General features: G+C 30.9%; 1 protein-coding gene across 1 annotated transcript; it reads left to right on the forward strand.

Moving 5' to 3' along the window:
• The first annotated feature begins 22,387 nt into the window (after positions 1-22,387).
• On the forward strand, positions 22,388-116,573 carry LOC121129428 (vang-like protein 2). The gene is made up of 7 exons (XM_040725150.2): positions 22,388-22,758; positions 77,290-77,884; positions 77,948-78,128; positions 114,181-114,975; positions 115,411-115,588; positions 115,654-115,865; positions 115,932-116,573. The coding sequence occupies exons 2-7, from the start codon at positions 77,574-77,576 to the stop codon at positions 116,148-116,150; spliced, it is 1,896 nt and encodes a 631-aa protein (XP_040581084.1). The 5' UTR covers positions 22,388-22,758; positions 77,290-77,573; the 3' UTR covers positions 116,151-116,573.
• The last annotated feature ends 5,323 nt before the right edge of the window (positions 116,574-121,896 follow it).

Here is a 121,896-nt window from a genome sequence, read left to right on the forward strand (position 1 = left end):
AGATAAAAAAGGTACTATATGTATGTATCTGGAAGAGAAAAACTAGGCAGATAGATTAGCATAAACACTACTCAACAATGTTTAATATTAGGGGAGACCTGGTGAGTTGTAACAAGTTTTTGTCTTTTGATCAATTACTTCGAGTAGGTTAAACAATCACTCACCAAATTAAAAATATAACTTATCTACATGTGTCAACTACTGTTGTGTTAGTCCTTATTTATTTGGTCCAGTCTTAGTATCGATTCTATCAGTTCTTGTGACCGGACAGAATCATTACTTGGATTGATTCAACAAAAAGGAAGTAAACTAGAGCAACATCATCACAGACTGAAATTTATATATTGTAGGACTAATAAGCAGGAATGAACTGCACCAGACTGAGACTTGGACAGACTACAGTCTTCAGTCCTAAAAAAGGACCAACATAGCACAAGTGTCACCTGTTAATCAAATCTATTTAGAAATGATAGAATCAGTTATTTTTCCAGAAGTTGTACTTCAATATGCCTTTTCATTATCTTGAGTTGTCATTAGACTAGGAGTTTGTACGAGATCGCTCAAAAATAGTTCATTTTGCCATATTTTTTGAGTGAAAATTGCTCAATTTTTTAAAATGGTATAAAATAAATAGACATCAAAGCTATTAATGATTACTTGCTGATATTTTTCTTGGGAAAATCTACTTGCAACAACCCTCTTTTATTAAGTTTCTTTTTGGAGGTAAATATACATATATATTCGAGATCCAATCAAATGATCAGATATGTGGGGCAAAATTGACTTTTGAATCTTGGAACAAATGACACATACTTTTGCACCCAATTTCAACATCCTAATGGGTCCATTTATGCAAAAGATTGAAAGTACAATCAGTGGTGATGATGATGAGATGCCTCTATTTAACTAAGACTCCTAAAGATCACGACAACTTCAAATTTGCTCCGACTACTAATGTGGACTGTCATTAATAAAACTGATTAAGAAAATAATAAATAAAGTTGAGTGACTTTATCATGGAACGAACTAGATAAGTTTTAGGAATGAACTAGACAGGACTTCATCTTCAGTCCTATATAAGGACTGACACACCACTAGTTCTATCCATCCCCCTCCTAGTTTAAACTTCAGGTATCGTGTCTTGTAGCTGATCTCCTCTAAAACATTCTTCTAACTATACTGATTTTCGGTTTCTTTTCTTTTATAAACACGATATTTATCACTAATTAGATAGCCTTATTTTCTGCATAGATACATATAGACAGACTTTACTTTATTAATCTAGATGATAGCAAAATTATCAATAGCTCAAATGAAATTAGCTAACGGAAGAAACATAAAAATTGGCTACAGGGCTGCTTAGATAAATCTGAACAAAATCAATAGATCATAACACTGGTATCCTTGCAATGAGTTCACATCAGAGTGTATCAATTAAGAGGTTGCAGTCTTGTGTATAATATTCTTCTGATTTTTTATCAAAATAACCACTTAGAGTCATGGAGCAAACCAAACGATCCACTGTGATTGAATTTGCTCGTGCAGGCCATGGACCAGTAACTATCATTAAGCTCACGGAATACGCCAGGAGCACTGTCTACGACATCTACAGCAGGTTCAAAAATGAGCAAAAGGAGTAAAGATCCCCTCATAGTCCCAGAAGTGATCGTAAAGTCACTCCTAGGTTTCTGGCAGGCCAGAAAAGGACCGTGACCACTGATCCATTCTTGAATCCGACAATACTGGCCAGGAGGAAGGGTGTGGCTCGCAGCACCATCTAAAATGTATTGGGGGAGCTTCGTATGACCGCCTACAAGCTGTCTGTGCGTTATCTGTTGACTTAGAAACAGAAAGAGGTCAGGTTGCCCCACTACATGACTCATCTCTCTAGGCTCAAGACGTCCAATGCCAGTCACACCATCATTTTCTCAGACGAGAAAATGTTTACTATTGAACGCAAAGGAACTCTCAATATTACAGATGGATCTACAAAGACAATGTCCCCTATGTGTACAAGTCAAAGATCTCAAGCTCCATCGTCGTCTTGGGTGTCATCACCAGTAAAGGAAGGTCATGCCACCATTCTTCTTCAAGAAGGGGGAAAAGGTCAATTCTACCGTGTATGTGGAGTGTTTGAGGTTCACTGTGCTTCCGTGGGTGTAGGTAAACGTCCCTGAGCCCTAAATGTGGGAACATGACTCTGCTTCACGTCTAAGATCCGCCAATAGTTCTTCAGGACCAACTTTTACTATTTCTGGCCCCCAAAGATCTGGCCCTCCAACTCTCCAGATTGCAATCTGTTGGATTACTTTTTCTAACGAAAGTTGGAGAGGAAGGTCTGCTCAAAGTACCACAACAACGTGGAAAGCCTGAAGGCAACTATAAAGGAGGAATGGACGAGGATCTCGGCTTCAGATGTGGAGAATGTCTGCAAGAGCTTCAGGGCCAGGATCAAGAAAGTAATTGCCGCTGAGGGCAGCCACATTGAATAAAATAATACATAAATGTGGAAAAAATAATTGTTATTTTATTGCTTACATCTCAAATCTAGTCTACAATTTTACAAATAAACTTTTGAATTTTGTACGGATGTATCTCGGCAACTCTGTAGAGAAATGGTTTTCAAAATATTAGTCCTCAAAATAATTTTTATCTCAAATATCAAAGAAAAGTACATAGGTCTTTACTTTTTTTCTCTTTAGGTCGCATAAAAATTAATATAGTTAGGATTATCCCATTTAGATGGTTCTAAAAGGTTTTCTGGCTAATCTTCAGTTCCTGGGCAACGGAATAAGTGCTCACATACAGTTCCAACTCTATAATTTCCCCTATTTTATCCACATTTCCGACGTCCTTTTTACCAGAAAGAAATTGTTGGAACCATCCCTATAAAATACTACATAATTTTTGTTTTTGACACCTGCTTTGCCTTTTCACCTTAGTCGTAGTGATACTATAAAATGTATCTAATTTTCTCATTTTTTTACTGCCATTTTGGAACGTTATAACACTCAACAGGTTCACTATACAAAAAAACTGTAAAATATCTTTTTTTAAAGTGAATGCTTACCCTTTAAACATACTTTTAGCTTTTTTTATTACAATTTATTAATGGTAAGATATGGCCCACTAAAGACATCTTGCAGAAAACGTGCAGAACTCTTTATTTAACCTAATAGTATAGAATTTTGATGTAAATTATGTAGCTTTAGCTATTTTGATACTTGATAAAAATGGGTCGTTGCAACCATCTCGTGTTTCAACTTCTCCCGGTCTCCCCTACATAGATGTGAATATGTGCTCCGATATATTTATGTGCGCATTCCATTATATTTAGATAATGTTATGTAGATATAAACATTTGCTCCATTTATCATAAAACAAAGAGGGATTAAAATACAAAAACGGACATAGCATTGTGTGTAAATTATATAGCTTATGTACATAAAGTATTCACATCTTATAAATAATAGAGATAGCTTATAAATAATCTACGTACATGTACGTAAGTAATGCCCACCAACTATGCTTCAACATAAAACAAACTTGGCCAAAACATGTAATTCCCCGTATATATAATTTTTACTTCATGGTTAGATATAACCACTACAGACACAAGACTTGCAGTAGAATGACAGATACTTAAATGTGAATCTTATGGAATCAAAGAAAGACTAAACTGCGGCCAACAGATTAGTAGCTCATGACGATGAAGGATGAGTCTAGAGCAGCTTGGAACGAATCCTAATTTGAATTAAATGTGTGGCAGATGTTCTTCACCAAGATTCCAATACTGCAAAGTCGAGAGGGATGGGGCGGGGGATTGAGAAGGATCACAGGAGTCAGGCCAGAAGTCACCCATATTGTTGCCTGATAAGTTTGTGTTCTTTAAGGCTTTAAGGAGCTGTAATGAACTTATTGATGTTGTTGGCAGTCAGGATTTTCGTTGTTGCTCCAACATTTTTCACAAGACTTGTTTACTTTTGCTTCAGCTCTTGGTTCGTTGCCTTGTGATAATTAATTTTAAATTCAAACTTTGGGTGCCCACTTTGTAATGTTGGGTTTTGATCTGAAAATCCTAGACCGATCTGAGGTAACTAATTGGGGACTTTAAAAAAGTTTTTTCTAGACAATCTCAAATAAAAAAATAGTCTTGATTGGTCCTAAAAAAAAAAGTCAGACTGGATCTCTTTCATTTAAAATTTGGTCTAGATAAATTGAATATATGAATGGTTGATGACATCAGTCGGATTTCAAGATTGTGAACATTGGCATAATAGTGTTAAATGACATTAAATGTATTGCATAAAACATATTTGCATACATTATAAATCAGTGGTAGGGTAAAAAATCTGTCTATATATTAACACCAAAAATCGGTTCCTGACTTGAAAACGATTTAATAACAGCTATTTCAGTTTTTGAGAGCTTGGGGAATTTTTATTTTTTGTTGAAACTAAAGATACTACATTTAGTGATCTCCTTAGGACTTTGTTATTACTTTATGTCATTTATGGACTTAAAAAAATGGCCCGTGAAGAAAATCTATCCAAATTTGACTAATTTCAAATTTATTATCATGGGTTTGTATAAATTAGGGGTTCTCTCTCAGGATCTCGTTTAACAGGGATTTATCAAAATTTTATACCCACGGAAGATTCCCCTGAAATCCTAAATTTAATACGGTTATGGTAATTTTTGCATACATTTTCGCCTCTGGTCATTTCACCACATGGAGATTTTGCTGCATGGCATATTCGCGTTTTTTATATTATAGGTTCGTATTTTATCTTTAGTCTTTATTGTTGAAACATTTATTTTTTCGTAAGTAAATTTTTATACATTTATTGAAGTTTAAAATAAGATCAGAATTTTACAAATTTTTTCCCAAAAAATAAATTTTTTGTCAATAACTATGGATTTTTGAAAAAAAAATCAAAAAAATTGTATTTGAAATTTGTTTTCAAAAACCAAGAACCCCCCTCGCCCTGGCTAAAAATAAATATTGTCCCTTGGACGCCCCCGTATTTGGCTGGGCAAAAACAATATATTATATATGAATGCAAATAAAAAATGGGCGCAGAGATTATGTGTAGCCATACTAGCTTGTTGCTCGTAAAATCCGATAATTGTAGTTTGTTTTTTGATCTAATATTTTTTTGTTCTCCTACCAACTGTAGATGAAGTATTAAGTCCCTTTTTATTATCTTCCAGACTAAGAAAAAGCTAGAATAGAAAAGTAACGAACTAATTCTTGTGCGTTCTGGTATTAATTGATCTGTGCACCGAGGGTTTGAGACCAATGGTGATGTGTATTGTTGTGCAAACGATATAAAGCAAAGTGTATGTTTCTGATATTTATTAGTAAGAAAACAAGACCAATATTGTTGTTTGATGGTGGCCCTCATGGGTGTGGTCATCTCATTAATACTCTTCGATATACAAAAGTTTTAGAAGCAATGGTCAATAATTTTAATTTAATGTATACTATTTTATTTGGCTAGGAAACGGTCTTTTATAAAGTCATACAAATTTCTGTCTTAACTTTCTTTTACCACCTCAAACAAAAATCCTACAAACGGCCTTGTAAGTGTATTTGAATTGCCATTTGCATCACTTTTTGTTATATATTTTTAGTCAAAAAATATATAAAACTACAAATACTAATTAAAATATCGGGAGAGGTACAAAAATACCAATATCGAGGCCAAACTATTTATTAAGTATCTACATCCAAATATGCCATTAAGATAATATTCCGTATTCAATTATATGACATTTCTAGGATGGTTGAGATATCTAAGAGTGCTAGCGAATGTTTATAACAGTGGATCACAGCCGGAGTTCCTAATGGTGCTCTTATGCTCTTCTAAATCTTACGGACGCAAAAGCTGACCATAGAGCAATCTTTGCTAAATGACGTGATTATAGATATCTGCCAGTGCCATCATCATCAATCAATTTTCATAAAAACAATTTATTATACCTAATTTAAGAATAATAATAAACTATTCTAACACATGAAAGATATTTAAAATTTAGTAAACTAATTCATTTATTAAGTTAAGGTATTTTACTATAATATTACCAAAAGAAATCCATCATTTTTTGAGGATTTTTTTTTATAAATATTATAAAAAAGGTTCAATTAGTATGTATCTCCTCAAAATATTGGTTACATGTTGGAGGAACTAGACGATTTCTATTAATATATCTAAAATTTTAACAATTGGTATTCTATTACTTGTTGCATCTTTAACATTAAAATTACGAGAACTAAATCGACGAAACCAAAACAGCGCATGATTGACTTTTACTGGATCAGGAGCATACACAGTACTCTCATTTTCATCCGCCTGGCTTAGGTGTTACCCTTGTTGGAAGAAAAAATTGAAATACAACGTATTTTCTCTATGTTGGTCTCCATCTATGATACGCCCTCAAACAAAACCTGAATTATAAAATTAAAAAACTGTCTGAGAATTTGTTTTGATAAGACGTTTAATCTTTCTAACAACATATATTGTACACTAATAACACTTAAACCGAGTGGTTCATTGAAATTGAACACTTACTAATTCCAGAATTAATGAAGGTTGAGTAATTGAAATTAATTCATATTTCTATAAATTAAAGCTTCAATAATTATTTACAAAACAATACAAACCTGAGCTCTCTAGCTTACGTACAAAAATTGTTTGAGGGCAGCCTTACAAAAAATGATACTTCAAGGTGATCGACGAGTTTCCCTTCCTACACTCCAAACCGTCGGGTTTAACCAAGACCACCGTTTACGCTTTGAGCAAGTCCAAAACGTTGGACAGGAAAAAGGGGTCTGTCAAGAAGGCCAAACTGGACTCTGAGGAGTTAAAGAAGACAGCCCAGGCCAATCCCCTCAAGTCCATGAGGGCCCTTGCAAGAGATATCGGGGTTTCACAACCGATTGTCAAGAAAACTATGAAAAAGTGGACCACTTTGGACACCAGCAATGAAAGAAACCCATATCCTTCGTTGTAAAACTTTTTTGAGTTCGTTTGAACTTTTTTTTGATACCATTGGCCCCCTTATAGCTCTAATGCCAACCCCTGGACTATACCTTTTGGGTGCACGTCGAGGGGAAGGCGGTAGTATCCGTCATACAAACACAGAGGCACTCAAACCCACTGTAAGGCAGCACATGACACCATGACAGTGGACTACTTCCTCAGCGGATACCAGGCATTCCTTTGGCGCCTGGAATCCATTATTATCATAATTAATGATTATGAGAGCTCAGAAACACATCTATCTAAAGTATTAATTTTGTTGAAATTTTATTTTTAATTAAAAATTATATCATATAGAAGTTTGAAGTTTAAAGTGTTCAGATTTTAATAAACTACTCGGTACAATGCAAGATACACATTACTTTAGCCATTTATGAAAATAAGAATAAATTTTAGTTAGCTACAACTACTATTAGGTAGAACTCTCCCTATTAGTGAGCCTTTTTTAAGGAACTGATAAGAGGACAGAGAATGTATTGGCCCTGTAGTGGAGCAAGACGGATTTCAAGTTCCATATTTCCATTTCTTGTTGCAAATTTGCAATCGAGTTATCTAAGTATTATTTTGTTCCTGATTCGGAGTTCTTTTTGTTAGATTTTTTTTATGTCGTTATGACCGACTCATAAAGGCTTCTTCCTAGAAAAGATAAAAAAGATGATAACATCTCAATCAAACTTTGATAATAATCAGCGGAGTTATTATTATATATGTGCATCTATATAATGATCTATCAATTTGTACCTTTTACAAAAAAAAAAAAAAATAAAGAAAAAAACATAAAACCCTACACATATTAAGAGATTATTTTGGGAGGATAGTATATTATCATTCTGTTGAAATCTCTCTCAGTATGTACACACTAGGGTGAAGGGAGTTCTCAACAAATTTATATATATTGACGAATAAGTATTAACCTTTTTTATAGTACTTTGTATTATTTTTCAACCAGTGGCAATTATCAAAGCCTATGACGGTCGAATTATAGTTTATAATTATGAAATAATAATACGTTAGTAAAAATAGTACTTTTAAGATAAGAATATTAAAATTTTAAAATAATATGAGAATGTGAAAAAACCAAACAAAAGAATCCTAAAATGTAAATAATATATATATTATAAAATAACTAATTAAAAATCGCTTGAGGTCAGCCTCACCTCCCTTAAGAAATTATAAAGGGATATAATTCCTAAGACTAGCCGATCCATAATAAAACTGTGCTTGAAATATATATATTTGGTTCTGGGAGGTAGATGGTGTTGTGATCAGAGTTTCGTTTCGTGGAAGATATAGCTTTTGTGTAGAATCCAAAGTGTAGGAAATAGGTTTTATTCGGAGGAGCGCAGTAGCATCCTTAATTGCACGCCTATGATGGTGAGGAGGACAAGTTATTTGATTTTGCATTGATAGTTGTCGTTATCTTCCAATTTAGGTAAAAACAATACAAACCAAACTTGGATCTTTTCCAAAGTCTTAAGCAGATAGTTTCACGAAGGATTATTACTGTAATATCCGTGTAACTTCATCGAAATATGGGCAAACCAATGTCTAATGACCACCTGTTTTAAGCATTTCCCACAACAAAATGGTCTTTTCTATATTTTAAATATACAATTATTATAATTTTAAACAACTTGATTTAGAGATCACTTATACTAAGTGGTTTCTCTTTGGATTTCCATTGACTGACCGCTAAATACAGGTTTGCCTGTCTATATATATTTACCTTGAGCACAATGGCATACTTTTTTGTAAAGTGTCAAAGCAGACACAACATCACATTTTTGAGTTTTTGAATTTTTCTTCTTTTGGAAAAATATATTTTTTAGATTAAGGTCTAATTGGGAAAAATACTATTATCCAAATATAAACTTGTTGGGACAAAGTTGGGGTATTTACCTCACCCTAATCATTATTTTTTGTTGTATCTCTTATGGATTATTGCTAAATGAACCACATGGTTTTATTATATTTTAAATGTTTGAATAAACGGTGGGCAAGTTATGAGTTTATGTTGGAATAACTCGTGAGAATGTTTTATCTGTTCATGGATCACAAATAAACATAATTGTATTAAAAATGTTCAAGACAAAGCTGAAGACAGAAAAAAAGTTGTACATATATATATATATATTATATATAAATGATGAGTCAATATATAACTAATCTTGAACAATAATCAAGAAAAGACGAAATACTTTATTTTTTCTCAATTTATATATGCTTATATTGTGTACAAGTTGCATTGTTTGGACAGGTAACATTTTTTATAAGAAAATGGTACAAGATGCAATTTATTCGCCTTGAAATGAATTATTTAATCACAACTTCGGCCATAATATTAACAAACTATTATTCGATACTTTATAATGTGTCATATAATTATTATATTTGAGTATTTTTGATTAAAATAGTAAAAAAATACACCCTTAATATATTATTCCATTATCCCCATTCTAACTACTTTAAATTTAAAATCCTTCATCCCATTTTTTGGTTGCAACTGCTAAAATTTGCTTATACAAGTTCCAACGTGTACACAAAATATCTACACAACATTAACTACTTTTCCCACAATGTAGCCTCTGCTGGGCTCTGTAACGGGCTCAAGTGGGGTCCTGAACCGCCTGTCGTGTAAACTAAAACACGATCTAAATTCTTGCATTATATGACTATGGAGTCGATCAGTGTCGTGTCTGGTCGTGTGATAACCTCTTTTGATCTTTGAGCAAAGGTAACTTCAGAAAAATTAATCCATCAGATTCAGGTCGAAAGAGCTAAGATCCTAAATAATCATGGAAATTTAGTCGTAGCTGAGTCAACCCTGAGTCGTTTCGGAGATGTGGCAGAGGGTAAAGTCATGATGCTAGACCCATAAACGATCTTTACCGACTTCCTTGACCCGGGGAAGCTCCATATACTCCTTCACATCCTAGTAGATCCTAATGCTTACTCAAAGATCTCTTTCTGTTAATTTTGAGCACCTCCTCCTAATGATAACTCCCATGGGGACCCTTGGTTTCCACCCGAGGCTTTCTCAACTCTGCAATCCTTATCCTGTCGACCCATTTAATCTTTGATACCTTTGCATTGCTAACAACCAGATCGTTATTCACCAAATTATCACAACAGCGCACATGCATTCTGCCTCTCATGAAGGCTTATGCCATAATCTTCTGTATTTGAATGGATGGTGGTGTTTTGGCTACTAAATTAAACATTGACCTGTATTTTGTACCACAAAAAAAGTACTGTGCAATTACGTCATCTTATAAATTGCAGTAAAAAGAAACCTATGTTGTTAATTTTTATCCATTAATATTTATCTCCTTGGTAATCAAAACAATGCTTAATTGGGGATTGGACTCGACGATTTTATTTACTTTTATATATGTTTGACATTTGGCCTTCCAGAGTATGGTGCGTCTTTGACAATGAAATTACCAGAATGGAATCGATGAAACTAAAATTGCACATGATTGGTTTTTACTGTGTTAGAACCATGAACACTATTTACAATTTAAGCTGTCGGGCTTGCACTTTCGCCTTTATCGAAGAATAACTGTTAAATATGGCGTATTTTCTTTTGCTGCTGTTCATTGTTTCAGACTCTGAAACAAAATTGAGTAAAATAATCCGATACCTATGTAAATAGTGCTTTTTGTAGAAAATCTTATCTTTCTAACACCATATAGTTTAAATAGATTGCATTTATACAGCACGTGATACACTTTACAAAAGACATCTATTGGAAAAATAATGGATTTAATTTTACTACATATATTATATGCCTGGAAAAAATCTGGAAACCTGCATCGCTGGATTTCGTTGTTACACCCTGTATAATGTATATTTACCTTTTTTCAAATAAAGAAAGACATAGACTATCTTCGAGTATTATACATAAGCTCTCCATTTTATCCATTAAAAAATTTCTCATAATATTATAAACAGACGTACTTATATGTATCGTCATCTATGAATATGCTTTGATTAATCATCTAGATGTGTTTATGTAACTCACTGTCATGAATGAATATAATAAATATATACTTCACATTCAAAATTCAATTGCATTTTCATTCTTCTCCATGGGAAAATGTTGAATATCGCCTCATCAACTTCCCTGAGAATAAAATATTTTTGTTCATGGTCATCAGAAATTTAGAATATATGAAGGTACGTGTCATTTCAAAGAACATCGTGAGTTTAATTAAGAAATTGTTTACATGATACATCAAGTTAATTAAATGTTATATACATATGTACAAGGTTGAGCAGCAAAACGTGGGCTCCAAAAGTTGCTTTAGAAATACTTGAAATTTTATTTTGTATTCAAAATAAATAAATGATAATAACTAAACTTGTAAACAAGGCCTTTACAAATTGGTCACTCAATATGGCCACCCTGACCATTTATCACATCGCATAGACGTCGCCAGAAGCCGTACAGGATTTTATGACAAACTCCTCAGACTAATTGTCCCGTGCAACCACTATGGCGGCCTTCAGTGAGTCCACATTTGGTTGAGGACTTTTGTTAGTTTTGATTGAGTTGTGTTCTTTTCTCAATTACAGATGAACTCCGGATCTATCTTTTAATTGAGCCCTCCTCTTCCTTCTTTCCTGGAGAGGAATTCTGCATCATTATTCATCTTGGTCAGTTTAAACATCTAGCTCCTAGAGATTTCACAATCCCCGTAATCCTCACCACCTGAGCTTCAGAATCTAAGAGATCTGAGATAGCTGCTTTTTGGATTTAACCTCACTCATGACGAGGAGATAACGAAATATTTATTATATTTTGTTTATGCACAAGAGGATGGCAGAACCAGAATGTTAAAACTACGTTTTTAGATAAATATTATCTCATAAAGTAATAGATCATAATAGAGGGTCTGACAGACAAATCCAAACAAAGTTTCACTTAATCAAGATCAATAATTAGACTAACATGGTGATGCTCTGGAACCTAAATTTAATATTGAAAGATTAAAAATACGATTTTATTCGATTTGACTGAGTCAGCTGTCACCATCCTCTCTACTCTGCACCTGCCAGGAATGCCAGGGTCCTCTTAGCATCGCTTCAGGGTTTCTAAGCTATCCTGGTGACGTTGGCCGACTCGTTAAGGCAACTTTATCAAAAACGAAAAATACATAAAAGAGTGATGGAGTATACACCTTACTTTTAATCATTTATAGGTTAATAAAAGCGTACTAGGTGGGCCATTGAAATCGAAACATTCACTAATTCAATAATTAATTAAGTTTGAGTGATTGGAATTCATTCATATTTCAATATATTAAAGCATAAACAATTAATCACAAAGCACAACAAACTTGAGCTCTCTAGCTGATTTATAAGTCGAAAAAATGAGACTTGAATGTTATTGACGAATTTCCATTTGGGCACTCTAGGCAGTTGGGTGTCTCCAGAACCACCCTTTTACGCTGTCAGCAAGTCCAAAACGTTGGAGAGGAAGAAGGGATCTGTCAAAAGGCCAAAGTAGATCCGGAAGAGCTAAAGAAAAGAGTCCAGCCAAATCCCCTCAAGTACATGCGGGTCCATGAAAGATATATCGGAGTTTCACACCAAATTGTACAGAGAGCTATCAAAAAAGTGGATGGAAATATCCTTGTGAGGGTAGAGAGCCCACTTTTGACACCAACAATGAAAGAAACCCATATCCTCCTTTGCAAAACCCTTTTAAATGAGTATTTTGAGTTTTTTTTGCACTTTTTTTCTGATTCTGACTCCCTCAACGAAACTTTTTGGGTGCATATCAAGGGGAAGGCCTGCAGTATCCGTCATCCAAAAACTGAGGCCAATGGAAGTCAATGTCGGCGTGAACTGGAACGCCATACCAGAGGACAAGTTCCTCAGTGTGTGCCAGGACTTCCTTCTCCACCTAGAAGCCATCATTGCAGCTAATGGCGGCCACATTAATGATTAAGAGAGCACAGACCCACACCTAATTAGAGGATCACTTTTGATGTAATTTTATTGTTATTTAATAAATTATATCTTATTGAAGTTTAAAATTCAAAGTGTTCAGATTTTAATGGACCACTCAGTAAATATAATTTATAGTTATAGATGTATTAAAATTTTAAATTGTCAATATATAAAATCATCCAGAACAAAAAAATTTCTATTCTTCTAAATTATGCATATAATAATCATAAGGGTGAAGATTGTTTTTAAACGGGATCGAGTCATGGGAACATAACACAAAAGATGTGTTTCTTTATCAATTTCCATTCATTATTCATCCTATTCATTCGAGTTTAGTTGAGTTTTCAAATTATATTTCGGATTGAAGTTATAATAATTTTCAGAAATTTTGGATTTTAGTATTTATTTTTTTCGAGTTCGAGTAAACCTCGAATCCAACACTATTAAAAAGTACCTATGCCATGAGTTTTATTCCTCCATATTGAAATAAATACCTTCAAAACTAATCCTACATTTTCCATTCACCTATTCTGGATTTCTTTAACAATACAGAACTATTATATATCACAGTTCCACATAAATAAAATATTATAATATATTGTTTGACAGAGCAGCACTAAATCCATTAAAAGATTAAATGTCTTCATTATACGATTAAAGTTATTTGATGTCATAGGATAATTGTAGGTATATTGTATGGTAATACTATGGAAAAATATTCACCTAGCAACCTTTATTACATCTTGATTTCAATCTAGATTGAGATAAAAATAAATAGGGGAAATCTCTGAAATTATATCATAGTTCAGCATTTACGTCATATTTTCAAATTGATGGCATATTCTAGTGTTTATATTTTAAATATTTCCGGCACAACGAGAAATAATTTGAATATGGCAAAACCATCATTAACCTTATTGCAACCTGGTCCTCTCCAATTGTTATTTTATTGTATCACACAACCTCTCTTCTGTTAAGAAAAGCGGGGTAAAGGGCCAAAAACAGTTGTTTGTTTCTTCCCAATTTTTCTGAACTGACACATGGACTGAAAAGTACAAGGCTTGAGATATAGATGGCACTATTTCACTATTTTTTTCTAAATTCACCTCCTTTTCAGTTATTAACAACTTTCAAAAGGCAGCTGTCAAAATTTGATAACAATTTGTTATTTAGTTTGTGAGTTATTGTGATGGTGCTACTTTCATTATTTTCAAAACAATGGATCAAAAACAAATTCGTGTTTTGATTTTATACTGCTTCTAGATTGGAAAAAATACTGTTCAATTATACTAATCAACGGTTTAAAAGTTTGTTATGGGGACTACGCTCCATAAAGCGAATAGTAAAATAATAATAATTTTTAAAAAAACAATTCAGAATTTTTCAGCCCATGTGCTATATAATTACTTTTAAATAATTGTTAACAGCAAAAAATTCAACCAATAAACGTCCAGAACACTGATTAGGAGAAAAGAAATAGAAATATTGACAACAGTAAAAAAAAATACAGTTTATATTTTGAAAATGTGACGTGTAATTCTACCTCGAACATTTTCACCGCCGGTTATTTTGCCGCCTTCATTTTTGCCACTCTTAATTTTTCTTCGACAATTACTTTATTGTTGTAACTCAATCATATTAATCATATAGCTCACATCTTTACATCAATAATACAAAAACATTCAGTTAACCCATCATATTTGCCTTCATATAAATTTTTGGAGTATTTTAAATACTACTTTGAGTTGAAGAGTCGCTTAAAATACCGCGTGACTATGATATAAAATTTCGACAATTATTCTAGTTTTATAATTCTAAACATTTTTGTTTTTGTACATCAGTACAACTATATTTCGACATAATTACAACATCTATGCAATACACACGTGTTAACAAACTTAGAGACAGTGGGGTTCTCGTACTTCTTATTTAATATAAAATATGCTCTATTTTGGTTACAATAAAATTTATTTTTCGGACCCAAGACCAGCATAATTAAAACAAAAATATTTTGGTCTTAATATCAATTTTAACTTTTTTTTAAATTCCAGGTTTAAGTGGTCTCATATGTTACTCATTTTATTAAACTCAAATAAACAAATGGTTGGACGTCTATATTGTTCACACAGAAGAAGTAAATCCTTTTTTCGATAGACGTAGTTTCAGAATTTTACAAAGTTCATATGAGTTGACCAACATAAACCTCTATTCAAGAATTATTTTTTCATCAGAACTGGTTTGATCAGAGGAGCTTGTGCTCTTTCAGATACTATTACACCTAATTTACTTATTCATTTTAGATGATTAGTTGTTAATTATTTCATCATTATTTTCCGTTTTTTTCTTCTCATAGTTATAATATAAAAATGTAAAAAGGCGAAGAATATGTTATGGGTACAAATCTTAACCAGGACAAATTACTACTAGAAAAATATAGAAGACAACACTAACACCAACAAAACTACCTAAAATCATTTTTTTTTTGTTAGGGAGGCATCACCGTACTCAAAGAAGATAGATACAAATACTTCCACAACGAGTAATTTTGCTTTTATTAAAGTCTATTTTATCAATTCGAATATATTTCCGCAAATTATTTCTTCCTTTATTACTTCAGGTGGGTGGAATGGACCCAACCATATCTTCCTTATAGTCTTTGAAACCCAAGAAATTATATACGTCTTTCACTAGTTTGTTCCCTGCCAACATTTTTGAGCACATGGTATATATATAAATATACGGTTATCCATTTTTCCACTCTCCAAAGGACATGGTTTGTAGATGTGGAAACAAAAGGTTTTTCCACATTTATATGGCATTGGATATTCTATTTGATAAGATATAATTAGTATTAAACAAATCAACATTTAGTAAAACGCTATTTATTTTAGAAAAGTACAGATAATTACTTGATATTTTGCACATTCTTACCTACAATGATATTATTCTTTTTTTGATAACAGAGATATTCACATCTTAACTCTTTACTCTCCATATTATGATACGTTTTGAGAAAAACATTTTTAACAACAGGAACGTTACTTTTATTGCCTGTTTATAAAGTTTTTTCTTAATAAATTTATTAGTTTTTGAAAAGTTTTATGTTCCAATTCCGTACACCAGGAGTTTTACAGGATCGAGGATTATCTCACCTAAATTCAATTCCATTAGACGAAAATGTGAATAGCTTTCCAAAAAATAAGTTTTGATCCTTTACAGATTTTGTATGTTTGCCCACTGACAAAATAAAAGAACGTTCTATAATTTTAATAGTATGTTTATTTTCGTGTGGATACACTTTACCGAAAACATATTGCCGAAAGCCACTTTTCCGATTGACATATTGATGAACAGACACTTTGCTGTATGACACCTTTGCTTACCGGGCACTTTTCGGAATGGACACTATGCCTAATGGATATTTTGTCCAAAAGACCTTTCATGTTACACCAATTTTAAAAGATAAAATATTGAATTATGAACTTTGAATTGCAATGATTAAGTATCAATTATTCCATAGATGTTTCATTTCGTAATAAAAAGGCTTCAAAAGTTGTCTAAAACTACTCATGAAACAAAAAAAAAAGATCCAATAATTAATTAAACAAATAAATTAGAAAGGGAAAAAATGTTTGCAAAAGATAAGAAGTCAATCAGTAGAGATTCAATAGACAAGGCAAATGAATAAATCGTTGAAATTGAACTTGTTGGAGCTACTAAGTATCTGGTTAATTCTTAATTGGCAGTCCTTTATCCTGAGGTTATCTCTGATCTTAAAATTACCAAGATTTGTTTGTCATTAGTTCAGTCTAATATATAATTACATAGTATTGCAATATGAAGCATCATCATTTTTATTTTTTTGGTCAAAGTAGTAATTCGGCAAGTTGTATTGACAAATTTTCCTAGAATCGTTTATTATAACAGTGAAAGACATAACATGAACAAAAAAAATGGATGAAGTTGTCCTTTCCATTTAGCAAAGAAGCACCCACAAGACCCAATGCCTCCACCTCCATACTTGATGGCTGGGACAGTGCTCTTGAGGGCATAAACAGCATTTTTCCATCTCCAAAGACGAAGAGTCAATTTGATGCAAAATAAATCAATATTCAGCCTTGAAAAGGAACTTCAAAAGTTATGGAGTAAGAATGAACGCTCCTCATTTGACCACATCACCTTCTCCAAAGATTCCTCTGAATCATTCAAGTGTTTATTAGCAAACTTCAGACGGACTTTTATGTATTTCTAACCGTCACATAATGTAATTTCCTGGATTTTTTTTAATATTCTGTCTCTCACTGTTAAAATAAACCTACAGACTGTTATTTTCTTTATCAGTTGATCAAAACCATTATTTCCTTCACTGTATCTACTTGAACATTGTTAAGTTTGTAATGAAATTTAATGGCAGTTACAACCAGATATTCAGGCTTTCATAAATGCAAATAAAATGTTCCCTTAATTCATAGAGATGTCCATTGGGTGTTATTTACATCATTAGGATTAAATGTATATAAGTTGACATGCCCAATTCGGATCGTTGGACAGTAAATAGTTGAAAAAAACCAATTCGTTTTCAGCCAATCGACATATAATATAGTGAAAAGAGACATGAGTAGTAGAAAAATCAACAGCTGAATAAGAAATTCAATGTAAATTTCCATGTTAGCAGGATAATCTTTTCTTCAAACACAATCAGAGAGATAACTATACCAATCAATAGCTGACAAGAACACTCATAGACAATTTGGATATTCACTGAATTAAAATTAAGATGTACATTTTTATTTTAGTGAAATATTTTCGTGTTAAAAAACTAATCGAGAGGATACTGGATGGTTCATTGAAATCTGAACACTTACTAATTCAATAATTAATGAAGGTTGAATGATTGAAATTAATTCACATTTGGATATATTAAGGCATAAGTAATTAGTTACAAAAACAAAACAAATTTGAGCTCTTAACCTTATGTACAAGTCGACAAAATGAGACTTGAACGTGATTAACAAATTTCAATTCAATAGATGCTACAAGTTTAAAGAGTGTTTTAATATGTTGAGTAAACGCACCCTATGACCGAGTATTATAGATAGGTATATATTTTTGTTTTACAACAAATAAATTATGAGAGTCATAAAACAAACAGATAAGAAGGGAATACACACCAAACAAAAATATATAGTCCAGTAACCTTTTTGGGTATCCTGATAAATGTAAGAGACAAACATGTTAAAAAGTTATAAATTTCACCTTAATTTGTATAAAAAGATATACTTTTTTTGACCCGTAGGTGAATACAACATTACATCAAAAGGGGAGTGGGGGGCAATAAGAAATAGAGGAAGCAAAAATTACAATTAAGGGTATGATGATGATTAAAAATCTCACAACCGCTGTATGCACAGACAGAGATCACGCATCATACCGGGTGATGCATTGAAATTGTCCTTTTTTCATTTTTGAAGAAGACGAAGAAGTCAATAATATAATTAGGATATTTAATCAAAATGTAAGACAATTTTTATTCATAAAGTGTATATGTTATGTACAAGTTGCAACCCAAAAATGATATGACTCATTTTAAAAGAAGGATTTACCAAGTGGTCCATTAAAATCTGAATTTTGAACTTCAACAATATATAATTTATTAATTTACAATATCATTTTAGCAAAATTAATATTGTAAATAGATGGGTGTATGATCTTTCTCAATCATTAATGTACTCTACCTAAGTGACAATGATGGTTTCCAGGGGTGGAAGGCCTGTCACCTGTTGCAGATGCAGTCCTCTGTATTGGCGTGACAGTGGCGTTGAAGGCCTTGGTGCTTGCATGACGGACACTGCAGGCCTTCTCCTCCACATAGAACCAAAAGGCGTCGACGAGAGGGGTGGGCATTAGGGCTGTAGAGCGCTAAAAGTGTTTTTAAAAAAAAAGAGTTCAAAATAACTCAAAGACTTACTTAAAAGAGTGTCTTGCAGCGTAGAAGATGGATTTCTTCCATTGTTAGTATCCAAAGTGACCTCTATACCCTTGCAAAGTTCTTTTTCCACCGTTTGCTATCTCTCTGGACAGTGTGAAACCCCGAGATCTCTTTCATGGGGGCTCATGGACTTGTGGGGATTGGCCTAGGCTGTTTTTTTTTCATTCCTCCAGATCCAGTTTGGCCTTTTTGATGGATACTTTATTCCTCTCCAACGTATTGTACTTGCTGACGGCCTTGACGGTGGACCTGGAAACGCCTAATTGCTTGCTGTGGGCCTATTGAAATTTGTCGATAACTCCCAAGTGTCATTTTCTCAACTTGTACGTAAAAATAAAGATATAAAGTTAGTTTTTTTTTTGTAACTAACTGTTTATGCTTTAATATATCAAAATATGAATTAATTTCAGTCGTTCAACAACATTGATTGTTGAATTAGTTAGTTTTCGGATTTGAATAGACCACCTGGTACATTCAAGGATTAGGAAAATGGAATAGTTGAATATTCCATAGATAATCTATATATTAATGATCTAATTTTTGACAACTTTATTAAAATTATTCTGTGGCACATTATAAAGTTCAAATACCCAGAGTTATATTACTCATATATTAATAATAACCATGTTATTTTAATAGATCAAAATGAGATGATAGTATCCATTTTATTATTGGTCATTAGAATAACCAATGTTGTTATTAAATAATGCAATTTAAGAAAAATAATTTTGAAACTATGCAATTTTTTTTTACAAGTTGCAACTTGTACACAACATATATATTATCAAAGAATAATTGGCCAATGTTTGAGCGATGATACAATGACAATCCTTCATTTTGATTACGTCCAAAATATGATAATTGAGGGGATTGCAATCCACATATGAGAGCAACTAAAAAATTTATATTTGTCGTATTATAATTGTTTATATGGACACTCTTCTGCTACAAAATATATCCTCCATTTGATTTGGATAATTTTCTTTGATCCAGGGTAAACCAACTTCCTAGAAGAACCCTTATTTGGAAAAAAATATATCTTTTTTTGCCCCATTCACTGATTCTGTGGTTATCTCATCCAAACCATCCCTCCCGAGAGATCCTACATTTTTTTTACACCATGGTATTTGATATATATAGGGAGGGAGTTTTTGGAGAAGGCAGGCCCAATACTTATGGTACTACTGAATGCATGATCTTATTTAGAGGAACACATAATTTAAATTTTGTATTACATCAGAAATTTATTCGTCGATTGTCTTCAAACTCCATGCCATTACGCCGCTAAGACACATACCTTCCTGAGCAACAACTTTCTGGACTTTTGGTACCTCGACATACGGCCTTCCAGACGGGACTACTATATCTAGAGGAGAGAATGTGAGCTTCTCCTCACAGCAGTCTCCAGTCTCTACAGGCTTCCGTCAAGAAGGAGTGGACCAATATGGTCTGACCACATAGTCAAGGTCTGCAAGGGATTTAGGTCTCATATAGAGGCAATTATTAGAGCTGAGGGTTGAATATAAGTTGTGTGGAGTACTATTTTTAAATGATTTTGTGTAATAAATGTACTCACAAAACCTCTCTTTTAAATTTTACTGTTGAAAAATTGAAAAAAAAATAAAAATATATATTGCCATTTTAGAAATATTAAGCACAATATATTCAGAACATATTTAACTTGTTTTTGTTATTGGACTCATAGAAGATAAATTTACTCATACGAGAAAAAAGAAAAACACCGTCTATATTTCCAAATATCTATAGTTACAAAGAGGAGAATCACAACATTTAATTTAGCATTATTATGGCGAAAATGCTAAATTATTATATTTAAACACATATTTATATTGTATATTTGTATTTTTAAAACAATTTACACGAAAAAAAAGGTGATTATCAAGAATCAGCTTTCTATAATGTTTTGATTTTAAAGGATTGAATGAGATGTACTTCTGCTCTAGAAATGAGAATCTTCTACATTTCTAATAAATATAAACTAGAGTTTATATTTAATATAAATAATTTAAATTAAAGAAAAAAGATCTCACTCAACAGCCGTTTTTATTATATATTCATACTTTTTGCTAAGCTGGAGCGATAGTTTTTCTTTTAGAAGGAGATGTTAACAGCACGATGATCTATTAAAGTATGAAGATAAAAGTGTACGCGCACCAAGCGTTTTCCTTTCAAATCCCGAAACTGTGTTTTTTCTCTTCAAAAAACAAAACAAAGTAAAACATCTTTCACATCCTTGAGTTGAGCCCCAATCCATTGGTTGGTTTCGAGACTACAAACCCACAATTTGCTATTGCAAAAGGGGCAAAGGGCCTGGGAGTAAATCAATGATTGCCTATAGCATTCTTACTTCTTCATATTGATGTTCATTAATGGAAACTACAGGGTGTGTATGTAAATTATTACGGTCAGCAAACAAAAAATATATATTTAAAAAAAAATCTTGTCAAATCATAAGTACTCTTTTTTATTGGATGAGTCCTCCATTAAAAGCAATGAGCGCCTAAATACGGCCTCTAAATCTGGTGGTAGAGTCTTTGACAGTTTTGTTCTCAGTGTAGTTGGCCCGTACCTTGTAGACGGTGTACTTCTGGTTCTGCATTTCTGTGTGCGCTTGCATTTGAGTTACCCTCGGTGGCGCTTCTCCATAAGTAATCAAGGGGATTCAAGACGGGAGATGACTGAGTAGGGGCGGCGTCTGCAGGATTATATTTTAAGGGGAGGGAGTTTGGTTTTCCCTTTATACTTAATTTTTTTTGTTTTATCATTATAAATTTAGCTTCATCCTAGGATTTGATAGGATGACTTTTTTTTTTTTTTGTGGTAAATAAATGCTTAAACTTCTAAAATATGTTGAATTTTGGTTCGTCCATAATTGTTTTTCTTTGTCTACACGAAAAATTTGTAGGAGGAGCTTCAGCCCTTTAGCCTACCTCCTACGGAGTCCACATGCCCTTAGGACTTTGGGTACTTTACAGACGTGACCCATCCTTCTGTTCAACACAGATGTCATCATTAATATATCAATCAATTGATCAAAAAATTCACGGAACATCCTTCGTATAAAAATGTACTCATATGGGATTAAATTGTCCAGAAAGTTTTGCTCATGATTAAAGTTTCGTGCATTAAATGTCAAAATCATTTTCAATTAATTTGAACGACTATAAAGATAGAAAAAATCCAAGGGTGGAAAATTTAAAAGGCTCACCCTGTATAACTACTTAGTTCGTACGCACATTGATGAATTGTAATAAAAGAATGGAAGAGTAGTGTTTCCAGTGAAGAGGGTTTCTTTTTTATTATGATCCAACCACCCTAATTTTTCTTCATTTCTTTTTCTTTTCTTCTTCTTACAACATCTTTCTTTACCTGTGGAGTGCGCTTTTAACAACCTGTAGAGGTGGTGGCGGTTGTTGTTATTTTTTAATAATTTTCCATGCTGCTTCAGTGTGCTCCTTTAATGTGTATATGTGTAGAATGGGTTTTTCTTTCATAGTAGGCTTCCCCAGTTGATTAGTTCCTGTGTTACCTGAAACTCCTGTGATTCTGTTGTTTATTAAGAAGTGAAATTGTTGTGATTTATAGGAAGACACTTGTGTTTTTTTCCCCCTCAACCAAAACCTAGAGAAAATATATAATAATATAAATCTCTTTATTGTCTTACAGAAGACGGATAAATATTCTTCTCTTCTGTTACGTGCATACAAACATATATAGATGCAACCTCCTTCCAAAGAACAATAGGTAAGAATGATGCTTAAAGAAATATAAAAATAATATAGGTCGATGAAGCACGGTTATTATTATTATGTACGAAAGCCCTTTGCAAAAAAAAAAAAAGAATAATATTAAAATTAACGGTTTTCTATGTACTGATGTATAAATATCAGAACAATCCGTCAAGTTAAACTATAAACCAGGGGCCATAAAACCATTTTTTCCACGTTGTTGGTAACATATCAACAAATAAATTATTTTAAGTTGAGATTTGAAAGATTAGGAAAGGAGTCAATAGTGATGCGAGTCTCCAGACTGATCTTGTTCTCATGATCAAATTTAAAAGATTTAGTTTCAATCTCAATTAGTATTGTGGCAGTTCATATTTAGAACTGAAGACTGGAGTCTCTTTCAATTCATACTCGATCCAGTCCACTTTGTTCCTGCATATCTGCTTTAAAACTTATAAACTTCGGTTTTACTGTATTTCTCTTTCTTTTAATGCCATTCTGAGGGACTGATATGTCCAAGACCATATAAATAAGGACTAAACAAAAATAATCTTGATCTTTTAAAGTTTTGATTTCTTTCTCATCATCACGACTAAAGCAATTCGAAAAAGCAAATGTATATAAATTCCTTAAAAAGTTTGGGTTTTTACCCTTGTCAGTTCTTAGTTTTGACTTTTTTTGACATAATACTTAATTTTTGTAGTTTCCAATTTAGTAGACTTAATTTTGTATTTACGGTATTGATCTTGTTGTAATGATCAAACCAAGGCAATTTGATAAAACATATGTATTTTGGTCAAGATAAATCAAAGTATAGGTTTGGACCCTTTATAGTTCTAGGTATTGCCTTTTTGACATCAGTTTTAATTGATGTAGTAACCAATTTGTTATCCTTAAAGTCTTGATCTCGTTGTAATGATCAAAATAAAATTATCTTGGTCAATATCTTTCAAAATCTGCGTTTTAACCTTTTACAGTTCACGATCTTGCCTTTAATTATTGTCTTTTTGACAATCCGTCTTGATATCTATAGACATCAATCAAGGAAAGTCTCATTTATACCTATCAAAGTGTTTTTTCAACACATTCATGTCTTGAAGATGATTTTTTACTTGTATATATAAAAAACAACAAGATTAACATATTTTTCGGCGTTCTCTATCCCTCAAAAATAGTCTTGGCATGTTTTGAACAGCTCAAAAGTCTTGTCTCTCATAAGATAGTACTGATGACTACACTCTAACATAAATAACTGGGAAAAAGGTAGCAAGTTTTTGACATTTACTTTTCGCAATATTTACATACATATTTAAGTGAATAATTAATTCGGTTAATATTTTTTTTTTTTTTCAATTTCGTTAATGTAATTACATATGCTTATAATAATAGAAGAGAAAATTCTCATTCACCATCTGTTGTCCAGTGTTGTCCATGTACCTATAATCTACTCACACATAAATAATCCTCGTTCTTGATAGATACTCTCCAGGGGGTAAGAATGAAATTGCACACGCTTTGATACCCCTTTTCAAAAAGAGTTACAAGGTTTCCATAGTAAAGAATGAGGCTCTGTGCAGAGGTTCCACTAGTTAGCCCCATTTTATTTTATTTTTTAATCTAAAGTAGAAAAATATTACGTACGTATTACCTTTTTTGTATTTAAGAAAATTATGAGTTTTTACCTAAAATAGTGTAAAAAAATAAATAGATTCTCTGGGAAATTTATGTTTTTCAAATTAATTTATTTTGTATTGAATTAAAAATATATATATATAATGAAATACTACCCCTACGTGATAAACGTAAATTGTTTGATATTATTTTTATTAAATAGAATAAACTCTCACCAGTACAAAGTAAATAATATATATTAGAGCCCAAGATAGAGAAGGGATCGATTAAACATTTTTTATTTTCTCAAAAAGCAATCATGAATCTTTGATTAAAAGCCGCACAAAACAGACTAATAGCTAATATCCCAAATAATGCCTCTGCAAAAGAAATGATCTTTTTATAAAGTTGACCATTTATGTAGGGAACTTTGTAAGGCCTAGGAGATGTATTAATGGCATATGTAAGTATGTGTTCTTTTTTCCCTTATATATCGTGATGGATGATGAAATTTGATATATAATTTTTTTTAATATAAAATGTTGTATTAATGCTTTATCCTTCCTAAATAAAATGGCGATGAACTCAGAGGATGATTTTTCCCTTATACCAAGTATTGTAACGATCCTTATTTAGGACTAAAAACTACTATCATGTCCAGTTTAGTCCTGAAGATCAGTCCTAAAATTCATAAAGTTCAGCCTTGATGACGTCACTTAATTTTTTTCCATCATTTTTACTCAGCTCTAGTACTCAGTGCTTAACAAAAACGTAGTGTAATTTCCTTTCATCTTTTTTAATTAATTTTCATAAGTTGTGTCCTGTATGATTTAAAACAGATGATTCTGCGTATTATGAACTCAAAAAAGATATTACCGAGGATTTGATAATAATTTATAGCAATCAATGATCTTAGTATATAATTTGTATCATTTCATACTCTGTCATGGATAAAATGATCGATTCAATGTTTATTATAATCAATAGCTAAATTAACAGATGATCTCAAGAAAAATACAGAATAATAGCAACCATATGATTTTTTAAATGTTTCCTTTTCCTCCATACAGTCGAGGTTGAGAGTGGATAAAAAAGCTAGTCGTAACTGACAGTCTGAAAGGTCAAGAGTCTTAAGAACTGGTCTTAAGGAATTATATAACAGGTCCTAAGACTAGACCAAATAAATAGGGACTGACAAGAAACTAGTCCTAAGACGAACTAAAAATAATATAAATATTTTAATACTTGTTTTACTAAAATTATAAAATTTAAACAAAAACGTCCCTAAGAGTAATTCACATGCACCTACAGATCTAGGACTAACACAGCATTTCCTCTCTAACATAAAAATATACAATGCATTTTATATCAGCTGATGTCATCTGTCGATATTTCTGCTACTTTCCTCCTTATCAGTGTTCTGAAAGTTGATTTGTTGAATTATGATAAGCTCCTTCTTTTAATTTATAAACCATTCCCAACAATAAGTATTTATTAAAAAATGCCAAAGTTGGAAAGAATTGGCTATCTTCCAACTAATTTTGGGCCTTTTTTCTCTTTCTTCTCGGAAAAAGGTTGTCTTATTCAATAAAGGTAACAACGTACCAAATACTGTAACTCAAAAAGTAAAAATATCTCTGTTATTGCCTCTACGTTAAGGCATTTAGGTCATATTTTATACATATCTAAATAACGCTATTCCGTATTTAATAGAAACGGAATCTTCCACCCTATGTTTGAAAATTCACTTTTTGTTTCTCTTTCTTGCTTTACAAAAAACCTCTTTTGAAGCATTTCTTTGTCCTCGTTTATTTATGACTTTTTCCTTATCGATCCTTCGGATCGATCAAAGAAACTTAGCGACTTTCTGATAAATTCTTTATGACTATATTCATTTCACGTATGCTTTAAAAAAATTCTGACATATTGTTTTTATTTTTTGAATAAAATTAATCCACGTTATTTGAGCCATATTACATGGTTTAAAATATAATTAACAATCGTTGGGTCTGCCTCAAAGATATACCACATTTGATATTTTGGCGTTAATGAGAAATGAAGTAATTTAAATATATGAAAAATTAATATTTTTGCTGGTATTATTCATATTTTTGTATTGCTTGGTTAATATTAATACTATTTCAAATAAAAAACAGTCAGTTTTTTGAAAATTATTTGGTTCAATAACTCTTATTTTGGACCAAAATGTTTTTTTTTGTCTGTTACACCAATAATATAAAGAGTGGGGACTTTATATCCCGAACAAGTTTATACCTCAATGTCTTGGCAACCTACAATCTATGTGTATCAAAAGTGCGCTCATCATATTCAGTTGAAAAAAAAGTACAAGTTAAAATATAAATTTTACCGATGTCCTCCGAATACGAACACCATTTGTCCATTATTGTGTGCTTCTGCACACACCCAAATACGCAAAAAAAAAAAAGTCATACGTAATTATGCTAAATGATGTTAACAGATCCATTATCTTGCTAAAATTATAATTTGTTACTGTTTGTCCAAACCTCGTAATTGGAACCTGATTTATTTTAAGACCTTTATATTTTGATCAGACTATATGTGCTTCTAACTACTTGGATCTGAACCTCTTGAACTGCTATGTGTCGTGTGCCTTGAAGAGAGAGTCCCATAAATGTGTGAATAACCCTGTTGAGTCCTTCTGGGCTTCCATTCTCAAGCAGTAGCTAAAGTGGACATGGATCTCTTCATCAAGGCTTGTGCCAGGTTAGAGTCTTTAACTGAAGCTTGCGAGGGTTTTTTTAAAGTGATTAACTTCACTATGGCCCCCTACATGTATGAAAATCATATTTGTGAATTCACAATTAATTTTTGGAAATAAATTGTAATATACAATATCCTTCAATTTTCCAGATTTAAAATGTCCATCCTGCAGAGATATACATTCAAATAATTAGATAACGAATATAATGGTCTACGAGTGTACGTTTTTGTTTGAGAGTTATGAGTGGAGAAGTAACAATGCACACATTTTTAAGCGTACATAGATAGATTTGTAAAATTTTCTTATAAAAGTTATTATGTCCCAAGCGAATTGTACGATAATATCATTGCACGCTAGACAATGGGTGCATATTTACATCTCTAATTATGAGTTCTTGCATTCTATTCATTCTTTCGAAAATGTCAACCAATCACACGTTAGACAAGGAGAACCATGCTGAAAATCTTCTTTATACTAGACTTAATAAGGATTGTCTTCGACTTTTATAAAATATATTTTTTAAAAGCAAGCTCTATGTTAGTTTTTGTTTAGAATCTCTTTGTTCGTAATGTGAGGTATTACTGTTTATAGTTATAAATAAATTAATCATTTCCACAATATGCAACTCATTATCAATTCTGAAGAATCTTTGTTTTTTAAGTATTATGAAGCATTGAAATTGAATAACGTTTTTGATGAAATTTTTTTTTGTATACATATAAATATTCGAATAACTTTAAAACGATCCGCCTGTTTTTACAAATATTTTCCTTCTTCTATTCCTGCATTTACTTTCTTAATATGTGAAAAAAAACAAAAAACAATGTAATCTTGATTTGTTATAAATGTATTTTGACAACTTTTCCCAATAATTCAATAATGAACCAAAGGAAAATCATTTGACGGCTCAATAGAAAGATATTTCATGGTTTATAAGTAGAGACTCTTGAAATATGACTAAGTGCTTTCAAGTTCTATAGAGCCTTTCCATGTTACGTCAGCATATTTGATGTGTGTAATTTTTGGGGCATAAAGAACCAAAATTTATAAACAAAACATAACTCTTTTTTCAAATATTGGAATTAAAAAATGTAGCAACATACTTATAAAAGGATTAAAACCTTACTGTCTATCAAAAATATATTCATCTATTGCTAGAATTATTATCTATCCGACCATAAAATATTTTAAAAATATGTTATTAAATCATTATAGAATCTAATTTATAGTTTGTCAAAAATAAATTAACTATTATAATTGAAAGGAATATATATTTTTTGACAATTATCCTACTTTTTTCGTCCGTAATCGATCAAAATAAATAAAAAAATCTGCATATCTAGCCTTTTCATAGGGATTCTTCTGTACATATTAATTTGATTATATTCAAATATGATTCTTTATTATTGACATCTTGCCATCAAGTAGTATTCAAAACCACTTGATGAAGTTTAATCAAACTTGATTGGAAATTTGTCCATTTTATAAAACTTCATAAAATGTACTTAGTACATGTGACCCCTTAAACCAGACCATTTTATATTTTGTAACAATAAAGGATTTTCACTGACGTCATAAATTCCATCCTATTTGAAATAAAACGCCATCTGTGTGGCTCAAAGTTGATATTCTTTCTACTTAAAATGAAGAAATTTCCAATAAATCTTGATAAAACTTCATAAAATGTATATGTGAATACAAAAAGACTTAACATCTGCGTTGAATACTACTTGATGCAAATGATATACAGTTATATTTGAATTAAATGAAAATTATATGTACTTTAGCCTTTAAATTATAGCTACATTTGATTATATTTTTGTTTTTTGATCGATTAGGGACGAGAAAAGTAGGAATATAAGAAAAAAATATCTTATTTTTTCCCCTTGTAATAATAAGTTTTTATCTACAATATGGAAATAAGATTGTATAATGATGTAATTACATATTTGTATACATTTGAGGCTCAGATATTGTGATCTAAATCATGTAATTTTTAAGCTGACCCGTTTTTTTGGAATTGATTATCTGAAGAATGAATTTTCTTTTCCTATACAGTGGTGATTATTATTTAATTTCTGAGTAATTAATTTCCTTTCCTTTAAAGAGATTCAATTATATTCAAAACCTGATAGAACATTTGTATGTGCTCATAAAAGACGGAAAGTAACCTTGCAGAGTTATAATTATAAGTCTTTGTTGATCTCAGAGTAGAATTGGGAATCTTTACTGACAAATCCTTTAAACTTCTTGGATTACCATTTTGATTCTCGGTTTCTTTTAAAAAAATGCTCATTATATAAACTATTTACATCCATAGTCCATTTTTGATAGACTGTTAGGTTTATATAATTTTATTGTGTGTTCCATTTTGACATAAAATAGTTCAATTGTTTTCCTTATAATTTTATTGTGTGTTCCATTTTGACATAAAATTATTCAATTGTTTTCCTTATTATTGATTGAAAAAAAAAAGTTTTCATCGTTATAAAACTTGGTTGTTTAAGTTTCTAAAATGGCCGACATCTACAATGCTGACGTCAATTGAAAACTCTGTTTACATATTATATTTTTTTTGTAGAAAGAGTAGTATATGGCTTGAAAAGTGGATAATTATGTAGTCTTCTTTATTAATTAGTCATTAAGATAATATCATTGTATATTTGTACGTTTCTTCCCGTATTTTAAAGTACTTATGAAGCAGCTGCTACACTCACTGTCGGTTAGTTTTAAGACGCTAACAAATTTGTAGGTATTCTTTTAAAGGAACTATTTTGAGTTAATTGGTGAGAAACAGGAGAGGAGGGTAAAGTAAAAATGTTTTTATCAAGATAGACGCTATAGGTACACTTAAAAAGGAAACCGGTCATTAGCGTTTTATTTATTCCCAAGTATGTTCTTCGCCAAGAGAATTATGCTCTTGCATTAGAAAATATTTATTTGAACTTAAAATGTGTAGATATATGTACTTATAGACATCCCTTTTGAATATGAATACTCCGCTTATACAGTGTGCGTAATCGAAATATGAACAAATGTTAGTTCAACAATATTTGATCATATATCTCAAGAAGAATAATAGTTGGAATCTTACATTTTTTTCTGATAAATTAACATAAAATTAAGTTATAATTTATTCAATATGATTCCCGTCAACTGTCACGAAGCCTCCAAATAGTCTTTAAGACAGAACACGGATTCTTGATGTAGATCCCATCCCTTTTGTCCCAGGCTCCAATGATAGAAGCCTTCAGGTACTCCACATACCTGTGGGAGGTTTGACAGCTTCTTTCTCACCAGATTTTGATTATGCACATTGCAAATGCAAAGTCTAGTGGATTGTAATTATAGATACAATTATTTTCGTTAAGAGTAGAGTTTTCTATTTTAAACATTTGTTTTATCTCCTAGGCCACAAACTAATTTCCATAAAAACAAAAACGTGACGTTATAAATAAAAAAAAACCTTGAAAATGGATATTTATGGCCATTGAAAAAATAAATATTTTGCTTGAATTAATAGCCTTAATCTTTTAAGATTATGGTTGGATACCAATCTATAATTTGTTCAAATCTTTTACTTATATACTTATTTTGTGTCTAACTTCCTTATAAGTTGATCAAATTGTCCCTTTATCAATCTTTATAGATAAAATTTAGAAAAAGTCAAAATTTTGATGAACTTTTCGTTGGAAAATGCAAACTATATGCAAGTAAATAGTATAAGCAATGTCAATGCACTAGCATATTTGTACATTGTTTACAGTTATTTGTTAGCGTTATTAAGGGATTAGTTGAGTATTTTTTTTTTTTTTGTTCGATATTCAAATGGTATCATATAGTTAGTAGTTTTTTTATCAGTGTTTAAATACTAGAAAGTAGATATCAATACACTTTTTTTTCCTACTTTAGCCAACTATGTACTATTGTTGAGCATTGAATTTTTTCTTGGTAGAGTTATTTTTACCTCATAAATCTGTATAAGAACAAAAAATATTTACCCATTTCATCAAACTAAATTGATTATACGCTTAGAGAATATGGAAATTTCATGAAGCGTAGAAATAAAAAAAGGTTAAATTTCCGCCTATTTTAAAATACAAACGTGTTAGCTATTGAAGAGCACTATAGGTTTTAAAGTTATCTCTGTCAGCAGTATATCGTCTCTCAAAGTTAACAACAAATACTTTTCTATTTATTTTACACCCCTGATGACAATCCTGTTCTTTTGACATATACGCATGCCGGGATTCATCCATTTTTAACATCTCTAATTAGTAGTCATAATTCTCAATGTGAGATTAATTGAAGGAATGGAAATATTCAACACTTTTAAAATACATCACTACTATAGTCGTGGTCAATGTGAGGACCGTCTGCAATGTACAGCATCCCAAGAACGCTGGCAATGAGAAGTCCAAAGCTGTTTTTGCTGACTGTTAAAAATTGTATATATATATATATTTTTTTTTATTGAAATTCCCCAGGAAATGTACAATTTTCACATTTTTTACTCAAACTCATTCAATAAATATAATTATAGGGAGCCATAGAAGGAATCTACCCTCTTCGAGTTGAATAGAAAATCATCTAAATGGAGGGCCAAATCTGTTGACAAATGAAACGTTTGTTAAAAAAAATTAGCAGGAAATGACTTTTAAGTTTTTACAGCTTTAGAGATATTTTTTGTATTGCGTGATTTTCTTTTTTTTTTTTTTTCATATTTGAATCTACTAAATATATGTAATAACTACTTACATTAAAAAAAAAATACCATTGCAGACGTTGAAAAAATATATATACAATTTAACAGTTGTTGCCATTTTCGAACATCATTATCATTTTAATGACATGTTAATATGATTTTTCTTTCTATTTCTGTTTAAATGAACACATTTGGTGGTTTTTTTCAAAATATAATTCAATAGGATGATGATCACTTGTAATCCAGGTTTACACTATAAATAGATCGGTTATTTATCAATAGGTCAAGAACGGAAAATGGAAAAAATATATTATAAATCTATTGTCTCTTAGAAAAACATTTTTTTTTTGTTGTGTGTGGCTATTCTTAGTTTTTGTTTTGGGGTATTAAAAAAAGGATATGAATGAGTAAATTAACTGTATATGAAATATTAAACATGGGCTAAAGAGTCCTGGCCTAAACAAAGAAACCACTTTTTTTTCGTTCAAAATTGTTTTTCTTAATTATTTTTTAATTCACTTTATCATCACAATTATGGACCCCAGGGATGTAACAGAGGGGATAATAAACTACATTTATAACCAATTACCAAATAACTAATATACAACTCAACTTTGCAACTTTATGCTGATTTATATGCATTTTTATTTCTTTTTAATGCGTTGTACAACCTTCTTTTGATGTCTCTATACTTTAATATCTTCTACTAACTCTTCAGTAGTAGGTCAAATTAAAAAAAAAACAAAAAAACTATAGAAATAAAAGATAAAATATTCAAAAAAGTAGTCAAATATAAAATTAGACGGAGACTTTATTTAAGTTCTAGACACGTACACACATTCAACAAATTGTTTCTTCACATTTGACCTTTATATGTCTCTCTCTCTCTCCTGATATCTTGATATAAATATTTACATTAATGATAAGGAGTGATTATTTACTTTTGTCTTGTGTCAACATTAACACAATCTTACACAAAAATCAAGAAATATAGAAAATCCTACTAAATGTTAGGATTCCTACTGATATAACACCCTATATCCTAGATATTCACAACATTTAAGTTTACACAGAAGATTATTTTTCAAACATTATCAAAATAATAGTTTATGAAGACGACGCGAACAAAATTAAGTTTATTCCCAGTGAATTATAACTAAAATATACATTTGTTTATTCCATATGCCTTACCTCAGCCTCAATGACGGTCTCCTGAGAACTACACAAGCCTTACAGGTGTAGTCTTATGACAAGCCAGACATGATGGTGGACTTCTAAGATATCACAGATCCGTGAGGATTGTTGCAGAGAGCTTCGTCGACCTTTTCCTAGATAGAATATTGCAAAGGATTCATATTGGAAGAGATGCGATACCTCAATTTCTCGGAGACATTAAAAATAAGCTTGGCTCTAGACAAATTCTTCTCCTTTGCGGTCTTCGTAATGAGATGTTTCTTTATCCTTACTCTTGATTTTGCTCTTAATACATTGTTAGTGATCCTTCAGAGCATAAGATCGCTCACATTTATCTTCTTGGCTGAATATATTGGACAGCATTGGATGTAGGTGGTTAGTAACTTCGTCATTTCAGCTGTTCTAGTTACCATAAAATATTGATAAGGACTGGTGCTATGACTGACAAACTTTTTTAGAACTGAACTGAGGTCTTTTTTTTTACAGGTCCAATACTACTGATAAATATAAACAAGTAGATTTTGGGTCTTTATATCAGTTTCTGTTCATGAAAAAAGTTTGCGATATAATAATATAAATAACGCACAACCTATGAATCCATCAATTTCATAATATAATGTACTAGCTAGGGAGTACACAGGATTGTTCAGAGCTATTAGGCGTCGACAATCAGACAAACATATACACACCTCTTGCTGTAAAAATATAAATATGTAATCTCCTTATATTTTCTTGGTTAATATGACACGCTGAGCTTTAGGTAAACACGCTCATTGCTCCATGGGATCATACATTTATGACGTCCAGTTGAGAGCAAAGGGAGGGAGGGGGGGATTGATATATGGAAAAATTTTATTTTTGGCAAAAAAAATTAAACTCCCCCCAAAAAAAAAAAAAAATAAATACATCATCCTGTGGACACCCTTGATCAGTGGTCTTCAAGATAACTAATATATTTTGGAAAAACACAGACTACGGAGGGACCCCCATTGTTATTTCTTACATCAAGTAATAAGGCAGTTCTAAAATATTGAGAGACAATTTGTGTCAGTAATTGCTGTACTTCTTGCAAATTTTGTTCTGAGCGTTGCAATATATCAAATTTCCCCGAGCTGTTTATAATCTTTTTTAAGCAGATACAAAACTAGTACTCGTATTTATCTTAATGGTATGTCAAGATAGCTAATTAACTCTCCTCCCAGATATTTGGGATTTTTAACATACTGGTAGGTCATTTTTTTTACAACTGTATAGTATGCACCTTGAAATAAATCTACTTTAAAAAAAAAGAAAAAATAATAAACTTAATTTATGGTTGTAGTCATCATTTTTTTTTTCTCCTTCGTTCCTTGTCTAAAAACATAATATTAAACCTACATAATTCATTTCATTCAACTTTCTTCTCATGACGAATTACCAGAGGAAAGTAATCATATGTAATGGTAATATAGAGTAATAATAAGGCATATAAATTATTATTATACCTAACGTAATTTTTCACTTCTCTTTATGTATTTCAAAACCACACCAAGAATCTCCAGATTTTCTCACACGTTGATGCCATAATAACTAACATAAGTAGCAGTGTCAAAAAGAAAGGAATGAAATGAAAAATACAAATACATTCATAACACATAATGATGCTTAATGAATCACTAAGTGAATAAGTTCCTTGTACATTGAAAGAAGTTCAAAGTATTCAAAAGGAAAAACTCTTTAAGAAAACCGCATATTGAAATATTGTTACGTTCTTCACTTCCATTTTTGGAGAGCGTATAATTATTATTATTATTCGGTATGAAATATATAATGCATCTTCATAAGGTATCTACTAGTGTTGGGTTCGGTCTGAAAATCCTAGCCTGGTCTGAAACTATTATTATTTTTAGTGGACCGAACTAATTTGGTCATTTAAAGAAGTTTCGTTTGGATTGGTATTCTATTTTTGTATGTTTCTTTTATTGGTCAGATGGAATTGCACTGATTAAATAAACTGGTTGAAAGACTCAGAGGAGCAGGTTCGCCTTAAAAACGTCGATATGCATGGCTGTTGTTAGACTGTAAACCTCTGGGAACCAGATCAGTCCTTTTTGATGGCGTGTTTGAGGGCATCCGCATTAAATAAGGACTTTTTTCTAGAGCCCAACTTCTTCTTCATGGTCTTGCTATGTTCTAGCCTCTTCTTAACATTGTAGATAGTTTTACGATGATTCAAGAGCCTGAATTTGGCCCTGATAGGGTCTTTCACAAAAAAAAATTGCCACTATTTTAATGACAATTTGCGGCTTCTTCAAAAATTAATCAGAATAACTTGTCGATAAAAATGAACAATAATTTGTTCGAGAGAATACTATTACACTCTAGCTTTCTTTTGTGTTGACAGGTCACAAAAATTCTGAATTGTATAAACTGATTCGTATCTACGTATTTGACAATTCACAAATTTATATTTTAATTGCAGTATAATTTATAAATTAAATGTAAAATACAATTTTGAATAAGTGCAATCATTCGTAATTAATGGGCATTGATAAGATTTAGTTTATTAGGCAAATTCTATTACTATAGAGTATTATAAAGGGTCAAAGAGACTAGATATTTGCTATACCCCCTTTTATTATTGTATCTATTGGATTCATGGAAAAATCACTACCTAAGCTTAATTGCATTAGGTAAATGAATACAGCACAAATAAATCATGCCTCTATCAGTAATTAAATCTCTTTTTTTTTCCTTGTAAAAAAATTAAATGATTAATGCTTAATAAATCAATCCGTCTTGAATAATTGCATCTACTTTTATAAATAGTTAATTTATAATAACAAAATAGGAAAAAAAATTTACTCATAACTTACTCACAAAAATATATAGCCAGATAAAGGAAACGGGTAAATTACGTAAGTTCGCCTGGACGTCCAATTTTCTCCTTTTATCTCGAAATGGGAGACAATAATAACGTATATTTGAAATTCAATCATCGCAACCTTTAATACTATTAAGATAACTCAGAATATATTATTGGAGTTGGAGGAGGGGCCTCACACGATCACAATTGCTCTAATAAGTTTTCACATAGTATTAGACCGTCATTAGGATTTGTACTGTAGTTGTATATGTATATATGTTTATATTAATTATCTGATTCAGGAGTTAAATGATTTGTTGAGATAGAAGTTCCTCTCCATGATACCTAGAACCTTCTCCAATAATTAGACTGTGATGGTTCTAGGTAAATACAAGAAACAGCTGTAGTGCTTTACTTATTGAGATATGATCTCCTCTGACCTCATTCCTCAGACAACGGATCGACTTCATAATCATAATCATAATACAGGCAGTTGCTCTTAGAAAGTGTCTTAATTTAGGTCTATCATATGACTCCCTTCAGCCTTCTATTCACGCTCTTACATATATTTACATTTCTTGTTATTAAGCGGGTTGCGATAATTGAATTTTACCCATCTGCTGTTGCTGTCACCAATTTCAAATAAAAAGAGAAAATTTGATTTGTAAACAAACTTATACAATGTACCCAAAGAAATTGCCTCAATGAAAGGAATGCAATTACGTATATTTGAAATATACATTTTCCTTACAGTTTTCAAATTATATCACAAAAGAACCAATCCACATGATATGCATTATTGGAAAATCGTAACTTTCCTAAATTTCCTCTCTAATAGTATTTAATGCAAACGGCGCCGTGGTAGTTTTTGTAAATAAAATGAATAATTTTGCCTTCTTTTGACAAAATATTATATTTTTAGTACTTTTTTAATCAATGATAGCTTATATTAAATATTTTAAAATGGCTCTTTAAATATTCAATAAAATGTAATATAATTGGAAAATGTAATCGTAAAACAACTTAAATAAATAGAAAGTACATTAACTATTGGGTGTATAGCTTAAAATAGAAGAAATTATTAAATAATTAACTTTAGTAATTTTTAATATTGAAGTAAACGGTTTAAAGCAAAGTAAATTCAATGTTTTAAAGATGACCAACTCTTTAGTATAATGATTACCATAAAATGTAATTTAAATTTTTTGTTTTAGAAAAAAAAATGAATCATATACCCAATATAGAATATTGAGTAAAATAAAATAATGAAACTAGACGAGGTAAATTTTTAAAGTACCCTCTATGTCAGTAACATAATTAGGTTTTTTTTTTACTTCATATTATACATATATTGGTATTGTAATTATACAAACCACAAAAGAAGTCGCGGGAGTAATACAATAACAGTTTTTTCACATGGTTTTTTTGTTTATGCTCTCTGTTTATTTGTGTTTGTCTTTTGACAAATTTATGAATTAAAAACACGATAGTATTTTTTTGTTTGTTCCACTGTTGAAACTTCATGAGCATCCTACATACATATTCACATAATCCAACGCCTTCGTTGCAAAAAAACAAAACAAAAAAAATAAAAAAAACTTCAACAGAAATGGCTGGAAATGATTAAAACAATAAAAAAATCCATCTTCGGCATTTGAATGTTACTACAATCATATACAAGGTGAGCAAAGGAAATTTTCTTTTATAACAATTTATAAACTTTATACCCTTTATAACAATTCTACGTGAGTAAAAATGATCACATTTGATAGCTTAAACTTTAGTCGTATACAAATTAATTATTTTCAGGCGAATTTAACCAAATAATAATTATATATTATATGATAAATATATATATAATTATATTGAATTAATATGTGTCATTTATTATTTAACAGAGATAAAATTAAAGTAAAAAGTTCATTTACTTTTTATTGAAATGGAATATGTATACCAATTTGTTATTAAATGATAATAACATTCCCTTCAAATGGCACATAAACGTACCAATTTGTAGATTAGTGTAAAAAAGTTTGATGCCATTATCTATTATTATAATATTTTACCTAAAAGTAGAGTAATTAGACTAGCCAGTGGAATAAGATGCACATGAACTTTACCAACCATTTCTTGCAATGTAAACAATGATCCAAGATGCTATATAGGTCGGGTTTTTAAAAATGATTGAGTGAGCCATAACATACTGGAATAGTACGCTACTACTCCAATTGTAAAACTTTTGTTCAACACTTATTTCTGCTTATATTCACATTTGTTAAAAATTGAACAAATGTGTAGTAACCCCCAGTCTGTGGACTCGCAGAACTTTCAGGTCAAGTCAGAAATAAATTTCAAGACTGAGTCTCGAATCTAAAAGTAATTTCAAGACTGAGTCTCGAATCTAAAAGGAATTTCAAGTCCTTATCCTGAATCTGGCAAGTCATGCACTTGGATAATATATCGGTCCCTAATTGAAAAATAAACGTTTTAAATACATCATTTGAAGAAGCTTCATTTGGAAAACTAGGTGAGCTACATGAATTAAACTTTGTACAGATGTTGACAAATGTGCTAATAATTTCTAATCTTCAATGTAATCTCAATCAACTTTGATTATAAGCCTTGATACGCCGCTAGAAGCTCTGATAGTTTGCAATACTATTATTGGAGATCATGGAGTTCCAACGTTCACCAACAGAAGCCTTGAGAGCTTCAAGATTCGATAGATTTCTCTACTTATCCAAGGTTTCGATAAGAGGGCAGAAGGAAATAGCTGACATCTAGCGAGTATGGTGGCTACATTATTTTCGGTCCGAATATACTGATGGGCAATATAAAAGATTGTTTAACCTTTGCTGTATGTGCCAATGCACCATCTTGATGCCAATACCGTCATTATAGACCTCTCTTACTTAATATAGAATAAGAATTTTCTGTAGTAAAAAATAAAATAAAATTAAAGATTAATTAAAAATCCCTGAAATACAAACTTTGGAGATCAACTCAATGGCAAGGGTGCAATTTTAAAATCTCACCCTGTACACACAGTTATAAATGAGGGAATAGAAAACAATAAAAATTGAATAAGATTAATAAACAATTGCTATAGTTCATCAGTTTCAATTTTTTTTTCGACGCCTACATTTCTTTGAATTTTTAAAAATGGTTTTTGAATATCAATTTTTATGAGAGAAAATTGGTTTTTTTGCATTTCCAATTATTCTTGCTAATATTTACTTCTGAATATCTCGCATTTATTTATTTATTTTGATAAGTGGATATATATAGTTTTTTTCCCTATAGCATGCTATACAATAGTTGCCTATGCCAATGTTTCTTTTTATTTGCCATTGCATGGAAAAATAACCAAATGAAAAAAAAAATTGTCAAAATATTACGGGATCAACTTCATGCAATAAATTAAGTATTTTAGAAGTCTAGAAGGTACAAAAAAATTACATGTAAGCCCATTGTGTTTTACTTGAAGGGGGAAAAAAAGTGCACAAACATAATCCAGGTTTGTCTCTGAGCAAAGACTTAAAAAAAAGTATACACTCCTTTGTTAGGCGTTTATCTCAGACACTCAAAATTGGAAGAGGAGGAAACGGAAAAATTTGAATATAAATAGATCTATAATATCATTAGAGTACTCTCACAACATCAAGAACTACTTTGTATTTTTTGTCCCCCGTTGATTTCTCTGCTCTTACCCCGCAATAACGTTTGCCTCGGTGAAATGTTCAACTCAAATTATAAATTCCCGGATAAGCTACGAGTAAAGAAGGGATCTTTCTCAAGAAAAAAACAACTAATTTTAGCGATTATAAAAGAAAAAGATTGTTGGTTATTCTCTCTTTTTTTGTGTTCATTATTTAACAGGTGGTCCTGGTGTTAGCTTTTTCTTCTGATGTAAGCACTTTTGCCTAGTGATGAGAATCATGTGGGCATGTTAAACAAAAGAAACCGAAAATCAAAATGGTAACCCTTTCAATTTGAAGAATGTTCTGGTGGAGACAGCTTAGCTACCATGATGTTCCATTAAATCAGCTACAATCAGCTGTGACAAGGGAGACGGAAATGAATCGGGACATTGGCAAGAATTAACCCGTTGTCGATTCTCATTCCACTCTCAGTTAAACAAGGATTTAAAATTATAACTCTGTAACAAGTCCTCAAAGATACTCTTTGTCTTTTTATGGGCACATACAAATGTTTAATCAGGTTTTGAATATAATTGAAACTAGTAGAAAAGGAACTTCACTACTCAGGAGTTGCATAATAATGACAACAGCCGAGGATTCCAATTTCTATTTTTTTTAAAAAATAGAAAAAAATGGCCCTTCTAAAAAATAAAAACGATTTACATCACTACCCTCAACTCTCTTTGATGTAAATTGTTATAAAAATACCTAATACAACAAATATATGTATATGAATTGAATAATTATAATTATAATATGTTCCCTGCATCTGTGAAAGACATTTCACAGAGCCCTGGATGGGAATCACTGCTTTAGATAATAGGTAATAGTTAGAGATATATGAGTTATTATTGAGAAACAACCATTGAATGTCACAACTTTTCTACTCATTTTGTTTGTGGAGTGAAGGTTGCGAGATGCATTGAAGATCCCATTTTGTGAAATCGACAATATATCTAAAAGCGTACCTCATCACCTTCTTTTGTAAGGAAAGATTCGGAAATGACCATGCAGAAAACCGTTTCGTGTACTCTAAGATATAATTAGCTTGAATTACAATACCACACAGAGATGATTCATGCTTAAACAATTTGACTTCCTTTTTTTTTAATAGAAATAAGAAGTGAAGTTTCAATTGATTATAATAGTTGTATTCAAATAATATATATTTATAAAATAAAGTACTACCTGTAATAAACGGTCAGGCAAGGTAAACTGAAAGAACGACTGCTTACTGTAGGTGACCTATTAATCGACGTCTCCTATTTTGTAACAATTCGAAAATTGAAATTGTATGGTCTAGAGAGACAGGAAACGTGTTTCTTTGGGATTTTGTTTCCACGGGATATATCAAGGGTTTTTTATCTATCAATTTGTATATAAATAACAGGATCAACAATGAAGGTTTTTAATCGCCACAGAAAATGACCCTGTTTCCATGATGCAAAGTTTTTTTTACACCTAACCTCATTAATGTAACTCTTTTTGTAAAGTCTTAAGGACGGAATACACTCAGTTTTTAATGGCTTTTGACACTTTGGGCATGACAATTGATTTTTGTTGGCTAGCTTAGTCATTTGCATGCTTGGATTGGCTTCAAATGGCTTTTGGGTATATTCTGGAGTTAGTTTGGTTCATCGAACGTTTCTAGGTTTATTTTCAATGTTATCACCAGGTTCAAATCGTTTTTGACAGTTCAGACCGTCTGGTTTGGTACTGTGAGCAACTTCATGATGTTGGTATGACCAAAAATTGTTTTTCCTTTAGCTGTTGTTTTCCACTTCAGAGTATTGAAATAAAATATCTACGAAACCTTTTAAATTTTAATAACATTCCAAGACAATTCGAAAACCCAGTGTATGCCCACTTAATGCGGTGACCCGCTTAGAATAAGTGGCCGTTAGACCAGGTTTGACTTTAGACGATAGAGTCTTTTGCATGAGTAAAAGTGAAAAAAATTTCGTTAGAAAATGTATCAAAATAACAAATATAATTTTAGTAAACATATTCACTGTAGACAAATTTATTACATGAACGTGTGGGAGTGCTCTTTGTAAAATATGTATAGGTGTAAATTTTTTATTATTAGACGTCTCAAATACAGTCACGAACGACACTTGGAAAACTCCTTCGTCATGGAGGTGAGTGTTGAATCCAATATTAGAATCATTATTTGTCTTCCTTTTCTAAAACAATATATTTTTTGTTAAAAAAGGAATTATTTTTAAAAGGGCTCCATTTTTTCCCATCGATAACCGTTAGGAACGATTTGGAAAGATCCATTATTCAGAGCCATTGTACGAGTATATGCCAATGAGTTGAATATAAATTACTCAAGTATATAATATACATAGCAGTTCTCATAGCTTGAGGCCTTAATTATTATTTTAAGACCAAATGGCTTTTTTTCTTTCTTACTTATTATTTATAAACCTACATTACCGTTGCTTGTGTATAAGTGTTTTTTTATTCAAAAAAGTTACAAATGGAAATTAAATAAGTCGAACAATTTGTTACATACTGAAACATGACTAAAAACACATTTTAGATCAATAAGATAAAGTTTATAGATAACCACAATCGAAATAAATATTTAGAATTGCTATTTGGATGCTTATTTTTGTAATATTTTATTATACAAATATATTTTACACCAATGGCTAATTATTTTATGTTCATATTTAGTGTCGTAAATTGTGTATATTTTTTTTTAGATAAATGAATAAATTCTGAGGGATTGAAAGTAACTTATATTTCAATCTACTGAAGTTAAAACACTTAGTTTCAAAACAAAAAATACCTGACCCACTTTTGACCCCCCTACAGCCCTGACACATACTCCTTTAACTACAACTTTTGGGTGAATGTCGAAGGGAAGGCCTGCAGTATCCTTCATCCAAACACTGAGGCCATCAAAGCCACTTCCCGCCAATACTTGGATCCCATTACAGATGACTACATCTGAAGTGTGTACCAAGCTTTCCGCCACTGCCCCTGGAAGCCATCATTGCTGCTAAGGGCGGCTACATTAATGACTAAAAGAGCTCAGACTCATAAGTATCTATTATTTTAATTTCGTTGCAATTCTATTGTTAATTTATAAATTATATCTTGATGAATTTTAAAATTCAAAATGCTCAGATTTTAATGCACCACTTTTTATTTAAAGGGGATATATCGGTGTAAATATAAATCTTTTAAATCAAATAAAGGTTCTATATATAATAAGAATTTTTTTTTATGAATGTTAAGTTATCCCACAAATTTGAATTCAAAGCCTATAATTAACTCAAATATGTCTTTAAAATATTGCCTTTTAAGTATGAGGTAAAAAAATAAATTGGGATTTTCTCTTTGTGTTGATTATCGTTCAAGATTGTTTTTAGATTAATGTATTATATTTTTTTACGATGGTTTGATAGCCAACATTATAAATGTCCACCATTAGGTGGGAAAGAAACCTATAAACTGGATTTTTTTAGTGAGTATATGCATACAACTATATTTATAAGGCTTCTGATATCATCAGCATTTTTTTATATATAAGTATCATAACTTACTTTTTATTTATTTGACTACCTTCAAGTGCTTTATACTTATTTTCTTTTTTTCCTTCTGTAATAGTCATATAGAAATATTTGAAACATTCTCAGAGTATCATAATAAGAATTTTTTAAGACGAACAAGAATCGGATGGATATACATCGTATATAACCTTAAATAAATACCTCACTACAAATAGGCTCAAAACTCTTACCATTTCAAAATACCTTTTGAATTGTATGTTTACTTTTTTATTAAAATAACTTGGTAAAACCTTATTGTTATTATAATTGACTTCAATTGAAGTATTAAATGGAGTCGATTGTCTTCTGTATTTGGTCAAATATATGGGGTCATACTATGGTTTGATATGAAACTTGGTTATTTATGAAGCATGATTTAGTTGTACATGGACAATAAGATATATTTTTCAATCAGAGCCTGGAGAGGTCCATGGTAGTGGTAGACGCCGGAAACTCGGAATCAGTTAGGACGTGGACACTGCAATCGCCAGAAGTCCGGCCACGTCGATGAGGTAACAAGCAAAGGCTTTCAATGTCAGTGATTGTACATTGCAGATGTATGTGAAGGATTTCGGGAAGGCCTCTTATGTACAAAGACATTGGAAACTGCTTTCAAGAGCAACCAAGGACAACCACAACAAGAGAGCCCTTAAATTATTTGCTTAGTTAAAGTTTAATGGGCCATTTTGCCTCCCACCTCCCTGGACTGTTCTCTCCTTGATTATGCAACTAAGGGTGTAGTCGAGTAGAGAGTTATCCCTCATCGAAATGGGAGGATCTCAAAGTCTCCGTCGAGCAGCAGTGGAAGGACATCTCCGGTGCCTTCTTTAAGAAGTGTTGCAGTACCTTTAGGCCTAAGTTGGAGGCCATAGTAGCAGACAAAGGAAAAGAGTTTGAAAAATAGAAAGATATATTTAAAAAAAATGTCGGTAATAAAGACTCAATGTTTTACTCCTGTTCATCCTTGGAAAAGTTTACCATATTTGTTCATTATCAAAAAGTCCAAGATTACTTTGCACACTGTAGGCAAAGGTTGTATGAAGAACTTTGCTGACACATTACCGTGTATGAATTGATGAAAATATCTCTTAGAAGGAAAAAATATTTTTTTCTTCCTCTAATGTCTTATAATATTTATAATATGATGATGCCCTTGAATAATTTCTGTAATTAGAGACTGTGGCTAGATCTGATGTAGATTCTAGAAATCTGGAATTTATATATATTTATAATTTTTGTAGAAGAAAAAAAAAATACTATTCGTAATGAAGACGTGATAAGAATTTTGATGATGTACATATAATTAATATCAACAGGAAGAGCAACAAAAAACAGTTCAACATAACCTTTTTTGATTTGCTTTGAGTCCAAAAATCGTTGAATTGATGTTATTTCTCTATTGCATTTCCTAAGAATGCGAACATTTCAAATCATTATTTGTATTCGTGAGGGGCATACTAGAAGTAGGGTGTTAATTGGTGTACTCAAACATGTCTTACAAAAAAAAATACTGAAAAAAAGCTTTCATCAAAAACGTGCAGAAAATTATAATACACCTTTTTTTTATTATTGTAAAGTGTTTGATTTTTTTATATTGCAAAAATCAGGGTATTTTTTGGGCATTTCGAAATGAATTCCTTTTTGTAAAATATATGTATATATTAGCCCTCCGTTAGTAAACATTCTTTTGTACTTAGCATTAAACTTGGGTTAAGCATTATACCAAATATTTAGCGAATTTTTAATTTGTAGAAATTTGTAATATTTTACTCATAATTTCATTCCTTTTCCGCTCGAAAATATTAAATAAACCTTAAAAATACTTGTTTAAGCTCAAGATAAGGAGAAAAAATACATTAACTTATTACATTAATCTTAACAATATTAGAAACAAGACATAACATGTGATTATATTAGCTCAATCATTATAATTTCATTATTGAAAAATTTTCTATGTAATATTATTAAACATATAATTTTAGGTAGATTTTTTTAGATATTAAGAATGTACTAAGTAATTTTTGATGAGGTGTGCTGTGATATATAGAGTAGATTAACAGCTGATATTACATTAGTGGCAACGCCTATACCTTAAATTGAAAAAATGAAGAAACAAATAAATTATTCAAATTCACTGAACCATTATTAAAAATTGTAAAATTTACGAATGATTTGGCAAATAGAAAATCCCAGTCCACTAAGGAAGACTTGGGATATAACTGTATAAAAATGACTTAAGAAGCGGCAGCAACTTTTTCTAGCTGTTAATCCAATTAAAAAACTTATTTTCTAAATCTGTTGTTATTATTATTTAAGACAGAACATCAAATTATGAAAGACGGAGAGAAGAAATGAGGGTTGGCTTGAGGGTTATAAGTATAAGTCATTATTGGAGTCGGAGTAGAATTAAGGATCGACATATGAGTAATACCTGCCAATATCATTGTTATATACGATGTAGTATATGTGTTTACTTCCTTACTCTCACAGCTGGTTGCAGCTGATTTAACAAAACGGTATGTCAGCTATGCAGCTCTCCTCCCAAGCATTCTTTAAATTCTGAGGTTTACCACGTTACTTGTATGTTTCTTTTAATTTTACATACTGGTGGGTCATGAAAAAAGCGTTAAGATTAAATGAGCACTTTCCTGAGCCAGCGTTTTTGTTATGAAGAAGTTGTCTGAAGGCGGTTTTTTTTTGCCGGCAGAAACGTTGTTGAGTCAACAAATTTTAGTGAAGTTTTGGACATCATGGCGATAGCTGCTCCATATCTAAAGAAGATTAAATTTAGAGAGGAGGAACGGCGTTGGTCCGTTAGGATGATTTTTGTCCACAACAACACAGAAATTTCACATTCGAAGGTCATAAATATGACTATCGTACCCATCCGGACCGTTCAAAAGACTCACCACTTTGTCATGTCTCGGATAGGTTTCTAAAATGGCTGTATGATCACTGATATAACTTCATTGCGATGAAAATATGGCCCTTCGACTATACTCCATAATATAAAATTGAAATTGATCTGGATCTTAATCTGATGGATTATTTTGGATGAGCCTTCTTTGAATCTAAAACAAAGTCGAACATATCATGCCATCAAAGAGACCAACTTCCCAAGGAACTACCTCGTCAACGCCTGCTCTTACTTCCAGGCCCTGATGCACGCCGTGAATAATGCTGGTGGCAGATATGTCAAATGAGCTCTTTCTAAACCTTCATAAATACAATTCAAGAGAACTTTCAAATTCATCCGCCGAAAAATGTGACCTCTGTGATAATTTAAAGATTTTTGAAAAATGCGTGGATTTGATTTTAACACCAATATAAACAAGTATGAGACGCCCCACAAAACAATCTTTCTTATTTACCAGTGACGTCGTTATAAATAAATCTTCTATTTTAATATGCATAATTTAGAATGTGCTTAGACCGAAATTAAGAACAATAGCAAAATATTCAATTGTTTTAAAGATACAAAAAGTTTTATTAACTAATTTACAATGATAAAGTGACATGCTTTACTATAATATTAGAGAAGAAAATGTTTGGTAAAGGGTGCTTTTAAATTGGAAATTTTTAAAAGTAACAAATAGAGGGACCACACGGAACTTGACCGATTTAAAATTCCGTATTTAGGACCGATGCAACACTAATATATATGGCTTAAAGTACAGCATGAAATGGCCAAAAAATGTATCCTTGAAAGACTCAATTAAAATTCATAAATTCTCTAATTACTATAATTATCAATAATTAATATAACTTTATATAGCCAATTTTTGGATGTATGCGATCATACTTGATAGTAAACATAATCCCACGACTTTTCCCCCCTCTCAAAAGCCAAAAATTACATCACGTTAGGGATCATGACCTTTTCAGTAATGTATTTTTTTCGTGTATATTTTTTTGTATAATTTGATGGAAGTATATATAATCGACGAACGGACCGACCAGTGAGATGCTGGTTTTTTTTTAGTTTTTTTATAAATAAAGGTCTTTATAAATGTGTATGTAAGCATTTTAAAATCGTTTTTTTACAAATCTATTTATGAATATATATTTTTTTTAAATAACCCTCGTGAGTAAATCGATATAGAGTAAATATTTGGATTTTTAGATGAAGTAACATTGAGGTTACTTTTTATATGATCTACAATAATGGTAGTGGGTACACTTGATCACCTATTTGCAAAATAAATAAACACGTTTGCTAAAAATTACAAATATATATTTAAAATATAAATGTTAGATGTTGAAAAGTATCTTAAATATTGTTTTATTATAGATCGTAATAAAAAAATATTATTCAAATGTCATTATTATATTCGAAGGAGATTGATTTGAAAATCTGATGTTTTAACTACCTATAAATTGAAGCACTTGTGGAAATCATCTTAATGGATGTTGAGAAAAAACACTATACATTTTGAAATGCATTGCTTTATCTTAGCTTTTGATATATGTGGGATATCAATATAAAAACAATCATGAACAACAATCAAGAAAATGGGAAAATCCCTCTTGATTTGTGTCTTTATTTATTCATACAAGCCAATAGTTTTAAAAGATGTTTGACTCAACCATAGGAATTGTACTCTAATTTGTGGAATAATTAAGATATCTAGGTATTTAAGCTGTAGTTTAGAACCTTTTGTGGATTTTAAAGACTTATATTGACCCCAATATTGCATTTTTAAATCAATGTTTCATTCTTATATTGTGACTATTTTAAGTAATGTAACTTAAGGGACTTCTAATTAGTTAATGAGAATAATTTGTTCTAGAAATAGAGGATAGTTATTCGGAGAATACAAATGTACTCCACACTCCGTTTGGAGAAAAATCCTGATAGGTTATTGTATGTCGTAATAATAAGTAGTATATAGTTCATTCAAGCCAATTATTCATTCAATACTTTACGACCAATAATAGAGTTTCATAATCACTCAACGGGTCGGTCTGTGTTTCTGATTGGCTGTTTTTAACGTATTATTTGCATATTAATATCTTATTTCTTACTTGTTTGTAAACATAATGAATTTCATACATTTGGATCTATTCTTGTCAGAATAATATAAATAATCTGAATCCTTCGATATCCATATAGTCTACTTCTTTTTATAAATGCTCCAAGGGCAGAGTGGGTACCCAAAACTTGCTCTACAACTTCATCACAATATTTTTAATTACGAGTTTTCATATACAAACAAACGACAGCTGAAACAAAAATAAACTATTTTTGTTTTTATCACATTTCTCCAAGTATAAAAATGACGAAGTAATGCGTGTGCAATATCTTCTACGTTGCTGTCAGTACCAAGAAACCGGCAGAAACCGATGGCATCTCCATTGTTTCTACTTACAACATTAATAATTCAATTATAGCTACATACAGCCAAGAAGAACAAAAACCTTTGCCGCAACAATATGGCTGACTTTTGGCCACCTCCGTGTGACTTAAACTCCCTGGACTTTTCAGTTTGAGTGTCTTGAAGAAGAATGTCTGGCACGCCTCTCATCCAAATTTGAGTTCTCTCCGAGCTACCATCAGAGTATTAAATCATAAACATGCCCTTCATCGTCAAGAGCTTTTTAATCTATTGGCCGGCTTGTTGAGGCTGTTATTCCTTGTGAAGAAGGGCATAGAGAATAAAATTATAGCTAAATATAGTATATTAACATATCACAAATTGGTTTTGAATTGTTTTTCCTTAATTCCATCAATTTTTTTTGCGTAATTGAATCTTCTTTTTATAGAAAACAATTCTGAATGACAATTTAGTAAGATTTATTTGTAGAGTAAATTGAGTAGAAGAGCTGAATTTTGTATTTTAGCTGTTTCTGCGTGTGTCTGTTCCTTACAGATGTATTTTGTTTTTAGGAATACAAATCATTGTATTATCCACCTAGGTTATATCATATATATTTTTTTTTTTTTGTCTACATTACAAGAAAAATATTTGTTATCCAGCTGTGGAATATAAAAAAAACCAGTTCAATAGAATAAATGGTCCCCTATAAGTCATCATATTATAGTTGTCATTATCAAACATTCTTTAAATGTTCTGTATATCATTTAGAGAGATGTCAAAATAGCTTCTGAATACCAATCATTTTTATTTTTGCTATTAGAAGGTATGATAATATTTCTTTGGATCATACAATATTATACTGATAATATATCTTTTAAAAAAATATATAAAAAATAAAAATATTTGAAAGCATTTTCATATCCAGTCAGAGAAAAAAATTCTCTCCGAGAATTTTCTGTACTGTAGATTAATTTTTCACTTTTGTATAAAGTATCATTTCTTTTTTAATCTATGTACATTAGGAAGGTTTTCTTTTTCAACTATTTTTAGGTCGCACATCTCGGTCAAAATTTGAACAAAGGAAAAAACAACACATGATTCTATTAATACTACTAGAGGAGTCGGTTTAACCGGCGTTACCCGGGACATTAAGAAATTAAAATTAATTAAGATTTATTCTGCTTAATATAAGACAAAAAATAAAGACAATAAAAATTTAAGGACTTTTTTACTGCATGTCTGTGTTGGCAATGTATCTTTGCACCCTTATTGTCCCGGTTTGCCGACCGGGACAATCATAAATTAAAAATAATTCATAACTTTTCAGATATTTTTATAAAGGAGATTATAAGGTTTAGAGGCGAAAAGATATTCAAGTTGAACTATCGTTCGCTCAACTTTCATATTTTTGTCGAAAATCCGTGGTTTTATTCTCTCTTCTTTTTTATCTTCTTTTAATCTTATAATCTCCTTCAAAAAAGTGTGCGAATATACTTACTAACATGCAGCCAGAATCATTTTTAAAATTAACGGTCGTTATTTTTGTTTTAAATGAAATAGTCGTTTGTTAGTCAAAAAAATCGTTTAAAAAAATGCTATTTTGAAAGCCAAAAAAATTGTTTCCAGAACTATATTTTCATTTTTAAGAACCTATATTACTTACAAATTTAGGAAAATCCAACCATTGATTTGTCCATTATTCCAGGACTCACTCACACACACATATTTATTACAATGCATTATTTGTAAAATGTTTGCCTGTTTAAACTTTATTCGAGATGTGCGATCTAATAATGACATCGTAGATCTATAAAAGATGGCATAGATTATTATTGTCTTACCACAAAATTACTTTTCCACGCAAGCCACATTCGAAATTGGAAAAAAAGTTAAAAAAATAACCGTCCTAATGCACATATCTGATTTCTTAACAAATTCCGTACGATATAGGATTTTCTTTCTTTAATGTTCAATCAAACAGTGTTTCTTTTTTTATATATATTATTCAAATATTGTTAAAGCCTTTTTTGTGTGTGTTATCAAATAAAAAACTCAAGAGTAAAATGAATAATAAAATCTTTTGTAGCCTGAAGAAAGTAAATTCCTTCTTATAACATGTTCAAGTAAAAAAAAAAAGAAGTGTTTATAAAATAATCATTACTAGTTAATATTATATTTCTGTGGCGTTCGCAAGATTATATGTATATATATTTTTTGGGGAAGGGCGTTTGGTTTGTGGATTTTTATTTTTTAATCCAAAAATTAAAAAATATATTGTAAAAAAATTGATTTTTCTTGGAAAGAAATTTGAAAATGTGAAATAGTACTTAATCAGTGCAACTCTATATACCTTATTCAGTGAATATTGAAAAAAAAAACAAAAAAAACTGGAAAGCATCCGGACAGAGAGATAAACTTTCTTGTATTAATATAGATAATACATTTTGAATTGTTCTACTAACGTAAGAGGTTAATATGAATGCCTGATTCGTAATTGCGTAGTACGTTTCTCATATCCATGATCTCCTTTATAGATAATAATGTGATATCATGTTGAGCCATAAAATAATAGAGGTCTCCAAGGAAGCTATTGTGAGATATGTAGATAAAATCTCTTTTTAATTACATGGCATTATGTATAACCAAGCCTAGGTATGTATGTAAGTATTAAGTATATATCCATGTTATTTTTGGTATTTTACATTCGATCAAATTGATATTGGATATTTTCCCAATATTTATCAATAATCAAATATATAGCTACGTACATATTATGAAGTTGGCTTTTATTAATTAAGGAAGATGGATTTCTTTTGTTACCAACGTCTGTAACTCTACAACACCCACGAGATTATTACAAGGTCAGACATTTCTGTGTTTTGAAACTATAAAAATAGAGCTCCATAGGCAGGCCTATTAATTCAAATCAATATTAGAGCTTAAATATAGCTTCTAGAACCAAATTGTCTTTTGAAAAATAAAGTATACTTATTTAATTCACAAATGAGTTGCTTTGGCGTAAAAATAATTGAATATCTGATACATTATTCCTTTTGAAAAAAAACTACTTTGGTTGGTTAGCTCTTAAGTTGCATTTTCTCAGAATTGAATGATTAAAAATCAAATATAAAATAAATTTACAATCGGCATACTATTTTGCAAATAAAATAACTTTAATGTGAATTATGGACTTTTCTTTATTCTAAAGTGGGGTCAAACATTTGGAAAAAGGTAAAAGTACTCAAAATGTTCAAATCGAAAATTCTTGCAAAACTAGATTTGCTAGTACATAACTAAATATAGATTCGTAATCAGCTTGTCAAGTACTATTAGAATTGTAGATGGATTTTGAGATTTTTGAAAAAGTATAATTTTGTTGAATTCTGCAATTTTTAGAAAACCTGAAGCAAGCTACATATAATTGGCCTTGAAAAACAAGGCTTTTCTATGTATCTTGCTTATAGATGTAAAAAAAAAGAGTTTCATTGGTAATTGTAATCTTTTAAATAATAAATGAATACTGGAGGGAATGATTTTACTCACATAATGATATTATATGTCTATCTTTGACAGTTTTTGATTCCATGTGTAATAACACCAGAAGAAGAAACACTTAAAATTGCCTTTTTAAATTATTATTATTTATATTCACTTTAGGGAATATAGTCCTCAGAACATTTTCCAAACCATTGCTTAGATTGAGCAGTATTTTTGTAGCATCAAAGAGCCGATTAAAATTCAAATAGGAAATTATTTTCCATCATTCTTTTGAAAATAACAAAAAGTGCGTCACATTTAGCACAATAACTCACAAACTAAAGAACATACTATCATCAACTTTTGAAAGCTATGTTTTGAAAGTTGGTACACAATGAAACTGAGGTGAATAAAGACATAGTCCCATCTATGTGTTAAGCCCGGGACTCAACAGCCCATGCGTTATAAGATATATAACAACTGCTTAGCCCAAATACATATTTATATTGTCAAAATAATGAATTTTATGTCGGGGTAGCTAAACATCCCAGAAATAAAACAGAGTTTGAAAAAATAGATTGTATCCATGTAATCAAACTATTAATAACTAGTTATCATTATTATGACATGATGAATCCAACTCATGCTATGTATAATCAATTAATTCAAAGGATAGCATTATCTTTTTTATAATAATCCTCATACTTCAAAATAAATTCATTGCAACATGAATAAAAAATAAAAAAGTAATCCCAGTTTATGCATTTTTGAATATCCCATTATGCTCTCATGATGGTTACCAATTACTTGGGCTGTTGATGGTAATAATATATATGTACATTATGTACGACGTAATTCATAGGTGTGTAGTAAGTTAATTATGTTTTAGCGAGTAGAAAGTAAACTATAAATTTTTCCTTGAAAAAATTTATTTTTTTTGGCATAATTTATTTTTTCATTTTAATATATTTATATAAATAATCTGAAGGTGCCTTTTTGTGAATGTCACATATTGCATAATGCACGTAAGCAGCGTCATATTCAAGACAAAGTTATTGATGTGATGTAATCATTCAAAAAATAATCCCATTTTTACAAGAAAATAACTATGAAAGTTCATCAAAAAAAAAATCTTTAAACATGGCAAAAACTAAATTGTTGCAATATAACTCAGTTAATGCTTACGTAATAGAATAGATTTTAAATTTAATTAAAATTTTAGATTGTAACAAAATAAATAATATTTATAACATAAATAGAGATTTTGATAGGATAAATAATTTACTTATATTTGAGCATTCCCAAAAAGTTATAAGCCCCGTAGCAAAATGGTCTTATATAAATTGATTTATTTTATATGTTGAATATAACTTGCGGTTTTGTACATGTTGGAACCAAAAAATGGCATGAAGGATTTACAGTACTACCTCAGATGAGATCCATGAAATAATTAAGTATTCAATGGCTGTATTAATACTGCCATTTTTGACTATTTTAATAAAAATACTAAGATATAATTATTCTGATATACGGTATAAAGTTCCAGAGTCCACATTTATCTAAGTCATAAATACATAATAGTTGGTAATTAGAATAAACAATCATATGATTAAATGATTATTTAAAAACATAGAAATATCAACTTGTACATATTTTTATACAAGTTGCAACTTGTACAGACATTGAAACTTTTGAGGCGTAAATCATTAAAATTTCTTTTAAAAAGAATATTTGGTTCATAAAGTTCTAGTTCAGCTGTAATATTGATTCGATTTGATTTTTTTACTGCAGGAATTTTCTTGAAGTTAATTTTTGAAATTTTTTAATAAAAGAGTTTATTATTGATTTTTTCCTCAATGAAATTGAAAAGAAGTCATTATTGTGGCTCAAGTAATTACTTTTCAAGTAAGTTTCTTGGGCCCAAAAATAATAAAAAAAGATCTTCTTTTAACAAAACTCTTAAAACTTGGCGTTTTTTAACCTTTTAAATACATTTTCTCCTAATTGGACGATTGTAAATAAATATCAGCAGATATTCGAAATTAACATAACATTTTGCTAGAAAACATTCTTTTTTGTGGATTATTGATTTCTTTCATATTCAACAGTTAGCTTAAACTTTCATAAAATTCATGTAGGAAATTCTCAAAATGCTAATTTCATACGAAAAACTATTTACCATAGTACTTCAAGTACTACGAGAATTAAATAAAGAATTTGAACGATGATTTTTTTTTTTTTTGTGAGTTTGTTTTTTAAATTTACCCAGGAAGCATTTTCTTGCAATAAAGCAAGCTCTTTACTTGCAAGTAGAAACTTATATGCCAGTAAAGAGCAGTCTAATGGTGTGTGCATACTTGTTCTAAGAGCGTTTTAACACTTGCATACATTAAAATGTGATATATGTAGTCATGAATTAATTCTAATTTGTCTATTATTTTGTTATAGGTATGTTCTGCATTCCATGTTATCATATGGTTGATAGTTTTTTGCTCCGGGTTGTAACAAGTTAGCAAATAGATATAAATAAACTAGCCTTCAAAACTCTGTAGACTTAGCTAATTATAAACTAGGGTAATCTGAAAAGTTTTCGACCTCAACGTGAAGATGGCAACACTCTTAAATAAAATCTAGACACATGTATTTAGCATCTGTTGATAGTAACTTATTAATATTTCAGCCATTTTGTACACGCAGTTGTTATGTAAAAGTTATTTGAATGAGTTGATTTGAGTGTTATCGTGAAAATGAACTAAATCAAGGTACGAGATGTTATTAAATATTTGTTTTTGAAAGTGTAACCCTGTAATATATTTAATTAATGGGAGACATATAAAGGCTTGTTGTGTGAAAATTTGACACGTCAAAGTCAACCCAACTCGGATTAATTGAGTCAAAAACAAAGAGTATCGCGTAAACAGTTATTTTGTAGAGAAAAACGATGAGTACTTTTTTAACGGGTTACACAGCGATGGAAGCATTGCATGGAGAAGTATTTGGGGTTACCAGGGGTCTATATCGAAAAAAAAAATAATAATGTCTTAGGTTGGAAACTTTTGAGAGGACCCTCGTAGTACGATTGTTAAGAATTGAAATGTTTGTAGATAACTTTGGATATTCGGACCTTAAAAATGACCAACTTTTAGGATGATGTCAGCATGAAAACAAAGCATTTGATATAATAATCGTAGATAGTGGCCATTTTGATTCAAATAAACAATTGAACATATGCAAAAAAAACAATACCTTTAAAATAAACTAAATTTGATAATTTATGAAGTAGATATTAAGTATATAAAAATTGGCAAATTATGATCACGAATATTTAGCATGAAAAGTAATTACTTATTTTTTTTTAGGGAGCATGCTTCTTCTGTTATTTTTTTGTCCAGTTTATCGAAAAAGTACGGGGTATAAATGGTTGTTATTTTATATTGGTGATTTATAAATTCGTCATGGATTATATTACCGCCTTTTTTCCAAAAAAAAAATATAGGTCATTTATTTATTGTTATTTATTTCAAATGGATATATGTTGATTAAAAAAGAAAAGATTATAGTCTGTGGCTATTTGAAATTGAGCTGTGAATTTTTTTCCATCAGCTAATCGACAAAGTCGAAGACATAATCCTATGCATCCAATTACTAAATAGATTTAATTCCCTAATCCATCCATCATTCCTCGAGAACAGAGAGGCCTCTTCTGAAAATGAAAAATTCATTTTCAAATGCCATGGAACGGGAACTAATTTTTGTTGGATTTACCACAAAATGATAATTATTTGAAGAGAAAAGAAGACAAGAATGATTTTTGAGATATTTGTATCATTTGATATTTTTCGTAATTTTTTTTTCTACATAATTATTGCATATGACGAATTAAGATGGAATTACGTCAATTATTTATTATTTTCATTACCTGCTGTACCATTTTATAAATTTTGTGTCTATCCTTCATCGAAAGGGGTATAATTTACTACAATTATGTGCGTACGTATATTATTTTACGCAATGTTATGACTTCAAGGTAATGGGATTTTAGTTATGTCTTGTTTTTCTCAAATACCAAAATGCTCATTTTGGTATATTAAAAATGTTGTTTTTTATTGTCGTTCTTATTTGGGCAATAAACTTCTATTAATTTTTCTAAAAAATAATATTGTCGAACTTTTATATTATATATCCCATAAGATACTATAAAGTGTAACAAAGAAATCCAGCTCTTCAGATTTCCGGGGTTTTTTCCGGCATACATGATGACAAAATTTTGCAATGCTTTCTTTGTAGTGAAATATTTATATAAACGCTTAACTTAGTAGCCAAAACTCCGCCATAGAGTCAACAACAGAAGTTTACAAGCTTATTTCCATTTTAGAGACAGAACCATGTGCGCTTTTGTGATGATTTTGTGAACAAGAATCTTAAAATTAGCAATGCTGAGGTCTCAAATATTAGAAGGATCGTCCAGTAATCTTGCAAAAAGACTCTACTCCCTATCACACTTCTAAAAACGACTCAAGATTTGCTTCAGGAGTACTGTATTGACTGCGTATCCAACGATATTTGGGCTCCTACTTCCCCCAACCTAAACATAATGGATCGACTCCATCGTCCTGGAATACAAGAATACATATCCAAGACAAGCGTCCAGCTAAAAACCCTAATTAAGGTAGTTATTGAGAGGTAACAGAGACTACATTGAGTGAAATATATTCTGAAGGATTGTATCTCCTTATCAATTTTTGTTTCTTTTGTTGAATCATAAAAAAAGACAATTTTATGTTAATTTTAAATAAATAAAATCGAATCCAATCAAAAATCCATGGGAAATCATGAAGGATAAGTGTAATAGTCTGCCCCTTGCACATCAAAGGAGAAGCTAATCAAGCAAGTAAAATCTTAATGGAAAACTTTGGATCCTAGAGTCCTGGAGAATATTGCTATTGACATGCACAGAAGGATGAAGGAAGTCACAAAGAAGAAAGGAGGATTCATTGGTTCCATGCTCTGTTGTAAATGAATTACACTGCTTTTTTCACCCCGACAATCTTAAATTGTCATTCCATATAATAATTTCCCCTTCCTACTCAAGCCTCCACGAACTACAAATTGAGAACCACCAGTCTCAGACAGTCATCAAAAATTAATTCCTCAAAAGTATACATTAAAGCCTGTTAGAAAAATAATAATTCGTTGGAACCAACACCTCATTTAATCATGGTTTACATATGATTATCTTTAAAAGATGAGTATATTTACGAGATATAATGAAATATTTTATAACCTTCAGTATTCTATAGCACAAAGCACATAATTATGACTATTCCTCTAAAATAAATTTATACTTGTAGTCATATTTATTCTTCTGATGACACGGGGTGGGGATTTTGAATTCGGAGAACTTTAGGATAATATATACTACAATTTATTTCCTAAAATTAGTTCAGACATTCATAAATCTTTTGCTATTATATGGGTGTTCATATTGAAGTAAATCTCTCAAACCAACGACCCCCAGCTTTAATCACAGCCTCCAACCTGGTCCTGAACCTGGAACAGGTCTTGATGAGGAGAGCTCCTTGACCATGTTAGTCACTGCCTCGAAAATTGACTACCTCTCCAATACGTTCCACACCTAAAAGTCCAAAGGGCTTAAGATCCGTGTAGCTAGGATACCAGATGTCATTAGACCCAAACAGAAAGGTCTAAAAGTGTTGGGGGTTTCTAGAATAAATCCGGTACTAGTTACCCAATTTGGACAAACTGCGCCAATTTGAAAATATAGGATGATACCAGATCCATAGTGAAGTCAATTGCTCAAACCAACCCCTTGCAGTTTCAACCACAACATCCAACCTGACATAGGCCTTGATAAAGAACTGCATGCCCATGTTGCCAACTGCCGCGAAAAGGAAGCCTGCAACGATTCAATAATGTTATGTGCAAGCTTATTGAGCTCTCACTCGAAAAGACCTACACATAGTAGTACAAGGGGCTCATATCTAGGAGTTTAGAGGCCACATTTTCTTTTTCCAAAACATAATGGTCTTAAACATTTTGGTTTTCCTTAATAAATTTGGTTCCAATTATCTGATTTGCACTAACCCTGCCAATTTAAAATTCTAGCACGATACGTAATCTGTTACTTTCAAATTAAGCTCTCTATCCTAATTATAGGTGGAGTTATTGGCGTTATTGTACGTGTGACGTGTTGGAAGCACACAATATGACTACACGGCATTCAGACTCGGAATATATCTCAATTATTTTGTACTTTTCTTATTTAGTTTTGTTAGCTAAATCTGATGAGCACAGGCTTATAAACATAGATCGAGTTTGAACAAGTTTATTGTTCAGATATAAATCCCACCCTGTACCGTGTACATATATATATATATAAAATAAAAACTCAGGATTCAAATAGATTTATTTAATGGAATTATCGTGAGTTTTTATGAGTTATATACCATAAATACTAAGAGTTAGATAATATTGGGTATATGACGTATGTTTACCTAAATATATATATGCAAAACAATCTATTATAACTGTTTATACAATGGTATAAATATCAGATGTTTATCATTCCCCAACCAATGATTAATATACAATGATATACATTTTGACAAGATTAATTTTTCCTTTCAAACCAAAGGGGTTTTATGAAATATCATTTTATTTTGAACCCTTTATACCTCTGCATAAAAAAAAATATATATATATTCAAAAATATTATTAATACAGGTTTAAGAATCAAAATATGGAGTTTTTTTTGTTTACAACGCTCCATTGTTTATGGTTAATAATATGTATAATATATAGTTGAATGGAAATCTGAAGACAAATTTCTCAAATAACAAAATGTGAAGGGTGCTTTTTTTTTTCTTTGATTTCAAACCTTATTTTTCCTCTCTATATCCAACTGTGTTAATATCATACATGTTTGATATTTACTCACATTAGGGTGAGGCTGTTATTGAACAAAGTTTTGACAGATAACGCTTTACCATATTTTTTGGATAATTTTTATGGACTTAACAAATACAAAAAATGGGCTGAAAAGTCCAGGGCTTTACAACGAAAACATGTTTTTTTGCTCAAAATTGGCTTTCAAAAAAAAATATATTCGCTCTATGGAGAGGAGCCCCCAAAACATTTTCGAGCCCTTGTTTAGCTTGAAAAGTATTTTGTAGCCGATTAAAATTAAAACAAAAAAATGTTTTTGATCCATTGTTTAAGAAATAACAGACGTAGCGTACTTAACACAATTACTCACAAACTAAAGAACAGATTGTTATTTAATTTTATAATTTTAACGGCTGTCTTTGGAAAATTTGTTACTAACTGAAGATGAGATGAGTTTAAAAAAATAAAAATAGGGACATCTTTGTGTGAATCGCGGGACTTCTCTCTTTGTTTGTATTTGAGCAACTTTATTGCCATATATTAATACTTTCTTTGAGTATATTTCATTGGCCGTGGCTCTGGCCTGTCAACCACTGCTCTCTGTCATGACTTTCATTGCTGGCTGACAGTAGCATTGAGGGATTGGGTGTTTGGATGATCGAGGCTCTTTCCATACACTTTTTTGATAGCTCTCTGTACAGTCTGGCTTGCAATCACAAGATCTATTGAATGTACCCTCATGGACTTGAGGGAATTTGCCTCGGCTGTTTTTTTAAACTCCTCTGGATCCAGTTTGACCTTTTTCATAGAGGCCTTCTTCCTCTTCAATATTTCAGACCTGCCGATGACGTAGACGTGTCATTTTTCGACATGTACATAAGTAACAGAACTCAGGGTTTTTTTTTTTTTTTTTTTTGTAACTAACTATTTATGCTTAAATACATCTAAATATGAAACGGGTTCAATGACTCAACCTTCATTATTTATTGAATTAGTAAGTGTTCAGATTTCAATGGACCACCTACTATACTCTGAGTTGTTAATTTCTTTTAAATTATTTCAAAACTTTTGCACGACCTGGTATATGCACTTTTTTGAAGGAGGATTTGAAATTTGTGTCTTAAATAAATGTCCATTAAAAACTCCCATTTAAAAACCTCCAAAACCTTTTTTTTTGTAGTGTCCTTCACTTTTTTTGCTATGTGATTCCGGTCAATATTGATATATTACAGCGAAATTGCATAGATGTGTTAATTAGTACCATAAAAAGTACACATATTGTCTAGCTTAATGGAAAGAGTTGGTATGTTAGTTACGCCCTAATCTTTACACTAGAGGGATCATATTTATTTTCACAAGAATTATATGGAGAGTAATTTAGTTTATTAATAAATATTCAGCACAATTTGTTCTGTTGTATGAGATGATATAGGTTCATGTATTCACTGACTCCCCCTTATCCTCACAGAAATATATTATAAATCCTAGCAACTAAATAGAGTTCTTTTCTCACTGTGAGTGAAATATATTGAAAAAATCATCGATGGATGCCCCTTTTACGGGGAAGACAACAAATATTTACTTTAAGTATTGCTCTAAAAGTGCCAGGATAGGTAACTTTTAACTTACATTCACTAATTGACTTGATATTCCTTCCATTATTTCAGCCAATCACAAGCATCATAACATTGTTTTATCACGTTGTAATTTTTTGTTTCTTTACAAAATACATTATCCATTAATTTTAGTGAGTACGTCGTTACCTTTACTGTATCACACAACCTTTCCTCAAATAATAAATAGAAAAACTCCCAAATCATCTGGTAGTTAGCCAAATAAGTCAATCATACCATCTGCTATTTATCTCTTAATTACTCCCAGGTTATCATTGTCATATTATTTCTCTACTATATATAAAATGGATGACATATATCCATAATATTAAAATCCTATATAGTATTATATTCGATACTGTTTAACCAGCTCCAGTCCAGAAGTTATTTACAACACTATGTTGGATCAAGTAGTGATGATGGTGGTCTTTGTTGTGTATAGAACTCCCTAAAGCTTCCCCTTGAGGTGCCCAAAAATGCCATGTTCCGGGGGGGAACTGTCGGGTGAGGAGGCCAAGAATATTTTTCTTCAACTTGTTGATAAAGATTTTGCCCGGATCACAAGTATTTTCCGATTCAAAGGGTTCACACCCTGACATGGAATTCTCTTTTATTGATTAAGGTGTAAGTCTTGCTTTACCCAGCGGCACATGTTGACCTATCTGCTGTCAAATTACGAACAAGGTCATTGACAATCACCTTGCCTCTTCTACTTTCAGTGATCCCTTTAACTACCTCAGCCAATTATTTTGGCTTTGATCTGGACTTTGTGGAAGGTATTGGTGTGTCTTTCGTGTTCACCCAGTTTACAGTAGAGATGTTACAGTCCAGCACTTAAGAGATCTGTGATGTTAGTTTTCCACACCCGGATAGCTCGGGAATTGCAACACTGCGTTACTCCATATTTTTGAATATGACGTTCTTATTTATTGGTTGACTTTGTTTACTGTTTCAAATAAGTTATTATGGTTAAAAATTAAAATATAACAAATGGGACAAAGGTGTGCAACTGAAAATAGTGTTATATTTTAGACGAGGGGTTGTTTAAATTGGTTTAATGCTTATCACTTGCATCAAGTGGTATTCAATGCAGATGCTAGGTTTCTTTTTTTTATTATTTTTAAAGTCATTTAATGAGTTTCACGAAGATTTATTGAAAAATGTTTCATTTTATATTGTGTGAAAATATCAACTTTGAACACCCAAAATCTTCAACTAATATACAATTGATAACCTTAGTCAAAACTATTTATATGCCATTAAACGTAGAGCTTTTTAACAGCACAAGTGCATTACACCGTTAATGGGCCTTCTAAATATATCAATCAATTTTTATGTCTACTATAAATTTGTAGAATAATAATGTACGATTAATAGAACACTGTAGTTATTTTAGTGTCTACTTAAGACTTTTTGTCAATATATTTTGTTTATTTTGATGTATGAGATATTTCCATCTTTTATTACGCATTCTATAACTTGTAAAAATGGGTCTTATCCTATAAAAGTTTCACAAAAGTTAATTCATTCAAACAACGTTTGTCTCAGAAATACATAGAATAGAAGACAAATAAACAAGATCTCTATTTTCTTATCAAATGTTATTTACTCCCTAATCCAATTACGAAATATTTGTCTACGACCAACAAGTCTTTTTTTCTTTCTTTTTTTCAAGCCATTGACATAGGCAGATGGCATAAATATTCCATAAAAGGAATATTTAAAAAAAGTTATTTCTTTAATTAGATTAGTAAACATGTAAAGAATTATTTGTGTAATTTTATATAGAAATATAATTTTGTTCAATAAAAATTCCATTGCAAAATAATATCTAATGTGATAACCCCAAATTTTGTAAATAAAAAATTTAATTTACTCATTCATTGGCAATATTTAAGTCCATTTATAATATGGTCTTTCAAATATTTGTAGGTATATCATTTTAAACTGTTTATACGATGTGAAGTAATAAAAAAAAGAAAAATACTTTATGAAGCATTCCTCAAAGTAATTTGATAATATTTAAAATTTAAAATAAATATATTGAAAATATCGAATCATTATTTTGGCAATCAAACCAATTACAATCATTTAGTAGCCCCTCCCCCTATTTGTAATCGAAGATTGCTCTAAAAATATTTGATATGTGTAATCATAGTCATTTAATTATAAATTTTATAGTAACTTATATTTTGGTCATTTTATTTAATCTTTTTTTCAAACAAACAATAAAAAAAATGATTAAATCACATTAGTGTGACCATTCTTAGGTAATGAGCACAAATTCTTAAAATAATATTTATGGATACTACAGAATGTTTTTCTGAACGAATGAAATAATTCCGTTAAATGAAAGAAATAAGGAGAAAAGTATGCGCGTTATACACGGTACATTTACCAAATAAGCAGAAAATTCCCAGACTCAAAGATGGAGCTTTTTTTTTTAAAAAAAATCACCTAATTTTCAATTAGATCAATGCAGCTGTCCAAATTTCATGACAATCTATGATTTGGTTTGTGAGTTATGTTGCTAAGTGTGAAACTACTTTTATATTTCCAAAAACAATTGATCAAAAACAATTTTGTTCTGTAATTTTATACTGGAATCGTCAATGAGGATCCAAAAAAGTCCATTTGGGCAATTGCTCAAGAAGTTGGCTGATCCCAGTCGCTCATCCAGCTCTGCATTCACGAAAACTTGTGTTTCTCCTCATTCCAGATACGGAAAGATCCTACGATATAAAATCTTGACAAAAAAGGGTAAGAAAAAGTGTTTTAAGCTCAAATGGCTCGAAGACAACTTCGACGACTTCATCTAGCCATATTTTTGGCTTTCAAACTCGCCGGATCTGAATCTGATATATATATTTTTTTGTATATCTGACGTGATTGATCGACAGACCAAGCGAACCCCAAAGACGAAAATATCAGGAATTTCATGATTTGCCACAAGAATAAGTGGTGATGGTCTTTTCATGCTTTCTGCATCGTATAGATACTATAATTGAGACTGGAGGTTATTTTATAAAATAAGAATAAATCAAGCTCTATTAACCTTTTAGAATCTGCTTTTATTTTTTTTTAAATCTTATATTTGGTTGGAGATAAAATTACGGTTGAAAAAAACACTTTTTCGTGACATAGAGAGGTTGCGCACCTTGTATATATATATCAGACTGGATTCTTTTATGGGGTTTGCAATTTTTTAATGTAGGTATAAATTGAGGTAAATGCATAAAATATCAAGGTTACCTATTATTTTTGGTACATTTTTTTTCTTCTAAATATAATCATTGTATAAATACATATAAACCTTATCTATTTTGACTCGTTCATAGATTGATGAAAGAATGAATTTGAACTACAATTGATCTCTATGCAATGTCCATTTTGTATCTAATATCTACATACAAAACCATTTTTACAAACTATTCTTCAATTATGTAACCTTTGACTTCCATCATAAAAAGTGGAATGGAAAAATAAGTTTGAATTTGACACTATATCTTATTCCTCTCTCAAAAAAATATTTATTGTCAGGTACGGAAATACCTTAATCAATATGAATTATTTACTTATCTGCTAGTTACTTGATTACAAATTTATATTAAGGTAAACCCTTAATTAATAGGTAAGATGAGGGAAACGGGAAAAAGTGAACGTTCAGTGATGATGAGCTATTAAACCAGGTTTCTTATTTGGTAACGATTCTAAATTAGAAAACTGGAAATGGTAGCTTTTTGCAGTGACAAGTTAAAAAAAGATTTTCATTAGACCAAGTTTGACTGCATACATAAATATATATTTATATGCAGTAAGCTTATATTAAGCAGTCAGGCACTGGAAACTGAAAAAAGTGACTGCTTTGTGCGGATATCATCTTAAGCCAGGGTGCCTATTTTGTAAATTTGAAAAAATTGGTATGGTCGCTTAGTGTTATGACACCCTTAAAATAAGTGCTCCTAGACCAGGTTTTAATGTATATAAAATTACATATTTATACACAATCAAACTTGTATTTAGTAGTCAGGCAGGGGAAACTGAAAAGCGAACGCATAGTTCTGATGTTTCATTAAACCAGGTTTCCTATTTTGTAACAATTCTAAATTTAAAAACTGGGTATGCCCGATTAGTAAAGTGATAGTCGTAAAAAAGGTGACCGGTAATGTTGAAAAGTTCCTTAAAAGTTTACCATTAACAAAAGTACTCATAAGAACATCTTTGTCACATAAGTTTCTACCGTTCACTTGATGAATGTTTTTATCTTAGAACATTTATAGACATACCTAATTTGTACGAATATTCATTAGGAATTTAAAAAAGTCTAGCAAAGGTACCCGAACTCTTTTGGATTGTCAAAAGTTTATTTGAAGCTTACAAAAATTAATCCTTCATAATAAGTATTTTGGCCAATGTTGAGAACATATAATGATCCAAATCAAAGATTCCCACAAACAAGAGTTACTTAAAATATTCCTAACGGTTTTTGAATAAAAAAAAATATAACACTATTAACAAAATACACTTTTCTATGATTAATCAATCTTCATTCTTAATTCAATAAAAAATCGGATTGGTTAGTCAATAAAAAAAGATGAAATTTTTTTTATTGCAAAACAATAATTGGCAAGTTTAAATTGAACAAGTTAGTAAGGACGCTTTTAAATATTCACTTATCAAAGTTTAGGTTGATTAGTTATCCTGTTTGCAAGTTTACCACAAAGATTGTAACTTTGTTACAAATCTACACGGTTGTTATGAATTTAAATATCAGAAACAGATTTTAATAGAAATTCTATATTTAAGAAATGCTCACAATATATCAAGATAAAAAATTATTTCTACTGACGTCACAAGTTATAAAATACTCATAAATTGAGACCATACTAAAGGTATACATATTTGTTGATATATATCGTACAAAGCTATGAAGCAAAATTGTTAAATCTTTTAAAAAATATTTTAGATATAGAAACAACAATAAAGACTGGTTATTTATGCCTTCAAGATGAATCAAGTCACGTAAACATGCTCTTTAACCAATTTATTAAGATTGTAAAATGGAAATCTTATGTTATTTTTGAATTCCTTTGAAGGAAATTGAGACCAAAACCGAAAGCTTCTTAAATCGAACTTAAATGTTACAAATTGTTCACGATTTCCTAGAAGGCACTGCTGTAAAAATCTTTAAACGCCATCTTTCTAACGAAAACTAGTACAAACAAAAATATCAACAAATTTAAGTCGCAGGGTACTTTTTTTCCCTCATTTAAATGAATAATTCATTAGCATGAACAAAAAGTCAGTTTTTAAAAAACAAATATTTTTCTCACATTGATTAGATCCAATATGAACTTTCAGTTCCGTTTTCTTGTTTCAAGAGCTGCAGTCTAATAAGACCTTGAGATTGATTTTCATTGCGAATAGTATTATCTATGTATGTACTTATATTTTGCAAAGAGTAAGACTTATTTTTTTATGATCTCCAACAGTGAAATGTATCGAATTTCATTTAAAGTTTGTTATAAGGAAAAAATTGACTGAATGGTACAAATGTTAATTACAATTTCAAATCCAATCTTTTTTCCTTTTCAAATTACATCCATTAAAAAAAGATTTTATTGCAAATGAAGTAACTTACTGTAATCTTTTAGGTGTTGCGTTAATGTAAGAATAGGTAATAGGCGTGAATATTTAGAAAAAGGTATTCAAACATGACTCATAATATACAATACCCATACATAAAAAGTATTCGTAAAGGCTTTATTTTATTGAAATTACTGATTCTTTTAAAAGAATCCGTCTGTTTTTTTTTAATTCCACAAAATTAGTTTTTTAAATAATAACCAATCATACAAATATTTTCTCTGACGTCTTAGATTGCAAAGTACACCATGTTTGCAAAATTGACAAATTTCATTAAAAAAATCTCCAACAAGCTTAATCTAATGGCTTTAATGAGAACGAAGTTTAAATGTTCAGGAGGGCTTTATCACTCCCGTCCTTCATTTTAAGATTGCAACCAACTCTGACGCAAAAACTACCTTAAGAACAAAATCTTAAATAGATGACGCCATCATAAATATTATCGGGTGACGTCATAATAATCTTACTTGAAAGATACTTAAAGTTGTATTACACTCATTACGATGATAAACTAAAGTATGTAAAAATGATGCCTTGTAGAGTGGGCTTTAAAGTTTGGAACTTTTTTAATTGGTAATAACTGGGGCAGAACCTATTTTAAGTAACTTATTAAGAACTAATTATGAAAATCGGGTCAACTTTTTTGCTACCCGTTATTTTGTAGATGGCATAATAAAGAATTAATTTTCTTTTTTTTAAAGCTGTAAGGTCTACCAGCAGGCACAGTCTTCATCCAGGATACAAAAACCGTACCTAGGACATTCATGAAATTATTTATGGTGTTTCTGAGGCCAACATTTAATAAATAAAATTGATAACATGGCCTTCACAGCTGATGAGAATCAATACCATATTAGAAACCAGATTTTTGCTTCTGAAGTCAACATATACTTTGTTAACATCTGGGCAGATACACGTTTCATTTTAGCTGTTAAATGATCCATCTACAGTGGATTTTAGAGAGAAAATAAGTTTCTTCCAATAGATCACACTTTTGGCCTTCATTGTATCAATGAGGAACAGCTTGGTAGATTGTTACCTTGCTCACCTAGCGATATTTTCCCAACTTACTCATTGGAGAACCTGGGAATGCTGCTACTGACCGCTTCAGCCCAGCCAAGAATCGTAATGTGGGTTTTTTATCTTTCTGAAGCATATGTTTCTTCCTGGTAGCATTTCATTTCTTTTGCTCTCTTACATATTTATCAATGATTATTTTGTCTTTTAAATAACAACAACAAAAATTAGCATAAAAATGTAAGCAAAGTGACACTATGTCTTTAACATTTCTTAGTTTTTGATTTGAGCCATGATTAAGGTTTAAATGGCGATTTAAGAAGTTAAAAATTTATTTTAAATTATTGGAGCAAATATCACAATGTTGATTAATTTTCTCTGATATTGATGCGATGCAGATATTGGATATTTTGCAGCATATATGGGTTGTACGATTTAGATCTGATATATCCGACTACGTCTAATGACCAACTTACTGAATGATGGCGTCACTTTATAACACTCTAGTTGATAAAATAACGAATAAAAAGGCATTTTTTTAAATTGATTTACTTTTTACATATATCCATTTAAAGCGGTTGGTAGAGAAGTCAGATGACTTTAAAGGCTTTTAATTATCTTTTGTACTTTTTATGTGTAGATATATTGTATACGCTGTTGATTTAAAGATTAATGAAAATAGGTATTCTTGTATTAACTACCTATAAAGATGTAAGAGAATATAAACTATGAAATTCCCTTTTAATAATAAGAAATGGGGAAGCTAAGGGTCTCTTTTTTTGTGTGTGTCTACTTTTTCTTTTTACCTTCTAATTAAAAGCCCAACAAAAAAATAATAATAACGAAAGCCAACACCCATTAATTAAAATAAACAGATTATTATATTGTGTTATTTATCTTTATGTAGGCATCTCTCTATGTAAGTATAGAAAACCAGATTATATTTACTTTTTAAAGAATGTCTCGTTGGTTGGTTTTATCTCATTAAGGGAGTAAATTTAATAGGGTTTGACATTTATTATTATCAAAAATACTCATGTGTTGTTAATAAACATGGGTCCAAAGGTAAAACATACGTTCAAACCTTTGAAATAAGTTTTAACAATTAACTCTTAAGAAATCTTTAAAAATGATTCTTTTTCTTTTATGTAATATTTTTTATTTATTATTACTTATCGTTTAACCACATTTTTTAAGTAAAAATTATGTATAAAAAACTAACGGAATTAATTTACAAGGTGGCATAAATTTACTTATATCTTTTAATGGTTCATTGAAATTCTTTTTTTTTATCATTACCACTGCACTCATCAGTTTCTCAAATAATGTATCACATGTTTCAATTGAATTAAAGACGTCGATGCAAATACAACAAAAACAACATCATTGACTTGATGGTAGCACAATGACCAAATACCCTAACAACCCTGATTTCATTTGAATATTTTGTCTTATTTAAACCAGCATCATCACCTCTAGATATATCCAACTTCTGTCTCTACACCTGTTGTAGACTTTCCTTCAGTGTTAAATATATTTATGTCTATATCGTTAAGAAAGGTAACAATTGGCATGCATCGTGTGGACCGTTTCTGTATAAAAGTTTTTATCAACATTTACCAATGCATACGTTCAAGCTCCTGTAGCAGTTGTGACTTTTTGACCTCTATACTTCCATGTTTCCACCCATTCTTCTCATGGGCATCACTTTGATGACACCTGGGCGTCATTACAGGGAATGGCTGACAACCTGTTTATGCTCCATTCTATATTTTCTGCATTTTTTATCAGTTGTACGGTCCGGATATTTACTTTTACGATGTCGACAATCTTCCAGTTTGATCATTGGACTTGGTTCAAATATATTATGGATCTTATTTATAAAGGACTAATTATTTCCAGTTCGTTGTTGAGTGATTTTTTCTTGATCAATCTAGACCAAACTATCGGCCTAGACAAAAATTAAGACCATGGCCAATTGCTCCAATTCGAACATGTTATACATCATTTGAAAGCTTAGAGACTAAAAATTTAGTGGTACAAACTACTTTATAAATTTTCATAAATAAGCTTTTAACTTAAACTTTAAAAAGCGAAAATAAATAGTAACTACCGTGGAGATCATTTTGACGTGATGTCATAGTTATGGAAGTCAGCCATTTTAGACACGTAAATAAATAAAATGTATAAGCTATCAGATAAAAATATGGGAAGACCAGTAAAAAGAAAATTATCTTGACAGTTATGTTGTGAAAGTACTCATTTTTTTCCAGTTCGGCGTTAATGGATATTTCTTGACCAATCAAAGCCTAAATATCAGTCCATAACAAAGTAAGGCAGTGTACCATACTTTTCTTATCTAAGACTTTATTTGTAGACCAAATTGTATTACATGACTGGTCTTGAAACAAGTTTTACTGTATTTTACTTTTATTGGGATTTTTCTAGGAGTCGTGATTCCTCAAAAAAGCCCTTAAATAATTAATAGCAAAAAAATGCCAAGGTTAATTATCAAAATACTGTTATTCTTAAAGTAAAAATGTTAAATTCTAAATTTAAAAAAAAAAAAGATAAATGAATATTCATTGAACTTATTTTTATATCTTCAATATGGGCTTCTGGTCAATCCTATCTTCAAGCTTAGGAGCTATTGAAACATATTCATAATATGTACTTTTGATATTGTTATTCAATTTCCTCTCTCTCCATCTCCAATTTCCTCAGACTCTATATGGTACACGCGTATGATGTCATTATGCATGCATCGTCGATCTACTCTCTTCGTTCTCCATACTTATATCCAATATTATTAATAATGCCTATACCAAATAACTATTTCCATAGTCATAAATCATGAAACAAGTAATTTATATAATCTTATTCTACTATAACATTTCATCGAATCAAATTTATAGGAAACTATTCTCTCTCTCTCTTTTGACGGGAAAAGTGACTATATATATAACTTTTTATAGCATATATTAGTATGAACATTGAACACATACAGGGTGGGTATGTAAAAATGTCAGGCCTGATAACAATAACTTTATAGACTTTTTTTATGTGGATAAGAAGTCTTGATAAGAAGATAAATGGATTTATTTATAACCTATATGTGACTCATCAACATAAGAGACTGCAAAAATCATTTTTCTCAAAATTGAGGATGGAATACATTTGTCGATTTCTATAAGCAAATTATTCTTATTCACAATTTGGAGGCGCATCAAATTGCACTTAAAGTAGCTAAAATTGATCGTCAAAATAAAATATGTACATATTTTTTATTTGAATTTGCCATATCGGGCCTAATATAAGACTCTTCCATCAAATGACGGTTTTAAACCATCGCCAACATTCTTGGGTATCCTAACTCATCCCACAATTTAGAGTACATAACCTATACTTAACCCAAATATCCTCAACGAAATATTAGGTTGTATGGTTATATGTGGACAAACATAAATTTGGATTGTCTACTTTACTTGATTTTTGTTCGATTGTGTTTTTTTTTTTTTTTACTCACCACATATATTTTCCACTAGCCTTAATCAAAATCTTGACTCCGGTTCTAATCCTGACTCAAGGTTCAATCCTAGCATCCTCAGGATATTATAAAGATTATTTTGTTGGGATTGTGTACTCGGTTGCATCATTATGATGTGTAATATTTAATAATCTGGCCTCCAGAAAACTAATAAAGTTAGCAGCCATATTATTTTTGGAAATGAAATGCTTCAACATAAAATCAATCTTGGACAAAAATCAAGAAAGTATAAAACAGTAAATATAAATATGTACAGTCAATTTATTGGCTTTGTATTCAAATTTATGGGATCATTCAGATATCCAAGAATGTTAGTAATAGTTTAAAACCTTTATTTAATTGAATAGGCTTTTATTGGTGCCGATATCGTCTGATTCTGTTATTGAAACGAAGAATTTTGACTACTTTAAGTGTAATTTGCAGTGCTTCAAGCCGCTTAATATTAATAATAATTTGAGAATATAAATTGACGGTTATTTGCTCAAGAATAAAAATAGAAGAGACAAAGACCTTTTTAAACGTTTAGTAAATAAAATGTTTCCCAGAAAACAATATTTTTTTTTATTCGTAACGACAAACTTTTCTCGATTTGGAGTGGGGAAGTCAGCTCAAGCGCTTCAGCTATGCAAATGTAATTCACATTCAATTTTGTGACAAAACATTTAATGCCCAAAATTAAAAATATATATAAGATATACCGAAAATAGTCTAGTGTAGTTATTATCAAATATGAAATAACTTAACCGGGCATTCTTACCAGCGCACTCTGTATATTTCGTCTTCCTGCCTTAATAGTAGTTAATCAATAACTAACTTGCAAGATACGCACATACATAGATCCCCCTTGATGTAAATGGCTTGAATAACCCTTAGGGGGCCGTTTTTTATCTATTTCTGAAATAGGTGGTTCCTTCACGTTCTTTATGAATGTGAAGATGTGATATTATAAAAAGAATATCTAAGTATATTTGTAAGAGTTCTTGAAAAGAAAAAGAAAATTTTTTCAAGCTGTTACATATTACTTACTTAACATATAGGTTAGGGTGGCAATCCATCTGTAATGAACATTAAACTACAAATGTTTTTGTCTTACTCCCTAAATTTATTCATTTGTTTGTGATAATCATTTTTCTCCTGATATTTTAATATTCAATTCTGATTAAAGGGAAATTTGGAATTAATACTAAACCATAAAATTACAGTAAGAGTCCATTGAGAAAGAAATTCAGGGTGGGGTTTTTAAATCCGGAACAAGCTTAGACATCAATATCTTGGTAACCCTGAAATCTATGATGATGAAAATGTGCTCATCAGATTTAGCCCATAAAACTGTATCATTAAAAATACCAAATCCTTGTATGTTTTACGGATGCAAACCATTTGTGACCATTATTGTGTGCCTACGTCCGAGTGCACTCCCAAGGACACAAATAACTCCAAAGATAATGATGCTAGATAACTTAAATGAATGTTAACAGATCCAGTATCATACTATATCTTTAAGTTGGCGTGGTTTGTCCAAATCGAGTTATTGGAAATGGATTTATTTTAAGACTTTAATGTTTTGAGGAAAAATTGGGCCTTCTAGCTACCTTGACCTGATCCCCTCGGATTACTACTTATATATGGTGTGTCCTGGAGAGAGACAGAGTCCAATAAACGTGCACATAAACGTATTATTGATTCCTTGCTGGGGCTTCCTTCTCAGGCCAGTAGCAAATATAGACAAAAAGTTCCTAATGAAGGCCTGTGCCAGGCTCAGGGTCAGGTTGGAGGCTTTGATTTAAGCTGGAGGTGGTTGGTATGAGTGATTTAAGTTACTATGGATCCCGTTATGTAAGACCAATTTTTTTTTAAATTTCTGAGAGATCTAAATTTCTGGCCTGTAACAGCTCTACTTTTGTATTGGGTTAGCGCGATATGCACTCCAGATGGTCCAAATCAACGCAGAAATAATTGAAGGCACCATTGAAGGCAGAAGAGGCAAGATTACCGCCAATAGCCATGATTGTGAATTTGACAGCAGCCAGACAAAATTTCGCAACTTTGTTGGCGAATTACTTATATTAACCTTAATGCCTACAAGAGAACTCCTCGTCAGAGTTTGATGCCTTTGGTTTAAGTAAAACATGTGACCAGGTATAGAATTCTTCTCAAGATGCATGAAAAGCAAGGCTATTGGCCTCTCCATAGCTAGGGTTATTCCCCTACTTAACTTTAGTATGTTTAGGCACCTCGAAGAGAAGCTTTTGTGAGTCTGATACACAAGAAAATACCTACTGTAGGACACCATCATCACTGCTTGAGGCATTCTTTAGCCAAGCTTTGTAAAGAGCTGCTGGACAAAGTTCTTCACTAAACTGGAACTGCTCATTTAGTCAAAACGTGGCTATATTGATCGACAATGCAAATAAGGTGTGCTTTGATTCTATTTATTAATTAAAATTTCAAAATTTGATGATATTTTTTGAAATATAAAATTTTGGACAATTTTCAAAAAGTTTTGCACTTTAGACAGAAGACTTTGTCTAAGAACATAAAAAGGGACAAATATGTCATGTGACAAAATTTCTACGAATCGAAATGTGGCAAAATGACATCGAACCAATTTTCAAAAACTTAATGAACACATATCATGTGTAAGACCTACAAAAATATTACAATTTAATGCTCACTACATATGGATTGACACCCTAATGTAAGTATATTTGTAGCTTTGACTCTCAACGACTTTTACAACTCCTCCTTCGTGTAAGACTTTTAAGGCTAATGTGTAACGTGGTTATAAAAAAAAACACCTACAGCTCAAATGCAGTTTTTACTCTACATACAGTAAAAAAATAGCCTCATTAATAAAAAAAATCTCCTTTACCAATTGTTTTAAATCCATAAATAATAATTATTTATATCTATAATATATATTTTCTGCAAATTAATTAAATTATTTGTTGTACGCGTAAATATAAAACTATTATTTATTGTTTCAAATATATATTTACGCTACATATGTTCTTATGTAAGTGAAACATATGTCGTGCTCTATGAATATTATGTTTCGTAATTTATGATTGCACCAGTGTAGGTGTTAAAAAGGCCTTCATAAATTAATTACAGAAAAAGTTTTTTTTGAGTTATTATATAATATTTTATAGAAGTTCCCAATTGCTACTCATGTTTAATTTCCCTTGATAGACAAATCAAATAATTCTTTAACTAAAGAAGGAAGAAAAATGCGATTTTCAATCTCATTTGATGTTAGAATCCCCAATGACCCATTTTTATTAATAAAATGTTAATGGTTTCTTCATTAATGATTTGATTACATCCATAAACATATATCAACATTAGTCAGTTACTTTGACTGAAATAATCTCTATTTTTTTTTCAACAAATCAAAAATTTCGATTAATAAAAATGAGAGTCTTGAATTTTTATCGATTTAAAAAATAAATGTTACAATCAATTGACTAAGATTATAATTTCAAAAATTTCTAAATTTTGATAATGATTTAAAAAATCAACTAACAGATCTCATTTACCAGAATATAATCTCCTTTGCTACAGTTGATTAAATGACCATGTTTGGGGATTAATTTTGAGGTGGATTCGGTATAGGCGAGAGTCCGAAAGTGAATTGTTTGAACCTCATTTTGTCAAGCCCGAATCTCAAGCCTGAGATTTATTCGAATGTAAAATACTTCCCTTACAACCATTTGATCACTTCATTTTCGATTTGACACCCTGATTTGTTGAAGTTTTTGTTTTGTACTAGAATATTTTTCGTTTGGAAGAAAAACTTAATGAAAAATTTTTGGTAACTTATTTTTTAAGGATTTATTTTCTTAAAAAAATAAAGTTCTGCAGTAAAGCAAAAAAAAAAAAAAAACGTGCAAGCATCAAATATAATATTGCTTACGCCTTTGGTGTGTGATATTTGACTTCAGCAATTAGTTATTACATTCTGATGATTAAATATATTAAACTCACATGAGTATATATTGGAATACTTTAATTGTATAGATTCAGGGGCGTCCCGAGGGAATGGACAGGAGGGATTGTAGCCCCGTCCCACCAAAAAAATATCCAATAAAAAAAAATTATTTAATTTTTTTCCCGAAAAATTTAATTTTCTGTGAATAGCTATGAATATTTGAAATTAAGTTTTCCAAAATTTTTAATTTAAAAAAAAATCAAAATCAATGAACAGCTGCGGATTATTAAAACTTTTTGTAAATAACTATGAATTTTTAAAAGTATTTTCAAAAAAGTTTAATTTTTGGAGTTTAGTTTTGAAATAAAATACAAAAACAAAGCTCTTGCCTATAAATAAACTGCTGACGCCCCTGTGATTCTCATTTTTTGACCCAAAACTCCGTAAGCTGGCCCAAAATCTAGAAAACACCTCGTAGCCCAACTTAACCCGAAGACCGATATTTTCCATACCGATCCACCTCTAATTTATATGAATTACATCGACTTAGATATCAAAGGTTAATATGAAGAGAGAATAGATTGGCCTGTTATTCTGTTTTTTAACCCTAAAAAATCATATAAGTTGATCTCTAATTTGTACATTCATATAAAGTAAAGCCTCAGATGTTACAGTAAAGAATAAAATAACGAAGAAAAAAAACAAGTTTCATATTTCATAACAAGAATATAAATGTAATTTATAGTAATTGCGAATATTTTTTTTATATATAAATAGCAAAATATACAAATTGTAGATAATTCATAAAATAATTCTGCCTTTTTTTTCTATTTAAACATTTACTGTTTTCCAGTCTGTATTCAAATATTATATGCATAGGAACAAATTATATATACATATAATTTTTCAATTTTGAACAATAGGATCATTCTTTCTAAAAGCTTATTCGTTTCATTAGCAATATATATCATTGTTTCGTATAGTGTTACCAGAGTACTGGCAAATTTAAAAAGGTACTTTGCGAAACGGATATTTGTACCCATATTAACATCGTAAAAAAATGGCCTACAGATGACCAGTGATGGGATTTGTGTTAGAGCGGGAGGAAAGGACAAAAGTGGAACATATGGTACAAATGAATTAAGAGCCTTGTTAATATCAGCTACCTGTTATATGATTTTGGGGGGACAAAAATTAATTACTGCTAAAGAGAAGAACTTTATCGATTTAAAATTGCATTAGTGCAGGGTAAATATTATAACTATATTTGAATTCATATATCAGGGCGTTACCTTTCTAACACAAAAATTGCACTATGTATTTTGATAGTCTGGGGGTACTTTAGAGATAATTAGCAATTGGTTTTGATTGACTGTTTTGTCTAACTATCAGATGATTCTGAGCCTTTTTTCAGTTTCTGGTTAGAGGAAAAGTTGTGTGATGCAATACAGATGAAAAATTAATTAATTTATATTAGTATGCATTTGCAAATCAATTTACAACAAGGATAGGCGGGAATTCTTCCTTCATAGAGATATGTTATCACACCCAGGGCTTATTAATTAATGAATAATAAAGAATACAGAGCACATACGTCAACCGTTTTTCCTTTTCTTACCGCTATCCTTAGTTGTTGTTTTTTTACACACATCTCCCCTTTACGTATGACGTGAGCCCACAAAATTTCTTACGAAATTGTCCTTTTATAAAAATAGTAATAATATAGAAATTATTTTATTAAAAAGGCTTATCAAAGACTCATAAGGCATGCGAATGACCGGGTTTGTAAATCCAAAACATTTTGAAGCGTGTGAGTTGTATGTTTTATTTTTATCTTCTAAGGCTCAGAAAGAAAGAAACTAATACTTAATTCTTTTGCTAGTGAATCTCAAAGAGGAACTCTCGATAATTTGTTGGGGAATTATTAGTAGGGTTGTAAATTCTAACCATTTATGTAGCGTGCAACTTATTTTATTTTCTATTCTCATTATTCATTCATTTTTGAAGAGAGAAGATCATAGTACAAAGTGTAACCAGAAGTGTGTGTTTGCATAAATGACAAAGAGTGTATAAGTGTAATTCCATGTTGAAATCGGAGTAGAATTGAGGATCGACATCTGAGTAATTCCTTCCTGTGTCATTGATAAATACTAAGTGGTATCTACATATATTTCCTACCTTGCATAGCTGCTCAAAGTTAATGGCAGTAACTCTATGATAGTTAAGCTGATCTCCTCTCAAACATTATTCAAATTGTAAGTGTTAACATGTTAATTTTCGAGGTGCTTTTATTTACTGAAATTGCTTAAAATTTACTCGCCTTTCCATTGACATTTTTTGTTATTTTATTTTGAGTCAAAAAATATATCAAAAAATAGTAAAATATGGACGCCAATTGTGTTACCGAAATTGTCACATTATTAATAGTATTGTACTGATAACTCTTTTTATATATCATTGTAACGTATGATAAAAGTATTGAATACGTAATTCTGTACTTATTTTGTTATTGACAACTGACTCATCAAAAATAAACTTTATTGCACCTTTACTTATGTATGCAAATAGGTTGAGCAAAGCAAATAAACTTGTCCTTATCTATACATTGAGATCTGTCAAAAAAAAAACAGCCCTGTTTATACATATGGCAAAGATATGTCTTGACACCAATGTGCACTGGAATTATCATATACAACTTAACTAACAAATTTATTTTTTTCCTTTCAGATAGTCAAAAAATGTTTGAAAAAAATCTCCGAAGGAGTCAAATATGCAAATTAGCATGACTATAGTCTATTCAAAAGAGAGAAAAATGACAATTTGTTAGAGGTGTTGAAAGGGCTCTTTACAATCATATGAAGAAGAAAAAAACAGGGCTCAAAATTTTTTAACTCCATATATATAAATAAGATTATATATAATAAAGACTAATTTGTATGCTATGAGCAAACTCTTTTAGAGAACAAATATACTCAAAATCTTTATATATATATATTACCATTGACTTCTCAATGACCCTAATCGGTGCTGCTATAATGGATACTGAAAGAATCATTCCTCCAACCAACGGATCCCCTGGATCCGGAGGTAGTGGAGGCTTTAGCAACACCCCTGTTCATCACTCCACTAATTCACTAGCACGAAAGAAAAAGACTGAGCGCATGGTTCCCACTCCTAACTACAATGGAAGTGCTATGGTTCACGGATCCTACGTGGGTATGCGGAGTCCAGCAGGAGGGAATCCATCCTCTGGAAATTCACCACAGTATGCAAATCAAGGCGTGACAAATCTTGCTTATTCACGTGATTCGCACAATAATAGGTACTTGAAGCTTGTTAAAAACCATAGGCTCAATTTGATTCTACTTTTTTTATTTCCCTTTAGTTTTATTTCACATCCTTCTCAGCAGCATTATCAACATCCTCCAGGAGGAGCTCCACATATGGGTGGCGTGATGGGGAACACACCTGTTAGTAAGTTAAATATGACTACTGATACTACAGCCTCCGTACCTGAAGACTCTGATGATCATCAAGAAGTTATTGAAGTACAAATTCTTCCACAGGTAGGCCATGTTTTTTTCTGTGTTGCTTGTCATGAGCCCCTATTATCATGTATGTGTATAATATTTATTTTGATAAGAATCTGTGATAATGTTTTGTGATAAAAAAAATGGACTCGTTTGTTAAAAGAACAAAAAACATTTGCATTATTCATGAAGAAAAATGAGGAAAAAAATATGTTCTAACTACTTTGAGATGAAAGAATACAGATAAAGATTTTTTTTTAACAAAAACTTTCTGTAGCAAACTTCATATTCTTTTATTTCCATTGTGTAATTGTTCTTCTGTACCGATATAAGTACTTGTATTAGAACCTTTGAACTACAGTATTGTTGTTCCTTCAAAAAATACAAAAAAAAAAAAAAGACGGGAAAACATTTAATTAATAGCCCCACTTAAACTTTCACAAATGGGTGTCAGAATTTTGAGTCATAAAAAAATGCCCATCATAAAAGTATGTAATACTTTATATTGTCATGTCTTCATTACCATCATACATTATATACAGTCAACCCTGGTCTAATGACCGCCTATTTTAAGCGTGTTACCACATCAAGGGGGCAAATCTAATTTTCAAACATAGGAATGAGCGTTAAAATATATATATGTTGGGAAATTAATTCTTAGTTATAGTCTTCAAAACATGGGAAAACAATGTTTGAGGATCCAACAGTAATTGAGCGTCAACATTGTTGAGGTCGGGCATTTTGAGAACCTAAACAATTAAGTTGAATAACAATGAAAATCCCATTGTTATTAGTATTAAGGAAAATAATCAATTATTGGATGTCAAATGTGATCAACAAATTAAAGCACTTAATCCTTATTGCCTATCAAAAATGCATTTCTTTATTGCCTAGTTTTGTTGACATATATGGTATATCTACCCTAAAATGTATTAAAAATATGATATTACATCGTCATACAATTTTATTTCCATATTTTAGATAAAAATTAAATTTTACCATGGAAATAAAAGGATAATTTTCTACGAATACCCTTTTTTTCTCGTCCCTAATAGATCAAAAAAATAAAAGTATAAATCCAGCTATTTTTAAAGATATTTATACCCTTGATTTAATTCAAATATCAGTGTTTATCATTGTCATCAAGTGGTATTAAATACAGTTTTTTAAATAATTCTTAGAGGAATTTGTTGGAGTCAAATTGGAAATTCGTTCATTTTTATTGTAAAATATCAAATATAAACCTCCAAGATGGCGTTTCCTTTAATTATGATGCAAGCTTTGACATCAATTTAAATTGTCTATGGTTACAGAATAGAAACCATCTGGGTTGAGAGGTCATCTGCTCAAAGCGGTTGTTTCTTCTATTTTCTTGCCTTGAACGCTTAATACAAGTCGACTTTAGTTTGTAAAAACGTCGATATCACATCAGGTTACACGCGATAGAAGTATTAGTGTTGGAGATGTCTGTATGAGGTTTATTTTTATCCCAAGTTCCGTCCTTATTGATTTCTAAAATTGACTGATTTGGACAAATATCTATTCTCTTCAGTTCTCTATGAATGTAAGAAAAAAAAAACCATGTACAGAAAATCTTTCATTTAAAATTTAAAGCTATTTACTTATGTACTTGTTACAACTTACAAACAGAAAGAAGATTCAAAGGTAGAATGAAGAACATGGTTACATCAAGAATGAAGCTAGACTGCACAGGTGCCCACAAGATATATTATATGAAAGTTATTGAAAAAGTGAGCTAAAAAACCATGTACTGAAAATCTTTCATTTAAAATTTAAAACTATTTACTTATGTACTTGTTACAACTTACAAACAGAAAGAAGATTCAAAGGTAGAATGAGAGAACATGTGGATTACATCAAGAGAAGGGAAGAAACTACTGGACCGCCTTTGGCAGGTGCCCACAAGATGCATAATATAAAAGTCATTGAAAAAATGAGCTTAACACAGAAGTGATGAGATTGACCAGAGAGGTAATTGACTAAAAAGTTCAACACAAAGAGAGCAGGGCTAAACAGGAAATCATGATGAAACTACTTATTAAAAGACCACTTTGCTTGACCTGCTTAGATTTTTTGCTGGTTTTGTCTACTCTGCTTGATTATTTTGTGTTTTGTAATTTATTATATAATCAGTTACAATTGATACGGCTTCCAAGAAGAAGTGAAATATATTCTTTGTTTACTGAAAATATTGGGTATGCAAGCTATATGTGCTTCAAAAATGATTATTTTTTTTAAACTCAATTTTCTCTCCAACCAGTTTTCAAAATAAAATAAAAAAATCAGATTTTGAAAGTTTGATGGATTCTGATTGATTTTATTTTATAAAATCACCTCCAGCCACAATTACAGTCTTTATACAAGGCTGTAATTACGAGCAGGGTTTCGCCACATGTATCTCTTGGTAAATCCTGGAATTCCTTCTTGATCCGACTGATAAGCTCGTTTTTGGTGTTGGATGGGGTTTGGTTGGTTTGTCGGTTTGTGGCTTGGTATCCCACATACAAAAAAAAATCATCTATCAAATCCAGATCCGCCGAGTTTGGAGACCAAAAGTCCAGCGAGGTAAAGTCGTCCAAATTGGACACATTTAAGACTTTTTTTCGAGAGGAAGCCGAGTCCTGCTGCCAATTTTACAACCTCCATGTAAATCCAGGTCACCTTTGTCTCCAACCTGTTCAGGTTGTTGCTCCAGGCACGAAATTTCTAGGAGGGCTGCGTGCCTTTTCCAAGTATTTGGGACAATGAAATCGTCAATTGATTCAATTATTTTCCAAACTCTTTTAGGTTTGAACAAGCTATCTAAAATTCAGGAGCCAAAGTTCCCGTGTTTACTAAAGCAAGTGCACCAAAGTGGTGTATAGAAAATTTAGACAAACTCTATTGTGTTTTTTTTTTCTTTTTCTCCTAAGTCAAAAAGATAATTGTTGGTTGTCTTACTCTAACAAAAAAAACCAATGGTTACAACTTGTTACACAACATTTACACAGAATACAACACCCCTTATGAAATGGTGAATTAAACCATTTACTCCAAATATATAATAATAGTACTACAGATGGAATACAATGGTGATACTGGGTGTCTATATATATATGTAACAGATACTTATATGAGTTTGTGATTTTATTTCTTCTCCACAATCAATCTTAAAAAAAAACATATCATAATGAAGTACTTTTTTTTATAAATACGTATCTTGTTATGTCTGTTAGAGTTAGACTACTTCTTATATAAAAATATATTTATAGAACGTTGCTCTCATAGGAATTTTAATGATAGCTTCTTGACGTAAAGGAGTTGTCTTTTGAATTGGTTAGCTAAATATATTTTAAGTATCTATGTAATTTGAGCGTACATATTAGTGTTGATTTCCGTCTCAAAATCCTAGACCGGCTTTTATGATTTGTAGTTAATCTAAGTAATTAGGTCCTTTTAAGGAATTTGATCTATATCTGTCTTACAAAAATCGGTCTAGAGTATAACAACAAAATCTTGAGATTTATTATCTATTTGCTATAAATTAATATAAAATTGTCATTTTGCATTAATTTGTTCAAAAAACAAAACTGGAGCAGCAAATGATATCATTGAGAATATATATCATTCAATGTAGCCTCCGTTGGTCTCAACAACGGCCTCGATTCGGATCCTGAACTGCGTGAAGGCCCTTGAAATTAAAGCCCGATCTAAATCCGTGCAGTTTTGGATAATGGAGGCCATCAGAGATTTCTTGGTGGTGTGATGACGGATTCAGGTCTAGGAGATAATAGGCCAAATATTTGGAGCCAATCATGAGTCGTTTGGGAGGAATGGCTGAGGGAAAGTCCTGTTGCCAGACCCATGGACAGTCTCCAGTGACCTCCTTGACACAAAAGAGTCCCTAACCTACAGGTAGACACCAGTGTTGATGCTAATACCTTATTCAAATATATGCGGTCCGAAAGTTCCTCCAACTCTCTTCGGGTACCTCCTTTCTTGTGATTACTTCCATGGTATCCTTGATCTCCATCAAGGCCTTTCTCAACTCTGGAACCCTTTTTCTGTCGATCCCTCTTATCTTTGAAAAATTGCTGATATACAGATCGTAATTCACTAAAATCATATCAACGCCAGCCCTGCTTTTTGCCTCTGAAAATATAATAGGTTTGAAATTTTCTGTTGTTGACTTCATGGCAGTACTTTGGCTAAGTGAAAGCCGTAATTTGTAATTGGTAATATAAACAAGGAATTTTCTTTTCCTTAGCAGTTGCCATTATTATTTAATTCCTGAGAAGTGAACATCCTTTCCTAAATAGATTCATTTATATTCCAAGGTTGAAACTGATATCATGAAACTTCATGAGCATTATTTTCTCTCTTCCAAAACATTCTTCAAAATTTCAGGCTTGCCATTTTAATTTTCGTTTTCTTTTTTTTTAAAGTACCCATTGTACAAAGGATGTGTATCACTAGTTATATGTATATTTAACCTTAAAAAAAGTTTTGCGTAATTTCGTTATCATATATACCGGAAAAATCTGGAAGTATGAAGAGCTGGATTTATTTCTTACATCCTGTGTTTCATAAGCCATATTTGTACTGCACATAAATCAACAACAGGAGACAATGCGTTCATAGATTGAGATCGAATAATATCGGTCTACCATTTAAAAACGATTAAATTTCGGTCTTGGACCGAGTCTCAACACTATTATATATGTAAACCCTCTATTAGCAGCATATTGAAGCTTTTATTCCACAGCTATAACAACGCATAATTAAATCTTCTTCTTTTTCTAACCTTATAAATCATGTTGAGACCTTGTTCCTCAGAGCTTAAGTTTAAAGAAAAAGGACTCACGAAGAAAGAGAGCTGTAATTACCATAAAAAAGCACTATTTTCTTTTGAAATAAAAGCTAATGTTGCTTTGTTACTTCGTTGTTGGTGATTAGATTATTTTTGTTACAATATCCTTGCTGTAGGATCATAATGAGATCTTAGAATCGGATATAAAAAGGTTTTATCCATCCTCAATTACATAGTAACATACAAGTTCCTAACTGATATTTAACGTTGAGATTACTTTCTCTTGTTACAATCAAGTGTCTTAAAAGTATTCTCTTTGTTTTTAATTCATGTCAAAACATATTTGTAAAAAGTATTTACTCTGAAACTCTTTTTTTTGTGACTTATTTTCGAGGACTGGGTCCGTGGTCGATTTTTATTTCAGTCATGTCCCAAGTGTTTCTTCTCTGAAGAATGAATTTTATCAATATGTCCCTCAAAAATGGACACAAACCTTTGAACGTTGTTATATCGATCTCAAACGATAGCCCAACAGAAAAAAGTTTCCCGAAATGAATCACTCTAAAACTTAGCATGTCGATATTGAATGGTTATTTGCTTATATCACAACTCATGAATAGTGCTTAAAAGTAATTTTTGACCAAAGTTTGGATGAGATTTGTCACATGACATAAAATCTTGGAGGCATCAGTAACTTACAAACGGAATCGTAACATTATTATTTTGTAAACCTCTATATATGGTTTTAAATCTTAAGCATTTTTAAGTGTGCAAGTTTTGTTGTTATTGGCAATCTGAAGAGAGTTATTTTATTTTCGAAAGCTGTTATCATTATTATTTCCAATTTGGAGTTGAACACATTTAATTACAAAGACTAACCACAAGTGTGTGAAGTCATGATTGACGAAAAGTAACGCTAAAGGGTTGTAAGTGTTAGTCCTTGTTGAACTCAAAGTAGTTTTGCAGCTCAAAAACGGTCTAATATCTACTATGTTCTTGCTTAAAACGGAGAAGCACTTTTTTTTTCTTCATCCCACATTTTCTCGCAAATAATCTAATGAAATGAAACGACAGCTGAGCTGTTCTTCTCTCAAACATTCTTCTAAATGTCATAGTTGCCACGTTAATTGAATTATGAATGACGGAGAGTAATCCTGAGGGGTTTTTATGGAGTTATAAGTATTTTTTGGACTCAAGATAGAATTGAACATAGCCAACAGAATAATTCCTACCAATGCACTTGCTTCATACGGAGAAGGACATATGTTTATTTTAGGGTTGTACCGATGCATCGGAGTCGGTATGAATCAGCCTTTTTTGAAGTATCGGTTATTGGAATCGGGTAATTACCGCCGATACCTATGCCTAATTGTTAAGAAGGATAATATGACTTATTTGAGCTCATTTTTGGTAACACAATTACGGTAACAAATTGATAAACTAGCTAGACTGGATGACGTTGTTTAGCCAAATTAAAAAACAAAACAAAGATGGGTTTAAACTAAATAGAAAAATTATTCAAATTTTTAGGTTTGTACAGGAAATTTACATGAAAACAACAATTTATAAATAAATGTAGTGCCCAATACATTTGAACTATGTCATGAGTTGTTCAAAAAGTCAGTAACGGTTGGAGTTGGGTTTAGGTTTTTGTATAGATATTTGCCTATTGCCAGTGTTGCAATTATTTGAAATTAGATCAGAGGCCGAAGGCAAGGAGCCTGACTTTATATGTCTTACAATGGAAGGGCATCAAACTCCCTATATGAGCCAACCAGAAATAAAATAACTCCTTATTACGGAGAAGAAAATACTTATATCAATTAAAATTTATTATCAGTTTATGAGTGATAAATTTATGTATTATTTTTTTCCCTTCCATAATTAATACGAAGTTAAACATTAACAAAAATAAGCAGTTTTATTATTTGTTTATGAAATTACTTTATATAAGATAAGGAATTGGAATCGTCTATAAAGATGATATCGGAAATGGGATTGGCTGAGATTTTAGTATGGGTACATCCTTAGCTCATTTTCTTCATATCACAGCTCCTCTCAGCTAAAGTTGCTCTCTTTTGAAACATTATTCAAATTGTCAGGGTTGCCAAGTTAATTATTGGGGGTTTGGATACAAAAAAAATGCATGGATCTACAGCCCTACACATGTATGTGATTCCATATTATGTTATGGGATTTAGAATAAGAAGAAAAAATAAAATAATTTGTAAGATGTTCGACATACACGTAGGTAGAGGGTATTAATGCAATATTTCAATCACGTACAAACTACAAAAAATAGGAAATACAGATGATATATACATAAGCATGTTTGTAGTATCTGTGTATGACTTTCAGTTTTTCCATTTATGATCATACATTAAATAAATTCAATGGATATTTAGATCGAACCATTTAGGGGGATTTTTATTTTTCCTTTCTTTGTGGTTCATCTCTGCACTTTTAGTTAATAGGAGGGAGGGATCAACGTTTTATAAATGTACAATATATATATACTAACGTGTACCATTTGACCGGGAAGTTGTCTTTGTACGGGATACCGGAAAATATTTTTTTCTTTTAAATAAGGAGATCCCATCAGTAAATAATAATTACATTGGACACAAAGTATTTAGTTTTACACCTTCAGAATATATTTATAATAAATGTTAAGCTAGTCTTACATAAAGAGACTCAAAATGTTTTAAGGAAGAGGTTAGGCAAAAAGCAAATCGTAGGGCACACACAACAGATTCAAATTTAATTTTTTTCTAAATAGCAATGGCTTTTTAATTTGATTTTGATTTTTTGATTGAATAGCTATGGATTTTTAAATTTTTTCCCCCAAAAATTAAACATTTTAATTTTCTTTTGGAAATAGCTGTATTTTTTTTGAAAATTTTCCAAAAAAATTGATTTTTCAATTTTTTTTTCAACAAATTTAACCTTTTGTGATTAACAATTAATTTCTGATTTTTTTCTAAACTATTTCATTTTCTCTGAATAGCTATTGGTTTTTGAATTTTTTTCCCCAAAAATTTAATATTATAATTTTTTTCGGGAAAATTTTATTTTTTGTGAATAGCTGTCGATTTTTGAAAATTTGTTTTTCTATTATTTTTTTCCAAAAAAATTTCATATTTCAAATTTTTTTGCCAAAAAAATAAGTTTTCTTTAAATTGTTATAGATTTTCGAATTTCTTTTCAAAAAAGTAATTGGTCTTGAAAAATTGTGATGTTTTGGAATTTTTTTCTCAAAAATTCCAAAAACTTAGCCCCAAAAAAAAAATATATATATATATAATCATGCGGAGGCCCCTGATAAAAAGTAAAAAATGCAATCATTTAAATTTGTTTTTTTCGATTGATTCCTTATTTATTAACTCTATATTTATTGTAAAACCACAAGAAATCCCGGGAAAACAGGATATCCAGAGATAAACTCTGATGTGCATTAATATGTGTACATAGTAGACCCAATTAATGCTATTTATTTAATCTATGGAGCTAAAAAAATATATAAATTTATATAATTGCATTTCTATATCGACTTTCCCACAAAAAAACAAAAAAAAAACGAATAAAGCCTTAATCATTAAAAATAAAAGAACGTTACTGTATACATTAAACATACCTATGTAGTTAGAGTTTTAAAATAAGTATTACTTCAAGTTAAATACAGTCAATCCAAAAAACACATAGAAAAAGAAAGTTAAATTTACTTTATCAATATGAAATGTATTATGCCTTTAATAAATGTCAAAATATTTGATATTTAAAAGTTACTTTCAAGTAATAAAAAGTTACAGAGGTCCAACGTGTTTTATATTCATGAATGATGTCTGTTGGATTATTCCTCTCCTCCAGCCACTTTTTTTCATGATCTGCACAGTTCTTAAGTAGACGATGGCTTCCTGTGCCATTGGTGTGTACAAATGCTATCACGACGGCGCGTTCTTTTCTTGTTCGTTGAATTCAATGGGACACAAATTGTCGTATGTGGCTCCCATGGTGGTTTGCTTGATTACTAACCAACTACTAATTTTCAGATCTTTCTATGAGTATATTGGTAAGGCTGATATCTAATATCATCTATGAGTTATGAGCGTTTACATCAGGTGAATATTTAAAGTCTTCAATCTGTATATAAGCTACACAGTCCCATTTTAAGGTTAATATTATATACCAATACACTTTTGCTGGGAATAATCAAACAAACTTTTGTGGGCTGTGAGGCCATTTTAGTTTGGGAAATGCTACACATACAGAGTCGTTAAGGTAAATCCAGATTCCCTTTAATTGCATCCTGATCAATAGAGGAAATAAGTAGAGTTTTGAAATTTTATTTACATGTTCTAATAATACAAAAAAAAAAAAAAAAATCAACTTGTCGTCCATTTTCGCCAATCATTCGCTCGATACGAGGCCTAGGGATTTTCATGCCTTGACTACGTCTGCAAGGGATAATTTGTAACAGTATTTGATGATGGAGACCTTCAAGGGATCGATGCTGTGGGTGGAATTGGCGGAAGCCTTCCTCTCTAACTCCCCCTAAAAGAAGTAATCCACGGGATTCATAAAGGAGAGTAACTTGAGGAGAGCTGCATGGTCCAGGAACGAATTACACTTTTAAAATCAAGGTATTACTGTATATTAAAAAAAAAGTCGATCATACAAAACTTGCAAAAAGAAGAATTTACAAGTTATTCAAAACTATATCTTCTTTCTACAATGTATCTAAAAGTGTTGTCAAGTACTTTTTTTATGATTATTACCTTCAATACTACAACTGGGTTATGAATATTTATAGATACCCCACCAAAGTATAGGGTAGTGTGTTTTGAGTATGATAAAAACAAAATAAATGTAGAAATAACGCCCCTAATTTGGTTCTAACGAACAAAATATACATGTAGCTTTGTCCATTTGGTTTTTTAGGGAGATTTCCTATCCACTTGTTTTTTGATACTTATCAAAAAAAATAATATATATATATATAAAGGGGGAAAAGAGATCATTTTTGAAGTGGAGCTACTTTTTATCATGAATCTCTAATTACAAAAAGAACAATTCTATGCCTTATTATACATATGTAGGTCCTACCATTCAAAATGGTAATTTAAAACTTATCAAAGTCAGAACAAAAAAAAAATATATATGTATTCTTCCACAGAGTTATTATGTAATTATTTTATGCGTAAATAGCTCTACGATGTCTTTATAATCTAATTCCTTGTCATTCCAACTATTCAACTTCTTATAAAGGGGTTTGTGAGAAAGTGTCTTTTAATCTAATTAAATTTATGACCCATTGATAAAAAAACCATTATGTAGTGATATATGTATAATATCAGACTGTTCTGTTTTTGGTTAATATTTTGAGCCCCTACACTAAGACCTTTTCTGCAGAATAAGTAATCAAAAAAGCTTAAGACCTCTCTCTCTCTGGGATTGTTGGTGCAAAATTAGTTATTTTTATTAATCTTGCACCGTTCCAAATATATTTTATAGGTGAATATAACAGTCCAATGATGAGACTTTTGTAGTTGCTACATGAATAAGTACTTTTGATTTCATGAAGATGTTCTCATTATTCTTTTCTTGTGTGTCGAGAGAACATATATATCATAGGCTGAAAAGTCCGGGTTTTTCATAAGCAAAAAACGTTGTTTTATTTTGTTTCAAAATGACCTATTTTAATTATTATTATTATTTGCGTTATAGAAGGTAGTCCCCAGAACGCATTGCAAGCCATTGCATAGCTGTAACCGTATTATTTCCCCATCAAGAATCAGTCCAAAATTACAATAAATAGTTTTTGATCCATTGTTTTGGAAGGAATGATAGTAGCCTCACACTTGGCACAATAACTCACAAACGAAACAACAGATTGTCATTAAATTTTGACAGCTGTCTTTCGAAGGTTGGTACTAACTGAAAATGAAGTAAATTATAAAAAATTCAGCGCCATCTATTTGTAAAGCCCGGGACTTTTCTAGCCATGTGTTACATACATATAAACTATAAAACATAGCCACAAATTTGTTTGCTCATGAATGGAGAGTAACGCTAAAGAGTTACGCTGGGTTGGACTCGGAGTAAAATTAAGAAGGGTCATCGGATTAATTCCTGCCTATATCATTCTTCAATACGAAGTGGGGATTGTGTATATGTCATTTAATGAATGTTGCTCTTCAATTGTTCAGGGTGACCACGATAATTCTGGTGGATAGCATTATTTTCATCTATAAATATGACGCTATGAGTGACAAATAGTACGAGCTCATTAGACTACGGGCTTGGTGGGAAAAATAACTCTCTTTATCTCAACGTGCGTAGGTTCGATTCACGGTCGCTCCTAGAGAAGGAAATATATACATTGTTTATTCTGGACTTCGAAGACAATTTTTTGTCTTTTAGATTATACTTCATCAATACAACTGCATCTCACCAATTAAAGAATCATATATTAAAAAAATGTACTTTTTATATTTTGTTGTGTATTCATAGGAAATATTGTGCATTTTGTTTTTAATCATTTAATGGGTCCTAGATGCCACAGCAGAAAAAGTATTTGTGCAATGAAAAAAAAATACCAATTAGAAAATGGAACAGTCTAATTTACATTGTCATAAAATACATAGTTTGTAAAATATCTCAAAGATATATTTTTTAATCTAAATGAGTATAACTAAGAACCAGAAGCTAAGAGAGAATGTTATAGGTGTGTTTGAGTTAGATATTTAGATCTTGAAATATTTGAGGTTAGTGTACGTTGATACAATAAGATCAGAATGAATGGTCATTATTAGTGTTGGAGCAGAGTATTAATCAAACTCGAAAAAAATAGACTTACCGAAGTCAATAATTGACTAAAAATGAGTATAAAACTACACAGAAATATTATTTGAAAACTTCAAACTTGAAGTAATCGACTATAAATTAAATCCCTAGGTATTTCAATATTTTTATTGTAAATTTATTAGAAATTTTAAAGTCATATTTTTAGCGGGAGATTGTTTCTTCTGCCTAATTGGCGTCCAGTTTTTCAGTTTTGTTAATTTTACAAAAAAAAAGAAGAAAAAAAATACATATCGGCCTTATTTTTTGCTTCCAAAATATACGATTGTAGATCAAAAGTCCAACCAACTACGATCTGTCGGACAAATATGCCTCCCAATGGATTTAATCCGGTTCATGATACCTAAGAGATTATAAAGGGAACCTTAGAGTATAGCTTAATGGCAGGAAAAATAAATTTTTCAGTGCCATGAGAGGTTCTTATTAGTAGTGTTGTGCTAATCATCATATAGGACAGAAGACTCGAGTCCCATCTAGTTCCATTTAATTCTGGTCCAGTTCAGTCCGGAACTGGGTCGAATAAATAAGGATTAACACAACACTATTTATCGGTCTTTTATGCTAACTACAACAGCTGAAATGGCGTAGTTAGTAACTACGTCATTTCAAGAGTTGAAATTTTATTTTAACGTATTTCTATTTTTTTCTATATTTGAAGCTTATAATACTCAAGTATTACACGTTCTAGCTATCATTCATTATTGTCTTAGCATTTATTTTTTCAATCCTAACTAGCAGTGAAGAAAACCAAAAGATAGTTATTACTAAAGGACCAACCAATCGATCTTTAGGACTGTTGAATTGTAAAAAAAACGATTCTACCGATAAAAAGACTTAAAAAGAAGTGGGGTAGAATCATAGGAAATCAGTCCCAAGCCGATTCAACACTATTTACTTTATTAGATTCAACTGACTTTATAGTCAGGCTAAGATTTTATCATTTTGATAAAAAAATAAATTTCTCAAATTTCAACTCAAATTCAACTTTGTCTCACTACTCAAAAAATCGAACTCGATATTTATGTCTCAAATCCAGCACAATCTATTGCTATTTGTTTTAATTGAGTAGCAATTTTAATAACAGAGTATGTTTTGATAGCCCCTATCCATTGTTTGATAAAAGACACTACATAATATATCTAATGATATTTATATGTAGATAACAAAGGCTTTTAAAAATCTCTGCCATGGAGGCAACATACATAAAAGGTAGGTATGCACATATTAAGTAACACTTTGAGGTGAGGTAAGAAAAACATAGTCACCACACTGATGACAGAATGACAAAGCATTTTTGGTCATACAAAAAAAAATATATATAATGTATTTTTTTCTCTCGGAAATATGAAATAAATATAAGGAAATCAATAGTTAGTTATAGTCATACAAAGATGGGGAACCTATATTTTTTGAGGATCCAAATGTAAACGAACGTTTTCACGTGACGTTATCATTATTAATTTCGGCCATTTTTTGGGAGCCTCAACAATTAAGTTGAAGAACAATGAACACCCCTTTTTTATTGCTATTAAGGAAAATAGTGAACTATTGTATGTCAAAGTGGGACCAATAAACAAAGGGATTTTCCCTCTATTGTATAGTTTTATTATTTATCCGACCCTAAATTGTATTAAAAGTATGTTCTTAAATCGCGGTTCAATCTCGTTTCCATATTGTAGATAAAATTAATAATCACAATGGAAGAAAGAAAATAACTTTTTACAAATTATCCTACTCTTCTTGTCCCTAGTCTATAAAAAAATATTTGGACAAAGTTGGATATTTAAAGGTTTTTCTTTAGTACAAATTACTTTGATCTAATTATAATATTAGTGGTTATCAGTGGATTCTAGTTGTATTCAGCTCAAATGTTAAGTCTTTTTTTTATTTACGAAGCCATTTATGGAGTTGCATCGAGATTTATTGGAAATTTGTCAACTTTATGATGTAAAAATATGGCGTTCCCTTCAACAAAGTTGCAATTTATGACGTCAGTGAATACACTTTATATAAATTTATTATAATGCAATATGGGACCGTATTTATTTTGCCACGATACTAATATTTTTATACAATAAATTGGTATGGGTATTGGAATGTTGAGGCATAATTCTATCATTATTTACTTATATTTTAAGGCAAAATATCCTGGTGGCAAAATGTCCTGAGGTAAAAATATACTATTTATCTGTACCTAATGCCTAATATTAATACCAAAACCGATACAAAAATATTAGTGACAAAACATATATAGTTATCCCGTTTAGTTTGGATTTGATCACTAAGCTAAAGACCACGGTTCCTAATTTCAAGAAGCTTACTGTAATAAAATCCCTGATTGACATGCAGAAAGAAAACTTAATTTGTAGCACTGACATTCCTACACACTACAGTAAGTCTGCAGAACCCATTACACTGGCTGTTTGGGGTACTGCAGTTTAATGAACATACACTGATTTAAAAAAAAAACCTAGTTGATAGCTTATATAAATTTTGTAACGAATTTTTGAATGAGTACAATAAACATCAAGTTTAATATATACTTTTTATGTGTCACCAAATCCTTGGGCCATAAGTAGAAAATAATCAAATATAATATTTAGAGGAATGTGGACGTTCAACCCTACTTTTAATATGAGACTTGAAGAGTCAAATTTTTTTATCTTATAATAATAATGAAGAATAAAAAAAATTCTAAAAAGATGTAAAAAAATATTTTTTTATTTCATATCTTTGACACTCTGAAAAAAAAATCCAATATTTGAATAGTGATTATTCATTCAATGGTATTCAAATAAAAAGTTGCTTTAATGGGATGTTGAACATTCCTTATAATATAAAGGGTTTTTATGCGACACTGTAATATTATAAATCGGCTATCGTTGTAGAAGTATAACCAATCACATTGATTTTAACAGTGCTCTTGTTATATGCACAAGCAAGCAATATTTCATTCATACGACTACATTAATATTTCTTATATCAACAATATTTATATGATTTACTTCAGGGAGTACTATATCTTAGTCTTGAAACTCACTTATGGACCGATTTACTTGTCCCTACCCCTTTATTTCAGTCTTACCCTATGGACCAATTTTTTGGTCGGTTTCAGGCATAACGAGAGACCCAATTTCTTTTTTTGTCTAGATCAAGCGTAAATAATTTTTCCAAAAAAAAATGATATATTCTAGAACAAATGGTCTATACAAATAAGAAAAAATGGGATTAAAAATCATACGAGCTATTTCTTATTAAACTTCGAATGACGTCATTCTGCTTAAAAATACATATGATGTCATGGTATAAGCAATTTATCTTTAAAATCGGTCTAAACCGATTTTTTTGGGACCGAACTATACTGAACTTTTATTTGGACCGATCTATTTAGAACAAATTTTTCAATGAGATCGTTACGGACCGAGTTTTTGGACCGAACTAGTTCGGCCCACACAAAAAATATTACGGTCTAAGAACGGTCTAGGATTTCTAGTCCTAACCCAACACTACTATTTACCATACATCCTGCATACACGTTGGATGCTGAATCATATAGCATAAATATTGGAGCGGTGTAGAAATCCCCTATATGCACGGCCCTGTCATATTTTATTGTACGACTACATTGTTATTTCTCAAATCAAAATATATTTATTATCACGTAGCACTTTATTCAGTGCACCCGTTGACAAACTTTGCTTTATTAATATAATTGAAATGTCAGATATATGGAAAGTTAGAAAAAGATGCAGTTGACAAAAAAGTACATTTTTATGTTAGTGAATATTATAGGCTCTGTCAAAGTTTATAGAAATACAAGGTTAGACAATCATGTTATGAGGCTTGCTACAATTTTTAATTTGATGTACAGGACAGACTAATAGGCAACACGGACATATTTTGACGTCAGGGAGAATTACAACGGTATATTATTATTACATAATACTAGAAATTATATGATTAATAGTGATAGTATATGCACTTTGACGTCACTATTAAAAATCGTGGAGGATATTAAACATCAGTGAAAAAAACGTTATGGTATAATATTGTATATCTATTAACCTTGGGCTGTGCTATATGAACAAATATTCATCCATCATTACTTCTCATTCGACATAATAGTACAATATTTGACGTTAGTGATAACATTTCCCCTATTTTAGTTTTTTTCTTGAATAGGAAATATGTGCACAAACATACGTAACTCAACAGTACATATTTTTTTAACACTTTTATTTAATTTATCTTGTAGAATGAATAGACATAAAATAATAATTATTTTTTTCGCCAAAGTAATAAATAAATTATGATAATTAATTATTAAAAAAACAATTTATCCCTATATTTTAAGGTAATAGGATATAATTCAAAAACTGATCTACTTACAAGCAATTAAATATACAACTATTGTATCGCTGTTCATGCTCTATAATTCACTTTTTTTAAAGCATGCGATTATAAACGAGGAAATATTAAATAAATAAAATTTCCCTCACTTAAATGGTTTATGACAACCTAATCATTGTTTTTATGACAGCCATTATTATCATATCATATAAGGCTATAAATTGACGAATTCCATGGCATGTCTTCTCTTTTTTATTCAAGAAAGTATTCAAAATGAGTTTTTACTTCTGAGAATAAAGAAAAAAATACCGCTCTTGAATTGAATCTTCTTTTAGCTGTGGTTCAGAGTTCATATATAAACACTAGTGCTGCTATTTGGTTTGAAAATTCTAGACCCGTTCAAGCACACTATAGTTTTATTTAGACATAACTAATTTCGTCCCTAGATTGGTTAAAGAATACTAGGATTTGACAGTAGTCAGTGCCTTTGTATCGGTCTCATAATAAATTAGAATTTAATCGGTCGTATCCAAAACTTCAGTCTTGATCCGATGTGTTAATTAGTTGTTGATAATGAAAATCATGAATTTAAATGAGCAAAATTTATTTAAATGACGTCATCAAAAGGTTTAATTTAACTTGATCTAGATTTTAGTAGACCAATAGAACTTTTTGTAGTCCACAGTCTAATAGATATTTCATAACGATTTAGAACGATTATTGACTGAGATATGGGTTTAGAAAGAATTACATACAAAAGACCAGGCTGGTGTTGTCACCTTACCAGTATTTTCGAACCAGTTCGGCTACCAATATTGATATTTTGGTACTTTTCGATACTTTTAAAGCACAATTATCATCATTGATACAAAACGGAAGTATTTTGAGCATGTTAAAAAGATAAAATATACATCAACATGGTAACCTTGACAATTTGAAGAATGTTTTGTAGGAGAGCAGCCCAACTGTCATCACATTTCATAATATCAGTTACAAGCAGCTGCTGTTTCGTATGGGAGAAGTAGAAAGAAATAAGTGAGGACATAAAGAAGAGTTACTCATATGTCAAATCCTCAATTCCACTCAGGCCAAGAAGGAGTTACATCCATAACTCTGCAACAACTCCTCAGGGTTACTCTTTGTCTTACATAAGCACAAATACATGTTCAAACCGGTTTTGTATATAGTAGAAAACGAAGTTCACTCTTCAGGAATTAAATAATGATGTCAACAGCTTAGAAAAAGACAATTCATTTCTTAGTTTACTAACTTTTAAAAAACCTAATGAGCTTAAAAAACATCCGATTTTCATCACTAATGATTATGGACTTCTTTGTTTAATAAAAGGGTATTGTTTAGCTTAAACATCTGAGAGGTTATGTCATCGGTGGGCCAATTAGTTAATTCAATAATGACACTACCAGTACTATTTCCAATATCAATTGAGTATATTACCATTTTTGATACGCGCGTTCTCCACTACAGTATCAGCATACCGAACGTCATTCTTATCCAATTGAAAAGATATATAACGATATCGAACCAAGTCTCTGTACTATCACTAATGTACATTCAAGTTGAATTATAAATTATTATTATTACTTATCATGATTTGCAAATTTATGAATATATATAAAATGTTGGGCATTTGAGCAGTACTTGTGATTTTTATCAATAAAAGTCGTTTATAATTCAAAATAAAACAAATTCATGTTTTAAGAAAGTCATTGAAGATCCGTTGTTAGTTTTTTTTCTTCCCCCTTTTATTCAGCAGTTCAAATATTGGTTTTTATAGTACATACCTTCATACACAGGTGCATACGTGTGTTCTTTATAAGTGTACGGTGTACGACTTAACATATGCAATCTAATCTTGATTAGAAACTAACTTAATCATTAGATCATAACATAATCCAGACTGCTTAATGCTACATACCTATATACTAGTGTTCGTTTCGGTCTGAAAATCTTATACCGGTTTGAGACCGTTATAAATTTTAAATGATGAAACTAATTCAGTATTTTAAACAAGTTCACTCCGGACCATTCTATAAGAAAAATCTGTTTAGATTCATCCGACAAAATAAAAATCGCTCAGGATCAGAATGGATTAAAAATGAGGTCTTTTGGGGTATTTGTATAAGTTTGCCCGGACGTCATACTTTCTCTTTCTATCTCGAAATTGGAGACAGCAACAGATGATAGCTGAAATTCAATTATCGCAACCTTTCAACAATAAGGAAATAACTTTTGCAAAACAATCAACATATTGTTTGATTAGAATAAGAGGTATTTCGACTTTGTAGAGATATTCCGATAATTATCACTTTGGAAGATCATGAAAGTAAATCCAGGGTCTCATTATGTGGATGAGGTTGTATCTATCATGAACCATTACAGTATAATTACAGGATGAGTGTATTAGGTATCTGGAGGTTAACTTTTAAGTCATCAAATCCATTAACTCCTGAAACAGAAAATTACTATAAACATACATAAATAAAAATATATAGAACAAATGCCAATGATTGTTTAACACTACGTGGAAACTTATTCGAGCAGTTGTGATCGATCAAGTTGAGATACCTCCCTTCCTCTTCTAAAAATATATTCTTCATTTTGAGAAGCGTCACTTCATTGCACTTAGCGAAGTTATTTATTATGGTTCTTAATAATAAAAATATCCCAATAAATAGTAATAAATAAATTGATTAATTGTATGTAGGGACTGTTTACTGGGTAAATTAATCCTGTTTGTATTTTACAATCGGAGAAGTACAAAGATATTTTTTTATCTCCAAGGAAACCCCAATATATATATTAAAAATGAATTATTCTTTTTAAGATGTTGCTTAAATCATATTTGTACCAAATATAAAAAAGGGGAAATATGGGTCCATGGAATGAGGCCTTAAAAAATTGAATTGCAGCATATGGACAGTTGTGGACAAGGAGCTTATCAAACCTCCAACAGTTATATTGAGTACTTGAAGGCTTCTTCATTGCAACCTTGGGGGAAATAGATTAGACTTACATCAATAAGACTTGTTCTGTCTTTGGAATCAGTTTGGAGGCTGTTGTGGAATCATATTGAATAAATTACTTCTCAAATTTTCTATCGAATATTGCTGTACTTACATTGGTTCAGATTTCCGTTACTCACACTGTATATTAAGCTCGATTTTTTTTTAAGACAGAACTAAAAAAACCCTCGGGTTTGGACAGAGCATCAACACTAATAAATACATATATTGTACTTTTCATCAGTAATGTATGTGAGAGTACAGTTATCCAAATCCGTGTCTTTATAAATAGTTTTCTCCTCTTATTTTCAGTAGTCATGGAGCATCATAATATAATCTACACAAGATCTTTTAATATTAGAACGTGTCTCATAATTATGTGAATGGTTCTTAGCTCTTATACATCTTCTTCTTTTTTTTTTGACACATGGTATGATAAAAATATAATCACACGAATTTGATTTTCAAATACAAAGTGATGAGTTATTTTTAAGTGACGTACGGCACAATCAGTCAAATGATACTCAAATTAATATTTGTTTCATTTTCAAATTTGTATCAATATATACGTAAATTTAATTTGTAGCCAGATAAGACATCAAGAGGAATGGCTAATATTAGTAAGGGGCAACTGGGGACAGTTGTAACCAGTCATTGAAGATCCGTTGAAAATGTACATGATGATCCAGACAATTTGAATAATGTTTGAGAAGAGACCAGCTAATCTGTCCTTACTTTTTTTATAGAAAGTGTAAGCAGCTGTGAGGAGAAAGAAATAAACACATATCCCACTCCACACAGGAGCGCCCACTGTAGCCCTACCCCAATAAAGGAATTTTGCTTTTAACTACAAAAATTGTTCATCAAGATAAAAATAATTTGAAGCGAAAAAAAGGGAAATTTTCTTTTTTAAGGATTTATTTTCTCAAAAGGTAATTTGGGCAAATTAAATTTTAATCTAAAATAGATAAATTAATTTTTTTAAGAACTATTTCTCAAAACCCAAGCGCCCCACCCAAAATATATATATATTTATTAATTTATATAATCCTGCGGACGTCCCTGGTAGTGTAAATTAAGAACATAGGCAGGAATTACTCAGATGTTGATCTTCCATTCTACTCCGAGTCCAACAAGGACTTCTATTATTTTTTCTTATAAATGCTGCCAAAACCAAATCCTAATATATATTTTTTTCAAAAAGAAAATCAAAAAATTACTTTTTTTCTGGAAAAGTAATGATTTTTATATTTGTAAATGAGTCGTGAACTTGATTTAAATTTTACAACAGTAGGCTTAGACATTTCATTATAAGAATGATGTTTGGCATTGGTTTAAATGTATAAGTTATAATCAAATCATTAAATAAAAAGCTGGAAGTAAATTGGTTATTTTAAATCATATTTAATTTAAACCATATTAGTTTATAATTTCATGATTTATACATTAGCCTGAGCCATTAAAGAGTAAAAAAAAAATATATATATTTTAATAACAGTTTTTTTTCTTATTTTTAAAGGCACAAAATCATTTATTGCAAACCTCATTAAAAAGTATTCGCTTAGTTTTTGCATCGACTCATTTGAATATAATGTATTTTAAAATATAGTTACTTACATCAATGGTTTAGTTAGTTAATAATAAGAGTTCATGATATGGTATTTTGAAGACCAGATGTCTAATTTGTGGATAAATTATGTCTTTACTAAGTAAAAGGTTAATTTCATCAAAACATGTTTAATTAAATGCAATAATAAGGATTTGATTTAATCAAGGTAGACCAAATATATTTATGATGTTTCCCCCTCTAATAGTTTATCTATCATACTAGATTAAAGTGAATTACAGTGTGTCCCAGCGAATAGTGAATAAAACTTTGGAAAATTTCATTGAATTATTTACCATTTTTTATGATGTAATACCAACAAGTCAAGCAAAAAATTTAAAAAAAATTGATAAAAGTTTAAACAAATTTTGTTATCAGATCAAGATCAACTGAGATGTATGGTAAAATAAATAGTTGGTCAGCGCTTCTTGACATGGGCGAACCCAAAAAGGATAGCGGACTTCCTGCATTTTTTGATTTGTGAAGGGGCTCCAGATTGGTATTACATAATAAAAAATGCAGGAAGTCCGCTATCCTTCAAATTGGTAGGCAAGAATTTTTCCAGCAAGACTCCGCCCGCAGCCACGAGGCCAAAAAAAAACCCTTAAAAGTGATCAGTGAAGTCAACTTGGAAAAATTCTTGCCTTGGTCAATGTCAACTTTTCCCCCACTAGACTACAACCCTCTTAAATATGGTATTTGGAGCACCACCGAGAAAAATAGACCTGTGTCACCACCTACCATTTGAATGTCGATTCACTAAAGGCTACCGTGGAGAATGAGTGAGATATAATGTGGGATGAATACGTAAAGAAGACCTGCTCTAAATGCTGCTGTAGAGAGTGAGTGGGCTTAAATGTCGGAAGAATACTTCAGGCACACCTTCAAGGTCTTCAGGCCTAGGATCAAGGGCATCGTGGAGGCCAATGGTGGCTAATTTGATATTTAACTGTTTATGTAAAGCCTCATGACCATACTATTTGTACATTTTGAGAATTTTGATGAAGTTGAGCTCGGGAAAATTTATTTACAAGTCAATGGGACACACTGTAGTTAGTTTCATAGAGAGATACAAGAACTTAATTTGAATTTATGTCAATATTACTTTTTTTTTTTTTTTTTTTTTTGTTGAAAAAAGACAAATGGTAGACAGTAACTTACTTTTATCTTATTTCATCATCTTGGTATAAAATGAGGGTCTATTATTTAATCATTAAATACTAAGGATGTGATGGACGTTTTATTGATAAAGTATTTTTCTTAATGTACTCTAATGACTATGATTTTTTTTTTTTTTAAAGTACATAAGATCTTCATCAGCTTGAACATGATATTATATTTTATGAGTGTATTTAAAAAAATATGGCAAATTGATGTCCATATATTAAATAGAAAAAAAATAAAGAAAGAAAAGATTGATATCTAAGGTGACAGTACATTTTCGTTCATCTATGTTTAATGAAGCTTTTAGACTCAACCATATTACATAATTGGTAATAAATATATTAATTTTCCTTGAAATAAACTGTGTGTATGTGGCTCGTCAACACTAAAACAAACTATAACGATTTTCTCCTCAAAATTGAGTGTGGAATACAATTGTATTCATCAGCAAGCTATGTCAATTTCCGTCAACAAACTATTTCATTTACACGTTAGAAGGCTGCAGACTGCACTGAAAGTAGCCAAAATTAATCATAACTGTCAAGAATAATAAATTGATGCGTTTTATTTTGAAAGGTGTCATATGGGGACCAATGTATGTCTCTTATATCAAATAAAGATTCTACAATATAGCTAACATTCTTTAGTATCTTAACTTATCCCAAAAGTTTGAATTTTGAGTATGGTGGCCACATTGTGTTGTCCTAAAAGCCATGTTCTTCTGAAGTAAGGACAGAGTCATTTTGGACGTATGTATGGGTGCTTTGTTCTGTTAGATAACCACACTGGATGATATAATCGGCTGCCGTGAGTCTGTAGTGGACCGAACCCCAAATCAAATATATTTTGAGGGCATTTGATACACAGATTAGGATTTTTTTATATGACAACCGCCTATAGGCTTCTTATCCCGCAATTATTCAGCTTCCAGACTGTCAGTCAGCACTGGGAAGCCATGGCAGAGGAGTACATCCGTAGAGCGTGTCTGGAAACCATCATTGCAACTAAGTGCGGCTACATGAATGATTAAAAAAAGCTCAGATACACATCTATTTATAGTATTAACTTTCTTGAAATGCTATTGTTAATTAATAAGTTATATTTTGGTGCAGTTTAAAATTCAAAGTCTTCAGAATTTAATTGACTGCTAAGTATGCAACTTATTATTATATCATGAATAAGACACAATTTGAAGGTAAATTCCCACTTTAAACCTAAACACTTTATTTAAAAAAATCATATTCCCACAAAAATCTTTTTACGCATCTATCAATAATCGGGAAATAGTTTTGATACAACCTCTCTATCTATTGGTTTGAGAGCAATTATGTAAATTGATTTTAAGATGTATAAATCCTATATATACATGTATACACATATTCAAACATGAGCTCAGTTAAAAAATATGCTAATATTCCATGGTAAAAAATATATTTTATAAACATCAAGGCTGTTGATATTATTTTTTATGTTTCATAAGTAACATTTAAAGAGGTGAAGGTTGTCCCGATACGCTTCTTCTACTCCTTTGGAACTGAATAATTTATCAGTTATACAAGATCTGTAAATAAAATTAGCATTCAAAATTAAGATAACTGTCGGCACCTCTCTTTCTCTTTCTTTTATTGAAGTGGCTCATGAGCCATTAAGAAGACGAAAATAATAGAAGGGTAAGGAGTAAAAAAAAAAAAAAAAACGTGAACGACTCATTCTGAATATAAACTACCTACGTGTTTCTTCAAAATAATAATAATAATCCTCGTAAAAATAGACTTTTAAATAGAAAGAGATTGACAAATTTGAAAAGGAGAAGAAAAAAAAATGCTAATCGTAAAATAAGCTATAAAAATTCAAACACCATGTTGGTGGCTGCCTTAATGCCTACTACATATATACATGGAAAGAAGCTATGATTAATGAACTTGAATAATGGTTTCCATGTTGTATACTGTACATATATAAAAATTATTAGGCGATGGTATATTTAAAGTGCTTCAGACTTTCCGGCAAGTATATCAAAGCCTCTAAAAACAAAGGCATGATGTCATGAAATGAAGCCTTTGTTGAACTACTAAAAAGACTGATATAAAGGTATTTATTATATTTATATAGAGGCATATACAGTCTGCAAAGCAAAAATTGTAAACAAATATGCTAAACTTTTCCAAGAAAGAAATTAGTAAAGGACTTCTTTATTGATTTATCTTTCTATTTTTAAAAATGATTTTCTTTGACTGCTACCATGGCCTAAACCTACAACAGCATTTCTTAATGAACGCCTCGTACATGGCAATTGGCTACCCACTGTTGATCCATGAATGCCTTGAGACCATCCTAACTTTATAAAGGGTAGCAGAGGGTCTGTTCTCGACTACGCTTTCAATCATACTGTCTAGAGGGGGGAATCCAAATCAATTCAACAATTTCTTACTTCTCTCAACCTGGTTGGCTTTGGTTGCTGTTGACAATAGTTACTTATTTTTTCATACATAAAAGGCCTTCCCCAAGTCCTTAATATACCTCCTCACAGTCCGATAACTAACATTGAGAGCCTTGGCATGCTGCCTCATCAACTGGTTGGAACTTTTGGTGTGATTGCAATGTACACGTCCTACATGATCCCGATTTTCCAGCGTCTACTACTGCCAAAGAACCTGACCTGATCTGAAGCCACCATATTTTTAATATTGTAAAAAAGACTCTGGGAGCTCCCTACGACCTTCATAATCTCCTCGACATGCACTTGGGCGTGGAGAAAATCAGACACCCTGTGCTTTTCACCACAGTCCCGACAACTGTTCATTTTTTAGTATTTAATAACTCTAAAGTAATTCAAATTGATTTAAAGTCAAGTCCACAGTTATACCTTGCAGACTGTACATATATATAATATTAGTGTTGGGTTTTAGTCTACAAATCCTATACCGTTTTTAAAGATGAATGACGTAAAGTGTGTTTATAGTTTGCTATCATTGTTACAATGACGTTACATGAAGTTTAAATTGTTTTACATTTCACGGCTTTACTGCATTACCACCAAAGTTATCACTGTAATTTGTTGCCAGCTGAATATTTGTCTGATTATTTTCTTCTTATTAGTGTTTTTAAACGTTGAATGTTTTTGTTTTTTTTTGAAATTATGTTCCTTTCATTGGTCAGATACATTTGCACCAATGAGGTATAAGCAAATACTATAGTAGTACAGTTAATCCTTTTCATCTAGAAGTTGTCCTTAAAGTCCATATGCATAGTGTATATCTCCTTGGATAGGACTGTGAATCGCATATTTGCCCATTTCGTAGAAGAGAATAATTTCTTCCGAAAGGGTTGTCAATGGAGCATTCGAACTTGCTGTTGTTATGTTGTGAACAATTCCCTGATATTATTAAGAATTGGTTCAATACCAAGAGATTTTTGGCCTTTTTTCTAGGTTGCAAGATATAATAAGGGTAACACGTTGATAGTGATATCAAAAAATCGGTCTACGATATGAAAACGATTATATTTCTATCCCTAGTCCTGAGGGGGAGGTCTCAATCAAAATATGGATCCAAATCTATAAAAAAAAATCACTAAAGACCGAACCGAACAACATCACTATAACTCAACACAAAAATATATATTCTCCCAGCTAAGCTTGATTGAAGAAGTGGGATATAATTAATTGCAAATGTTCTGATGAAGCAGTATAATTTGGAACTTTTGGATGAATAAATTAGTTTTTATACGTCTTATGCATATCAAATGATGTTTTATTTTTTAATTACGAAAATACGCAGGATAAAAATAACTTTATTTTGACCCAACATTAATTATACACTTTTGATTAAATATATTAAAAGTAACTTATTCAGGTATTAGGCTTCTTCTTTTTTTTTTTTTTTTTTGAAGAAAAATAGTTGGTACACAATCAAGAAGAAGAAGAAGTCTCAACAAAACAATTATGGGATTACCAACATATTAAATAAGACTTTTTAAAATTAAGTTGGCTTTGTTTATATAAATAAATATATAATCTGTTGACTAAATTTAAATAAATCCAAGATTAGGAAAGTAGTCGTAATTTCATTCTCTTTTAAAATAATTAAATTGTATAATTCATAGTCTGAGGCTAACAATTTGTATCATCAATGGCGCATTTTTTAGTTTTTTTTGCAATTTTAGATTCATATCTTTTCTGATTAGTATAATTAAGAGCCATTTTCTAAGGCAAATGGTTTAGTCATAAAAATATGGGGTGCGTAAAGAAATCTTACCGTTTTTGGATATAAGATTTAAATCAACTTCATCAAGATCAACATGTATATATTTAATGTTTACAATATTTTTATATTTTAATTATACCTTATAATATCAACAATAATTTCTATAAATGTTCTCCTTCTGCGGCCACCATGTCTTCCAGTTTGGCTCGAAAGACCTTGCACACCTTGATGATGTAGGAATTGGACATATCAGGCCGCTCCTTCTCAATGAAGGCTTTCAGAGAATCAATATTGCAGTGGGGGACTTTGCAGCCCTTGCTCTCCATATTCCACAGTCCAGTGGCAAGTTGTCTGCTGATGATTGCACAAGTTTAGGAGATCATAAATCATTTTCCTTGCACCATGCTTAAGTTGTTATCAGCCAGGTGTTGAGTTTTGTTGCCAAGAGTAAGACCTTCAGAGTACTTAGCGTCCAACCAAGGCTTCACAACTTCTTTCATAATCTTCTTCTGGCAAGATTTCAATTTCAATGGGCACACAGTCTTGTTGTCTCTCACCGCTGTTAATGGAGAGTCTCTCACCGCTGTTAATGGCAAGCTCAATAGAACAATTCACAATGTCTGTGACCTTCTTTGCAGAGTGATGGGCGCGGAGCAGGTCTGCAATCCGTTGTAGTTTTTTTTTTTGCATCCATAGTTTCTTTGGTTGACGAATCGTAACCGATAATACAATGTATGAAATCTGACAGATTTTGGAATAATTTGTTTTTATAACCCAACATCGATTGGAAATAATAATGGCTCTATGAAGCGCTGATAAGCACAGTACGATTTACTTACACACACTGTACGTAATTATACCAACAATAAAAAATAAAATAAAAATTATTTATATCGTTTATAAATTTCTTAAATGATGTGAAGTAGATTTTGTAATAATTTGATAGGAAAGTTTCGTTATGAAATAATGATAATTGTATTACAATCAATTTAACATAGTTATCCATTTTTATTTTATTGGCAAAGAAAAAAAGTAAGGCTATGTAAGCAATTACATTAGCTTTACAAAAGATTATCGTTATTAGTGTGGGACTAGAGTAATAAAATTGTTTTAGCCTGCAGGCCAATACTTATTACTCCAGTAAGTTACAAGGCCCACAACTTACTGTTATATTTTTCCTACCATTAATCTTTCATGTGTAAGGTTTATTTTATGAAACCTTAGCTCTCGTGGGCCGGATTGAAAACAACAGAAATGTATTTGGTCCACTGACTACACCTGATCTACAACGGAATTTTACGAAAGATAAAACTAAGGGGGATACTATGCATTATCAAATTTAAATAAAACAGAAAAACTAAGCGCCAATTACATACAGAGTATGGACCTCAAAATTGCAGTAGTATGACTGAATTACAAAAAAATTTATTTTTTGGAATCAAGAAAAGACAATTCAAAACAAATTTGTGATATATTCAAATACTATTTTTCTTTATAATTTATATTCAATATGTTTTCCTTCATAAGCAATAACAGCCTTGATATGCCGGTGAACAGATTGGCATATCTTAACAACGGAAACTGTTTTCATGTCATACTACGCTCTCATGATAACAGTTTGGGACGCATCTGAATTGGAATGAGAGGTGCGGCAGACATTATTCTTCAAGACGCTCCAAATTACAAAGTTTGAGGTCAGAGCTGAAGAAGGGCCACATGGGAGCAGGCCATAAGTCAACCATGTTGGTTCTTTTGGACTTCTTGATGTTGTAGGCAGTCCAGATGAAGTCTCTGGAGCCATCTTAGCAATGACAACCGCGCGTTGCCTTTTTTGTTGTGGTGTTGCCATTTTTGTACTTAGAGACATTGTTTCCGCTGTCGTATAGTTTTGTATTGAAACCAAACTTGAGGTCTCCACTCTTAAAACTATAGTGAATAATTCTCTCGTCAAAAATATGACAACTAAATTTGTAAGGAGTTACTTTTTAAAAACGTAGAAAAAGTGGAGATTAAGTCGGGTTTTTTTTTTCAAATAATATTTCCGCCAGTTCGAATTATAAGTCGAGTTTTTTTATAGAAAATATATTTATGATAAATAAGTTAGTAATATAAATTTTGTTCCTTTTGCAATTCAGTACTAAATTTAATTTATGAAATCTTACAGGTCCAAAATGGCCCTCCCAATCTTTTGTAGGGTCCGTATAAAAGTTTTATCTTTATTCTTATAACTCATTTGTTCACTTTGAATAGTAATTATAATTGTTAACCTGAAGGCTTCAGGGAAATTAATCATCGTTTAATTTTTGAAAACTTATTCTTGATCCAAAGAAAGAGTCGAGGTAAATTACACAGGTATTCAATGTACATATTTAATTCCAGTATTTTGTCGACCTTACGTATAAATCTCCATTACAACAATGAGGCAATTACAATATATAATTATAGACGTCGTTTTACAAACGTAAAGAGTTAATTCCCTTCATTAAAAAAAGGGTTTTTTATTGAATACACTAAGAAGAAAAGCTTTTAAGTATTCAAATGAGAAAGAAGCAACATATCATTCATTACCGGGTTGGATATGGAGTTATTAGGGTGAGGCGGACATGACCTTATAAACATATTTATTGATTTAAAAAAATTTGCCTTTAAAAAACACTAGACTTTTTGATATTTACAACCAGAACTTGGCCTTTTATTTTCCAAATTTGTAATCATTATTGTATAATTTATGTGGAGGGAACCTCCTTAAAAATAGTGTTGGGACGATTCCCAAAAAATAAATCCCGATTCCGTTGCAATTTATTAAGAATTACCGATGCCGATTCCAATTTTTTAATATTTTAAATAATAGTTAAAAAATGCCATTTTGCAGTAAGGGCGTCCTCAGGATTAGATATGTATTTAAATGTGTTTTTGGGGAGGGATGGTGCAAGTCTTTTGGAATTTTTTGAAAAAAATCAAAAATTTGGTTTTCTTTTTTTTTCAAATATTAAATTTAAAAAAAAATTCAAATGTACAATTCAATATTTAAAATTTTTCAAAATCTACAACTATTCACAAAAGTTGAAGTATATTTAATATTAATATTCAGTTCTTTCAAATTAATAACTTTCTTTTTTTGTCAAGACCAAAAATTTCTTTATTCAGTTAGGGGTGGGGCACATTAGCAGCCCCTTCCCTCACGGACAACCAAGGAACGCACACCAGTGTCACCCTAATGCCTATTGTATATTATTGAACCATTGTATCTAATTTACTAACCATTTTAATGAAAAGGTGAAGAATGACTTGCTTTACTGACTTTGAAGTATTTTAATTCGACATCAGAATTTTGAACAAAGCACGTATGGAATGTGTGATACTCCTAGTATATGTAAAATCCCTTTACATTTCGAAATATGTAATGATTAAGTAAATCCGACCATTATTTTAAATTTAAATATTTCTTAAACCAATCTTACTATACGTAGATGCTTTCAATTTAGAATTTGTGAACAGTGAATGCACCCTGTCCAGTCATTTGTGACTTGTCTTCTTCTTTCCTGTATAGGTAGAAGATATTTGCTACAATTCTTGTTTCATAAATTAATTAAGCGTGAAAAAGTATGTTCCTATAAGTTTATATTAAGGTATAGGGTACACTTGATTTCTTTGTTTCTATAATTTTATTTACGAATGAATAACTTTTATTAATTTTCCTTGATTAAATCCTATTAAATAGATATTGTCTGTTGTTATGGAACTCTATATACACACTGGGTGGAAATTTTAAATCCGAAGCAAGTTTGTACCTCAATATCTTATCAAGCCTAATATATATGTATGTTATTGAAAGTGTGCTCTTCAGATTTGGCCTACAAAACTGTATAAGTAAAAATATATAATCCTTTATATGTTCACCAAATAAGAACGTTGACCGGGCATTACTGTGTGCCTCCGTGCCAAGTGGAAGCACAAGGATGCAAATAACTCAATAGATATTAATGAAAGAGAGCTTTAATTTGTATGGAAAAATACTAATTAACATTGCTTAAAAAGAGGTGGGATCTTTTTTGATACCAACATTCCGCAAAGGGAGGTGTTCTCGTATTTTTTTATAAGTACTCAAATTTGTATTTTAATATTTTTGTTGATATTTTTTTAATAAAGGCAATCCCATGTTTATACTTTATTTCCTTATTGCTCATAACTGCATAAAAGTTTGGTCCCTTCACATATATAGTTAGGATTTCAAATTATAAGCATTTTGGTTATGAAAAAAAAACACAAAACATTATTCAAATATTCAGGGTCAGCATGTTCATTAGCAGTTTCTTTTTTTATATGCCCAAAAAATTTGTATCACTGAAAGGTATTCTTGTTTTCCATTTCTAGTCAAAAAAAGTACTCAAATACTTGTATTGGTACCTGAAAATGTACGAAAACATTGGCAACGTGGCAACACTGAAACACAAAGTTAATAGAAATAAAATGTTATTCCATTATGTAATCGGGCTGCCTCGAATTTTATATTCTATGTACTATACCTACTGCAGGGACATACAGACAGATTTTGACGTCATAGAGTATAACAACGGTACTCTAACATTGACAGTCGAAGAAGGCTATTTATAGCTATTTTTGGTAAGAGTTGTACTCTATGACGTAACTATTAAAAAGTTTGGTGGTAGTTAAACAGTAATAGAAAAAACGTTTTGTCATTACATTGTTTTAATATTAATCTTGAGTTGACAAATATTTCGGTCAATAATCGTTCTTAATCATTATTAAATATGTGTCAGACTATGGACTACAAAAAACATCAAAATAAATCACAGTAAACCTTCGTATAACGTCATTAAAACAAAGCTTCCTCATATCACAATGCAACAATGCATAAGATTTTTATCATTATTTATAACCCCCCTCAACAAATCCCCGTCTTTTATAATTTTCACAAACTCGTGGTGACGCGTATTACTGGTTATAATAATAATAACAGCTCTAGAAAATAAAAACTCGCACGCTAAAAATGCATTGGATTTACAACCCAATTTAAAGTACACTAAATGAACAGTAGCTTATTAACTTTTAATCGTTAATTACTTTATTTGCTTTGTTATTGCAATTGATTTCACTTTGGAAGAGTCTCAATTTATGATACCATGACGTGCTCTCATTTACTTACTAACCTACCCAAGGCGTTTATGGCCATAAGTAATTGCAGTTCCTATTAATTTATAAATATAATATATACTTATATACAACATAAAAGAAGAAACATTGATGATGCCAGAGGCATTAAATTGATAATACAGGTTAGATATGTACGTACACTTAAGAACAAAAAGTACACATATGCTTACATATGTGTAAAAGCCTCTTGAAAGAAAACTAGAGCAGCTTTGAGCTATACCTATGTCCATACATTAACAAATACTTTGTTATACTGGGTGTTCCATTGAAATCTGAACACTTACTATATCATTAATTAATGAAGGTTGAGTGATTGAAATTAATTCCTATTCCGATATATTAAAGCATAAACAATAAGCTACAAAAAAAAACACCCTAGCTGATGTTCAAGTCGGGAAAATGACACTTGAATATGAGTGACGAATTTCTATTCGGGCACTCTAAGTAAATGGGCGTCTCCAGGACCACAGTCTACGCCGTCAACAAGTCCGGAATGTTGGAAAGGAAGAAGATCTTCGTCAAAAAATTAAAGTGGACCTGTAAAATTTATAAGAAAACAACCCAAGCTATTCCCCTCAAGTCCATGAAGACACATGCAAGGGATCTTGGGATTTCACAACAAACTCTCTAGAGAGCTATAAAAAAGTGGCCGGAAAGAGCCTTGTGAGGGTGGAGAGGACACTTTTGACACCAGCAATGAAAAAAACCTGTATCCTCCTTTCAAGACTCTTTTGAACTTTTTTTTGACACTTTTGGCCCCTCCCTACGTCCCTGATTCCAACACCCTTAACTACACTTTATAGGTGCATGTCGAGGGAAAGGACTGCATTGTCCGTTATGCTAGCATGAAGGCCCTTAAAGCCACTGTCAGCCAACACTGGGACACAAATACTCAGTACAACATCCACAGTGGGTGCCAGGCCTTCTACCACAGCCTGTAAGCCAGTATTACTGCTAAGGCCTTCTACATTAATTATTAAGAGAGCTCAGACAAACATCTATTTATGCTATTAATTTTGTTGTAATTCTTCTGTTAATTAATAAATTATACCTTGTAAAAGTTTAAAATCCAAAGTGTTTCCGCTGGATTTTTTTGTTATGAAGACATGTCGCACAAAAGCTGAGACATTGTCTGGATGTTTACTAATGATTTAGCAGCTGTTCTGTTTAGTCACAGTGGTGTTCATGGTGAAGAAAAATTATCAGAAAAGAGAAAAAACTTAGCTCGAATTTTTGTGTTGATCTTGAGAAAATTTAGAAATTTCTTTGCTCTTCCCAACAGTCTCAGATTGCTCTCTTCAGCGATAAGATGTCTTGTTGTCCTCCTCCATGATTTTGGACCAATTTCATTCCAGATAAAAGATAAAACACTGTGGACCATAAGATAAGATCAACCCCGTTTGTTACAACAATAATTTATTAAACCAAAATTCGACTCTAAAACAGTATATATAAATAATCGTAACGATTTCAAAAACGTCATTCTTCTGAATGGTATTCATGATGAGTAAGATTTACTTTTTATTCTGCTGAGTCTTCCATATTTTCCTCCTATACTCTCTAAGGCATAACCCTCTACCTATAAATGAATGAGTCACTGCTGTATCTGCACAGTCTCCATGATGCATATTCCATAATTATCACGTTATTTAAATGCTTCCTTAAGGGAACATGCCCTGTAATGAAGGTAATTATCATTTTTATTGATACTCTTCTGTTTTCAAAAAGTTTCCACTCCAAACAGGGCCTTCCAAAAAGATTTTTTTTTGTTGGTACTCACTAATTATTACTTTGTACTTAGATGTTCTATCTACAAGAATGAAATAATTATGAGGACAGTTTAGGGAAATAAAATCAATGTATAATTATGCCAAGTTTAAATTTAAACATTATTTGAAAGATTTTCATTTTATTAGGAAATCTGTCACATTGATGATAACGCACAATAGAAAATTAGTATTCGTGAGAAATGTTTTCTTCGTCGAGGTGTTGATACAAATATGTTGTTGTTGTTTTTTGTCTCAAAAATCATTTTGTTTGTATATATTCTGTGGAAGTAATGAAATGATTAGAACATTGTAACACCACTCCTTCTCACGATCAATCCGAGTTTTGGTACAATGTTTGTTTTTCCTATATACTTATATTTTCTTTATTTCATGATTGAATTGACAGCAAGGTGAACTAAACCATCAATTTGTGTTTTTATTTTTATATATTTTTAAGACAAATAAATACTTTTTTAACGGAATAAAGATAGGATAGATGAGTGTACCTATTAGAGTTTTTCTTTTACCGAGTAAAAAAAAACATTTAAATTTTAGAATCCTACTGATAAAAGTTACTTTTAATTTTTCCAATAAAATTAAAATACAACATGAATCATTATTTTGTATTAATTAATAATGATACCCATTATTCTAGCCTATAAAAACATTGATAAAGTATTTTCTTAAAGATACCCTATGGACCAAAAAGAGAGAATATTATAAGAAAATATTCATCTTTCCTTTCTGGAAATGCGCGGGTCATAAATAATTCCTAACTTTTTTTTCTTTTTTTTGTTCCATATGACAATTTTAGAAAAAAAACTATTCCAACATCTTTTAAAGATGAAGAAAATGTCTCTCAATATTATTAAATGCAAAATAACTAAAAATATCCTCTTTATATCTTTATTGACTAAGTAAAGAGTGTTTGTCATTTCTCATAATGATATCTGAACTAAAAATGACTACGTAGGTCTATCACTTTTTGCGTAGTTCATTTTTACATATTATGATTACTTTTCTGTAATCGGAATTCGAAAAAAGTTGAAAATCAAACCATTCTACTATACATATGATGAAATATTCAATTACATGATTTCCTGTAGGTGTAGTAAAACCCCTGAGATATCCCGGTAAAACAGGATATCGGGAGAGCAAATATAGTATCTAATGTCAAATAGTTGTTGATATGTTGTCGGTATAACCATACATCTTATAGGTAAATTCTTTTTATTTATTTTTTTACCTGTTGCATGAATCTTGGAATGTTTATACATCTTATAAAGATGAAATAAATATTTTAAAAAAAAAACAGAAAAATAATAATTATTTATAAATATCTAATATAAAAGGAATTTTCCCACATTTGTTTTCAAATTTAGAAAAAGATGAATTGTATGTATTTTTGGCTTTTATTATATTTTTAAGACTGTCAGTGGCTCTCAAACTTTTTAGTGTAGGTAGACCACCTGATCAATTATCAAAATCTTTAATTAGCATTTTGAAAATGATTAACTATCGGCTTGGATCCTCTAACTAGAATGTTCCTTCAAAAAAGTCAATCTAAATGATAGATAAGACAAAACTGTAACATTCAGATATAACTTTTCTATAGCGGCAAGATATATTTTTACATCTTCTGACATTTTTGTGATGATTCACATTCATAGTTGCTAAGATATTATTAATTATGACATTTGGCAGCACAGAATAGAATATATTTATTAGCCAAAATTATTTAATAACTTGATATTTTCCTACTATGACGTCCTAATAATGATGACATCTTTTAGTAAGATCAAAAGAAAATTTAAACCAAACTGATTTCAAAAATTAAAAACCCATGCCATGTATAGCAAACTGAATATAAATAGCGGAGGCTTAAAGTATTTATGGCGTACAACTAGAGGAAGCTTGTGTTCCACAGTTTGAGAACCATATGTCCCGCCTATTTTGTCATCATACACTTAATGAGGGAGTGGGCTGGAGGGGCTGTAGCCCCCTCACCAATTAAGGAATTTCTCCTTTTTACTAGAAAATCTAATATCTGATTTTTTTTTAATTTCAAAAATCCATAGCTGTTTATAAAAATATCAAAAACCCATACTTGTTAACAAAATTGTCAAAAATCCATACATATTCTCAAAAAATAAATGTATAGAATTATTTCTTAAAAAAATTTCAGAAATTAAATATCAAGTATAAAACTTTTTTTGAAAAAGAAACTTAAAAATTCACAGGTATTCACAATTAACTAACTTTTTTATAAAAAAATTCATAGGTATTTTCCAAATATATAATTTTGTTTTTTTATTATAAATCCATAGCTATTAACAAAAAAAGAAATGTATTAAATTGTTTTGAAAAAAAAAATTTACAAAATAATTTTCAAATATAAATTTTTTTTTTCGAAAGAAATTTAAAATTTCGTACATCTACAGCTATTCACACTAAAAAAAATGAATTTTTTTTCTAAAATAATATAAATTAATGGATTGTTTTTTTTTTTTAAATCCTAAAATTCAGTCCTCTCGCCCAAAAAAAATATATATATACAATTCTGCAAACGCCTCTGTTAATGATCTTTCACATGGATAATGGTGCCCCACTATTAGTCAAGTACATTTAATGATAAAATAATTATAAGACCTATAACACGTTGAGGCTAGCAATTAGGTTGGTTGTGGTTATTGGAAATTTATTCATTTTTTTGATGTTTTTTTGTTATTATTTACTATCTAAAAGATCTTAACAAATGACTCATTTTATACGATATGAGTAATGGTTTGAATGTTTTTCTCGATGTATTCCAACTAATTATGTAGATATATTATGACCACAAATCTCATAATATCATATTTGAAAGAAAAAAAAAAGATATTTTAATTATTTTCTTATATACAACGTATATATCAGCATAATAATATATTGAAATCTTTCTCTCTGTCTTTAAAGATAGACCTCCCACATTGATGATATTCAAAATATTTACGCTTACTTTCAGAGTTCATCAAAAATAATAAATATTATTTAATATGTAGATATTTTTATTGTATGCCTGTGATGAAAAAATAATAAGTTTTTGACTCGACTATTAATAATTATATATTTATTCATATTTCCAGGATGAAAATTGGGGCGAAGCAACAACGGCAGTGACACATGCCTCTGAAATGGACTATTCTGGAGATAAAGACTTGGAGAAATGGCAGCTTAGTTCTGAATCAAGTATGTCATTTCAGGTTCGTCGCCACGCAGGCACAGCCGCAGTGATACTCCTTACCTCACTCTCTGTCCTGAGCCCTATATTAATGACTCTACTACCCAAGTTAGGACTTTTTAAGCTCAAAGAACATCAACTCCTTTGTCGGATAGAATGTGACGGACTTCTCGTCTCCATGTCTTTTAAATTATTAGCGCTTATTTTAGGGACGTGGGGTGTGTTTTATCGTCGATCACGATCCACATTGCCACGGATTCGAGTGTACAGAGCTCTCGTCTCCATACTCATACTCCTTTTCATTATCAGTTTCTGGTTATTTTACTCTGTTCATCTACTTGAAGAAGATAAGGATGAGTCCATCCGATACGGGTCACTTGTACGCTTTGCCATGAATCTAGTTGATTCCTTACTTTTTGTACATTACTCTGCTGTTATCCTCATGGAGATTCGACATCGACAACCTGCCTACTTTATTAAAATCGTACGCTCGCCGGATGGCGAGTCACATTGTTATCCCATAGGGGAGCTCAGTGTTCAAAGAGCTGCGGCTTGGGTCTTGGAAAAGTACTATACCGATTTTACGATTTATAACCCATTTTTGGATCGTCTCATTACGAGTGGGGGAGGAGGGGGATCCTCCAGATATGGGAAAAAAGGAGTTAAAATCTATGATGTGGATGGAGCTGGCAATAACACGGTAAGTTACTTATTTGAATTATAACATGGGCTGAAAAGTCTCTTGCTTCACAAAAACACATGTGTTTTTTTTTGTTCAAAATTGGGATTTTTTAATTTATTAATTTTTTTTTCTTTGTTCGCTTTATAAAGCAGATTTCCCTTAAGAGTTTTTACAGTATTAGTTAGCTTGAACAGTATTTTATGCCATCAAAAAACAGTGTAAAATTTAAAAAAACGGATTTTTTTAACTATTGCTTCGGAAATAAAAAAATAATGTCGACACACTTGGCACTATAATTGACAAACTAAAGAGCAAAATGTCATGAGCCGTCTTTTAAAGGTTTGTTCACAATAAAATATGCCATGTATGGAAGCCCGGGAATTTTCACCCCTTGTGTTATCTAACCCACATTGAACTAGAATTTAATGACCTGTTTCTTTAATTTTTTTCTAGGATTGTAATTCAACAGTGGTGAGTGTGGCCTCAAAAAAAGGCTACAGCGCATCCCACAATGAAAGATTTCACGAAGAGTACGAACATGAAAAGAAACTACGGAAACGGAAAACACGTTTGATTACTGCCACAGAAGAGGCATTCACTCATATCAAAAGAATTAAAGATAATCAAAGAAGTAAGTTGATTGAGTTTATTTAATACTATTGGAACCGTACTATATACAACATTATCTATTTTTAGATCCGGATAAAACGCCAATGGAGTCTGTAGAAGCTGCTCAAGCCATATTCCCATCTATATCCAGGCCACTCCAGAAATATTTAAGAGTCACACGCCAACAGCCTATGCACACCATGCAGTCCATTTTGGACCACTTGTCCACCTGTTTATCCTATGATATGTCTCCTCGTTCCTTTTTAGAGCGATATCTTGTCACAAATCCTGTTTTACAGGTAAGACTATCACCATTCCATAAAAATAAAACTATATCATGACAATCTCTTCTTTTCTTTTTTCAGAACCAATACGAATCAAAAGACGTTCAATCATGGGCTTTGATCTCTGATAGACTCCTTTACAGAGATATTTCTGCAGGAACCACTTTCCAACTTCGTCAGGGAGATATTTCACTTTTATGTCAGGTTCAAAACTTACCTCATTTTTACATCACTGAAGAAATAATAGACTCCAGCTCAAACCGCTTTGTTCTAAGACTTAATTCTGAAACATCTGTGTAGATCTATTGTAAAGCTACGAATAGATAGCTTAGTTAGTTTGAAAGGAAGAAATTCCATTGTGCCTCTGTGATAAATATTCTGTATTATTATTATTATTTTTTTTTATAAAAATCAATCAATTTTTGAAACGTTTTTTTAAAATGTGTTGAGACAAAAGTGTCATGTTAGCTAAAAGTCAGTTCCTGGACTTTCAATAATTAGATTGTTTTTTTCTTTGCATTTTTGGATCTCTATACATATACATTTTTTTAAAGATTTTTTGTGTACAATATTAAAAAAAACACGTATGTTTTGTCGTGTATATGTTAGTCAATTAATATAATTTTGACTATTCATTATAAATAATGTTCTTTTTAATGGTTATATTGTTAAAAATAATTCGTGTATTTATTTTTAGAAAATAAATAAAAAATAACTAAGCAAGACTTTAAACTTATAATTAGCAATAGGTAGAGGGAAAAAAATGATATTCCAGAATCATTATTTTTGATTATACATAAAAAATTACAATTATTATTCAAATTTGTTCATGTCAATCTTGATAATAATTTAATAATAAACTTGGGAAAATATACGTTCAATTTTTTTTTTCAAGTTAAAAATATCATGCATATATACTTACATACAGGGGACCCCGCTTATCGTGGTTTTCGGAAACAAGGAATTTTTGATTCCCCGTGGACTTTTTCAGTACTAAAATCTGTAAAATCGAAAAAATTATTTTTCAAAATCCCCTTTTTACTATGTTTCCTTTGTTTTTTTTTGTATGATTCGAACAATAAAAACGTATTATTCATAATCAATTATTTAAAAAAAAAAGTTATATAGGTCAGATAAGATACATATATTCTTAATCAGATATTTACTTGATTTTTAATCTGGTAAATATCAATACTGTAAAATTTAAATAATAGGAACTTAACCAATATTTATTCAGCAACCTTTTTAACTGCAAGTTTCTCTGGTAAGTAATATCCAAAAGTTTTAAGTCTAGGTATCAAATCAAATATTTACAGGATCCCCCCCCACCATGCAAAATGGTAGACTTATTTGAAATAGGTACACACGAGGGAGGCTCTAAATATTTGTTCTCAATATTAAAAGAAGAGAAACAGTTATTGAAATTAGAATTTTTGTAATTTTGCAAATTATTGAAATACTTTAAAAGTAGTTTGAATTCAAACTTTCAACAAGAAAAGTATTTTTTTTTTATTTTGTCAAATATTTGTTCAGTTCAACTATTAGAAATGGAAATATTGTCATTGTTGTCTGATTAAACATGCCTTCATGTACAAAGTAATATCTCCCATTACTCCAAAATATTACTACTATGATTTAAGTACGTTTAAAAACATAAGGCAAAATTTTAGATATATGTTTTCTTAATTTTTATGAGACAGCTCATGTTATTAGTACCTTGATTCCGTGTCTGAAGATATTAACTTGGACTTGAGGTTTAACACAGGAACTATCAAAAGGTGGGTGCCCGATACTTTCCACTTAAACTATTTTGCCTCAGGACATTTTGCCTGAAACCATTTTGCCTCCAGGATATTTTACTTAAATATATAATTGAGGTTTATATGTCGTTGTTTTTTATTTTTGGTCAAAATTAAAACTTTTTTTTTCTTATTTATAAAATAGCTTCATGTGTTTTAAAAAATGATATTGCACGATAGGTACTTTTTGCTAAAGTTAAATCTCTAAATGTTAAAAATTAAAAATAAATTCTTTAAACTGCAATAAAGGATTGTTTTCTGTTGAAATAATGATAGAATTATGCGGTGCTTTCTCATTATGCTTGTTTGTTAGTCAATCACTATTTTACAATAAGATGTACTACTAGCACGTATTGAGGTTATGTTTAGTTAGTAGCATCACATGGAAGAACACATACCCACTTTCAACCAGATCAGTCAATTTCTTTCTGTGTGGCACTCGTTTGAATCGAGGAAGTGGAGTGATTTTAAAAAAATGGACAAAAGAGAATTCGCGTGTTGATTTAAAATTACTTTATGAAAGGCAAAATATCTCAAGAGACTAAAAAGAAGCTTTTTAAACATTATAGGCACTCTATACCTTCCATTATAACAGTTTATAAGTGATTTTAAGATTTTCGGAGTGGCCATATGTGCACAAGTGACGCTGAACGTTTTTGACCCTCTCTTGAGGTTAACCATCCAGAGATAATTTATAAAATCCATGATATGTTGATTGATGACAGAAGAGTAAAGGTGCGTGAGATTGCTACTGCTGTTGGTATCTCAAATTGGAGTTCTATTTTCATTAATTTTATGACCACATTTGCTGAGATGTGATCTAGTGCATTGTTGTGATGGAAATGAAATTTTTTGTGGGCTAATCATGGGCGTTTTTCCTTGCAGCTGGATTTTCAAACCGTCCAATAACGATGAATAATATGCACTTGTAATAGTTTTACCATTTTCCAGATAGTCAATTGTGATTTTTCCTTTCGAATACAAAAGACAGTTGCCATACACATTCCAGCCGATTTTTCGATTCAAACAAATACCGAACTGAAATTTATAAACCAATCTGGTTGAAAGTTGGTGTGTATTCTTCCAAGAGATACTACTAAATAAAGATAACATCGATACACGACAGTAGTGACATCTCTTGGACGACTTTGCACTAACTTGTCAAACGACCCTCGTGGTAGGAATCCATCATGTTTAATGATAATTAATTGATAACTGAGAAGTGATTTTCATTTTTTTCTATTCGTATTGTTGTCGTGTTTTTTTAATATTATTGTACAAATTGTATCACATATTTTGTTTCTGATTCGAATTCATTAAATATTGAGATTTTGATAGTATACAACAGCGTTTCATAAACTGGGCAATACTGCCACCCGGGACACAGTGCTTTGATGTCAGAGAACGGTAATCCCAAAAGGTGAGAAGGGGAAGGGGGGTTGGTATAGCAAAAAAGCGGAGATTACATATTATTACATAAAACAAACAAAAAATGATCTACAAATTAAAAATATATAATTATAAGATAGGAACAATGAGTATGTTTACTCTCAAATGCGAACAGACTACATAGTGAAAATACTTATTCCTTAGTTAAAAACGTGGAATTAGAAAAAGTAAAATTCATAAACTAAAACCCAAATTATGCACCTTAAAATATAAAGCAAGTACTTAAAGGACGTCCAGTAATTATGAAACTGTATTAAAATATTTTTTGTATCAATAATCTTTTATTTATTGAACTATTTAAACCAAAGGTACCTGAGAGTCATAGAACCTATTTTTCTGCTCCTTCAAGAAAATCTCAAGGCACGGAGTACTATTGGAAATATGGTTTTAATCAGTTCACAACAATCCACTAACGGTTTGCATACTTTCTACAACATATCTTTGCTAATTGCTAGTTCTAGTAAGGCTTACACAATTGGGCAGTAAGAAAGATTATTCAAACAGAGGCACACCAGGGCAAATTATGAAGTCTATACTTCTTACTAATAATTTAGTTTGAGGAAGAATAAATTAGATGGCTGAAAACGTAGAAAATAAATTTTGCAGCCTTGTTTCTCTAAAACAATATAGCTTCCACTTAGATGAGTCCATTTTACTAAGAAATTAATATTTTGTTCCAGTTTGTTGTGCTCCCATTTTTTATGGGGGTGTTTCAGCCAATTATTGACAATTTTTTTTCCAATTTCATTACCCATTTCATGACGTCATGTCTCGTGAAAGGAAGATCGAGACAATCGAAGGAAGATACTTCTAACTTGAACATTCATCTCAAGAAATGTTCGAACTCGGATTCCGAATTCCACTAGTGACAACGAGGGAGTAAAGTGGACTTCCTCCTTGGGAATGAGATACTAGAATCATACCAATAAAGCAATCCATTCACAATGAGTAGAGAATCTTAATATTTCAAAACGAGATCACTTAATATATACAAGACGTAACAAAAAATCCTTGTAGATGTATACTTTCTAAATATATCCTTTTTTAATTAATACATTGAATATTTTTCTATATTCTAAGCTATGATATTTCTCATTACTATATATTATGAATAAGTTATAAGGGTATAAAGAAGAGCTTCCTTTTTCATCATTTTTTAATCTAAAAATGAAAATATATTGAGTTTAGAACAAGATACAGAATCAATTAAAACGTTTTTGAATCATAAAATACACTTTACATAAATTTTATTATTCTTACTTTTAATTTAGGGATTGTTTGAGGGGTAAAACGATCCCAAATTAATATAATCCCATATACAACGGAATTCAGATGACTGAAAGAATAACTGAGATTAGTTTTGTATTTTGTGCTCAAAGAGACATTCCTTTTTTGGGTTGAATTCATTTGTACAAAATGAGTGTACCCCTCTGTATTTTTTTCCTAGAGAAAAGCTACCTACTTGCTAATATTTTTTTGGTGAAATAGATGGTGCACCATTCATTATAGGTCGTGATCGTTGCTTCATCATTTTCTTGAAAAAACTGTACCTGGTGTACTGGCACTGCATTGTGAAATCCACATGCAACATCAGGTAGCATTAAATCTTAATTGTTTACCTCACAAATGAATTAATACTGTTATCACAGGGTTAAATAAGATCCAGGCGCATTCCCTCAATTCCAGACTCTTTCGACGGCTTGTTGTTGATAACGATGAACAGTTTCAACATTTATTCCTACATATACAAGTTAGATGGTTATCGAAAGGAAACTTCCTAAAACTTTTTTTATTCTTTTTTCGACTCCAAAATTGTGATGATTTAAAAAAATCAAGGATGACATTGCTTATTATAAGATATATATCGCAAAATTCAATGAAATTAATTTGCTGTTCCATGATAATTATACCAATGAATTCAAAGTTAGATCTGTTATCTCCCCCTCGGATCTAAGTTTAAGTTATTGAAGCGAAATTTATCCTGCCATGAACTTTACCAGTTTCCAAGCCGCTGTGAATTGGAATTGAAAGAATACAACATATCAGATTATCACCTTCAATTGTATTGTGCTCTCCTGAAAGAGTCGCAAAGATACATATCTAAACGATATCAGGTTTTTTATAGCTAATAGTACCAGACTGGGTTGTCAATCCATTCTTAGATGTCAACTGTGAGGAAACAAGAGTGGTAGAGAAAGAATTATTTTTAATCAAGAACGATGGGTACAATGGTATAAGTTTCCCTGCACGTCAAACTTTATCTTTCATTTTGAAATTGGAGACAATGACAATGGATATTTGAAATTCAAATTATCTTTTAATAATAAGGAAATAACTTCGCAAAGTAAAGAACATATTATTGGCTTTCAAGGAGAGGGATCTCCTTTTTTTCGAGATATTCAGACAATTAACATTTTGGGAGATTATGAAAGTAAATGGAAGGTCACATTATGTGGAGTAGGTTAAACTGGTGACTGAGGGATGAGGTCGCAGGAGATCAAATCTAATTAATTAAAGTATTAGAAATTTTTCTTATATCTACCATGAACCATTACTGGATAATTGTAATTAGTATCATGAAGAGGAACTTTTATGTCATCAAATCCAATCACACCTATAACAGAAAATAAATGTACACATTCATTAATAAATTATACGGTACAACCTCTAATGATTCTCTATTCCTATGCGGAAACTTATTAATGAAATTATGATCGATTGAGTCAATATATCTTTTCTTCTAATCCAATAATTTATACTTGATTTCAATGTTATATCATTATTATTAAAAGGCCACA

This window comes from Lepeophtheirus salmonis, chromosome 14, assembly GCF_016086655.4.
Source record: "Lepeophtheirus salmonis chromosome 14, UVic_Lsal_1.4, whole genome shotgun sequence".
Lineage (NCBI taxonomy): Eukaryota > Metazoa > Arthropoda > Copepoda > Siphonostomatoida > Caligidae > Lepeophtheirus > Lepeophtheirus salmonis.

Coding starts and splice junctions, on each gene's coding strand:
- LOC121129428 (XM_040725150.2), top strand. CDS start 77,574: ATGACCCTAATCGGTGCTGCTATAATGGATACTGAAAGAATCATTCCT. Junction 77,885..77,947: donor CGTGATTCGCACAATAATAG/GTACTTGAAGCT, acceptor ATTTCCCTTTAG/TTTTATTTCACATCCTTCTC. Junction 78,129..114,180: donor AAGTACAAATTCTTCCACAG/GTAGGCCATGTT, acceptor TCATATTTCCAG/GATGAAAATTGGGGCGAAGC.